At 34.9% G+C, this 144,179-nt stretch overlaps 9 protein-coding genes across 21 annotated transcripts in view; 6 read left to right on the top strand and 3 right to left on the bottom strand.

Annotated features, from left to right (window-relative positions):
* The window catches only part of LOC105325512 (MYND-type zinc finger-containing chromatin reader ZMYND8), a 34,795-nt gene extending 12,722 nt beyond the window's left edge, over positions 1 to 22,073 (bottom strand). The window contains exons 1-12 of one of the 8 annotated variants that reach the window (XM_066086371.1): positions 22,058 to 22,073; positions 17,236 to 17,371; positions 14,061 to 14,110; positions 9,266 to 9,385; positions 8,145 to 8,219; positions 7,333 to 7,473; positions 6,977 to 7,101; positions 1,998 to 2,141; positions 1,343 to 1,456; positions 1,033 to 1,125; positions 309 to 396; positions 1 to 42 (exon numbers count right to left, since the gene is read on the bottom strand). The exon at positions 1 to 42 is cut by the window's left edge and continues 14 nt beyond it. In XM_066086371.1, the coding sequence (XP_065942443.1) occupies positions 1 to 42; positions 309 to 396; positions 1,033 to 1,125; positions 1,343 to 1,456; positions 1,998 to 2,141; positions 6,977 to 7,101; positions 7,333 to 7,473; positions 8,145 to 8,219; positions 9,266 to 9,299 (856 nt within the window). In that variant the 5' untranslated portion in view covers positions 9,300 to 9,385; positions 14,061 to 14,110; positions 17,236 to 17,371; positions 22,058 to 22,073. Of the gene's footprint in view, positions 43 to 308; positions 397 to 1,032; positions 1,126 to 1,342; positions 1,457 to 1,997; positions 2,142 to 6,976; positions 7,102 to 7,332; positions 7,474 to 8,144; positions 8,220 to 9,265; positions 9,386 to 9,740; positions 10,057 to 14,060; positions 14,111 to 17,235; positions 17,389 to 22,057 lie in introns of those variants that run through there. The other 7 variants (XM_066086364.1, XM_066086370.1, XM_066086367.1 and 4 more) reach the window with 7 other exon arrangements.
* Positions 22,074 to 24,122: 2,049 nt separating this feature from the next.
* On the top strand, positions 24,123 to 29,945 carry LOC105325513 (translocating chain-associated membrane protein 1-like 1). The gene is made up of 12 exons (XM_011425118.4): positions 24,123 to 24,339; positions 24,820 to 24,883; positions 26,327 to 26,442; positions 26,657 to 26,773; positions 27,091 to 27,146; positions 27,434 to 27,518; positions 27,611 to 27,681; positions 27,851 to 27,961; positions 28,258 to 28,329; positions 28,658 to 28,729; positions 29,401 to 29,537; positions 29,818 to 29,945. Exons 1-12 carry the CDS (start codon positions 24,214 to 24,216, stop codon positions 29,907 to 29,909), a joined length of 1,119 nt encoding a protein of 372 aa, XP_011423420.2. The 5' UTR covers positions 24,123 to 24,213; the 3' UTR covers positions 29,910 to 29,945.
* An 8,321-nt stretch (positions 29,946 to 38,266) lies between these two features.
* On the top strand, positions 38,267 to 43,529 carry LOC105338542 (ATPase inhibitor mai-1, mitochondrial). Of its 4 annotated transcripts, none has more exons than XM_034447019.2 (5): positions 38,267 to 38,426; positions 38,760 to 38,828; positions 39,941 to 40,004; positions 41,306 to 41,386; positions 43,343 to 43,529. In XM_034447019.2, exons 1-5 carry the CDS (start codon positions 38,371 to 38,373, stop codon positions 43,403 to 43,405), a joined length of 333 nt encoding a protein of 110 aa, XP_034302910.2. In that variant the 5' UTR covers positions 38,267 to 38,370; the 3' UTR covers positions 43,406 to 43,529. The 4 variants fall into 4 exon arrangements, with proteins under 4 accessions (XP_034302910.2, XP_034302901.2, XP_065942435.1 ...); XM_034447010.2 differs by lacking the exon at positions 41,306 to 41,386 and adding an exon at positions 42,043 to 42,123 and having other exon boundaries at positions 38,268 to 38,426; XM_066086363.1 differs by lacking the exon at positions 38,760 to 38,828 and having other exon boundaries at positions 38,300 to 38,426.
* A 9,944-nt stretch (positions 43,530 to 53,473) lies between these two features.
* On the top strand, positions 53,474 to 75,127 carry LOC105336348 (uncharacterized). Its single transcript, XM_034447001.2, has 6 exons — positions 53,474 to 53,685; positions 55,213 to 55,367; positions 64,255 to 64,407; positions 64,828 to 64,946; positions 69,048 to 69,226; positions 74,528 to 75,127. The coding sequence occupies exons 1-6, from the start codon at positions 53,573 to 53,575 to the stop codon at positions 74,673 to 74,675; spliced, it is 867 nt and encodes a 288-aa protein (XP_034302892.2). The 5' UTR covers positions 53,474 to 53,572; the 3' UTR covers positions 74,676 to 75,127.
* A 3,997-nt stretch (positions 75,128 to 79,124) lies between these two features.
* Positions 79,125 to 88,373, bottom strand: LOC105336349 (2-hydroxyacyl-CoA lyase 2). Its single transcript, XM_011440617.4, has 16 exons — positions 88,136 to 88,373; positions 86,802 to 86,855; positions 86,369 to 86,473; positions 85,777 to 85,855; positions 84,553 to 84,644; positions 84,072 to 84,210; positions 83,652 to 83,766; positions 83,396 to 83,496; positions 82,954 to 83,063; positions 82,447 to 82,570; positions 82,220 to 82,314; positions 81,699 to 81,853; positions 80,939 to 81,076; positions 80,353 to 80,527; positions 80,073 to 80,171; positions 79,125 to 79,836 (listed from the first exon to the last, which is right to left on the bottom strand). Exons 1-16 carry the CDS (start codon positions 88,268 to 88,270, stop codon positions 79,651 to 79,653), a joined length of 1,902 nt encoding a protein of 633 aa, XP_011438919.3. The 5' UTR covers positions 88,271 to 88,373; the 3' UTR covers positions 79,125 to 79,650.
* Positions 88,374 to 88,485: 112 nt separating this feature from the next.
* Positions 88,486 to 94,795, top strand: LOC105336350 (sodium-dependent glucose transporter 1). 3 transcript variants are annotated; one of them, XM_066086351.1, is made up of 5 exons: positions 88,486 to 88,626; positions 88,905 to 89,202; positions 90,863 to 91,148; positions 91,485 to 92,264; positions 92,313 to 94,795. In XM_066086351.1, the coding sequence occupies exons 2-5, from the start codon at positions 89,062 to 89,064 to the stop codon at positions 93,584 to 93,586; spliced, it is 2,481 nt and encodes an 826-aa protein (XP_065942423.1). In that variant the 5' UTR covers positions 88,486 to 88,626; positions 88,905 to 89,061; the 3' UTR covers positions 93,587 to 94,795. The 3 variants fall into 3 exon arrangements, with proteins under 3 accessions (XP_065942423.1, XP_011438920.3, XP_011438921.3); XM_011440618.4 differs by having other exon boundaries at positions 91,485 to 94,795; XM_011440619.4 differs by lacking the exon at positions 88,486 to 88,626 and adding an exon at positions 88,631 to 88,744 and having other exon boundaries at positions 91,485 to 94,795.
* Positions 94,796 to 106,379: 11,584 nt separating this feature from the next.
* LOC105336351 (major egg antigen) lies at positions 106,380 to 108,070 on the bottom strand. The gene is made up of 2 exons (XM_034446978.2): positions 107,929 to 108,070; positions 106,380 to 107,681 (listed from the first exon to the last, which is right to left on the bottom strand). The coding sequence occupies exon 2, from the start codon at positions 107,605 to 107,607 to the stop codon at positions 106,561 to 106,563; it is 1,047 nt and encodes a 348-aa protein (XP_034302869.2). The 5' UTR covers positions 107,608 to 107,681; positions 107,929 to 108,070; the 3' UTR covers positions 106,380 to 106,560.
* A 4,463-nt stretch (positions 108,071 to 112,533) lies between these two features.
* On the top strand, positions 112,534 to 114,482 carry LOC117681621 (multimerin-1-like). The gene is made up of 3 exons (XM_034446941.2): positions 112,534 to 113,314; positions 113,506 to 113,643; positions 114,005 to 114,482. The coding sequence occupies exons 1-3, from the start codon at positions 112,579 to 112,581 to the stop codon at positions 114,397 to 114,399; spliced, it is 1,269 nt and encodes a 422-aa protein (XP_034302832.2). The 5' UTR covers positions 112,534 to 112,578; the 3' UTR covers positions 114,400 to 114,482.
* A 16,769-nt stretch (positions 114,483 to 131,251) lies between these two features.
* LOC105336352 (structural maintenance of chromosomes protein 2) lies at positions 131,252 to 134,460 on the top strand. The gene is made up of 3 exons (XM_020070668.3): positions 131,252 to 132,007; positions 132,119 to 132,250; positions 133,400 to 134,460. The coding sequence occupies exons 1-3, from the start codon at positions 131,278 to 131,280 to the stop codon at positions 133,789 to 133,791; spliced, it is 1,254 nt and encodes a 417-aa protein (XP_019926227.3). The 5' UTR covers positions 131,252 to 131,277; the 3' UTR covers positions 133,792 to 134,460.
* The last annotated feature ends 9,719 nt before the right edge of the window (positions 134,461 to 144,179 follow it).

Genomic DNA, 144,179 nt, shown 5'->3' with positions numbered 1-144,179 from the left:
TCTTGATGATCATCTTGGCACTAGCCGTCAGTTTATGAGCAGCTACAAAACAAAAAGATGCATGAAAACCTAGCTCTCTGCTTTTTCCCCCTTTGTTTATTCTTTGCACTGAAGAGACGGGGAAGTTTTTGATTTATTTTTATATATGTACAGTTTCTTCATTAATTAAGAAAATGAAAGTTAACCATTTTAAATTAAATTGTAAAACAAATGAACCCATCACTGGATGTATTTATTTTGAATCAATTCAGCTCTAACTATAATTCATATGAATATGATAGCTTATACAGCATAAAAGAAACACTGACATCCATTGAAGATGATGCAATTGTGAAGAATCCATTTAGCATCAGCCAGAAATGCCTCTGTACACCCATACAGCTTCTTCTTGACATTCTACAATCAAACATACACAGACATGTTTTGGCCACCTTATAATATTTGTTTGTTTGTCCTAGCTGTTCAGACTAAGTATGAAATTTGAATCAAAAGATGATGTTCTTATATACACAGTACATGTAGTTGTAATATGAAGTTAAGGGGGCGGTCACAGGATGTGATTTTGCATCTGATTTTCTCATCTGATTTACTATCGACTAAAATGGTACCATGTGACCACCTAAGGTTTTATTAATTGAAAAGTGATTGTAAAATTGTACCGTGTGACCACCTCAACAATCCACTCCAACTGACTTACCGGAGCAAGTCAGCTTAAAATTAGATGAAAAATTGCATCATGTTATCGCACCTTTAGACATGTCATATTAACAAACTGGGATGTAAATAGATAATATGTCCACTCAGGTAACGGTTGCAATGTAAAAGTTTACTGTGTCTACTAAACCTTAAAAGCGTCTGACATGTTAAAATTTTGTGACTCATGCTACATTTAAGATAGAAAAGGAATGTTTGGCTGTACCGGTATATCAGGTTTCTAAGTTAATTGAGGAAGAAGAACACATTATGTTCAAGTCAATGAGATGTACTGATATTTGACCTACATAACGATACAGTCATGTTATAATGACCTACTTTTTCTAACTGGGTCAGATCCATGGGATTGAAGATGTAATCTGTGTAGTACGGCACAGCCTGCAGGTCCACTGGTTTGGTGAACGGGTCACTCTGAATCACAAATTTAGGTTTTTTAAAAAAATCAAAGTACTTATTGCAGAAACAGCCACTTGCAGTAAGCATACAAAATGTGACCAAATATCATATTACAGAGAATCAATCTTGAAGTATATAACATACTTGTATGTCCCAGAACACAATAAATAACTTTAGATATTGCTGCCACACATTTTGAATCGGTTGTGTGGACCCTCAACTGATCACTTACTCCTTGGTGCTTCATCCTCTCCAAGGCATACTTCAGCAGGGTACACAGTGTTTCCACGGTGATCATGGACATGGCCTTTGACCTCGTGTCTACACATTCAGCTCGCATTATTTTCTGCAACAATTAATAAAAGATGAGTGCACAATTGTTTACAGGAAAAGCACATGGGATTAAGGATAATCTGTCAATAACTGATAAGGTTAACTGTTATACCGAAGGCTTGGTGAATATTGTACTTTGAGGATAGCTAAATAATTGTATTGACCTCATAAACAGCAATATTTGTTATACCTCTGTGAATTTAGCAAGTTTATTGTCCCCCTTGACAGCAACTATTTCCCTTGGCTTCACCTCATAAAATAGTTGCTGTCTCAGGGGACAATAAAATTGGCATCATATTCATAGCCAGTAAAAAGGTAAATACTGCATATTTTTTTTATCCCCCCCCCCTTCTACAGAAAATAAAATCCCTCCCCTTTAAAAAGGATAATAACCTTTGAGGACCCCTTCACCTCTACACAGGACAACAGCCTTTGAAGGCCTCTCCTGTCTAATACAGGATAACATTGGTTGAGAACACATGGCATTATCCATAAAGAACCCCCCCCCCCCCCATCCAAACTTCTGATTTCTCCTTTCAGTTTTTCCTACATACCTCACATTCAGGACAGACCCAGTCTTTGGGAAGGTCCCCGCTGACCTCCAGACACTTTGTGTGGTAGACCCTGGGACACAGCTCACAGCAGATCACGGTCCCCTCCTTGTGACACAACCAGCAGAAGTAGTCATTACGATTGTCCTACAGCCACAAACAATACAGAAGTAGTCATTACTATTGTCCTACAGCCACAAACAATACAGAAGTAGTCATTACTATTGTCCTACCGCCACAAACAACACAGAAGTAGTCATTACGATTGTCCTACAGCCACAAACAATACAGAAGTAGTCATTACGATTGTCCTACAGCCACAAACAATACAGAAGAAGTCATTACGATTGTCCTACAGCCAAAAACTATACAGAAGTAGTCATTACAATTGTCCTACAGCCAAAAACAATACAGAAGTAGTCATTACGATTGTCCTACCGCCACAAACAATACAGAAGTAGTCATTACTATTGTCCTACAGCCACAAACAATACAGAAGTAGTCATTACGATTGTCCTACAGCCACAAACAATACAGAAGTAGTCATTACAATTGCCCTACAGCCACAAACAATACAGAAGTAGTCATTACGATTGACCTACCGCCACAAACAATACAGAAGTAGTCATTACTATTGTCCTACAGCCACAAACAATACAGAAGTAGTCATTACTATTGTCCTACAGCCACAAACAATACAGAAGTAGTCATTACTATTGTCCTACCGCCACAAACAACACAGAAGTAGTCATTACGATTGTCCTACAGCCAAAAACTATACAGAAGTAGACATTACGATGGTACTACAGCCACAAACAATACAGAAGTAGTCATTACTATTGTCCTACCGCCACAAACAATACAGAAGTAGTCATTACGATTATCCTACCGCCACAAACATAACAGAAGTAGTCGTTACGATTGTCCTACTGCCACAAACAATACAGAAGTAGTCATTACAATTGTCCTACAGCCACAAACAATACAGAAGTAGTCATTACGATTGTCCTACCGCCACAAACATAACAGAAGTATTCGTTACGATTGTCCTACAGCCACAAACAATACAGAAGTAGTCATTACGATTGTCCTACTGCCACAAACAAAACAGAAGTAGTCGTTACGATTGTCCTTCAGCCACAAACAATACAAAAGTAGTCGTTACGACTGTCCTACCGCCACAAACAATACAGAAGTAGTCGCTACGATTGTCCTACCGCCACAAACAAAACAGAAGTATTCGTTACGATTGTCCTACCGCCACAAACAATACAGAAGTAGTCATTACGATTGTCCTACCGCCACAAACAAAACAGAAGTAGTCGCTACGATTGTCCTACAGCCACAAACAATACAAAAGTAGTCGTTACGATTGTCCTACCGCCACAAACAATACAGAAGTAGTCGTTACTATTGTCCTACAGCCACAAACAATACAGAAGTAGTCATTACGATTGTCCTACAGCCACAAACAAAACAGAAGTATTTGTACGATTGTCCTACCGCCACAAACAATACAGAAGTAGTCGTTACAATTGTCCTACCGCCACAAACATAACAGAAGTAGTCGTTACGATTGCCCTACAGTCACAAACAATACAGAAGTAGTCGATACGATTGTCCTACAGCCACAAACAATACAAAAGTAGTCGTTACGATTGTCCTACCGCCACAAACAATACAGAAGTAGTCATTACAATTGTCCTACCGCCACAAACAAAACAGAAGTAGTCGTTACGATTGTCCTACAGCCACAAACAATACAAAAGTAGTCGTTACGATTGTCCTACTGCCACAACCAAACAGAAGTAGTAGTTACAATTGTCCTACCGCCACAAACAATACAGAAGTAGTCATTACAATTGTCCTACCGCCACAAACAAAACAGAAGTAGTCGTTACGATTGTCCTACAGCCACAAACAATACGGAAGTAGTCATTACCATTGTCCTACAGCCACAAACAATACAGAAGAAGTAGTTGTTACGATTGTCCTACTGCCACAAACAAAACAGAAGTAGTCATTACTATTGTTCTACAGCCACAAACAATACAAAAGTAGTCATCACAATTGTCCTACCGCCACAAACAATACAGAAGTAGTCGCTACGATTGTCCTACCGCCACAAACAATACAGAAGTAGTCATTACTATTGTCCTACAGCCACAAACAATACAGAAGTAGTCGTTACAATTGTCCTACAGCCACAAACAATAGAGAAGTAGTCGTTACGATTGTCCTAGAGCCACAAACAATACAGAAGTAGTCATTACCATTATCCTACAGCCACAAACAATACAGAAGTAGTCGTTACCGTTATCCTACAGCCACAAACAATACGGAAGTAGTCATTACCGTTATCCTACAGCCACAAACAATACGGAAGTAGTCATTACCATTATCCTACTGCCACAAACAATACAGAAGTAGTCATTACCATTATCCTACCGCCACAAACAATACAGAAGTAGTCATTACCATTATCCTACAGCCACAAACAATACGGAAGTAGTCGTTACCATTATCCTACCGCCACAAACAATACGGAAGTAGTCGTTACCATTATCCTACAGCCACAAACAATACGGAAGTAGTCGTTACCATTGTCCTACAGCCACAAACAATACGGAAGTAGTCATTTCCATTATCCTACCGCCACAAACAATACAGAAGTAGTCATTACCATTATCCTACAGCCACAAACAATACAGAAGTAGTCGTTACCATTGTCCTACAGCCACAAACAATACGAAAGTAGTCGTTACCATTGTCCTACCGCCACAAACAAAACAGAAGTAGTCATTACGATTGTCCTACAGCCACAAACAATACGGAAGATGTCGTTACGATTGTCCTACAGCCACAAACAATACAGAGGTAGTCATTACTATTGTTCTACAGCCACAAACAATACAGAAGTAGTCATTACCATTATCCTACAGCCACAAACAATACAGAAGTAGTCGTTACCATTGTCCTACAGCCACAAACAATACAAAAGTAGTCGTTACGATTGTCCTAGAGCCACAAACAATACAGAAGTAGTCGTTACTATTGTCCTACAGCCACAAACAATACAGAAGTAGTCATTACGATTGTCCTACAGCCACAAACAAAACAGAAGTAGTCGTTACGATTGTCCTACCGCCACAAACAATACAGAAGTAGTCGTTACAATTGTCCTACCGCCACAAACATAACAGAAGTAGTCGTTACGATTGCCCTACAGTCACAAACAATACAGAAGTAGTCGATACGATTGTCCTACAGCCACAAACAATACAAAAGTAGTCGTTAAGATTGTCCTACCGCCACAAACAATACAGAAGTAGTCATTACAATTGTCCTACCGCCACAAACAAAACAGAAGTAGTCGTTACGATTGTCCTACAGCCACAAACAATACAAAAGTAGTCGTTACGATTGTCCTACTGCCACAACCAAACAGAAGTAGTAGTTACAATTGTCCTACCGCCACAAACAATACAGAAGTAGTCATTACAATTGTCCTACCGCCACAAACAAAACAGAAGTAGTCGTTACGATTGTCCTACAGCCACAAACAATACGGAAGTAGTCATTACCATTGTCCTACAGCCACAAACAATACAGAAGAAGTAGTCGTTACGATTGTCCTACCGCCACAAACAAAACAGAAGTAGTCATTACTATTGTTCTACAGCCACAAACAATACAAAAGTAGTCATCACAATTGTCCTACCGCCACAAACAATACAGAAGTAGTCGTTACGATTGTCCTACCGCCACAAACAATACAGAAGTAGTCATTACTATTGTCCTACAGCCACAAACAATACAGAAGTAGTCGTTACGATTGTCCTACAGCCACAAACAATAGAGAAGTAGTCGTTACGATTGTCCTAGAGCCACAAACAATACAGAAGTAGTCATTACCATTATCCTACAGCCACAAACAATACAGAAGTAGTCGTTACCGTTATCCTTCAGCCACAAACAATACGGAAGTAGTCATTACCATTATCCTACAGCCACAAACAATACGGAAGTAGTCATTACCATTATCCTACCGCCACAAACAATACAGAAGTAGTCATTACCATTATCCTACCGCCACAAACAATACAGAAGTAGTCATTACCATTATCCTACAGCCACAAACAATACGGAAGTAGTCATTACCATTATCCTACCGCCACAAACAATACGGAAGTAGTCGTTACCATTATCCTACAGCCACAAACAATACGGAAGTAGTCGTTACCATTGTCCTACAGCCACAAACAATACGGAAGTAGTCATTACCATTATCCTACCGCCACAAACAATACAGAAGTAGTCATTACCATTATCCTACAGCCACAAACAATACAGAAGTAGTCGTTACCATTGTCCTACAGCCACAAACAATACGAAAGTAGTCGTTACCATTGTCCTACCGCCACAAACAAAACAGAAGTAGTCATTACGATTGTCCTACAGCCACAAACAATACAGAAGTTGTCGTTACGATTGTCCTACAGCCACAAACAATACAGAGGTAGTCATTACTATTGTTCTACAGCCACAAACAATACAGAAGTAGTCGTTACTATTGTTCTACAGCCACAAACAATATGGAAGTAGTCGTTACGATTGTCCTACAGCCACAAACAATACAAAAGTAGTCGTTAAGATTGTCCTATGCACACAAACCATATGTTACTAAGATAGAGCAAAATCAAAGTTTTATCCATTTCTTTCATACAGTTTTGAATTTCCCACCCTTACTATAAAACAGTTAATACATACAAAAAATATCACATGTAACTCATGCATGACTTGGGCAGCTGTTTTGTTTGAACTGGTATTGTTGTGCTTCATATTTTAATTACCATAATACAATCAATGGCGGTAATACAACTGTGCATTCCAAGAAGAGAGCATGGTGTATTTAAAAGTATTGTATATTGTTTAGTACACTGTGTTTTAATTGACTCAAATTCCATGTGTTCTATTTGTACCTCTCCGGATCCATCGTTCCTGCCGATCTTGCGTTTTTTGGGGGGTGGGTTGGTTCCGACACTACTGACATCCACACCACTGGTTTTCTCTTCGCTGGTCGTTTTCTTCCTCTTTACAGGAGACTCTATAGTAGAACCATTGTATTGGTGAGTGGACAGAAATTAGTACAATATATTCATGATATTTATCTGTTCATAAAAAGAACAATAGTCAGAAATCAACAGACATCCTAATGTAATTTTTATTTCTATTACACCCACACCAAGTTTTCACTCAATTGACACACAAGTCATGACAAGTGCAATATCCTATCCTCCTCCAACTCTTACAAAAGAACAACTAAACATGCACACACCTACGACATCTTTTGGTGATTTTCCCTGTAGTCTCTGATTATTTTCAATCTCCCTGGCCACGGCAATCGTGGTGGTTCCATTCAAGTGAATACTACCAGTTGATAATCTGGTTCTCATCCCGCCTGCTTTCTCTGCTTCATCTGTTTCATTCACACATACAAGGGTTAAACATTAAAAATTTAAGTTCAGATTATTGAAATACAATTTAGTCTTATTCCATAGTTAAGAGCTTCATTTAATATTCCTTGCTTTAAGGCCTTCATATTCTAGGTATAGTTTTAAGTTGAATAAATTAATTATATTATCACTTATTAAATCAATGTATCATAGTATGAAAAGTCACTCAATGTTTATAGATCATGTTAGAAGTTTTGTCATCAACTGACACCTAAGTTTTTTCTTCTATAACACAGCAGAAACTGGAAACATTCAACATGTGGCTGCCTCAAATACCACGGCTGATAATGTGGTTTCATCAATATTCGCTGAATATAAATTTTTGTGGACTTTGTTGTTGAGTTGATCCGCAAAATTAAATGTTCATTGAAGTGCAATTTCTAATATCACATTATATTGGTAGATTCTATGGCCACAAATTTACCTATTCTTAAAACTGATTTTTAGAAAAATCCACAACAAAATATTAATGTAACCACATGAACTGCAGGCAGCCACAAAATGTTTCAGTGACTGCAGGAAGGAAAAAATATGCTGTGGTAGAACACTTATATCAACAATTAAACAAATCTGTATCACTGTCATGAACAGTGGGGTTACTAATAAATCTGGCCTCTTTTCTTTGTATCCTTACTTTTCTCCTTCTCTCGTTCCCTTGACCTCTCTCTGGTCTGGGATGTAGGGCGTCGCCTTAATGGAATGTCATCTGCTGGAGAAACCACACACTTACATATGTATCAATGATGTATACAGATCAATGACTTATAAAGTAGATATTAGTAAGTAATGTACTGACATTCAATACATGTATTAGTTGTATACACTTTATTCCACAACAAAGCAACACCAGGCCCACTTTCTATGGAGTCTATAAACAGTAGCAGTGATTACCCAACAGGCCTCGAAACTCTCTGATATTTTTTCTTACAGAATTGTTTTCGGTATATATATCCATCACGTAATGTATTGACAGTCAATACCAGTTGTACACACTTTATTCCACAACAAAGCAGCACCAGGCCCACTCTACGGGGTCTATAAACAATAGCAGTGATTTCCCACTGAAGTGATTGTCACATTCTCTGTTACAGAAAACACGGATTCTTTAACGGATATCCAGCATCATGAATCCTTGCCTGTTAGCAGGCTGGTGACAATAGGCTAACACACCATTCAAATACATGGATAGGATGTGTCAGCCTCTTACAGCAAGTATATGCAACCATTATAACCCTGGTTTGATTCTACATAAATTCCTTGCAAGGACATTACTTATTTAAGATAATAATAGAGTGCATTTTCCAGTAATTTCATTCCAAGCTAGTGTACTAAACATGTTTTGACTATTTGATATCCAACATCCCTTTTCTCAAACCAATCTACCATGATCAAGCCATAGTATGTTCCCTTCAGGCCTGTAGTACCGGTAATTAAAAGGACATTATTATGGTTGTATTTAACTGGAATGAATACTTTACAATTTTTGTATCGTATCAGAAAAATCTTCATCCCAATATTATGAAGCTTTATCAACCCAGAAATACATACATTATAAACAATGATGCTTAGGAAATTATAACAGCACCACTGCATGTAAATCTTGTGAATTTATACCACTAGGTCTCTCTGTAAACAATTTGTTGGATTTAAGATACAAGTAATATAATTTTCTGCAGAATACAATATAACCTAAACTCAACGATATAAAGTATCAGAATTTGAAATACATTATCGTTAAATTGTTTCCATAGTTACCTCTGGAGCGAAGAGAGTCTGTTCTGTGACTCATTGCCTTCTGGTCTCAGTCAGCTGCCAACAGATAAACACACAGCTGATTCAAATCAAAAGACGGGCATTTCACAGCTTCTCTCAATCCTATAAAAAGAACAATTGTAGACATATAAAACTATAAATAATAATACACATCTTTCTGTTGACTTTATATTGCATATTGCCTCATTCCCTATAATTTATAGGTACACATTTTAGAGTTTACATATATCCTTTTCAAGCCTTTTTAGCTAAAATAATCATAATTTTATTAGTTCATGGGGTTAATGTAAAACTTAATCCTTTCATTCATAAATACATGTATTTAATTGAATGCCGTGCAATTAAAGCATCTGTTTAACTCAATTACTCTAAGAAAATCAGCCACCTGACTCCCATTATGAACTTTCAGAATTAACCTGCTAAAGTTGTAAAAGCAATGAAAGGATCAAGTACATACTAGGGGCAGCTCTGAGACTTGTTTGGACTCAGAGAGATTTCAACATACACCTGAACGATCAAACCTCCAGTGTTCACCAAACCGGGGCAAGATAACACAGGGGCTCAGTGCTGGTCAGTGAGGAGAACGGTGCAGTCACACTCCACTGAACTCTGTATATCTCTGACACCATGTGAAGGCTGCACTGCTACACAAGTCAATAAGTGTCTGACCTAGATATTTTGGCAGCGATCTCCCCCCTGTGTATATACATAAAGTCACATGATGCCCCTACAATCAATATCAGGATATCTCAGTTTATCTTCACTCATAACCAACCTCTACCGGCCAATCAGAACAAAGTAAAGGAAACACTAGATCAACAGCCATAGAATAGGGATTGGGGCTCAAAGCGGGGGATCTTTAGAAAAATCCTCAACATGACATAAATACAATTTGAGACTGTGGCAAATGAATTCCTAGGAGTTTGTGTTTTCAGATATTAAATACATGTATATCTATTCATTATTAAGCTGAAATCTTAGTAACACTTAAATCTTTTATGCATAGAGGATAATCAACTCATAAATCTTTTAATCATATTGACATTCATTTTTAAATGATCTTGTACTTGCGGTCTACTTGTCAACTCGTGAGGAACGTATAAATGAAAATAAAGCTTATTTTTTATTTCATTGATAATCACCATTTCAGGAGAAGATCATCTCAAAAATATTAACATTTTTATCAAATTATTTTGTTATATTAACATTATTTTATATGATTAAATACATGAGAGTGTCTGCGTGCATTTAATAGGTATATAAGATATTTTGGTAAAATGCTGAACGCTTCAGAATATAACCACTCTCAAATGAACATTCATCTTTAAAATTAAGATAATTGCTGAATCTTGCTCTTTTTTTATTTAATGAAATAATATATCTAAATTACAAATCTATCATAAGAATTAACATCAAACATTATTAATTAAGGGTTGAGGAAATCTCACATCAAAGGAAATATGAAGTGTTCATATGCAGCACTGTTAAGGTGTACTATGACAAAAAAATCCCCAAAATCATCATTGCACATTTCATTTTTCGAGGTCAGTATGTTCAAGAGAATTAAAGTCTGTGGCAACTAAAGTGATGACATCAGTAGTAAATTGTCTAAGAATTTACCGTTAGGTACTAAATATTTCCATTTGTCTGAAATAAGGTTAATCAGTCCAAAACTAGCGCAAGTTTTGGTGCGCTGTAAATTGCAATATTTCAAATCGTAGGGAACTAGCTCCCAGGTCTTTAATCCGGACGCTACATTTCAATGAGCGTTTGTGGTCAACTCAACAACAAAATCCATGAAAACTGGTATTCAAGAAACATTGATACATTTCAATGAGCGTTTGTGGTCAACTCAACAACAAAATCCATGAAAACTGGTATTCAAGAAACATTGATGAAACCACACTTATCAGTCTTTCACACTGACTGGGAGTGAGATGATGAAAGAGGTTGTCACAGCTCAAGCAATACTCACTGTACAAACTAGGAGTGAAATATAGTGAAATTTTTGTCTTTGTGACAGTATTACTAGTTTTACACATAGACATTGTCTCAATAGCTGTACTACAAGCTATACGCTGACATAGGAGTTAGATGTGGTGAGAGAAATCCCCGTAACAGTACAACTAGCTTTGCACACTGACTGGAAGTGAGATATGGTGAGATTTTGTCACAAAGATTTACTTTTTTTTGTACAAGTATTACTGTAAGTTCCTTTTTTTTACATATGTATGTGAGTACAAAATTCTGCGATTCTGTTGTGTGATTAAACTTCCTGTAAAATAAAAGCATGATCTTAAAATTTAGCGAGGATTGCTTCTCATGATTTTACGCGAATATTAATTGCTTGCGTTTAAAAAGGAATCTACAGTACTAATAATAAACCCAGACTGGAAGTGAGATGTGGTGAGATTAAGTATGGTTAGCCATTCACACTGACAGGGAGTGAGATGTGGTAAGAGGTTGTCTCAGTATAATACTACAGCCATACACAGTACACAGATGGGGATTTGTTTCAGGGCATGTGATATACATGTAGAAACAGAGACCGACATTGAGATGCAGCGAGATCTATGTTTCAGTCCAAATAATACTACCTATACAAACTAAGTGGGAGTGAGATGTGATGAGATTTTAGTCGCAGTATCAGTATTTCTACTTTTGCACACAGACTGGGAGCGAGATGCAAGTAGAGTTATATGTCTCAGTTACAGTGCAATTATACACTCAGGCTCCACCGTCACCTTGAGGAAAGTTGGTGACGGCGGGGCCTGGTGACTGGGAAAGAGATGAGGAGAAATTTATGTTTGGTTACAGTATAAATGGCTATACAAACTGACCAGGAGTAAGATAGGGAGAGTTTTGCTTTAATACAAGTATCATTAAATATACAAACTGACCGTGAGTGAGATGTTCGGAGAGTTATGTCTCAGTTACATTGCAACTAGCTCTACACTATGGTGATTGGGAAAGAGATTAGGTAAGAGTTATGTCTTGTTAACTGTCCACACTGACCAGGAGTAAGATGAGAGGAGAGTTTTGCCTCAATTCAAGTGTTACTAGCCATATACACACTAACTGGGAGTGAGATGGGATGAGATAATGTCTCACTACAAGTGTCACTAACTATACACACTGACTGGGGGTGAGATGTTAGGAGAGTTATGTCTCAGTAACAGTACAACTACTGGTAGCTTAGCACACTGAGTGAGATGCGGTGAGATTTTAGTCTCAGTAACAGTATTTCTACTTTTGCACACTGACTGGAAGTGAGATATTAGGAGAGTTATGTCTTAGAGTGCAATTAGTTATACACTCTAATGACTGGGACTGGGAAAAAGATGCCGTAAGAGTTATGTCTTGTTAATTGTATACACTGACTAGGAGTAAGATAGAGGGGAGTTTTGCCTAAATTCAAGTGTTAGTAGCCATACACACACTAACTGGGAGTGAGATGGGATGAGATTATGTTACATCAAGTGTCACTAACTATACACACTGATAGGGGGTGAAATGTAGGAAGAGATATGTCTCCATAAGAATATGTTTAAAATACTTAATGGTAATTTTGTTTTAATACAAGTGTTACTAGCCATGCACACTGTATGGGCCTGAGATGTGGTGAGATTTCTTTCACAGATTAAGAATTACTGGCTTTACACACCTACTGGGAGTGGCATGTGGTGTGAGTTTTGTCTCAATACAAGTATTACTTCTATACACACTGACTAGAAAGGAGTGAGATGTGAGAGTTTTCTCTCAGTTACAGTATTACTAGCTATTCTCACTGACCAGCAGTGAGATATGGTGAGAGGTTATATCTCAACTCAGTACATTTATTATTAACAACACATACATATTAGGAGTGAGGTATGGGAGTTTTGTTTCAGTAACATTCCATGTATTACTGGCTATACTGAGTATACTCACTGACCAGCAGTGAGATATGGTGACAGTTTAATTCAATACAAGTCCATGTATTACTAATAATACATACAGATTAAGAGTAAGCTGTGATAGTTTTGTCTCGGTACAAGATTGTGATGAAACAATGCATGAACTAAATTTTTAAAAAACCATTCCTGTGAACTGGGACAGTTTAAGTAAATTCTCCTTCGCCTTATGTTGCTATGGTATAATCTAGAAGCTTTTCATACATTTTAAGACATCAGATGTGAAGTGAACTGTCATCAGTGAACACAGGGGACTGACTGATACTTGACAGGAGCTGTTCAGACTAATGGGTTACCATGGATTTAACTCAGGGTTTGATTGGCAGTTCACAAAGAAAGAGGTCTAATGAAAGACCTCATTGAAACTTACAAATAAAACCGACCAAGCTTGTTAAAGGTTCAACAAAGATGGTGCACTAATGATGCAATGTTGTGTAACAGAGGGGATGGGCTGTAAGCAACTCTGACCACAATTATACAGAAGAGGATTAAAAAAAGAGAAAATAATCTTAGGCATCTCCTTGAAATCAAAGGAATGCTGCATTATTGTGGCTATCCAAGACAACCCTCTGAATACAGCTTCATTCTTGACCCTAAATTAACGATTTTCACATGGACATTCCATCCAACCCTGCCATTTTAATTATAGAGCATCAACTGCTTGAGACTGACTGGACAATGACTTGTGTGGGGATTTACACAGATCCACAGCAACCTGTTTGCAGGCCCATTGAAGTGCTCAATATGACACCTAGTAATGTTCAACATTTTTCACCTGACAGGTGTGCAACGAAAAGGACAAAAACTTGTATTCATAAACTCACCTGACAGTGTGTTATCTAGAACACTGACTGGGGCTCACATTGGGGGAAATCTGTAAAGAAATTGTAGAAAAAAAATTAAAAATAAAAGGTTGTTCATGCTTTTATAACAAACGATTTCATAAAGCTGAAAGTATCTGAAATCTGTACATACGATACATAATTAAATAATAACTTAATCAAAATAAAGTAGTCTCATAAATTCATCATTAGTTTGTGCCAGTCAATTTAAAATGATAAATGCTACCAAAGTGCATTAGTATTAAACTCTCCGACCTCTTAATGTTACATTCTTATAAAAATGAACTTTATAAGGTCTCCATTATTGTTTTCTTTCACATTTTCTTAAACCCTGTCAAATAAAGACTTCATCATTCTTACCCATCATCGCTCGGGCCTAATTCTTCCCACAAAATTAGTCACTCGCGCATATGTCATGGTAGATTTACATACTAATGCATTACAGCACCAACCTTAACAAAGTTCCTTACCATTTTACTCCAATGCTAATGTATGTATACACAGTGAACTATGTATAAAGATGACAGCTGAAGTCAATCAATTCACAGGATTTCAGTGAGAAGTTTTTGTATAATGTACCTATTAGACTACGATGTGAGCCAGCCTTTTGTCTACACTTCAGACTTTGACTGAGTTTGAGCTCTATATTGAGTGGACAGACTCATACAAATGGGAGAAATATCATTAAAAATTCATGGAAAGGATCATGGAAATAATTTAAAATAGGTTTAATTATAAGAGATGGGAATTCAGATTAGGCCCAATAAAAAATGGAGACAGGTCTGAAGATATGAAGATAATTGCTTTTCATTATTTTACAATTCTTTAAAAAAAATAAGTATATCTGGTCTATATTGTTTAAACACTGAAAAATAATCATTTGAAACTTTTTTGATAATTTGCAAGTTAATATTTTAAAGAACAGGAAATCATTTGTATCTTATATAAAGCATTATATGTACATTGATATACCGACAGATAAAACAATACCAAAATACGTTATATATAAAATATGGTTTTTTTTTTTTTCCATTTTACGAAGGAAGTCGACTCCTAATCACATGACTAAGAACAAAACAAACATGTATACATGACCCATGAGCACATGATCAAGATCACATATATGTTCCTTTCAGACATCAATTTCAAAATAGCTCTATACTAGTATATACATCATATAAATAGTCAAAAATTGAAATATGTAAGCTCGTCTGAAAAATACTGGCCAGTTTTTTTTATATTGACCTGTTAGGATTGTTCACGACATGATATTCCCACCATTTCATTAAGGATCGCATCTGATTTCTGATTTATTGATGGTGACATAAATAAGCCTTAGCAACTCCAACACCAAGATGATGTCATAATAGACAATCAGTCTGGACATTTAATAAACAACTGACACACATTGTAGCAGTTTGCTAGTATAACAGATACAGTAAAACTCAGTTATATCAAAGTCCTAGGGACCAATTGATTTACTTCGTTATATCCGTAATTCGTTATATCCGTATAACAAATTTGTACTAATAGCTATAGCGAATTCACTATATATACATGTTTTCTTTCACCAGACTGTAATTTTTACTAATTGAGGCTAAATTAGAATAAAAATATATTACTTTGATACCTATAAATGAGCGGATTGTGAGTCCAAAAATTTATGTAAAAATAAATTTATTCAAAGTATTATCGGTATGTTAAATAGTAGTTCAAACTTTATTAAACTGAAAGAAATTTGTTATAAAAGTGTTAAATTTCGTTATCATTAACTTCTACGGGACCCAAAATCAGTTTGCTATATCCGTAAATTCATTATATCCGAATTCGCTATAACCATGAAATTTTGCAATGGTTTGTTAAATATTTCACCGGGGACTCAAAATAACTTAACTATATCTGAGAATTTGCTATATCCATGTTCATACTAAATGAGTTTTACTGTACAAGGATTTACAAATTATTATTAAAAACAGGTAGAACATCTGATTTTGTACAGAAGCATAGATTATTATGGTCAGCGGATTATCGGCAGATACTGTTTAATACTGAGGTTTTATTTTACAAAATACATGTTGACTGTGTTTTCGTTCAACAAATTATGCTAGCCAATTCGCAACAAAAATGTAAATTGCGCTTCTTTGTGTAGGGCAATATTTTGTCCTTGAGGGCTAATATAATCAATGTTGCCCTCAACCACAGTCAGTATTTGTATATTATGAACCTGTGTACCTTAACTGATTCCAATAAGTTTACCCATAGATGATACAGAGACAAATGTAGCAATCTTGGGGCCAGTACTCATTGCATTTTACAAACAACAATTTGAGGGTACATTAATGTGTGCAGGCTGCTGTCTGGTCAATCAAGACACTATACTTCATTTATTTCCATCCATTCACAACATTAAAACACCACTTGGAAGATGAAAATGCTTATAGAACGAAAATTTACTTTCTTGGATACATCCAAGGGTTTGAGAATTTTTTTTTCGTGAGAAGGAAAAGAACGCAACTCTAAATACCGGTACACTGACAGATCAGGACAAAATTAGAAACGCAAGAGGATTTTAAATACATAACTTTAAGTCTACTCCAAAACCTAGCTCATTCTACTAGCTGATTGACTGAAACTAAAAAAACAATTTGCACTCCCAGAATCACTGGTTTCTAAGAAGGAAGTTCAAATTGATCCTAAAACCTCATAAAGTATATACACTTGTAATAGACCATATTCTGACCGTTACCAGTATATTCATCCAAAGTATAAAAAAACAAATTGACACAATCATATTTGAAAATAATCAAATCCTCTCTCATTGCGCAAATGATATACTGAAACCTTCTTATCTGTATGTTTACAAAAAATTGCATGAATGATCAGAATCAAATAAATTAATATTCCAACATCCTCAACATTGAACAATATATTATCCGGAAAGCTCTAACCCCTCAAAGTAAGAAGACTTCAAGAGTTTATAGGCCCCCCTCAGATATAATCATATTTCTCACATGAACAGACTTCTTCTGACACTGCCATTATAAGCCCCTGGAACACATGTTAAATAGTATACTGGAATTTATCCCAGTCCCTTGTTCAATGTTCACAAGTAATACAGACATACACACACATTTAAATACCCTGCTCTAGACTTAACCTGTGATCATTTCTTCTTCTCACTGTCTGTCTCTTTTTACAGTATTCCTCCACACAGGTCCACCATTTGTAGCCATGTGGTAAAATTAGATGAGGTGAAATGGCCTTGAACTTTTACAGGCATACAGTAATCCTACCTATAAATAGAACAGGATGGTATACACAGCCGAACAATGGAGGCGGAGCTTTGCTTTCATTGCCATAGTGATTTTTCAGCGATTGGTCAGGGATAATGTGATTGTCTGAGTAGTGAACATAGCAAATAATTGTAGCTTGTCAAAGTGTGGGGTCCAGAAAGGGGGAATGAATACAAGGATTCACTTGATTGCATATGTTACAAATATATGCTATTTCACTATGAACTGCGAGTATTTAAAAACAAAAGTGCAAAATACCTCGTAAATATCAATAAATGAACTTTCAAAAATACCTTTAAAGTATTTTACTAATTAAATATTTTATCATAGCTTGTTTATTACTAATTATCAGTTTTAATAAAAATTGTTTGTTATAATCATATTTATTGTAAAATTTAGCAATTTGACATTTTAATTCTTGCAACTGTTGTTTATTAAACTTCAAAACATATAAAATATGCCAGTGAGTTGATAAACACTTTTCTCTTCTCTTTAGATCACAACCGGACCCCATAACTAAAATGCAAATCTTACATGAATCTTAAATAAACCCACTGATAAAACTGGATAATCCGGGACCAATCATTATCAATGATCAGCAAAATGTACAATATATCAATTTTCATTCAAAACACAAACTGATTCTAAATGGAATCCCTTGTGCGTCATATTTATTATACAGGCTTGTTCAAACTTTTTATAGATTCCATCTGGAATATACATGTTGGTGGATTCTGGCAAGAATCTGCAAATTCCTGGCACATTAAAAACGGAGAAATATTAAAGAAATTTTGATGTAAAAGTAAAAGAGGCATTTCTCAGACATTATTTCTAATTTTCAGATGTCATTGATGATTCATGCCTGTTTGAATTTAGCTGGTGTAAAATATGGTTTGAAAATTTAGAATCAAATACCTCTTGAAGCTATAATCAAGCAGGAGTGAAAACCTATCGATATCATATATCCATTAAATTTTGCAATGATACAATTTTTCCTTTTTTTTTTGCAATTACTTTCGCAAAAATTACAACACACAGAAATCATATCTGGTACGTCTGTTTGCTTTTAGAATTTTTTTAAATTAAAAAGAAATTCCGTACATAATTAAAAAACTTATGTATTTACCCAATTTTACAAATTTTGTGACCTGTGAAAAAAAAGCGTGAAACCACATGATTTAATGTATTAGGGTCATTCCTTAAAAGGTTTAGGTTAAATTCTGAGTTTGGAGGTAGTTTAGTTTGGTATGATCGAGCGAAATGAAGAAATACAGAAAAGACTCCTTTCTTCTGGCTTATGCCCTTCCTGGATTATAAAAAATGTGCTATTACATTTGATGGTATTAATAGCTATTCCAGTGAATTTGAATATATTAAATAATGTATATATCATAGGATATTTATGATCCTCTTTCAAGATTTCTTGAAAATCTTAAAAAGGTGTGAACAGGCTTTTGAAATGCTCTCTTTAGTGATTCATGTGGATATGTTGAAGGTTATTATCTTATTTCATTCATTTTTTTTCTTTCTTTCAAAAAGAGACCGATTCTGCTTGTGTGAATAAAAGAAAGTCTATAACTTTCTATAATGCTAGGTTACCACTGTCATACAGTCTGTTACAAACACCACAATTCACATAATTCATAGTTGATCATGGAACTTCAGGAATTGCGAGTCGATGCGCTGTTCTTGTGCGAATTGTTGAGCTTTGATATGGAAGGTCACAATAGACATTTTACAGGTGACACGATTTGTCATGATCTCACTGCTCGATTAGATAAGATAACATACATTCTGATAAGATTGTGCACTGTGATAGAATTTGCATTGGATTTCGATCCTATATGAACATTATGACAAGAGTCCTCATTCATTGCACTTGCTTATGTTTGAACATGTTATAATATATGTTTATCATGAACCAATGTGCTCTGTTTTGCAGTAGTGCACGACAACATTGACGATTCTTTTCACGATCCAGATGGAAGGTGATTACTATTTGAGCTATGGTTGGACCCCCTTTGATATATCTATTTAACATAACTGCATGACCATATTGCACATCACAAATGAATGCAGCCTGCTGCAGTGTGGTATTTGTCTTCTCCCAGATAAATCCGGCCACATCAACACAATTAAAGAGGCATGATTAAATGCATTATAGTTCCTGTATATTTGGTAACAATTAATGTAATGCGCTCTGATACGATGATAACAAATTATCATGATTAAAACTTAATTGTATTGATTGCGGATAGTTTTGTAACAAACAGAAATTATTCTACGATCAACACTATTGCTATGTCATACCTCAAGAGATATCATGATCACACTACGATTTTGACCACAATTTTAATTGTGCCGTGGTTCGTGGTAGTGGGAATGTAGCAGTCTTTGCGCTTAACTTTTTTTACTACAAGCCCATAGGGCAAGTGAGGTTACAAAATCTGGTAGCCCAAACAAAATTTTATTAGCCCAAATCAAGAACAATAAAAACAACTTGACAAAAGATGACTTATCATATTAAATTATATGATAATAATATTTAGTTATTCTTTTTATTAAAAAAATTACCTTTCACGATTCATGATTTTTTTTTATATTTGATATGTTGTAGCCAGTGATAATAAGAAACTTATATACTGAATTCATGATTATTTCAAATTCTGCATGTTAAAAGCAGAAATGGGTAAATAAATATCTGATTCCTGATTATCAACTCATCCCCGTACTTTCAGTACTTTGATTCAACACGTTGTCAATGATAGACTGGCAATGCAAAATATCGTAGGATAGAGACAAAGGACCAGTATGTTTCAATGACGAAGAAATAAGAGCTATTTGCATTATATCGTCCATTATCAATTCACGTTTGTACTCAAAATCCACTCCAAGAGATCCGATGATAGAAAGGGTCTTCTCGCTTCGCGAGCTGGGTTTTTCTAAAAATAGATTTTATGCTTAATATGGAACAAGGTTTTCCCCGTGTAAGTTGTCGAATTCATGGGCGGCGATTGAACAAAAACTACTTTGATTTGTTTTATTTTGTAAACATCAAGAAAAACTTTAGAAATATATGTGTAAAAAAAGATAAGATTGTTTAAGCATTTCAAATTGACAATCACGCAAACAAAAGAGGTTAATGCATGCACTATTTTCATTAGTGCATGAATAATGTAGTGCAAAATATTCGCAGAAACGGCTATGATAACAAGGACTCGCTCACTTCGCGAGCCGACTCAAAAATGGTATCATAATTTCAATTACCGCCGGAAACAACGTACTAGCCCATCGGGCATGCGCGAAAATAATATTTGGTAGCCCGATCCTGATTTTACTAGCCTTGGTCATTGGGCTACCGCTTAATTTCGAAGACTGATGTAGCTAAAGATAATTTGTTTGTATGAAAAATGTATTTGGTACTGTAGTAGCCGTAGAATTGGACCAGACAGTTTTAAATTAAGGAGACGGATTACGATTAATGATGTAAACCTATAACTGATACACTTGTGATAAAAATGGTTGGGGTCAGAGGCATGATTATGTTTGCCAAGGGGATTCCGAACCTATTTTCTGTAACAACCCCCCTCCCACCCTTAGATCTAGGTATTGGCTTAAATATGCAAAATATATATTTATTTATACCCTCCAGCTGAAATGTCACACTTTCATTGGTTTAAAGATAGCACATGACTGCCTCATATATCTCAGTCTATGTTTGTTTCGTGAGAATTAATATTTGGCAATATATGGCTGTTATTGGCTGATGCTTCGGCTATTCTCATTTCAACATATCATATTATTTAATACAGCAACAGCGAGCCCTTAATAGTTCTTAAAATATTAGGAGTAGTTGCCCTTTGAAATTTTTTAAAATTAGAGTAGTTGCCCTTTGAATATTGACGTCACATTGTTGTGTCTGGAGAGACAAGAAAATAGCAGCGTCAAAATTTGCTGTAATCTCTGCAGAGGAAAGGGAGAAAATGTTTAAAATTGAATAGCAACAAAACATTGTAAGTAAACATTAGTGAAGAGTATTTGAAAGGTGAGATTGATAATTTTGAAGAGTTTAAGTGAATTAAATTGGAGGACATGAACTAGGCAACTTGTATAGATGGGTTTGCATAGATGATCGCTTTTTGTGAATAAATGTGTCACTTGATAGTCCTTGGGAAAACGAAACACTTATTAGGTTTGTTACTGACTGACAACAGGAGTATATTAGGTTGCATGATCAATCTTATAGATGGTGAGGCGAAGTAACAAACCTAATAAGTAATAAAATTATATATATATTTATAAGTGTGGTAGTGATAGCTGGGAATAAAAGAGAAAAAAATGGCTAACAATGCATTATAAAAGTTATGTTTAGATTACTGGTAACTTGTTTTTCAAAAAAATCATTTCAGTAATATATTGCACAATTAAATGTAATAAAGGTAAATATTGCTTCTGCTGAGGTTTGAACCCAGATCCTCTGGACTCTACCAATCCAGTTAATCATTAGGAAACTATTTTTAACCCTCTAGCCAGAGCTAGAAGGAATGGCATATACTAGTGACTGACTCTAACACACATATATGTATTCTTAACTACCCAAGTATATATTTCGTGTATATCTATCAATCAACAACAGCTGAAATTAATTATTAGTTAAGGTAATATAATTAAGTTAACCTGACTTACCTTTTCCTAGAGATCATATCCGACTTTTTCCATCGCAACATTCATCCAAATGACTCTGATGGCTGAATGCAAAACAATGACATTCATTTGGCTGAAAAGAAAAACAAGACCATTCATTTACAGATTAAAATCTTTGATACATGTACTTTAATAGAATTCAACAAGATAAGAAAAATATTATACAAGATACAATTTAATAATAGCCTTCTACCTATGATTACTAGTGAATTTATTTAATACAAAAGTTGATTGCTTGGAGTTTAGGGTAAAATATAGATGATGAGAGTTTTCTGAAAAGATAAAATATTTTCCATAAGAGATAAATATTGCAATTATTTTCAAAATTTAAAAGTGATATATGTACCCGGTATATTAAGGATGTCAACGAGTACTCGACTAACGCTAAATTGGTCACGCCGATCATCGACTAAAATTTTCTTGGTCGATTACTCGTTTTAAAGTGAAGAAAGAAATTCAAAGTTAACCATTTTTTTTTCTTTATAACTCGGCAGTTTTGGGGCTTCGAATGAAAATAAGAGTTTCCTTTTCTTGGCATTTTTAATCACGTTACACTCTGTTGAATCGATCGGGTGTCTCTGGTATATTTTTAAGCGGCTACAAATTGATCTTTGTTAAATTTGTAGGTCAAATTATTGTTTTGAATAGATATACTTATGCAAACATGTACTTAAAGAGATCAATTTTTGGTTCTCCAAAAGATGTATTAATAATTATTTTAGCATTTCAAGGTGTTGTTTTTATATAACCATTAATTTTAACTGTTGATTTGGCACGGCACGGGACAAAGACTTAACATCAAACAGGCCACATTTGATTTGCCTAATGATATAAAACTCAATTATGTGTAAGCGTCACAAGAAAAAAGAAAAGTCAAGTAACAGATATCTAAATAAATTGCTATTTTATTTATTTGAAATAAAATACATTTAGTGCGTATTATAAGGTTTTAAATGTTTATATTATTAAGATACAGTGTATCTGACATTAGAATACGTGTAAGAACACACAATTTCAAATAAACAATGAGTAATCGACTATCGCTCGACTAAAGGCTCCTATTAATCGACTAAGCCAACCGAGTATAATAATGTAGTCTATAGTCTAATGTATATATAATGAAGTAGATATGTTTATGAGTTTGAATGGAATTTTCAAAATTAACGGCCCAATCTGCAATTAAATTCTATACCTTAGCGTGGGTTTTTATCATTTCATTGGACAGGTCTTTGATCCCTATGAAGTTTTCAATACAGGACAATCATGAGAATATGAAGAGACTTTTATAAATTACATTAAAAGATATCTATATATGCATGAGTATCAGAAAATATATGCGTGAGTATCATATTTGATTCAGATCTCATGCATGCAATGCTTTGTTGTATTTGTTTATAATATATCCCTATGTATTATATGATCCACCGCTGCACTGCATGATGTGCAGTTAATATATAGTATATTAATATTAAATAAGTATATATATGCATAAAATCTCAACTTCATATTCTTGCTTCTGAGTTAAGATCACCACATGTTTTAGTTATTTCAGCATGCATGCAGTGATTAAAGTTGAATTAAGCTGCATTTATATTGATTCATGGCTTGATAAAATAATTAACATCCAGCTAGTAAATGCAAATCCACTGTTTATAGATCTTTAAAGTGGAATTTAGTCAATAGATAGAAATACCTGTTTACATTCAAACGATTAAAAGATTCAAGATCACAACCTTTTTGTATAACGCTAACTAGAAAGATTCCAGGCTGACACATTTGTTGCCTCTCACTAAGCAGCCTTCGAAGTATTGAATTTCCCGCCATAAATAATTTTATACAACAAGAGTTTTTATTGGACATCTACCAAATTTACTTCCGTGTTGTGAAAAAATATGTTTTAGTAGGATTATTAGTTTTCGATGAACTTGATGATTTAATTATTTGCTATAAGGCAAATTCTCCTTCAATTTTCACCTCCTGGGGCACAAAAGTGGATGAAGGAAGGTATTGTTTCTTGGTCACGTGACTTTTGACAACAAAAATTGCGTGTCGGGGCATTGTGGGTAAGACGCCGTCAACTTCCTTTCTTCACACCGGCCTGCATCGCCACATCGTCTCACGTCAGCTAAAGAGAAAAGATGGGAATGCGAAGACCGAGAAGTACTAAGAACCCCCCGGTTTTTAGCCATGAATTTTTCATCCAAAATCATGCAGACATTGTGTCATGTGTGGCAATGGTTTTCGTCATTGGATTGATGTTTCAGGTATTATTAATTGTGACAGACCGTATGTGATCAGACGGACCATATGTTGATAAGCATGTGCCTGTATTATGGCATACCTTCCCTCATGCATTGAATGTTACTACACGTCAAGCAATGAATTTAGTATTGCTGGGAATTTAAAAGATAAATAGCTGAAGTGAAAGTAGATAACGGAGTAAACATGCAAATAGATTTTATGACGTGGCACTGATTTTTATTGTGGAAGATTAGGCTATTGAAGTTAACAATATTCGGAAATTATTGGATTACCATTTACCTTTTCGCTAATTTGGCCCATTTAAATATGAATCTCAATAACATTTTAATGATGACCCAGGCTGTTTTGCCGTTTTATAGAAAAAAGTGCAATTACTTGAAATATATATTTTCAGTGATGTAGAGAATTCAAACAAAAATGTATTTCTTAGTTTTCATTCAAGCAAGATGATAGTTGTAAACTATTTTTTTTATTTTATTCAGGCTACAGCGCCAGTTGCATCCTTGTTTGTGACCCTCCAAAACAATGTTACAAAAGTTAATAATGGTAAGTCAGTGTTTATTGAGTAAAAACTTATTTGCAAAAACCACCAAGTATTGATGTTGTAAATACTTAGAAGATAAGCAAATCAAAATTTGGACCATGAGTTGATTTTCTGCATAGATTGTTTACATCATGCATAGATCTTACATCTAAAGTGATCTTACATGTGTTGTCATTAACATCTTATGGATATATTTATGTTTTTTAGCTCACCTGAACTGATGGTTCAAATGAGCTTTTGAAGTTTTTGATCACTGTTCTCTCTCATCCGTCTGTAAACTTTTTACATTTTTGACTTCTTCTCTAAAACTACCTTGCCAAATATAACCAAACCTGGTACAAAGCTTCCTTATGGAAAGGGGATTTTAAATTGTTAAAATTAAGGGCACAGCCCTTTTTAAAGGGGAGGTCGTTGTGAAACAGTGAAAATAGGTCGAATGTCTTTAAACATCTTCTTCTCAAAAACCACTGCACTAGAAATGCCAATATTTACACCAAAGCTTTTATATATAGTGAAGATCCAAAATTCTGAAAATCATGACCCCTGAACCAAAAGTGGAGCCCCAAGATAGGTTCAAAGTTTAATATAAGAATATATAAGAAAATGTTTAAAAATCTTTTTCTCAAGAACTAGAATGCTGCAGTTAGTGAGATTACTATGCAAGAATTCTCTTATAATGTAGATTTTAAATTGTCAAAATTGTGATCCCCAGACCAATGCTAGGGCCCCAAGAGGCGTTTAAAGTTTGACATAGCATTATATAGGAAAAATGTTTTAAAATCTTCTTCTCAAGAACTAGAATGCTACAATTTGTGAGATTACTATGCAAGCATCCTCAAATAATGTAGATTCTAAGTTGTTATAATAGTGACATCCAGACTAAAACTAGGCCTGAAGAGGGTTCAATGTTTATCATAGAAATAAATTGACAAAATGTTTAAAAATCTTCTCATGAACTACAATGCTACCATTTGTGATATTACTTTGCAATCACCCTCAAAGAATGTAGATTCTAAATTGTTGATATTGTAAACCCTAGACTAATACTTGGGGCCCCAAGAGGGACATTTTGACATAGAGATATATAGCGAAAAAATCTTATTCTTAAGACATAGAATGCCTAATGCTTCAATTAGTATGCAAGCATTCTTAGAAAGGGTAGATTCTAAATTGTTTAAAATGTGATCCTAGACTAATACTGGGGGCACAAGAGAGGTTTAGTGTTTAACTTTAAAATATATTAGGGAAAATATTTAAAAACTGAAATAAAATGATACATTGAACTGTTGCTCAGGTAAGTGATGTGGCCCATGGACCTCTTGTTTTTCTAGACACAGGGGATGAAATCACTTATAAATTATATTTATCATCTGCAGGGTCTGTTATATTGCTGTCCATATTCTGTTGTTATTAACATCTTACGGATATCTTTGTTTGTTTACTAGACACGGGGGATGAGATCACTAATTACATGGCGGGGATGAAGGACCTGTTTTGTGTCTTCTTCTACCTCCTCATCTGTATTGTGGTCCACGCTGTCATTCAGGAGTACATTCTGGACGTAAGTCTCCAAGATAAAGGAGAAAAACACTGTCATGTCAAAGATACTTTAATTTTAAAACCATTTGTTTTAACACTTACAGTCACAAATTTTACCCTGTAAAAATAGTTTTTACTCATTTTCACAAAGTGTTGTAAGCATTGTAATTGGTTAACATTAGATTTAAGTAGATTAGTTATAACCAAGAAATGAATTTACTTTTTATCTTTAACAGAAACTGAACAGGAAGATGCATTTGTCTAAAGTGAAGCACAGTAAATTCAACGAGTCCGGCCAGCTCCTTGCTTTTTATGGCGCCTCTGCAGTGTGGGGAGCCGACATTATTATCAAGGTCAGTGGCTACAGAGGAGTTGACATTATTCACACCTGTCTGTTAAGTATTTAAGACATAAGCCTATGGGCTCATAAGACAGACTAAGCATTGATTTTTCGTTATTGAAATAAATGACACTTAAGATATAATCCATGAATAGGGTCTGGTGTACTTGCTTATTTTAAATAATCTGTTATAAACTATTGATTGATAAGTTTGATTTTTTTTTACAAGATCAGCATGTTCAGCCAAGTTAAAGAATTGCTCATATCTGCTGACTTATCTTCATTTTTCTATGAAATGAGTTACAAACAATTATTGGATTTTATTTACAGGAAGGCCTGGTGAACATCAACCAGCTGTGGGAGGGATATCCCCACAGTGAGATCTCGTAAGTATGGTGACCAGCTCTATGTGAATTGAAATGATAATAATTATCAAAGTGAAACATCAGAGTTATTTATTATTCAACACTGCCTCCCGCTACAATTGTACTACAGTGGAGCTCCTGAAGCTGGGGGGCTGAGAGGTCTCAGACAAGAATATCCTCCCTCATTGGATATGATATAAAAATTGAATTGCTTATGATTTGAAAAAAAATAACTTCTTGCAATACAATTTACTGGTACCTGTAATATATTTAATAATGATCTCATTCCTATGATTTTGTATTGACAGGTTTATTGTGAAATTCTTCTTCATCATGCAAATCTCCTACTGGATTCATTGTTTCCCAGAGCTTTATTTCCAAAAAGTGAAAAAGGTCAGTACAGAGAAGAAACTATTCAGTGTGAAAAATAAGATGTGACAATTATAAGTTGATTTACAATTATTTGTGCGGGTTTTTTTCCACAGGATGAAATGTCTTCTAGAATCCAGTATGCAGTGCTATATCTTGTGTTTATATCAGCAGCTTACTTCTTAAAGTAAGTAGAAATTACTCTCTTTTATTTCATGATTATCTCTATAAATTGTAAATGAAAAAAAACCACATAGTTAATTCATAAACCTATAAAACTTAAACTTTTTCTTTAAAATGCTGTCTGCAGTGAAAAACTTTGGATGTGATCAGAGAGTTTCCACTTTATATTTCAGTTTTAACAGAGTAGCCCTGTGTATGATTGTTTTACATTACACAGTAGAGTTTGTTTTCCACCTGGCCCGACTTTTGTACTTTGCTGAGAAAATAGATTTGGCCAACCATGCGTAAGATTATTTTCTTTGACAGATCAAATTGTATACATCCATATTTAATCATGATTTACCATTATAAGGTAATAAAACAGGATTTACCATTTATCCTAGTTGGGAAATTAAGCTGCAGGTGTATATATTAGATTCTTATCTTTTTTTTCAATATTCACTTATGAAATAACAAAATTTGAAACCCATTTACATTTTTCAATAGTTTCCTACAAACTTTAATGAAATTGAACTGTAAATTTGACAAATAATTAGAAGTAATTGAGCTGAAATTGAATGATTGTTGTATTGTTTTACAGATTTATGGTGTTCAATGCTTTGTTTGTTCTGGTCAGACTGGGCACAATCACCCTGTCAGTCTTAACTTTCTGGTGAGTGACATAAGGGCTAAAAATAACTGTCTGCTACTTAAAGTTAATATTCTGCTAAGTTATATAATTGTATGTGAACAAAAATTGACTTATACAAATTAAAAAAAATCTGTCTTCTAGAAATTCAAATATTTGAGATAGTAACTTACACTAAAGTAAAATAAACACTCTGAACTTTATTATGCAGATGAAATCACTTTCACTTCATATACAGTAAAGTTCATTTAGTATGCACATGGATATAGCGAAATTCACTTCACTGTACTGTGATTTTATGCATTGTGACTTTGTATGATGTTTTGTGATAAATTGTATGTATTATACGTAGGTATGGATTGGAGCAGACCAACCAGCCTAATATTGACATCTCCACTGGAAACTACAATACTCAGATGATCAGGTACGGGTAACATTGTCATAGCTAGCATCAATTTATCATATGGGGACATACAAGTAGGCCATGCTCAGATGAGAGAGAGAGAGAGATATATATATATATATATATATATCTCTCTCTCTCTCCACTGGTAAGGGTAGGTATGCTGAGTGACTCATAATAATCCACAGAGAGTTTTAAAATTGACAGTCATTGGGATTTATAAAAGTTGACATCTTTACTTGGAGAAATAGCAATGGTGTTGATTTTAACTTTTATCTTATTCATCAGTGCATTTTTAATTACAACTTTCAAAAGACATTAAACTCGTAAATTTGGAAAAGTAGGTGACAGAAGAGCTTCCAATAATTTATTTAATGCAGATGAACTCTTGTTCCAGTTTTGTTTCACAAATATCACCTTCATCAACAAAAATTAAACTAATTCATGTGTATATACAGTTATCCCACTCTTGATATGTATTACACTATCAACAAGTAATTTCTGTTATAATGCTTGATTTAAGATTATTTTTCACCAGTAAGTAAAATTGAGTCAAGCCTTTGATATTATCTTATTTGAAATCAGGTGAATCCATGGTACATGTATCAGTACTGATATACAGTGTTCCTGTATTATACAGTGTAGTATTTATTAGAAGCCTGGATTATGAGGGGTTTTTATTTTGGTTCCAGGATAAACTGTCTGGCCGCCGTGTGTCTCCTGCAGGCCTGGATGATGTGGAATTTCATCAACTTCCACCTCAGAAGGATGAGGGAAAGAGGGGCTGCTTCCAGGAAGCTCAAGTCCCCCAAGAAAACCAAATCTAAGGGTAAGGCCAAAAGTCATGAGGATTCAAAATATATATGTTTGGAATCAAGATTATTTATTTTATTGATGGAATTTTTTTATGAAATATTTAATTAAATTGAGAATATTATGAAGTTCTACAACTCTTATTTTATTGAGTATAGATAATACATGAAAATTGTTATTGCATGCACTGAATACTGCTACTATGCTTGCTTGTATGTGCTCTCTCTCTCTCTCTCTCTCTCTCTCTCTCTCTCTCTCTCTCTCTCTCATAATAATCCCTTGACCTTATTTTGCAGCCACTGAGGATGATATAAGCTCCCTTCCAGAAGCTGACCAGAATGCAGCAACAGAAAACGGCATCAGGGCCCGTCGCTCTAAGAAAAACTAAATTTCTGCCCACCTGACTGCCAAGCTCTGGACAAATTGTTCATCAATGATTGACAAGAGAATTTTAAAAAAAGGATCTGAATTTTATTTTTCCTTTAATTTTTTGAAAATATTACATTTGTTTTAATTAAAGAAAAACTGGTGTAGTTTTAAATGCAATGTAAAGGAAAGTCCTATTGAATGAGTCACTTTGGCCAGACTTGAAAACTTGCCAATTAGATTTAAGACTGTTTGGTTGTTATTGTTTATAAGTTTGTTTTGCTTTACCAAACTTTTTACTTTTTTGTTGAAAACAGGTTGTTTATATTGATTAGAAAAATAGTTCGATAAAATAACTATAATTTTTTCTGAAATTTAAATTGTATATAGGTACATACTGTATACTATGTATGTTACAATATAAGTAAATTGTTGTTTTACTTAATGAGAGCTTAATCTTGTTCTAACAAAAATACATGACTTTTTAGGTTTACAATTACCGGTATAACTGATCACGCAGTTTCGTAATTGTACATAATTGTATATGTATTGTCCATTATCATACTGTCTTTTCAATGTTAAGGTAGTATTACCTTGAAATACTTCACCTACCATGAAATGGCGGAACAGCTAATGTAAATCTAGGATTAATATTTGGACAGCCTATTCAAACACTTTGATTTTCCCCAAACCTTTGTTAAAATCCAAGTTTGTTGTGGTGAATGTTTTGTTACATCAAACTTTTTTTTTTCTTTTCATGGATTTTTCTTTTGTGCAGACAGTTATACATGCATCAAAATAATGAAAACCTTCATATTGATAAAGATATATGTGTAGTAGAATTTGGAACGTGGATATTTTTGATATTCAGCTTTTTAATTGTTGACATTTGAGAATTATTGTTATGAGGTGACTGTGAAGACCACTGAGAGAGGATTATCTACTGCGCATTCAGTGCATTTGGCTTCAACCCAACATGACCGTCAAGGCATTGTAGTATTTTACATAGATTTCAATTTAATAATGTGAATGTTTTGTAAGAACTTAATGATATTTATAAGTGTTATAATAGAGAGCGTACGTGTGGAGAAGGGGTGTGGAAGTTTGGTTGAAAGTGAAAGTAAGATTGTCAATAAATAAATACCTAGTCATGTCTTGTTCCTATTAATGGAGTTTGCAATTATAATCTTTCATGTTACATTTTGTGTGTACATGTATATTTGTGTGTTAAATCGTCATCAGCTAATATCATTGGAAATATGTTTTAGGTTTTTAGGAAGTATTTGACTTTGCAGCAACTTCATTAAGAAGTGATCTGCTTTAGTGCATATTTCAGACATAGCTTGAATTGTTTAGTCTCAGTGTTTCAAAGTTTTGTATATTTTTGTATACTGTGAAGTGAAGTAATTATAAAGGAAAACTAAATATTTGCATGTATGATTTTCATACATCATATGTCAATTATTAGGTCATCTTTTTGGTATACTGAGAGTTAATTGATTATAAAGAAAAGCTAGATATATGCATGTATATATTAAATCATTCATACATCATGTGTCTCCATTTGTAAATGGTCTGGGTTATATATGTCCAATGGAAATAGTATTTCTAAAAGAAAACATGGCAATATCAATAAAAAAAAGAATGAAAATGTTCAACGAGTGTTTGAGTCAATGTGATACAAATGTGATTGGAATTAAAGCTAAGGCTAAAGGCTTTCATAGATTTGTTGATAATGCAAGCATATTTTATGTTAAATTAATTTCAAGTTCAAGACTCTACATTTCAAGTTCCGATACAATTGAGGTAACAACAGTTGACTTTTACCAATCTAGTACTGCACATCAAAGAAACATCATCTTTGCAAGCCAAGGGTTTTTGGTGTAATATTTAAACAATAAAATGCTTTCTTTGGTAATTCATTCGGGATATGAAGGTAGCGACATTGCTGAAAAAATACATAATCCGCGTTAGCAGGTTATGTAAATTTTTTCTGCAATGATCGCTATCTTCATAACCCGCATGAATCATCAAAGAAAGTATTTTATTGTTTATATTAACATCTTTCTTTTAACTAATCAATGAATTGATCATGAAAAATTAGTAAAATTCACTAAATTACTGTCGGTGTACACAAGTACGTTAGCTAAAAGAAACAGCCAAATCGTCTCTTGTGAGACTGAGTCTGACATCATTATGGTTATTTCGTGCAGTCCGTGATTTTTCTTAGGTTGCTGTATATTTCGACCAATCGATAAACGGGACGTGTAGATTTCAGTCTGGCTGTTTCTATAGAGCTATGAATAACTATAAGTTTCCGCAAGAAATATAGGAAATAATACTGGTAGATGTAAATATACACCTGTACAAAGTGGGTATAAATACAACTATAGTACACTGGTGTAAATGTGCATGAGTACAATTAGTTTACACTTATGACAATTGTTTTGGTACAATAAGTGTAAACTGGTGTAAGGTTTGTGTAGGCGCAACTATTATATACTGATGTGGAGTGTGTAAGGGTACAACTGTTGTCAGATGTGTTTGAGTGCAACTATTGTACACTGTTGTGAGGTGTGTTTGAATACAACTATTGTACACTGTTGTGAAGTGTGTTTAAGTACATCTATTGTACACTGTTGTCAGATGTGTTTGGGTACAACTTTTGTACACTGCTGTCAGATGTGTTTGAGTACAACTATTGTACACTGTTGTCAGATGTGTTTGAGTACAACTATTTTACACTGTTGTCAGATGTGTTTGAGTAAAACTAGTGTTTACTGTTGTCATATGTGTTTGGGTACAACTATGGTACACTATTGTGAGGTGTATTTGAGTACAACTATTGTACACTGTTGTCAGATGTGTTTGAGTATAACACACTGGTACATTGTTGTCAGATGTGTTTGGGTACAACTTTTGTACACTGTTGTCAGATGTGTTTGAGTACAACTATTGTACACTCTAGTCATATTTGTTTGGTTACAACTTTTGTACACTGTTGTCAGATGTGTTTGGGTACAACTATGGTACACTATTGTCAGATGTGTTTGAGTACAACTATGGTACACTGTTGTAGGTTGTGTTTGGATACAACTATGGTACACTGTTGTGAGGTGTGTTTGAGTACAACTACCGTACATTGTTGTCAGATGTGTCTGGGTACAACTATTGTACACTGTTGTCAGATGTGTTTGGGCACAACTATCATACACTGTTGTCAGATGTGTTTGGGTACAATAATTGTACACTGTTGTCAGATGTGTTTGGGTACAACTATGGTACACTTTTGTCAGATGTGTTTGGGTACAACCATGGTACACTGTTGTCAGATGTGTTTGGGTACAACTATTGTACACTGTTGTCAGATGTGTTTGAGTAACTATTGTACACTGTTGTCAGATGTGTTACTCAAACAACTATTGTACACTGTTGTCAGATTTGTTTGGTTACAACTTTTGTACAATGTTGTCAGATGTGTTTGGGAGCAATATTGTACACTGTTGCCAGATGTGTTTGAGTACAACTATGGTACACTGTTGTAGGTTGTGTTTGGATACAACTATGGTACACTGTTGTGAGGTGTGTTTGAGTATAACTACCGTACACTGTTGTCAGATGTGTTTGGGTACAACTTTTGTACACTGTTGTCAGATGTGTTTGGGCACAACCATGGTACACTGTTGTCAGATGTGTTTGGGTACAACTATTGTACACTGTTGTCAGGTGTGTTTGAGTACAACTATTGTACACTGTAGTCAGATGTGCGTGGGTACAACTATGGTACACTGTTGTCAGATGTGCGTGGGTACAACTATGGTACACTGTTGTCAGATGTGTTTGAGTACAACTATTGTACACTGTTGTCAGATTTGTTTGGTTACAACTTTTGTACAATGTTGTCAGATGTGTTTGGGAGCAACTATTGTACACTGTTGCCAGATGTGTTTGAGTACAACTATGGTACACTGTTGTCAGATGTGTTTGTGTACAACTATTGTACACTGTTGTCAGATTTGTATAGTTACAACCATGGTACACTGTTGTCAGATGTGTTTGGGTACAACTATTGTACACTGTTGTCAGGTGTGTTTGAGTACAACTATTGTACACTGTAGTCAGATGTGCGTGGGTACAACTATGGTACACTGTTGTCAGATGTGTTTGGGTACAACTATTGTACACTGTTGTCAGATGTGTTTGGGTTCAACTATTGTACACTGTTGTCAGATTTGTTTGGTTACAACTTTTGTACAATGTTGTCAGGTGTGTTTGAGTACAACTATTGTTCACTGTTGGCAGATGTGTTTGGGTACAACTATGGTACACTGTTGTCAGATGTGTTTGAGTACAACTATTGTACACTGTTGTCAGATTTGTTTGGTTACAACTTTTGTACAATGTTGTCAGATGTGTTTGGGAGCAACTATTGTACACTGTTGCCAGATGTGTTTGAGTACAACTATGGTACACTGTTGTCAGATGTGTTTGGGTTCAACTATTGTACACTGTTGTCAGATGTGTTTGGGTTCAACTATTGTACACTGTTGTCAGATTTGTTTGGTTACAACTTTTGTACAATGTTCTCAGATGTGTTTGGGTACAACTATTGTTTAATGTTGGCAGATGTGTTTGGGTACAACTATGGTACACTGTTGTCAGATGTGTTTGAGTACAACTATTGTACACTGTAGTCATATTTGTTTGGTTACAACTTTTGTACAATGTTGTCAGATGTGTTTGGGAGCAACTATTGTACACTGTTGTCAGATGTGTTTGAGTACAACTATGGTACACTGTTGTCAGAAGTGTTTGAGTACAACAATGGTACACTGTTGTGAGGTGTGTTTGAGTATAACTACCGTACACTGTTGTCAGATGTGTTTTGGCACACCTATTGCACACTGTTGTCAGATGTGTTTGGGTACAACTATGGTACACTGATATGGGTTGTGTTTGGGTACAACTATTTATTTTATTTTTATCATATTTATTGGCAACATTTATCGTCAATTATCGGTAAACTCTTCTCTGAGCCACTTAAGACCTCTAGCGTATTGTGGTATCCAATTGCTGGGTGGACTGAAACAATGTAGATATTGTGCCTTGTCAAGAGAAATAAGCACAGCATAAAGTTACCACAGGGAGACCTGAACTTGAACACGTTTTTCCCGCTGAGTTATATGTTCCACTATCATTGTACAATTTGAATTAAAATGTGATCGGCACATGCCCTTGATAGCTGTTTATTCTGTGTGCGCATTCAACAAGACGTGTTGGATGTAACGGGGTACAAATAGATAAATCATAGTTTCACGAATGGATTGTTATTAAATATTGTAATATTATATAGATAATGCCTGTTTGGGAGGGTAACAGTTGTAATTGACAATCTGAGAAAATCATTGTGAACGGACGTGAAGCGGAGGTTGGCAGTGGTTTTTGAAGGGTGTCAATTACAGGGTTTTAACACAATCTGTGCAAAAAAAAAAGAAAAATGTATATATAGTATAATTATACTATATACTAGTATACGATTTTTTGCACAGATTGCGTACACTATGACATTTACACATGAAATGATACACTATTGTATTAAACGATATCATACGATTTTGTGCTATACCAATAAAGACCATTAACTATGTATTTCATATAATATGATTAAGGTTGTCTCAAAACGGTGAGCTGTGCAATCTCTGAATATATACGTTTTAACTATTGACCTTGGTCATAAATTAAAGCTCAATATCATTGAAATACTCTAAACTATATTTAACAAACGTAATTAAGCTAATTATACCAATCGTTCGTAAAATTTAAAATTATAGTGTTCGGAAATAGACAACGATTTTCCTTTGTCAATCGAATACTAGTACATGTAGTTTATTACTTTTAAACTATAGTTTACACAGTTATAAACAGTTTACAGTTGTTAGAAATCTGTTATGAAACTAGAAATCCATAAAGTACGTATTATTGTGTAGGATCTAGGGACATATCTGAATTATGAACTAAATTATTGTTATAACGGCCGAGATTTCCATGCAACCAGTTACATGGTTTACATTTTTATTGTAAACTAATATGTATAACTAAGATACACAATTGAATCAATTCAATAAACTGGCCCGGGCCATCCAATGTATATCCTCTCCTCGTATAAGCAGGTCAAGTTACATAACGATTGATGATTATATGTTGAAATATTCCGTTTGTGAAACTATGATTTATTAATGTGAACATTATATTAAATACAAAATCAGATTTTATCATTACAATGTATTTTTCTAATGTATTACTACATGTTTATAAGCCACATTTTTGTTGATGTCCGACACCTTTAGATTTTTTTTTATTATATAAGCTTGTTACTAATATTCGATAAATGATAATAGTTTAAAGTTGTAACTGAATACATGTACATTGTATTTTACCTAGGGACCAATGGATTTACTTTGTTATATCCGTAATTCGTTATATCCGTATCACGAATTCGTAATTATAATAACTATAGCGAATTCACTATATACATGTTTTATTTCACCCAACTATAACTTTCGCTGATTGAGGCTTAAATAAAAATATCATTACTTTGATACCTTTGAAAAAATTATATAAAAATAAATTCATTCAAACTATTATGCTAAATGGTAGTGAAAACCTTTTAACTGTAATGAAATTCGTTATAAAATTGTTAAATTTCGTTATTATTTACCTCAAAATCAGTTCGCTATATCCGTAAATTTGTTTTATTACATACTTAGTGATAAATACAGGTATTTTGCATATGTGATACAGATGACATCACAAAACTCGTATCGGCCTCCGGGGCTGATACAGGTTATCAGCCCTAGGGCTGATATGGATCAGTATTACACCCCTTGCGGAACTCCTCTCCTTTTTTCGTTTCGGCATTTGCGCATGTTTACAGACGAAAAATAAAACATTTGTTGCATCAACATCTTTAAGTACAGTTAAAAACTTTAAATGATAGCACATGTTTTTGAGCATACTTTTTAAACCTGAGGAAATTCCAGTTCTGTAGCTTCATATTTGTTAAAACAATTAGATCACATAAAGTACAGACTATTTTCAAATAATATTTAAAATCAATTTGTTCAAGTTGATGTTTATTTAAAATCTTATTACTAAGTATGTAATAAATATAATAATACATACCCTTTTTCCATATCACAGCCTGTATCAGCCCGAGACTCCAATATCAGCCCGAGGGCCGAAGGCCCGAGGGCTGATATTGGAGTCTCGGGCTGATACAGGCTGTGATATGGAAAAGGGTATGTATTATTCTCTATGTATCCGAATTCGTTATAACCGTAATTTTTTTCAAAGATTAGTTAAGAATTTGACCGGGGACTCAAAAAACTTCGCTATATTCGTGTTCGCACTAAACGAGTTTTACTGGAGAGAGAGAGAGAGAGAGAGAGAGAGAGAGAGAGAGAGAGAGAGAGAGAGAGAGAGAGAGAGAGAGAGAGAGAGAGAGAGAGAGAGAAGTAAAAAGTTTAAAATACATGTATCTAATCTGCTGGGGGTTTTTTTCAAATCATATCTCGTTTAATTTTGAGTATTAGCATATAAACCGATCTCTTTACTAACGCTACAGTCTATTGACTCTTACATTCATTGCATTTTGTTGGAAGTAATCGGGCTCGGAATATCAACCCAGACAACTGACAGTATACAGTATTCTAGATATATGTTTATTTCTCGATGCAGGTTTCCTTTATGACAAAGCAGTTGTTAAAGACACCATAATATAATCAGCACCTAGGTTTCAAAAATCATATTGCGATAAGTACCTGTTTCTATTTTTAGTAACATGTACTTTCCGTTCAAACACGGGTGTAGACAAAATACTTCAGAAAAAATTATTGATGGTGCTGGCATGATCGAGAAAAAACATTACCTTACAAAAAAACCTGCCGAATAGGGACATACTTTAGCTAATTAGTTTGGTAAAAAGCGTGGTGAATATAAAGAGAAAGCAAATAGAATCATCTCAGAATCTGTTACTTTGGGGATGGCGGTCGTTCAGTTCTACATCTGACCATTTTCCACTTCTGATGTCCATTGATTTACATGTAAAATACAATTATTCATGTAAAAAAGCAGCTCATTACCAGCTTGGCATAAGGCAGATGTAAACCAACTGCAATTGTTAAGTTTTATACGACAACGTACAGTTATTGACAGTCTCAACATGAACTTGCTCAGTGACCCCCCCCCCCCCCCCAAATGACGCAACAAGTTCAGCTGGGTAAAGAAAAAAACTCTTCTATCACTTATGTAATTCGTCAGAAGAATAGAACACACTAGAAACATTTTGTATTTCTAGAATTTTCTACTTTAGAAGTGAACGCAAAAATATTTTACGCAGGAACCATTTTTACCCCATCCTTTGCATAAACTAGTTCCCATAAGCATCGCCAGAAACCAGTTAAAAAGGAGACAAACAAGGAAACATGGCACTTCGCCTATACGGACTAAAGTCTTTAACGCGTAACGTTCAGTTAATTGGGTAAGATGGAGGTTCTTTTAGTTGTATGGTATATACTTAAGAAACATAAATGGCACTGTTTTTGTTAAATTGTCGATCAATTATTGGTTATTTTACCGTTCAAGGTGATTGCGTAGTTAAAAGTCATTGGAAAAAAATGAATTGAAAACAGAGAGAAACATATATTACAATATCTCCAATTGCAAATTTATTATTTTTTCATATGTCTTGAAAAATTAAAGACGACATGGATAATTGATAAGTACCATGTAACACTTTGGATTTCATATTCCGGATTTCCTCTGCTACATGTAAACTGTTGTGTATCTATGGTTTTTTTTAAATTTTCGTCAGATGTCGTATGATGTCGAACGATCTCGGTGGTGGAGCTGGTAAAGGAGGCGGAACAGGCGGCTCAATCAGGTCTCAATTTTGTTATAATGATCAGTGTGTAACGATGTGAGCTGGTAATGAGAAATACTGGGTATCTGTATTGTACACTACTTTACATTATATGGATTTACATTTCCAAAAAGTCACCCCAACCATAAAACCTAACTTTAAAAATGACCTCAAATAGACAAGACGGGGACTCGGGAGAAAAGAGCTAGCAAAACCAGCTGTCTCCCTTGTCAAATAAGGAGTTACATGACTTTACATAGAAAAGAGAACAAAAGACAAATTTCATTGATGTTATTAGCTACTGAATAAAGTGGACGTTACCAAACTAATAGAATAAATTACCTCCGGGTTCGGAGTACTGTTAAGGTCTTTCAATTGTCACATGACGTCATTGGGAGCATTCAGTAATATTTTATCGTTATTGGTTATAACATTAGTGTTGACACTAATGTTAAACAATTTATAGAGAGTATTTTGAGTTGAAATCGCTGAATTCAATGAAAAAATGATAAAACTGTACATAGGGAAAGTTATTTAACCTGGAAAGGTAAACATTTTTTTTGCAGATTTCAATAGGAGATGTAATGAGTTACAAATGTACCAATTTTAAGTGAGTTTGAACCATTAATTCAAAAGTTATAGAAGTTTTATGTTGCTTAACTGTACTTATTAGCGGTTGAAAAATTGTATCAAAATGCACTCTAAATGTGATAGCTTTCATACTGGCAAGTATAGAAATCAGTTAAAAAAAGATATGTGATGTTTGATTGGAGAGCAGTCGTCGCTTTAATTGCCCTGATAGTGTACCTGTATTAGCTCCTACAGCATGAACAAAATATTTGCAACATACCAATATTTAAGTTTAATTTGAATGTTTACATATTAATCTTCAAATTTCAACAAATATTACACGGATTTAACTATAAAAATATCAAGGGTGGAGAAACCTTAATAATAAATATAAACGAAATCTAGATCTACAACAAATACATATGGCACAATTCTCAAGAAACAATCCCCAAATACAAATGGTTACCCATAACAGATCAATTCCCAATAGTCCATTACAGTGAATGAAAAAAACCCAGCTCATTTTCATGTTCTGAATGACACTAGAATTTATCTTTTTACAGAGAGGCAGGAGGCACCTTCGGTAAAATTGAGGCTGCTCGTGAGGAGGAATTCATAAGAAGGCTGGTATGCTTGTTTAAATATTAAATTGTTTTTAATAATGCATCAGTCTTCACGACAAATTTTTTTCAGCACATGCCCTTCGGGCATGTAGACCCATCATTTTATCCCAGCCCATTCAAATTTTTACATGCCCAACTCAAAATTCTTATATTGACCGGTACATGTATGGTGCAACCAAAATAAATAAATAGCTAAAGATGTACGTCTCGTAATTTAGCAAACATATACAATAGGTTTAACTAAACACTTCAATGATTACGATTGACGCTTATTTGATAAGTCGTACCGAGAATGTAGACTGCACAAAGCAAGTTACGCGAATAACTTGGGTAGGATGGAAGAAATGGCAAGTAAAGAAATTGTTAGACTGGCAATGCCTGTCTGATATTCACGGTAAATGCGCGATATTTCGTACTAAGAGAACAAGGACCAATCTATCATATTGTACGTTGACAGAAAATTTACACATGCCCTCCGGGCATGTAATTTGGCAATTTTTACATGCCCGCCTACAAATTTACCAGGTCCCGGGCATCGGACTCCCGGGTTATTTCGAAGACTGATGCATGTGTTGTTCATGAAAGTTATACCCCATGGCCATTATTTGCTGAGCAAATTTATTTTAAAACCTAAATAAATGTGTCAAAATATTCTAAATCCTTTTTCAAATTAAGTATTCTTAATTATTTAATAACTTTCAGTCAACATTGACTAATAAAGGTGACAAAAAATAATTTTATTGAATTCTTTCACAGCTTGAAGAGTGAAGAATAAAAGCCATTCATTTATCATGTTAATGAACCAATTTTATATTAGTACAACGTATGTTGAGATACTATATTGGTTCAAGGAAAACATTTTAATCACAACAATATTTTGTCACAAAGGCAAACAAAATTTTAACCAATTATGAGATAAAAAGATTTAGCTGCAGAACTGTAGCTCTCCGGGAAAAAATATTAACCGACCGGAGAGCTACAGGGCCACCCATTGAAAAAATTGTATATTTATTGCGCAGAAAAACGTGCACTAGTTTTGGACTGAGTTACCTTATTTATACGCACTAAATTCTTCATGCAATTTACTACTGATATCGCCTCTTAATTCTGAATTTCATAGAATGAGTTTCTTTTTTCAGTGTTCTTGTTTTGTTGCTATTGTACCAAATTCAGTGCCTCTGTATACTATATTAAAGTGGTAAAAATATTTATTGGATAGATATTATTACAAAAAAAGGTTAATTGATAATTAATTGAATACTAAATTCAAAACAATATCCTCAAATGTGTTTGGTTGTAAATTAGCAAAAGCAGCAACTTCAAGAGCTAAGGCGACATCTAAACGTGGAAGTCAATATCCTCGAAAAGGAAATCAAATCCCATCAGGTCAGAGGTCATCGTGCCATGTAACCATGGTGATATGTTTTTCAGTCTTCGCACAGTGTTGTAATGTGCCTATCTGCATGTAGCATCTTCATTAATCTTTTGCTGTAATTCTTGTTTTACATTTTTATTTATTTTTCGTGGATAAATTATGTTTATTTACCACATATAATGAGAAGGTTTAATGCAACTTGAGCTTGCTCTGGATAGGCACAGACAACAAAATAGTTCCTAATACAGAATATAGAGTCCACCATTGAGGGCTTGGTGGATTGTGTAACCCTGCCTTCCTGCTTTATAAATACTGCGGGCATATCAAAGTAATATCAAACTCAATTATACCCTAAGCACAAAGGAAGGCAAGTTTAAGACATATCTTGAACTATTTTAACACAGAATTTCACTGAAATAATCAGGTACCGGGTACTTGTAAAGTGGAACAGTCACTTGGTAGTGGCTACTTTCACATTTGGTTTCACAGTCTTAGCTCTGTCCAGGAGGTTGTGTACATTACAACTGTCCCTCTGCTGCTTGTGCTGGTATCTGACCTGATTTAGACCTGATCATGGTTTTAAGCCGACTGTATGTTCAGGGGTTAGATTGTCTCAAATTTATAGCTATAGCAGTTTTGATGGCTTTCCTTTGCTTTCTTCTCCCAGAATGCTCAGCAGCTGCAAGCTCTAAAAGATCACTTGGATGAGGAAGTGGGCCATCATGAAAAGATAATTAAGGAACACCAGGTTAGTTTATTTTCCGGGTATCACATCAAAATTGGTTTACTGCTTTGGAAAAGTTTGTTTTTGGGTAAGACAACAGACATAGGTGGTTATAATTAAACGACTTTGGAAATGTAGCTTTATTTGGATTGTGAATGCAGTTGAACTACTGATTTTTGTACTTAAAGAAACCATTGTCCTTGTTTAAAGTAGGCAGATAGGACAAATTTGCTGGTTTAAATTTGTGTGTAGCTTTGAGTTTGCTTTGAAGATGATTCCTATAGGTTATAAAGCACAGAACTGCAGTTTAAAAATAAATACTTAGTTTAACAAGTCTATGTCTCTAATTTCTGTGTAAATGTCTGTGACTAAAACACTCCCTAACCCTGCATCATCAGCTCTCCGACTCCCCAGAGCAGGGTTACCGGTATTTTGTTCATGGTTGTTCTGACTGAGTTTATGTATCTTTATGTTGAGTGGAGCTTCCTCAGAATAATAGTGAAATCAGATCCTGTCTGTGTGTGTGTGATCAAATTGAATTTAACTAAATCTTGATTTGTCTGCCTTTTTTGGGTGCTTAGATGCATGAGACTGACATAGTTTTAGAAGAAGTAACGTAACACTAGCTTCACACACTATTTCAGTGCATTCCAACAGCATGATAAGCAACATCTAACAAGCTTTATGTGTACTGTGGTTATGGTTGAGATAATCATATACCTGTAGTTTAGATCATAAAGGATAAGGGATGGGGCACTTATTACATGTATGTATTTTTCTTCAAATTGTATCGAAACTAATAATATTGGAGCCTTTTAGCCATAACAGTTTTGTTTATCAAAGAGGTTGAATGTCAAAGGCAAGTGAAAATGAAGACAATTAACTGTTCCTCTATTATAGTTTCCTTAGTCAAAAGTTTTAAATGACAATATAATAGATGAGTTAACTTAACCTGATTTTTAAATAAAAACATTTGAAAACTATATTTAGATTGTACATCAAATATCATCTCTTCAAATCAATCAAAATATTTGACAATATGAATCAACTATGATTACTGTAGAAGCCTATGAAAAATGACGAAGTACTTTTTCTTTTGTCTTTTTTTTTTTTATTCAGGCTTATTTTTAATTTTGATACTGATTTATCAATGTGTACTGGTAAATATACATTTTGTTTTATTGTTATGAAAAGAAATTTTCTCTTCTACTTGAAATTGACGTTTGTGATTGTGATTTAATAGGCAGCTATCCAGAGACACAAGAAGAAAATTTCCGAGATCGAAGGAAAGACAGACTCAGATTGAAGAGCCCAGGAGATGTAGATTGTAGATTGATATTGGAGATAGACGACAATAAGACACTGAGTGCTATAAGTGATGTGTAAATGTTGATGGAATATCAATGTTATCATTAAAATTGTGATTATTACTGAGTTAGTTGTTGATATTGCTATAGCTATATATTTAAGAAATAAATGGCATGTTGAAAAGTTCAATGGGATATGGTTGTTTGGTCACATAATTTGGTTGGTCACGTAATAAAAATCCTGCGAAGCTGAAAGTGCTTCTAAGAAGATTTGATTGTGTACCATTATAGTTCCAACCAACTTCATATGATATCATATCCTAGTTTTTTAATATTGTTTATTAATTATATTTACATTTTAGAAAGGCAAATTGTTTAGAATTATTATTATAACCATGTTTTAAAGGGACGTGGTCACAATTTTGGTCAAAAATTATTTTTCCAATTTTAATGTTTACAATGCTTCAGTATTAAAGGCATTTTTAATAGGCAGCCAAAATTTGAGTGTTATTTGTTGAGTTATAAGCAAATTACAAAGCTTACAATTCTTTGGTATGTAAACAAAGCTTTGCTTTACATTTTAAATGTTGAAGTGAAAATTCCAGTTTTAGACCTAAAACAAATGTGTTAAATGTTCGGAACTGTTTATTTATGCTTCAAATGAACAAGAAGATAGACAAATCAGCTTGAAAAAGATTTTTTACAGGTATACTAAGCCTATGTAAACAAAAACAGCTGGGCACAAGCCTTGGTTTGACTGTATGACAAAGAATTGGGAGCTCTGTATCTTGTTTTTAACTCTACAACTAACTCTCAAATTTCTTTTGATCATTAGAAATGCATTCCTAAAGCAGTTTATGTAATAAAAACAAAAAATAGAATTTGATCAAAATCCTGACAATGCCCCTTTAATGGTTACAATAATGCAACCATCAAATGAGAAGCGTTAATTGATGTAATGCATCAAAAAATTCCCTTAGAAATGAACATTTTGCTATTCTTTTGGTTCATTTGCAAAAGTAAATATTCTGTCATAATGTCGAGTAAATGAGGAGTTAGGTCCCCCCAAAACTAGGAAGTGACTTAATTTTTAAATCCTGTTGAATAATTACATTTAAGGTGACTGGTGTTTTTCTTACCTATGCCTTAAAGGTGTGATTACCAGTACATATACAGTCAAACTTTGTTATCTCGAACTAGATGGGACTGTTTAAAAACTTTGAGATATCTGGGTACTCAAGATATCAAGAGTAAAATACTGAAAAAATAAGTACCAGTAGTTGGAACCAAAAGATCACTTCCACATATCCATTTTATCCGAAATATCAATTCAGTGTTCGAGATATCGAAGTTCAACTGTATATGCTTATTCCACTAACTCCTCATTGCAGTTGCATGTAGCTTTAAGTTAACATGAGGAGGAGGAACAGAACAAATGTACTGCAAGATGAGTGGGAGAATTGACTGAATGAAGCGTTTGTAAGCTTCAGGGTGATTATAACCTGATGACCCACTGTTTCATACATTTTCATGTGGTATTAAAAAGATTTTTGTCTTAAGAAGGAAGTGCAATTCATTTTGCTTTAAAAACCCATATTATCATAGAAATTGATGCTAAAGTATTATTCCTTGACTTTCAAAAAATTGGCTTACACTTCCAAGCAGACAATCTCTTGACTAAACAGCACCAAACAACCAACAACTTGACCGAACACCACCAGAGAGTAATAACTTGACCCAGCACCATGCACCAGACAGACAAACTCTTAACCCAACAGAACCAGATGGAGAACCTCTAGACATAATACTACCAAATATACAACCTCAATCTTGACCAAACACATCTACCAGACAGACACCCTTAACCTAACAGAACCAGATGGAGAACCTCTAGACCCAACACTACCAAATATACAACCTCAATCTTGACCAAACAATTCTACCAGACAGACAACCTCTTGACCTAACACCACTAAACAGACAAACCCTTTGACCCAACACCTTCATACAGACAACCTCTTGACCCAACATCGTTAGACAGACAATCACTTGACCCAACTTCACTAGACTAATAACTTTACCCAGCACTATGCACCAGACAGACAAACTCTTGACCCAACAATATATCATAAAAATAACATCTAGACATAACACTACTAAACAGACAACCTATTGAACTTACACCAATGGATAGACAACCTCTAGAATCAACACCACCAGACATACTTTTTGGACAAAACACTACTTAACAGACAACAACTTGACCCACCATTACTGGACCTAATACCCTTTGATCCACAACCTCTTGATCCAACACAACCTGACAGACAATCACTTAAATTTACCCTACAATGCAAACAGACAATCTCTTGACCAAACAGACATGCAACCATTGATCCAATTTCAACAAACGTACCACTACACAACATCTTGACCCAACACCACCAGACAAACAACCCCTTGACCCAACACCACCAGAAAGAACACCTCTTGATCAAATACACCAAACATGCAAACCCCTGACTCAACACTACCAAACATAAAGCTTCTAGACCCAACACTTATACTAAACAGATAAGCTCTTGACCAAACACCACCAGACAAACAACCTCTTGACTCAACACTACCAGGTAGACAAATACTTTACCAAAAAAACCCAGACATCTTCTTGACTGAACACCACCAGGCAGAAACTAGGTTATCCAACACCACCCAACAGACAACCTCTAGACCAAATATTACAAAATGATGAAACACTACCAGAAAAACAACCAAACACCACCAGATAGGCATCACTTGACCCAACACCACTAGACAGACAACCTCTTGACCCAACACTATCAAACACACCCTTCTAGACCCAACACTTTCAATCAGACAACCTCTTGACCAAACATTACCTGACGGACAACTTCTTGACCTAACACCACCAGACAGCAACCGCTTGACCCAACAACACGAGATAGACAACAACTTGACCAAACACTATCAAACAGAAATTTTCTCTTAACCTAACACCACCAAATAGACAATTAACCAATTGACAAAACACTACCAATCAGATAACCCAACATTCCAAACAGACAACCTCTTGAACGAACACAAGCAGACAGACAACCACAAGACCCACAACCTCTTGACCCAAAGCCACTTGACAGACTTTACCACTTGACCCAAAATCACCAAACAGACACTCTCTTGACCAAACACCACCAAACAAACAACCTGCTGATCGCGCGGCCAATACCAGCAAACAGAAAACCACTTATCCAACACGTCACTAGACAGAAAACCACAGGACCCAACACCACTAGATGGACTACCTCTCGACCTATCACAGACAAAATTTTGACCCAAATCCACCAAACTTTACTTAACACCATAACCTCATGACCCTACATCACTAAACAGACAACCCCTTGACCTAACTTCACCAAACAGGCAACCACTTGACCCAATGCCACTAGACAGACAATATTTTGACCCAAAACACCAAAACAGACAACCTCTTGACCTAAAATCACTAAACAGAACCACTTGACCCAACACCATAAAACACGCAACCAATTGACCAAACACCACCAGGCAGACAAACTCTGGAACCAACCCCTCCAGACAAACAATCTTTTGTCCTAAAACAGCCACACAGAACCCTTTGACTCAACAACACCAAACAGACAATCTCTTGACCAAACACTGCCAGACAGACAACCTCTTGTCCCACCACCACCAGAAAGACAATAACTTAATACAACACACCCAGACAGACAACTGCTTGACCAAACACAACCAGACAGACAACCACTTGACCAAACGCCACAAGACGGAAAACCACTTGACCCAACACCACCAGACAGGCAACCACTTGACCAAAGACCACCATACAGACAACCCCTTGAATTACCACCACCACACAGACAAACACTTGACCCAAAACCGCAACACAAACAACCTTTTGACCCAACACCACCAGACAGACAACCACTTGACAACACACCCCAGACAGACAACCTATTGACCAAACACCACCAGACAGATCGACAACATCTTGACCAACCTCTTGAGCTAACTCCACAAGACAGACAGACAACCACTTGACCAAACACCACCAAACAGACAACCTCTTGACAAAACGCCAATAGACAGACAACCACTTGACCAAACGCCACCAGACAGACAACCACTTGGCCCAACACCTCCAGACAGACAATCGATTGACCAAACACTACTTAACAGACAACCTCTTGAATTAACACCACCACACAGAACCTCTTGAATTAACACCACCACACAGACAACCACTTGACCCAACACCGCCAGACAAACAACCTTTTGACCCAACACCACAAGACAGACAACCACTTGACAACACACCTCCAGACAGACAACCTCTTGACCCAACACAACAAGACAGATCGACAACGTCTTGACCAACTTCTTGAGCTAACTCCACAAGACAGACAACCACTTAACCAAACACCAACAAACAGACAACCACTTGACCCAACACCACCAACCAGACAACTTCTTTACCAAACACTACCAGACAGACAACCACTTGACCAAACACCATCAGACAGACAACCTCCTGACAAAACGCCACCAGGCAGACAACCTCTTGACCAAACGCCACCAGACAGACAACCACTTGGCCCAACACCTCCAGACAGACAATCGATTGACCCAACACTACCAGACAGACAACTTTTTTTACTAAATACCACCATACAGACAATCTCTTGACCAAACAATGCTTAACAGACAACCTCTTGAATTAACACAACCAGACAGATCGACAACATCTTGACCAACTTCTTGAGCTAACTCCACAAGACAGACAACCACTTGACCAACACCAACAAACAGACAACCACATGACCCAACACCACCAACCAGACAACTTCTTTACCAAACACTACCAGACAGACAACCACTTGACCAAACACCACCAGATAGACAACCTCCTGACAGAACGCCACCAGACAGACAACCACTTGACCAAACGCCACCAGACAGACAACCACTTGGCCCAACACCTCCAGACAGACAATCGATTGACCAAACACTATCAGACAGACAACTTTTTTTTTTACCAAATATCACCATACAGACAATTTCTTGACCAACCACTACTTAACAGACAACCTCTTGAATTAACACCACCATACAGACAACCACTTGACCCAACACCGCCAGACAAACAACCTTTTGACCCAAGATCACCAGACAAACAACCACTTGTCAACACACCTCCAGACAGACAACCTCTTGACCCAACACAACCAGACAGATCGACAACATTTTGACCAACGACTTGACCCAACACCACAATATAGACAACCACTTAACCAAACACCAACAAACATACAACCACTTGACCCAACACCACCAACCAGACAACTATTTTACCAAACACTACCAGACAGACAACCTCCTGCCAAAACGCCACCAGACAGACAACCACTTGACCAAACGCCATCAGACAGACAACCTTTTGACAAAACGCCACCAGACAGACAACCACTCGGCACAACACCTCCAGACAGACAACCTCTTGACCCAACACAACCAGACAGATCGACAACATCTTGACCAACCTCTTGAGCTAACTCCACAAGACAGACAACCTTTTGACCAAACGCCACCAGACGGATAACCACTTGACCCAACACCACCAGACAGGCAATTAACCACTTGACCAAACACCACCACACAGACAACCACTTGTGACTCAACACCATCCTTTTTACCAAACACCACCAGACAGACAAACACTTGACCCATCACCACAAAACAGACAACCTCTTGATCAAATACCACCAGACAGACAACCTCTTGACCAACCTCTTGAACTAACTCCACCAGACATCACCATACAGACAATCTCTTGGAATCACACCACCAGACAGACAATCACATGACCAAACATCACCATACAGACAACCTCTTGACCAAACACTACTTAACAGACAACCTCTTGAATTAAAACCACCACAAAGACAACCACTTGACCCAACACCGCCAGACAAATAATCTTTTGACCCAACACAACTAGACAGACAACCACTTGACCAAACACCACCAGAAAGAAAACCTCTTGACCAAACGCCACCAGACGGATAACCATTTGACCCAACACCACCAGACAGGCAACCATTTGACCAAACACCACCATACAGACACTCCCTTGAAATAACACTTCCACACAGACAACGACTTGACCCAACACCATCAGACAGACAAATACTTGACCCATCACCACAAAACAGACAACCTCTTAATCAAACACCACCAGACAGACAACCTCTTGACCAACCTCTTGAACTAACCCCACCATACACCCCCATACAGACAATCTCTTGGATTCATACCACCAGACAGACAACCACATGACCAAACACCACCAGACAGACAACCTCTTGACCAAACACTACCAGACAAACAACAACTTGACCCATCACCACCAAACAGACAACTGCTTGACCAAACACTACCAGACAAACAACAATTAGACCCATCACCACCAGACAGACAACTGCTTGCCCAAACACTACCAGACAAACAACTTGTCACCACCAGACAGACAACCTCTTTACCAAACGCCACCAGATAGACAACCACTAGAGCCAACACCACCAGACAGGCAGTTAACCACTTGACCAAACACACTAAAACAGACAAGCTCTTAAGTTAACACTACCAGACAGATAGCCACTTGACCTAACACCACGAGACAGTAATAACTTTACCCAGCACCATGTACTAGACATACAAACTCTTGACCCAACAGTACCATATGGACAACCTCTAGACCTAACACTATCAAACAGACAACCTCTTAATCTTTTTAACGAACACCACCAGACAAACAACCTCTTGAATTAATAGCACCATACAGACAACCACTTAACCAAACAATAACAGATAGACAACCCCTTGAACAACTTCAGACAAACTTCCCCTTGACCCAATATCACCAGACAGACAACATGTAGATCCAAGACCACCAGAGAGACAATCCCTTGGCCCAACACAACCAGACATATTCAACTTCTAAACTTAACACAACAACCCAATTAACAACATGTAGATTCAACATGCACTCCAAAATATACCTTCCAAACACAACGCCACCAGACACTCACTACAAGCAACATTAAGACAAAGGCCTCCAAACAGAAAGAATTTAAAAACGGTAACACTAAACAAATCTTTATCACAAGTCCATCTTGTGACACACAAATACCCAACACTGACAATACACTGTATGTCTTTACACATTTTACTAGCAAAAAACCTCAATAAGGAACACTTCCAAACCATCAACCTCCAAATAAACAATTCACACCACATTGCTATACTAGTAGACAATCAAAGTACTGAAGAACTGACGGGAGTTGATTTTGTCGATGTTTATTTATTTTAAAATCAATGATATATTTTTTTGCATGACAAGTACACGTATACGTAGTTTCTAATTTGAATTACGCATATTTTTATAATATGAATTTTTGAACTTTTTCGGCTAGAATGTCGAGAAACCTCCATATGAATCATGTTAAATAATATTTAAAGATAAAATTAATTCAATCAAAGTATGTATCAGTGGTAGAAATATTTCTCGAAAATTGTATGGATCCAAGCAATATTGAACTATAGTCTCGTTCAACCAAACGCTCGGCTGACACCGTAAATCTCCGACAAGGGTTTACGGAGACAGCCGAGCGTCGAGTTGAACGATACCATATTGAACTCTGGCGTAGAAATACATACGACTACAAAAAATATTTAAATTGTTCGTGCCATTTAAAATCTGACTATTTTTAAGGTATTTGTAAATAAGTTTCCTTGAAAAACAATGCTTTAGCATACATCACATCGAATTCATCAATTATTTTCAAGAACTAAGTCTTGTCAGGAGCAATGATTTGTGCTGAGGTCCAAACACTGTTTCACTTTCGGTTTGTCCGAGTGACTGCATAGGAGAGTTGATTAAAAATCAACTCCCAAAAACACAACAAAAATGACCATCTTGAAATAACCTGGCCACACACGTACTGCTCTTGCAGATATGATGCCACCAATTAACCTCCATCCTAAATCAGTGTTGCATCATCGAACAATCTCTCAACACAGTATTGGTGCCATGCTGGAGCAGTGATTCAAAACCAAAACAATAGCTTAATACCACCAAAAAACGTCAACAGACAATTCTTAGACCAGGGACTTATAGTTATTAATATATTATATTATATATTTACACGCTAGTACATGTATATAATTATAATGGACAACAGCTACAGACACAATACCACGAAACTGTTGAAAATATTTGCATTAAATTTATTATAGAAACAATTTTCATACACATCATCAATTTAAAATGTCAACAGATATTATTATTAACTGCGATAGGCATACAGTAGAATCACCTAAGTACTGTGTTTTAACACGATTTGGTATATCACAATTATATTTTCTTAATTGAGAAATATGATATTGTGTGAACGTCCTTCAGAAAAATATTGATTAAGAAAATAAGGCTAATTGTAACATAGGATAATTTTGACTAAAAATATATATAACTGATTTCACAACAGATACTGTCACAGACATCTAATCTTATATAAATAGTGCCTGTTTGGGAGGGTAACAGTTGAAATTGACACCCCGAGAAAACCATTGTCAACCGACGCGACGCGAAGCGTCGGTTGACAATGGTTTTCTCGGGGTGTCAATTTCAACTGTTATCCTCCCAAACAGGCACTATTTATTTTGTTATACCGAATGTCTTAATTTTTAAGAAAATTTTACTGCTTTTATATAGGAATAACGTGAATTCTTCAGCGAACCGTACGCGCATAATTTTCGCGCATGTAACATTTTTTTTTTAATGTTACCCGTTGCTAAGTGCGTTACTAACGCTGAGGGTAATAGAAAATATTATTAACTGCGTCTTAACCAATCAGATTTCAGTATTTAACATGAAAGTACAACAATATTACTTATTAGGTTTGTTACTGACTGTTTAAAGAAATTTGTGGGGTCGGTAAAGTCCATAGAAGGCGAGGCGGAGCCGAGCCTTCTATGGACTTTACCGACCCCACAAATTTCTTTAAACAGTCAGTAACAAACCTAATAAGTGTTTTGTTTTGTCGAGGACCTAAAGTTTGATATGTAAACAAACGTTTGTGTAGAAAATCAGTTCAAATAACGTTACGTCCGCCATGTTGCCCTATAAATTTTGACGCTTGCCTTTTAAAGAAATTTGTAAGGCAGCCACGTGACGCGTTTCATCCAATGACGTCGCGACATTCTAGTCCGAGGCAAAACAATATATTATATACATGTATAATTTTCGAAAGAAATTTATATACATGTTTTCATAGAAACAATTTGTCCAAAATGTCAAAGATCCTTGGCTAAGTTCTGTTTTAATAATAAATCTTCCACAGTGTTCATAAGACATTCATCATTAAATGTGCATCATACAGAAACATGTACACTATCCTATCCATGCTATCGATAAATGTCATAACTTTTTTCTCTCATGTAAAATAATGATGTATCTTTTATACTGATGTGTACTAATAACAATAATAATACTTCTGTTCTGCATATGTTGGGCATTTGCTAATTATTATAATTGTGTCTTTGCCAATAATATATCTGTATACTATTTGTATTTTTCTCATGATAAGAATATAATCCTGTACCTTAAAAGTTTTATTAAGGGGTATACCCCTGCAGGGTACTCTTTTTATCATAAGAAAAATATTCAACGACAGGTGCCCGTAAACACCTTCAGTGTTTATATAGGCACACTTTTGTAGCATTGTACAACGTCAATTTTCAACATTTGCCGGGTTTAATTCCCTCCATTAAATGGAAAGAAAATTCTTCATACAATTATTATTCAAATAAGTCTTTGAATATTCAATCAACAATTTAACTTGTCTTAAAAGTTAATTAATGTAGGCCTATATGTCTTTGGCCTTTAACCAAATGATCATAGCGGAAATATTCTGGGTGCGAAAACACATAGGGGCGAATCTTATCGGTGGGGCGAATCTTATCGACACCCGTTTGTTTATCTGCAGACACGCAGATTTTTCGCAATCTAAGTCCTAAATTGACAAACGCACAGTAACGTTACACACGGCAAAATGGGTGACACGGCAAAACCGATCGTAAAAGTTCTGAACGAGCAGACAGCAGCCAGCAAAAGTGTGATCAAAGCTACGGACTTGGCCAAAAAGCTACAGAAGACTATGCTCAGGTGATTTATTTTTATTTTTTCATCTTGTGTCAACATTGGGTTTTTGGGTGGGTGGTTGGGCATGTTGGGGGGGGGGGGGGGTTGCTTTATTCTCATGTTTTTTTTTGTTTTTTTTAGGGTTTTTTATTTGTTTGTTTTTTTCTTGTTGAGAAGGAAACTTGTGTTTCTCTGATTGTAAAACATCATAGCAAGATATGTTGAATCCGGTCCAAGGCAGATTTACATTGAATAATGATCAATTAATGAATTATCATAAATATAAAAGCACATCATGTACAGTACTACTGTACATCATCATGTACACTACTACTGTACATGTACTGGCATTCGACCATGCACTCCTCGCCAAATATGCTCGCCAAGGACCATTTCTCGCATATACATTAATAATTGTTATCTGCATATATGTCATTTTAATTTTATGTGTTGATTAAATGACATAATAACGTACTGGTGGGAAATGGAGTCTTGGTAAAATGGGTAGGCAAACCCAGGCCGGGGCAAAATAAAAGCCGGGGCAGATCGTGATTTTTCAATTTTCGTCGATAATAATTAACCAATGTCATTGAAATTTTCAGGATATGTTACGGACCTGTATATTTGTATTCGCTGCAAATATTGCTTCACAATAATGCATATTTTGGAATAAATTGACGATTGTTGATTTTCAAGGTAGTAATATGTTTAAACGGAATTTAATATGAAATATTATGTTTCTTTTTAAATAAGTCTACAAACCCGTAAAATGTCAACCCGGGTTTGCCTACCCACCATTTTACCAACTTGGAATTTTATGATGAAGAAACGTCAATAAATTCCAAAATATGCATTGTTGTGCAGCAATATTTTCAGTGAATACAAATAAACCGATCCGTAACATATCCTGAAAATTTCAATGACATTGGCAGATTAATAACAAAGAAAAATAAAAAATCTCGATCTGCCCCGGCCCGGTTTTGCCTATATACCAATTTTACCAAGACTCTGAGAAATGGTCCTTATGGCAAGAATTGGTTGTAATTGCCAGTATGCAGTTTGTGAAATTGTTAACATTATTACCCCATAATGTGTCAGAAGTTATCTAATTATTTTGATTTTTCATAATACTTCCTTTACGTAAAAAATATCTTTCCGAGTCATTTTAAAGACGTAGTAATGCATATTTTGGTTATAGAGGAGCATTTTTACAAGTATTTTCATTTAAAAGATTGTATAATATTTTCGACCGCCATATTCCGCCCCCTTCAGTAATCCTCACCTTTGAAGATAAACATTGATTTCACCTATAGCAGGAGTTATACATGTAACCTGTCAGCTCCTGGGATTGGTTACAGCACCATATCCAGTAGGGTGGGAGAAATAATGTCAGACCAGACTGGGATTCAAACCCTGGAGGCCGGCCCCTTAAATATAGCCAGGTGCTCTACCAAACGAGCTATCTGGCGCCACCCGTGATCGAATTGGTGTGATTGCCACAGATGTGTAAAGTCTCCTTTTTTGAAACAAAATTCATTGTTTTCATTTTAGTATAAAGGGAGAGTGCATAGGAGAGGACCGAGGGATAGACTATGACAAACTGAAGAACAGTGGGGCATACAAAGAATACAAGTCGGAAACTCTACAGCTACAGACTGTCAGTCTGGATGAACTCAGTGAGAACGAGAGGAAAGCCTTCTTTATCAGTATCCTTCATATCAATCAAGGACTGTTTCTTAAACATGGGCCTGGTTCTTAAATACTGATGAGTATGGCCTACTAGAAGTCCTTTCACAGTGAAGATAAATGGCCAATTCTTGGACAATTCAGTTATTAATTATTAATAGTTAACTTCCATGTACATTGAAGTTAGTATTAAATCCCTACAGAGTAAGGCTCAAACAGCGAAGTAATTTATTGTTAACATTTACAATGCATGCGCGGATCCAGAAAATTTTTCCAGGGGGGGTCCGAAGGATAATTGTGTTTGCCAGGGGGGGTCCGAGGCATATTTTCGCGATAATTTTACTATGTAAATTTAATAAATTTTCATTTTCCAGGGGGGGTCGGGACCCCCCCGACCCCCCCTCTAGATCCGCGCATGCAATGCAAAGATAACATTTCAAGATGAAGTTCGATCACAGCGAAGAAAGACAGTAAGCCATTACATAGTAAAGAGAGATGCTAGCCTACATTTGGATTAAAAATGCTATGGCTACAAAAAAACCCATTTTAATATATAGATGTAACCAAAAGAAAGTGCTTGATTTCACAAATTGGAGGTGTCCAATACCTCCTTCACTGTTCTTGACAAATAAAATTTATACAAACTAATTCAAGCTTTCAACAAAGTGAAGTGACAGTAAGCCCTTATATGGGTCATTATCAAAATATGCAGCCTTATGCGTCAGTGTCAATTTTAAGGGGGAAAAATAATGTTCTGGGGAATATATACAGTACCATTGGATTTTAGAAACTTAAACCCATATTGTTGAACAAATAAATCGACAATTTTACTGCTTAAAGTATAAAAAAAATATTATTTGTTATGAGATTTCAGTGAATTTATGTTGTCATTAAATTTTTCCAACGTCTTTAACCTACAATATCTTCAATAATATTGATCTTTTATTCCAAAAATCGCCGTTAATTTTCAAAACAACATTCATATTTTAATTTCTGCTATGCTCCTTAACAAGTTCTCTTTTGTGTTACAAGGCAAATTATATAAAAATATCTTAAAATACATCAAGTAAATAATATTGTACTACAGTTGGAATCCCCCAGATCATAGTGACATCATTCCCTGCTACTAAAAAGATAAATGTATCAGTGATGACATCATTGTGATAGAAAATATGGCAGAAAATGTTAGTATGCTCCGAAAAATACAATGTAAACTGTGTCAGTGGGATAACGTGCTATTTAAGGTTTTCTATTATGAAAGAACAAAAAAGTTTTTCACATAAATGATGAATGTTTATCACATTATAACATAGGCTATGTAGCTTCGTGTAGTATCTGTTCTCTTGGGTCATACTGCTACATTTACTATGGATACATCAGTGGTATAACGGTCAGTGGTGTAACCAAAAATTGTTGTTACACCACTGAAAAAACTGTTACACCACATGACATTATCTAATTATTTTACTTTTTCTTCCATTTCATTTATATTTTGAGCATTTTGAACAATTGTTATTTATCAATTTTACAAGTTAGACACTGTCACAATAAAGAAAGCTTGACTATTTAATTAGGGCCCCGCAAGGATTTGCGGGTGCCCTATAGTAATCACTCTGTCCGTCCGTCCTTCTGTCCGTCCGTCCGTCTGTCACTCTTCCGTCCACAAATTTCCTGTTTTTTTCTAATAACTTTTTTTATGGTTGCCCAATCAAGTTCAAATTTGGTATGGTAGTTCAGTAGGCAGAAATACATATTTTGATGCTAAGTTTGGTTCTCTATGTCTTCTGGTTTGGAGCTGGGGTGGTGGGGTAGATTCATAACTATGCATAAGAAGAATGGGCAAAGAGAGATAACTGCTGAGAATGAATGGGCAAAGAGAGATAACTGCTGAGAATGTTACCATTGTATACATGGAAGGCTGTGCAATATTTGTCCTTTGGGATTAATTAACCTTCCACAGGAAGAAAATCCTAAGCTTTATCTTTATCTGTCACATTGAGATTAATTACTGCACTGCCTGTGTCTGCAAATGAACTTTGTTTTGAAGTTAAGGTCAATTTTGAATGATGTGTAGTATTGTGTACATTCTTTGAAATATGGATTTGAAATATAATATTCATATTTTTGGGGGTTAAAATACCGTACACAATGATTTATGATAGTTTTATTGAATAGAGGCAAAGCCTAGGTATCATTGCATTGGTATCAATTCTTTGTTTTTTTAACAAATTTTATTTCATCCCATGTTAACCCACTTTATCCCGTGGATATGACTCATTGGATATTTTTTTGATATTCCAGAGTTGTGACTTTACAATGGGATTTGCCTAGGCATAATGAAGTAAAAATAATGTAGAGTTTTATAAACAGTGTAAACATTGATTGCGGTGTATAAAATATGGGATAAATAGAATCTCATGATTTGTAGTATAATATGATTTTTATCCAACTTGTGTGTTTTATCCCCTCACTAAGGCTCAAGAAAAAAACACTTTAATTGTTGGATGAAAATCATATCCAACTACAAATCACGAGATCCTATATATTCCAGTTCTTTACATCTTCTGCCGGGCATTTATTTTTCATCATTGTTAATATAAAGAGGATGGAATTCAAAGTTTTTTTCACTTCTCTATATTAATTGTCATAGCGGGGCCCTTCCTGACTGGTCAGTTTTCTAGTTGCAATTGTGTTTTCTTAATCTGGAAAATGAGACCTGTTACACCATTGACATTATTTGAAACACCAATGACATTTTGTATGCTCTAATTATTTTTACCCATTTAAATACTTGATTAAAAGATAAAAGTAAACACAAATTTATTCTAATAAAGAAATGAAATTATCCACATCATATTTTTATTAAAAAATCAAATTTTTTAATGACTTATAGTGTACAATAATATATGTTATTCCACTGACATTTCACATTCCCTATTATGTTATACTAAAATCTTTCAAATACTTAAAGGTAACAAATGCTAGTTGAGCTTCAAAAAACATATATAGACAAAGAGGAAGTGTATATGCATTGTATGCATAGATTTTGGAGAAAATTGGAGAAATTTCAATTTTATTATCCAAAGTGTATGATTGATATGAGCTGGTATAGTATTGAAGATGTTGTTTGTGAGATTGATGAGCCGAAGAAAGTTAGAACTCGGTACAAGGTGGATAAAAGTGTGTGGATGCCAATAGTAAAAAATATAACATCAAAGAATGAGTGAATTCATGTAAAAAAACATCTACATGCCATTTTTGTGTCAGTGGTGTAACACTGATTATAAGTGGTGTAACAGTGTGTCTATCTTCAGATTATGAAAGAAGGAGGCACGAAAACTTTTATTTAAGATCAAATTTATCATGTTTTAAATGCAATCAAAAATAGAAATTAGTTTATTTTACAAAATTTAACACGCTTATCTCTTATTTATTATCGCTAGGTCAGTGGTTTAACTTTTAGTCAGTGGTAAAACATAATAATCAGTGGTGTAACGTGTACATTTTTCTCCAAATAAAATTAACTGACAATGATTCATGTATATTTGAAAACACCAGTGCATTTACAATAATGTCTTTTTTATGCTCCATTAAAAGAAAAATCCAGTTGTGTTCTTTTCAATGCTCAAATTAAAAATTTGTTGAGTAACATCAAGACTTTGTCTCAAATGTTATGTTGGTCACTATGTAAATGTGTCAAATATTTTCTGTTATCTAATTCTAATAACTTTAAATGAAGTTTGTTGATATAAACTTTATGTCCATCATTTTAAAAGAATTATTTTATTTTATTTCAGAATTTTTTCCTATACTATATGCCTGTTACACCACTGACAAAATTTTCACAGTTCATTTAATTTTAGTCTAATTATCAACCAAATGGTAGATTCCAATGTTTGCAAATTTTTAGATGTTATACTTCATTGTTTGTTAAATGTGTTTTTTGCAATCAAAGTAATTTTTTCACCAATAATTTTCTCATGTTTTACATATTTTAAAAGTCTGCATATTTTGATAATGACCCATATACTGTAAACCAACTTTATTTCACGAATTGTATGAGATAAACTGCGGGGCGGCAACCAAGCCTTATCTACACCAGAGCTGTAATAACAACCATACAAGAATTTGTTCATGATGAAAATTACTGTACAGTAGATTCCTTATTTTACACGAATAATTCTCCAATCCCGCCGTTGTGTGCCAAATCACAAGAATATAAAATTGCAAATGCAGAACTTTTCCTAAACTCTCAGAAAATAATAAGGAGTTTTTAAAATCTGCAAGGATGCTTCTCTAGATTTTACACAAAAATATTTATTCCACACATTCAATTAGGAATCCAAAGTATTCGTGACAACTAGGCTCTTTTGAACCTTGTGAAAATTTCTCGCACATGAGCAAAAGTTGGTTTACAGACTGTAGTTAAGATGGACAGTAAGCCCTCAGTGGTGATAGACATGTCAATATACCCTTATATACTGAAGATAGACAGTATACCCTTGTATATAGTGAATATGAACAATTACCCTTATTTAGTGAAGATAGACAGTATACCCTTATATACTGAAGATAGACAGAATACCCTTATATACTGAATATAGACAGAATACCCTTATATAGACATTTACAGAGTGTTTTACGGGATTACTGCTGTTGATATGAATATTTTGTTCAGTATCCTCAGGTGGTTTTGGCCCTAATAAGTAAATGTTTCTATTACCCCAAATTGCCACCTTTAAACCTAGCTAATCAATCAGCATCATAAATGAAAAGTCCAGTGTATAGATTTTCCTAATGGAATTAATGCGAGTAATGAATTGGCGATTTGTCAGTTAGATAATAGTAAGGAAGAATGGACCCTTTGTAGCTTTGTGAGAGAAGAATAAGAAATATAACAAACAAATCTTTCCTGTTGGGTAGGGAATAACCTATATAATTAGATATTGTGCAGCATAATTAGGTTTAGTCAGTTTGAATCAATTCAATGTTGCTAAAATATGGAATGTGGCAATGTGACAGCAAAAGGAATCAACCTGTTATACAATTAAGTTTCTTTAAATGTTTTGTGTGTGGGTGTTTGTGTTGGGGGGGGGGGGGGGGGGTGGGAAGGGGGTGGGTGCATTATTTTTCCATTCCCTGAAGGTTGTAGAATTACATCTTTGTTGCCTTAATATATAGTCAGTGGTTAGATTAATTATAAAGCAATGTTTGTTGATAGTGTCTGATCCTATTATTTAGAAGATTAAAAGAGCCAGCATTTGGCATTTAATTCAGTAAAAAATGTTTATACAGGTTTGGCTCAGGCAAAGCATGTAGATTGTGACATTTAAAATTTATTCAAAGGATTGCGGAAATTGTACTATAAATGTTTAATCAACTAAACTTCCAGGAATGTTTTCCATTTAAATTCAGACTTGCAGTAATGTGTTAGCTTCAAGTAGCTATGACCTAGAATAATGACTGAAAAATGCTTTATACAGTAAAACATACTTAAAACGAAGTGCCAGGGATGAGCAATTTTGCTTCGTTATAAGTGTGATTTTAATTGTTATATCCACCAAATTTACAACATGCTATAAAGTCACAGGGAATGAGAATCGTTGTGCTGTTAGCATCAATTGATTAAAAGCGTGTTTAACTGTACAATAATATTATACTCTTAGTCATACATTGTATTTTAATGAACAGTATTTGATTTCACACAATTTGCATTTTTAACCGGGTTTTCCAACAGAAAAATCCGGTTATTAAAATGGTGAAAATGGCGGGCGGGCGGGCGGCTGCCAAAAGGGTACCCTCATTGTACGGATAACTCCTTCTACAGTTTTCAAGATAGGAAGATGTTCTTTTGCAGATCAATTGTACATATATCAGAGGTGTGCATATTGCTAGGATTTTGATTTCCGATAATTTATTGAAAAAATACCAGCTTTTGAACTTAGTCATTTTTTGGCAAAATATTTCATATAGGGTACCCTCATTGTACGGATAACTCCTCCTACAGTTCTCAAGATAGGAAGTTGTTCTTTTGCAGATCAATTGTACATATATCAGAGGTGTGCATATTGCTAGGATTTTGATTTCTGATTATTTATCGAAAAAATACCAGCTTTTGAACTTAGTCATTTTTGGGCAAAATATTTCATATAGGGTACCCTCATTGTACGGATAACTCCTCCTACAGTTTTCAAGATAGGAAGATGTTCTTTTGCAGATCAATTGTACTTATATTAGAGATGTGCATATTGCTAGAATTTTGATTTCCGATAATTTATCAAAAGAATACCAGCTTTTGAAATTAGTCATTTTTGGGCAAAATATTTCATATAGGGTACCCTCATTGTACGGATAACTCCTCCTACAGTTTTCAAGATAGGAAGATGTTCTTTTGCAGATCAATTGTACTTATATTAGAGATGTGCATATTGCTAGAATTTTGATTTCCGATAATTTATCAAAAAAATACCAGCTTTTGAACTTAGTCATTTTGGGCAAAATATTGCATATAGGGTACCCTCATTGTACGGATAACCCCTCCTACAGTTTTCAAGATAGGAAGTTTTTCTTTTGCAAATTAATTGTACATATATCAGAGGTGTGCATATTGCTAGGATTTTGATTTCTGATTATTTATGAAAAAAATACCAGCTTTTGAACTTAGTCATTTTTGGGCAAAATATTGCATATAGGGTACCCTCATTGTACGGATAACCCCTCCTACAGTTTTCAAGATAGGAAATTTTTCTTTTGCAAATTAATTGTACATATATCAGAGGTGTGCATATTGCTAGGATTTTGATTTCTGATTATTTATCGAAAAAATACCAGCTTTTGAACTTAGTCATTTTTGGGCAAAATATTTCATATAGGGTACCCTCATTGTACGGATAACTCCTCCTACAGTTTTCAAGATAGGAAGATGTTCTTTTGCAGATCAATTGTACTTATATTAGAGATGTGCATATTGCTAGAATTTTGATTTCCGATAATTTATCAAAAGAATACCAGCTTTTGAAATTAGTCATTTTTGGGCAAAATATTTCATATAGGGTACCCTCATCGTACGGATAACTCCTCCTACAGTTTTCAAGATAGGAAGATGTTCTTCTGCAGATCAATTGTACTTATATTAGAGATGTGCATATTGCTAGAATTTTGATTTCCGATAATTTATCAAAAAAATACCAGCTTTTGAACTTAGTCATTTTGGGCAAAATATTGCATATAGGGTACCCTCATTGTACGGATAACCCCTCCTACAGTTTTCAAGATAGGAAGTTTTTCTTTTGCAAATTAATTGTACATATATCAGAGGTGTGCATATTGCTAGGATTTTGATTTCTGATTATTTATGAAAAAAATACTAGCTTTTGAACTTAGTCATTTTTTGGCAAAATGTTGGATATAGGGTACTCCATTTCACTGGATATGGGTTGACATGGATTATGGATACAGTTCACATAAAAGAAAACCCGGTTTGCTGTCACATTGACAGCTTTTCACTTGTTATAAGTGTTTACTGAAAAGACTTTTTATTCAATATATTAGTTACATTACATTTTGAAAAAAATTAACATTATGAAAGGTTTCTATATACTGTAAATTCCTAATTAAACGCGAGGAATTAATATTCGCGCAAAATCGCAAGAAGCCCATCTCGAAAATTTTAAAATCTTGCCTTTAATTTTCAACATTTGTAAATAACATGAAACTATGATAAAATTTCAGCTTTCGCGATTTTATGTTCTCGCGATTTGATGGAAAACCGCTGAACCGCGGAATTAGGTACTCGCATAAAATAAGGATACTGTAATTTAATTTGGTATTGTGGAAGTACTAAATAGCTATTTCACAGCACCTTTGAAGATGTTGTTTAGAGTGTTTTGTTGGAGAGATTTTTTTATACCTTAAATTCCTTTGTTAATTCTGACTAGAGAATTTGTCATGTTGAGTTAAATGCGTAACTGTTTGATAGATGACTGTAATTTTTCAGATCCATACAATGCACATAAATCTCTTGGTTTGGTGCATTTTGACTGAAAGATTATTTTTATGAATCTGTTTTCTTTCATATGATTGTCTGACATATTATGTTTACGTGACTGGTTGAAAGTTTTTTTTATCTCAATTGTTTTGCATCAAGCAGATATGGCATCTAGAGTATTTATAAACTAGAGTTTTATATTGTATTTGTGGAAGTGTGAAAGCAGATATTTGTTAATTAATTGCCTTGTGGATGATTTGTTCCTACTAGAGAATTTGTAATGAGTAAAATGCATCACCATTTGACAGATGACTGTATAAGATCAATACAAATGCTCAGAATCTCTGTGGAATTGAACACTCTGAAGTGATGGATTGAATGACTACCATCAACTCTCCATCAAATAAATAATCCAGTTATATTCTGTGTTTCGTGTAAACTCCACAAAAGGAATTTAATGAGAAACCTTGAGAGTAAACTGCGTTACATTTTGTATGAAGCAATTATGCCGACATTAACAAGTTTTAATACATGTAGTTATAATAGAATGCATATATTATCCAAGCAAAATCAGAATTGTTATGTATAGTGGATACCACAATTGATTAGTACAACTATATGTCAATATTCTTACATATATAATTACATTGTGACTGAAATAGCATTATTATCAAGTCCTCCTTTGAAATAAAAAAAATGAAGAATTTAAGTTTGAGCATGCCCTTCTAAGCTTTATGTAACAACAAGATCATGTCCAGGGCCATAAAACTTAAACCAGCTCACATTTGATCTCGCGCGGTCTCATTTTTACCAAAGGAATATATAGCGGAAAAATGAGACAGAGATCAAAAGTGAGATCGTCTAACTGTTATGGCCTTCGAGCGCATACCCGGTAAGTGTGGTTCCTTAACTCTGTCCAGACCTGTACAATGCCCTGACCATCCATGGCCTGGCCGAACAAAAGACCCTCCCAAGCTCCGTCCTTGACATTCAACAGTTCTGGAAAACCACCGCCTACAAGGTCGGGGGTCTGGTCTACAGCCTTGATGATATGGAGCATGGTGTTCTTAGGGGTGAGTGTTTATCTAAAGGGGGATCGACGTATAGAATGGTTGAGTGCTACGCGTACATGCTAACAGTTGAGCGTTTCTTTACTTTGTTTAAGGAGATGGGACTGACTGGATAATACTGAGCGAATTTATTTCTTACAGAGTGGGATTGGGTGGGATGAATATTTCTTTGAAAAAGAGGGGCATTGGGTTTTTTTCAATGTTCACTAATTAAGTGTTAGGGTGGAAAATGTTAAGTTATATCAAGAGAGTTATTGAACTGATAGCATTTATAAGAATTAGGGGATTATAGATAACTTATGTATAAAATTTATGTATAAAACTTATGTTAGTCTAAAATTTTAATCACTAAGGGTTGACCAGGAAACTGTTTGAATTTACTGTTCAGTATACAGATATTGATATTAATGCTGTATATTTCAGGAAACAAAAGCCACCCAGCCTCCACCAAACCTCAGTTCTCGGAGGGAGACCCTCGAATCAAATATGCCGTAAAAAAACTGGATCCCAGGATTCACTTTGCTCTTGTTTGTGGTGCTGTGGTAAGTGAAAGGAATGTGAGAATTTAAAATGAGCCCCATTTTACCTCCCCATAGAAGGAAGTTATGGAGGGTTATTAAAAAACATCACACTGTAAGATCAACTAAACAAGTTTAAAGTTAGAGTATATTGAAAACTATCGTAAAAGTTTTCTTAGCAAAAGTTCTCTAATTGTGGTTCACTTTTAATGTTATGTATATAATGGGGCAATGGGGCAATAATAAAAAAAACTGTTTTAGAGGTTATCGTCAAATAAGTATGAGGTATCTAACTTTATACAGATTCAATCCATCATTTAGAAAATTAAGTTTGATTATGTATACAGATTCTCTTTGACTATAATAATTTAATTTTGATGTGTATTAATGGAAAGTAAATTTTGACTGCAGTTTTTAGCTCACCTGAGCTGAAAGCTCAAGTGAGCTATTCTGATCACATTTTGTCTGTCGTCCGTCTGTCCGTCTGTCTGTCTGTCCGTCTGTCCGTCTGTCCGTAAACTTTTCACATTTTCAACATCTTCTCAAGAACTACCGGGCCAATTTCAACCAAACTTGGCACAAATCATCCTTAGGCAAAGGGGATTCAAAGTTGTGAAAATTAAGGGCCACACTCGTTTTCAAGGGGAGATAATTAGAAATTAATGAAAAATTTCGAGAAATTTTCAAAAATCTTCTTCTCAAGAACCAGAAAGCCAGGAAAGCTGAAACTTGTGTGGAAGCATCCTGAGGTAGTGTAGATTCAAAGTTGTGAAATTCATGACCCCCGGGGGTAGGGTGGGCCCACAATGGGGGGTCGAAGTTTTACATAGGAATATATAGAGTAAATCTTTAAAAATCTTCTTCTCAGAAACTAATCAGCCAGGAAAGCTGAAACTTGTGTGGAAGCATCCTCAGGTAGTGTAGATTCAAAGTTGTGAAATTCATGATCCCTGGATGTAGGGTGGGGCCACAATGGGGGGTCGAAGTTTTACATAGGAATATATAGAGTAAATCTTTAAAAATCTTCTTCTCAGAAACTAATCAGCCCGGAAAGCTGAAAATTGTGTGGAAGCATCTTGAGGTAGTGTAGATTCAAAGTTGTGAAAATCATGACCCCCAGGGGTAGGGTGGGGCCACATGGGGGGTTGAAGTTTTACATAGGAATATATAGAGTAAATCTTTGAAAATCTTCTTCTCAGAAACTAATCAGCCAGGAAAGCTGAAACTTATGTGGAAGCATCCTCAGGCAGTGTAGATTCAAAGTTGTGAAATTCATGATCCCTGGGGGTAGGGTGGGGCACAATGGGGGGTCGAAGTTGTACATAGGAATATATAGAGTAAATCTTTAAAAATCTTCTTCTCAGAAACTAAACAGCCAGGAAAGCTGAAACTTGTGTGGAAGCATCTTGAGGTAGTGTAGATTCCAAGTTGTGAAAATCATGATCCCTGGGGGTAGGGTGAGGCCACATTGGGGGGATGTTAAAGTTTTACAAAGGAATATATAGAGTAAATCTTTGAAAATCCTCTTCTCAAAAACTAATCAGCCAGGAAAGCTGAAACTTGTGTGGAAGTATCCTCAGGTAGTGTAGATTCAAAGTTGTGAAAATCATGACCCCCGGGGGTAGGGTGGGGCCCCAATGGGGTGGTCGAAGTTTAACATAGGAATATATAGAGTAAATCTTTAAAAATCTTCTTCTCAGAAACTAATCAGCCAGGAAAGCTGAAACTTATGTGGAAGCATCCTCAGGTAGTGCAGATTCAAAATTGTGAAAATCATGATCCCTGGGGGTAGGGTGGGGCACAATGGGGTGGTCGAAGTTTTACATAGGAATATATAGAGTAAATCTTTAAAAATCTTCTTCTCAGAAACTAATCAGCCAGGAAAGCTGAAACTTGTGTGGAAGCATCCTCAGGCAGTGTAGATTCAAAGTTGTGAAAATCATGATCCCTGGGGGTAGGGTGAGGCCACATTGGGGGGGGGGGGGGGTGTTAAAGTTTTACATAGAAATATAGAGTAAATCTTTAAAAAATCTTCTTCTCAGAAACTAATCAGCCAGGAAAGCTGAAACTTGTGTGGAAGCATCCTCAGGTAGTGTAGATTCAAAGTTGTGAAATTCATGATCCCTGGATGTAGGGTGGGGCCACAATGGGGGGTCGAAGTTTTACATAGGAATATATAGAGTAAATCTTTAAAAATCTTCTTCTCAGAAAATAATCAGCCCGGAAAGCTGAAAATTGTGTGGAAGCATCCTGAGGTAGTGTAGATTCAAAGTTGTGAAAATCATGACCCCCAGGGGTAGGGTGGGGCCACATGGGGGGTTGAAGTTTTACATAGGAATATATAGAGTAAATCTTTGAAAATCTTCTTCTCAGAAACTAATCAGCCAGGAAAGCTGAAACTCGTGTGGAAGCATCCTCAGGCAGTGTAGATTCAAAGTTGTGAAATTCATGATCCCTGGGGGTAGGGTGGGGCACAATGGGGGGTCGAAGTTGTACATAGGAATATATAGAGTAAATCTTTAAAAATCTTCTTCTCAGAAACTAAACAGCCAGGAAAGCTGAAACTTGTGTGGAAGCATCCTCAGGTAGTGTAGATTCCAAGTTGTGAAAATCATGACCCCCAGGGGTAGGGTGAGGCCACATTGGGGGGATGTTAAAGTTTTACAAAGGAATATATAGAGTAAATCTTTGAAAATCCTCTTCTCAAAAACTAATCAGCCAGGAAAGCTGAAACTTGTGTGGAAGTATCCTCAGGTAGTATAGATTCAAAGTTGTGAAAATCATGACCCCCGGGGGTAGGGTGGGGCCACAATGGGGTGGTCGAAGTTTTACATAGGAATATATAGAGTAAATCTTTAAAAATCTTCTTCTCAGAAACTTATCAGCCAGGAAAGCTGAAACTTATGTGGAAGCATCCTCAGGTAGTGCAGATTCAAAGTTGTGAAAATCATGATCCCTGGGGGTAGGGTGGGGCACAATGGAGGGTCGAAGTTTTACATAGGAATATATAGAGTAAATCTTTAAAATTCTTCTTCTCAGAAAATAATCAGCCAGGAAAGCTGAAACTTGTGTGGAAGCATCCTCAGGCAGTGTAGATTCAAAGTTGTGAAAATCATGATCCCTGGGGGTAGGGTGAGGCCACATTGGGGGGGGGGGGTGTTAAAGTTTTACATAGAAATATAGAGTAAATCTTTGAAAATCTTCTTCTCAGAAACTAATCAGCCAGGAAAGCTGAAACTTGTGTGGAAGCACCCCCAGGTAGTGTAGATTCAAAGTTGTGAAAATCATGACCCCCAGGGGTAGGGTGGGGCCACAATGGAGGGTCGAAGTTTTACATAGGAATATATAGAGTAAATCTTTAAAAATCTTCTTCTCAGAAACTAATCAGCCAGGAAAGCTGAAACTTATGTGGAAGCATCCTCAGGTAGTGCAGATTCAAAGTTGTGAAAATCATGACCCCTGGGGGTAGGGTGGGGCACAATGGAGGGTCGAAGTTTTACATAGGAATATATAGAGTTAATCTTTAAAATTCTTCTTCTCAGAAACTAAACAGCCAGGAAAGCTGAAACTTGTGTTGAAGTATCCTCAGGTAGTGCAGATTCAAAGTTGTGAAAACATGATTTCTTGGGGTAGGGTGAGGCCACATGGGGGGGGGGGGGGGTGTGTTAAAGTTTTACAAAGGAATATATAGAGTAAATATTTTAAAATCTTCTTCTCAGAAACTAATCAGCCAGATGATTCTTTATAATTGTTAAGACTTTGGCTCCAGGACAATTCTTCGGCCTCACAAGAAGGTTAAGAGTTTGATGTAGCTTAATATCCCATATATAAACAATTGTAAAGGATCTTTTTGAGGACTGCAATACTCAACATGTGATATGACTATAAAATCATCCTGTTAGAAAAGGGACTAATGATTATAAACATAAGAATATCCAGGGGGGAAAATGGATTTTATTTTTACAGGATCTACATGTATTATTGTACATTGTCCAGATTGTTTGTATTCTGACTTCATTAAGCTGATTTTATCATACCCATTGTTCCTCAGGTGAGCGATGTGGCCCATGGGCCTCTTGTTTTGTATTTGAAATGTTGATAAAGTACCATGATTTTCTTTGGCAGTCGTGTCCAGCCATCAATGTTTACACTGCTGACAACCTGGATAAGGCCCTTGACTCGGCTACACGTAATTTCTGTAAACAGGAAGTGTCCATGTTTACAGAGGTCGATGAAATTTGGATGTCTAAGATCTTCCTGTGGTATCGAGACGACTTCGGAGGAAATGATGTGGACGTCATTGAGTAAGTCTAACATTGGTCAGAAAACTTAGCTGACTATGAGCAATTGCTATTAAAAGAGCTGGATGGGTGTGGCCATTTTTTGACTATATTAATTGATGTCCTTCTGGTGAAGAATTCTGTATGAAGATGTAGGAGAACAAACACAATTTTTAAGCTTAATTAAATACATTTGATTCGATTTTTTTTAAAACTAAATACATGTTCCCGGTAATAAATTAAGACCAAAAAATATCTTATTTAAAATTTTACATTAGATCTGATCAGTAATTTCTTAAAATGAAGGAAAATAGGTGTACTAGCAGAAACTTTGATAAATATTATTCAGTACCCGCAACGTTATTCTTTACAATCCTATCCTATCAAATCGTGTATCAATCCTATCGTATCGTGTGTGTATACTGTTCTATCGTGCGTTAATCCTATCATATCGTGAGTTAATCCTATCAGGTTTATCATTTAATTTTAACAGTTTTTCCGTTTATCCTATCATGTTAATCGTTTCATGTCTTTTCATAAGCAAGTACGTTTATTTCAATGTAACAAGTCGTTCAGTGCGCCGTTTACGAAATTTTATCGAACATGAAATGTAAAACCCTATCCAGCGTTCTATCATACTACTATATATATAAATTCTTATTTATTCAGATCAAGATTTACCAATATTACATGTAAATCATATCTGTGAGCAGTGGAAGTGAAAAATTAATGTAAACTATCAAAGTTCTTTGGAACAAGATAACATTTTTACCTGTATTTCGATTATATTAAATTGTACGCGGAGTGTATACCTGCTTAAACGTTTACTTATATGATTATTGTATGTTGTATGATTCGTTTTTCATGCATCATTGTTTATAGAAACAAAAGTATATATGATATTATTTATATTTACTTAAAATAAAATTGTATTTTAATTGGTTGTAGCTAGGGTGTACTGTAATAAAAACAATGTTAACAATACAGATAATTTATTGATCAATTTAGCTTATAATTTTTGTTAAAAATTTTTAACTGGTCATTTTAATACATTCTATAAATGATGCAGCGATGATTAACAACTCGGCATACGGTGATAACAAGAAATTTTACATATTTCTTGATTTGTACGAGTTCTTTCTAAAATTCTGCCATCATCAGGTTAATCGTGAAGATCGTTTAACGGGATTATACGTTTATCATGAAGTTCAACATCGTTTATCCTTTCCTATCGTATGTCAATCCTATCATATCGTGTGTGTATACTGTTCTATCGTGCGTTTTTCCTATCGAATCGTGCGTGAATCCTATCCTATCGTTTATCTTAAATTGTAAAAAATAATGTTGCGGGTACTGTATGTGTTTTTAGCTCACCGAGCTGAAAGCTCAAGTGAGCTATTATGATCACATTTTGTCTGTCGTCCGTCTGTCTGTCTGTCTGTCCGTCTGTCTGTAAACTTTTCACATTTTCAACATCTTCTCAAGAACCACTGGGCCAATTTCAACCAAACGTGGCACAAAGCATCCTTAGCCTAAGGGGATTTAAATTTGTGAAAATTAAGGATCACGCCCTTTTGCAAAGGGAGATAATTAGGAATTTATGAAAATTTTCAAGAAATTTTCAAAAATCTTCTTCTCATGAACCATAAGACCAGGAAAGCTGAAACTTGTGTGGAAGCATCATCAGGTAGTGTAGATTCTAATTTGTGAAAATCATGACCCCCCGGGGGTAGGTTGGGGCCACAATGGGGGGTCGAAGTTTTACATAGGAATATACAGAGTAAATCTTTGAAAATCTTCTTCTCATGAACCATAAGACCAGGAAAGCTGAAACTTGAGTGGAAGCATCCTCAGGTAGTGTAGATTCAAAGTTGTGAAAATCATGACCCCCTGGGGGTAGGGTGGGGCCACAATGGGGGGTCGAAGTTTAACATAGGAATATACAGAGTAAATCTTTGAAAATCTTCTTCTCATGAACCATAAGACCAGGAAAGCTGAAACTTGTGTGGAAGCATCCTCAGGTAGTGTTGATTCTAATTTGTGAAAATCATGACCCCCGGGGTAGGATGGGGCCACAATGGGGGGTCAAAGTTTTACATAGGAATATACAAAGTAAATCTTTGAAAATCTTCTTCTCATGAACCATAAGACCAGGAAAGCTGAAACTTGTGTGGAAGCATCCTCAGGTAGTGTAAATTCTAATTTGTGAAAATCATGACCCCCGGGGGGTAGGGTGGAGCCTAAATGGGTGGTGGAAGTTTTACATAGGAATATATTAGTAAATCTTTAAAAATCTTCTTCTCAGAAACTAATCAGCCAGAAAAGCTGAAACTTGAGTGGAAGCATCCTCAGGTAGTGTAGATTCAAAGTTGTGAAAATCATGACCCCCTGGGGGTAGGTTGGGGCCACAATGGGGGGTCGAAGTTTTACATAGGAATATACAGAGTAAATCTTTGAAAATCTTCTTCTCATGAACCATAAGACCAGGAAAGCTGAAACTTGTGTGGAACCATCCTCAGGTAGTGTTGATTCTAATTTGTGAAAATCATGACCCCCGAGGGTAGGGTGGGGCCACAATGGGGGGGGGTCGAAATATAACATAGGAATATATAGAGTAAATCTTTAAAAATCTTCTTCTCATGAACCATAAGACCAGGAAAGCTGAAACTTGTGTGGAAGCATCCTCAGGTAGTGTTGATTCTAATTTGTGAAAATCATGACCCCCGGGGTAGGATGGGGCCACAATGGGGGGTCAAAGTTTTACATAGGAATATACAAAGTAAATCTTTGAAAATCTTCTTCTCATGAACCATAAGACCAGGAAAGCTGAAACTTGTGTGGAAGCATCCTCAGGTAGTGTAAATTCTAATTTGTGAAAATCATGACCCCCGGGGGGTAGGGTGGAGCCTAAATGGGTGGTGGAAGTTTTACATAGGAATATATTAGTAAATCTTTAAAAATCTTCTTCTCAGAAACTAATCAGCCAGAAAAGCTGAAACTTGAGTGGAAGCATCCTCAGGTAGTGTAGATTCAAAGTTGTGAAAATCATGACCCCCTGGGGGTAGGGTGGGGCCACAATGGGGGGTCGAAGTTTAACATGGGAATATATAGAGTAAATCTTTAAAAATCTTTTTCTCAGAAACTAATCAGCAAGGAAAGCTGAAACTTGTGTGGAAGCATCCGCAGGTAGTGTAGATTCAAAGTTAGGAAAATCATGATCCCCGAGGGTAGGGTGGGGCCACAATGGGTGGTCGAAGTTTTACATAGGAATATATAGAGTAAATCTTTAAAAATCTTCTTCTCAGAAACTAATCAGCCAGAAAAGCTGAAACTTGTGTGGAAGCGTCCTCAGGTAGTGTAAATTCAAAGTTGTGAAAATCATGACCCCCGGGGGCAGGGTGGGGCCACAATGGGGGATCGAAGTTTTACATAGGAATATATAGAGTAAATCTTTAAAAATCTTCTTCTCAGAAACTAATCAGCCAGTAAAGCTGAAACTTGTTTGGAAGCATCCCCAGGTAGTGTAGATTCAAAGTTGTGAAAATCATGACCCCCTGGGGGTAGGGTGGGGCCACAATGGGGGATCGAAGTTTAACATAGGAATATATAAAGTAAATCTTTAAAAATCTTCCTTTCAGAAACTAATCAGCCAGGAAAGCTTAAACTTGTGTGGAAGCATCCTCAGGTAGTGTTGATTCTAATTTGTGAAAATCATGACCCCCGGGGGGTAGGGTGGAGCCTAAATGGGTGGTGGAAGTTTTACATAGGAATATATTAGTAAATCTTTAAAAATCTTCTTCTCAGAAACTAATCAGCCAGAAAAGCTGAAACTTGAGTGGAAGCATCCTCAGGTAGTGTAGATTCAAAGTTGTGAAAATCATGACCCCCTGGGGGTAGGGTGGGGCCACAATGGGGGGTCGAAGTTTAACATGGGAATATATAGAGTAAATCTTTAAAAATCTTTTTCTCAGAAACTAATCAGCAAGGAAAGCTGAAACTTGTGCGGAACCAATCTCAGGTAGTGTAGATTTAAAGTTGGGAAAATCATGATCCCCGAGGGTAGGGTGGGGCCACAATGGGTGGTCGAAGTTTTACATAGGAATATATAGAGTAAATCTTTAAAAATCTTCTTCTCAGAAACTAATCAGCCAGAAAAGCTGAAACTTGTGTGGAAGCGTCCTCAGGTAGTGTAAATTCAAAGTTGTGAAAATCATGACCCCCGGGGGCAGGGTGGGGCCACAATGGGGGATCGAAGTTTTACATAGGAATATATAGAGTAAATCTTTAAAAATCTTCTTCTCAGAAACTAATCAGCCAGAAAAGCTGAAACTTGTGTGGAAGCGTCCTCAGGTAGTGTAAATTCAAAGTTGTGAAAATCATGACCCCCGGGGGGCAGGGTGGGGCCACAATGGGGGATCGAAGTTTTACATAGGAATATATAGAGTAAATCTTTAAAAATCTTCTTCTCAGAAACTAATCAGCCAGTATAGCTGACACTTGTGTGGAAGCATCATCAGGTAGTGTAGATTCATAGATTAGTTGCGAAAATCATGACCCCCGAGGGTAGGGTGGGGCCACAATGGAAGGTCAAAGTTTTACATAGGAATATATATGGTAAATCTTAAGTTTAAAAATCTTCTTCTCAGAAACTAATCAGCCAGGAAAGCTTAAACTTGTGTGGAAGCGTCCTCAGGTAGTGTAAATTCAAAGTTGTGAAAATCATGATCCCCAGGGGTAGGGTGGGGCCACAATGGGGGGTCAAAGTTTAACAAAGGAATATATATGGTAAATCTTTAAAAATCTTCTTCTCAGAAACTAATCAGCCAGATGATTCTTTATAATTGTTAAGACTTTGGCCCCAGGACAATTCTTTGGCCTCACAAGAAGGTTCAGAGTTTATGTACGTTTATATCCCATATATAAACAATTGTTAAGGATCTTTTTGAGAACTGCAATACTCAACATATGATATGACTATAAAATCGTCCTGTTAGAAAAGGGACTAATGATTATAAACATAAGAATATCCAGGAATATATGGATTTTATTTATACAGGATCAACATGTATTATTGTACATTGTCCAGATAGTTTGTATTATGACTCCATTAAGCTGATTTTATCATACCTATTGTTCCTCAGGTGAGCGATGTGGCCCATGGGCCTCTTGTTTAATTTCAAAATTATACAGGCTCCTTTTCTGATGGTGTTTTATCTGTAAACCTCATGATCCCGCCATTTCGTTTAGTAGCTATTACCTTATATTTAAACAGAGAGAGCATTATAATTATACATATTACCAATGATTCTTGGTTTCTAATTACAGATGGATCATGCCATATTTGGAAAAGGACATACAGGATAGGGCAGTTGTTCTCTTGTTCAAAATCAAAAACGTTGGAAAAGTAGACATTAAATACAATGAGTATGATTGGCGACTGAACAAGCTGGGAGTCACGCCCCTAATTCTGTGATGGACAAAGGACACACCCATTTTGGTAAAGCTGAGAGCAGTGCACTGCTAGTCTTTCCATTGTACCTCAGAAAGAATATTTACATTTTTCTTTTCAGATTGTTTCTGATTGACCAAGTTATACTTTTTCACAATATAAGCATAATAGGAAGACAAATTGTCTTATCATTAATTATTTTAAAAAGGAGTGTTCCTGTTTATGTCATAAATCACACACTTGATGTTACAAAATGCATTCCTTATACAAGGTGGATCAATGTGGTCCCAGAGATACTGTGATACACTTTATTTCTGATACATTTGCTGTAAACATCGATACTTTCATATCACTGAATACTGTAGATTCCTTATTTTATGCGCGTACTTAAGTTAGCCATTCCCCTGTTTTGTATCAATTCGCGAAAATATAAAAATCGCGAACATGGAATTTTTATACTAATTTTTTATAGTTCTCAGCTCAGTAAATTATGCAAATCCTTAATATGCATTGTGTTATTTCTGCAATATAAATTAGTTTTTTGCAGAAAGAATATGTTTATAAACTAAATCCCTTTTTTTGGGAGTTGATTTTTAATCAACTCTCCTATGCAGTCACTCGGACAAACCGAAAGTGAAACAGTGTTTGAACCTCAGCACAAATCATTGCTCCTGACAAGACTTAGTTCTTGAAAATAATTGATGAATTCGATGTAATGTATGCTAAAGCATTGTTTTTCATGGAAACTTATTTACAAATACCTTAAAAATAGTCAGATTTTAAATGGTACGAACAATTTAAATATTTTTGTAGTCGTATGTATTCCTACGCCAGAGTTCAATATAGTCTCGTTCAACTCGACGCTCGGCTGTCTCCGTAAACCCTTGTCGGAGATTTACGGTGTCAGCCGAGCGTTTGGTTGAATGAGACTAGAGTTCAAAATTGCTTGGATCCATACAATTTTCGAGAAATATTTCTACCACTGATACATAGTTTGATTGAATTAATTTTATCTTTAAATATTATTTAACATGATTCATATGTAGGTTTCTCGACATTCTAGTCGAAAAAGTTCAAAAATTCATATTATAAAAATATGCGTAATTCAAATTAGAAACTACGTATACATGTACTTGTCATGCAAAATAACATATAATTGATTTTAAAATAAAAAAACATCAACAAAATCAACTCCCGTCAGTTCTTCAGTACTTTGATTTAAATTTTGTATTAAGTGTGAATTGCCTGTTTTCATGTAAAAGTTTCTTTGTTTACTGTAGTCTTTTAAATTAAATGGGTCAAGAACCCTGCATGTGTGGATCCAGAGAATTTCCTGGGGTAGAAGTGGGTTGAGCTATAACTTGTTTGCCGTGGAATCAGAGCCTTATTTTGGGGTTATAACTTGTCAGAACCTTATTTTTGGTTATTATATCGTGTGAATTTAACAAGTTTAAAAGTTTAATTTCGGGGGTGGGGATGGGGGGATGAGGGGGTTAGGTAGGGGGGTCCTGCTGACCATCCTACCCACCCAACCCCTCCCAGATCCACACCTGGGGTATTTTGGTATTTTCTGTTTGTCTTTCTGTGGTAGACAAATACAGCTGTCATATTGTCTTCCTTTTGTCAACTCTGGTAGTTGCATACTTTACACTGTCTCATTTTGAACTGCTCACAGAATTTTCACAGACATGCAGCTTCATGTAGATAGGGCATGTATAACCAGGGAAAGAACTCTTGCCAAGACAAGAAAGTGCTATTGTGAGCTTGTGCCATGTTTATACTTCTCTTCTTCTTTACTTTGATAACTTGAAACATTAACTGTAGAAAATTTATACTAATTAATACATACCTGACTTCTGTAAGTATTTCTGGGTACTGATAGAATTAACAAAGTAAAGGTGGTGATCAGGTTCATGTAATGCACCTTTCCTAAAGTTACATTTGTATACAATGCTTGGTGTTTTATAGCCAATCAAAAGGTCCATTTCAAACAAAATCAAATGATGAACAATCAAATGTCAGTAAATGTCAAACGTCAGTATAACTGTAACAAACACAAAATCTAGATATGCATTATGACGGTGAACATCACTCGGTTTTATGTAAAATTTAAGTAGTGTCACTTGGAAATGAAAAAAGAGAGTCGGTCTCTTTAGTTGTACAATATCCAGAAATATTTACGAAGTGATTATACATTAAAATATCTATCTGAATTATCATATTTTCTCCTTTGGTTATATTTTTGTTCAAATCTCTAATGCATGTTTTTTTTTTCAGGATGTTTGTCTTCATTTAACTGAAGGCCTATTTTATAATTATATTTATTTCACTATTAATAACAATGTAAATCATCATTAATTTACCGTACAAATTTGGATTACAATTAAGTATCTCAGTTGGGGTTTTATTTTAATACATTTTAAAAAAATAAATAAATAAATATATGTAACAAGCATTCTTTTGCTCCATGCAAGTAAATGGAGAAACTTTATTAAAAAAAATTGTTTGGTAAAGATCAACTTGTTTCAATGTCATTTAATTACATGTTCATGCAAATATTAATACTATTACAATTGTACTTTTGTTTATTGTGTAATACAGTTATATTATAATGTTTACTCTTATTGGTATGTTTGTTTTTGCTTGCTTATTTATATCTTTTTAATGAGGAACCAATGTACAAACAAATAATTAAACATCTGATTGTTATTTTTATTGTTAATTAATGATAATTATTAAGTTCTGTGATTATTGTTACTGATTTTGAAAGTTTATAGAATATGTAATTTACATGCTTGTGTATGTAGATTGTAGCATCGGAGCACGTAGTACATAGTATATAGTTAGATACAGGTTTGTGGGTGAAATTTTTGTTACTGTTAACGAATATAGCTTTTAGATGGGAAAAAGATGGGATTTAAATACCGTTATTTAGAAACTATAATTTGATTTCATTGAAACTTCAGTTGATTCATAAAACAATTATTTGATAGATGAAAGATAAAACAAATAATATTAATTTTTTAATGTGAATTTTCTTTGTGTATAAAATTTTCATCTTTCATAAGCACACACCAAGATCGAGTTTGAGACCAAAAGTACTTAAGTTTAAAATCAAAAGTAGGCCATATTTTTAGAATTCTTGCTTAAATTACAAGAACCTACAATGGTGTATTGGTGAAGAAGAAATTAATATTTACACCATTTATTTACCTTCCACAAGTGTTCTACAGGATTTGCAATATATTGTTCGTGTTTGGAATTTCTTGTTGAAATTTTTTTTCACATGTATTAAAAGTTGAGTAGATAGAGATTTATGGTGTAGGTAGAACATATATTGTAATCTTTGAAATCTTAATTAAGAATTGCCTATATTTACAGTGTTAAAGAAAGGACGTACAATAAAGCAGGGAAAATTTTGTAATATATTGTCAACATCACCCCTTTGATTTTTTGACATTTTAATTGGTTTCATGATGACGTAACATCACTGGTACAGGTACATGCAAATAAGAGACAATTATATTTCCCTGTCTGTGCTTGTTTTATTTTTCTATTTGTAATAATTTATTTAATACAGTTTTTTTTTGTTGAATATCTTGTTGATATAAAATAGTCCCTTATTTTATTGTTATATCTTTTGTAATATAGAAAATTAGTCATCAGTTCATTGTGTGACATACTTGTCAAATCATCATTCAAACAGGTTTTTTAAAGAGTTAAACGGCAAAATTTCATGCCATCTTTTGATAATGAAAGTGTTCTATACATAGTATTATAGGAACAATGTTATAAAAAGAAGTCTAGCTTAAAAGCTGTTATGATCAAAGATTTTATGAAGCATATTAATCTAAATATGTATTGACTTTTTAAAGTGTATAAACAATTGTATATTAGTAATCATTCTAGAAGCAAAGTGGAGTTATATATCTTTTATTTATACATTTATTAAAATTTGGAATGCACGAAAAATGTGTTTATAATTTTGTTGTTGTTAAAAACATAGAATCAGAATAAAAGTAAATGTATATTTAAATCCATGGTACACTTTTTATTTTTCTCGAGTATTAACTTCTAACGATACACAAGAAAAGCAATTTATGAATCATTACACTGCAAAAAAGTGGATAGGAAAGAAATTTTTAGGTTTATTAAAATACTTAAGCATTGAATTCTTATTTTTGGATGTCGTCGGTCCTATAACACACCAAGTGGTGCAGACAAATTGAATACCGCACGTTAGCGTCTGTACCGCTTGGTTTGTTATAGGACTGACTACATTCAAAAATAAGAATTCAATGATCATATTTTCATTCTGATGTCTATTTGTATGAAATATTGTGTATCGCTGCTATAAAGCCATTATTTACGCCACTAGTCAGGGATATGAAACATACCGGTACATGGAACAGCCATATTAACATGTTATTTAGTTAGCTTTCGCGAAAAAAAAATATAGTGCCAAAAACTTGGTGGAGAAAATTATTTTTTATTAAGGAGCAGATATAGACACATAAACAAAAAAGTTTTATGATTGATCATTATGTTACTGATGACAAAGTTAGAACAATGAATTTTTAATTTAAAAGATACACTGAAAAGCTCTTTTCTCAGTTATCACTCACTGATCAATCAGTGGTCATATGACATTACCCAATGTTAAACTGGGGTCATTTTAAAGTATTGCACGCATATAAACAAACTTTATATAGATTATTACCAGGAATGGAACTTGTATCACAGTCACTTTATTGATGAAATGATGTCATAATGGTAAACAGCTTAAAAATAGGAAAACTTTTTAAAATACAGTACACGCTATCTTAAATGCTTTAGTTCAAGTAGAGTAAGCTATTGAAGAGATTTGATTAATGTGTATAAACTAAGAAATGAAAAAAAGTTTGTTTCCACAACAGACACTTCCTTTTGAAGTGGACACAGTGACCTTTCTTGAACATTCTTCCAGGAACTGGTCTCGTCTTAAGCAAGCAATAGGATCTCAGACAGAGATGCTGCCTTCACGGAAGTTGGTTTTCCCAATGAGGGTGTTGATAAGGACGCTATTTCCACTTCTACTCATTTTAATGGCCTCCTTCAGGACTTCACGAATCCTGTCTTCATTTGTTCGGTCTAGTCTTAGCCCTTTGCCACCATATCCAATGGCCACTGTCTCATAATCAGAAAACTAGAAAAATAGATACAAAGAATGTTTTGTTAAGATCAAAACTGTTTAGACCTACACTTATAATAATACATTACTTTGAGGCAAAGTTAGATACTGCGAAAGTCAATGCTATAACTCTACAGGTACAGTAGTTAACAGGCATAAAGCTACACTCTCAGGGAGAGTAGGGTAAAATTGCGAATAAATAAATAAATAATAAAAAATAATAATAAATATACAACATATGGTATACTAACAGCCAATTTACAAGCAACACTGCTTCCAAACATGGGGGCTTGTTCTCTCTCAATCTGTGTCCACCCAGCATCATTCCCTACGAGAGCTATCACAGGTATCTAAAATGCAGGTGTTTATGTTAACTCATATGCAATAGATAGTTTGTGGCATTTATAAGCACTTAATAAACAAATAATTCAGTCTTCCTTATGGGAATTTAAATAAAAATAAAACATTGCAAATACTAAAAACATAAACTCAAGGTAAAAAAAATGCATTGTCAACAACCATTCTCTTTACCTTGTGTCGAGTAAATGTATCAAACTCTGCAACACTGTAACCAAGGGAACCGTCGCCATAGATGATCCACACATCACTGTCGGGACGACATAACTTGGCCCCTAAGGCAAAGCCTCCACCCACCCCCAGGGTGCCAAAGGCTCCAGGATCCAGCCAGTGTAGTGGGGCTCGGGGTCTAGGGAGAGATGGACAGATATTACAAGGTACAAATATGTTTATGAGACTTTTACTATAGGATGATTAGATATTACAATATATATGCATGTTTCTTAGACTCTATATAGTACTAACACAGGGAGAATGAGATCTACCGTTGAGAATTCTGTAAAGAACTTTCTATTGATGCAGACTTTGTAAAAATTAAAAATTATTGAAGTGAACTGTGATACAAAATAACTATGTGATCATCCAATGAATTCCATGTAGCAATAGGAAAGTAAGATTTATCACATCATTTCAATCCTAAGTTCTCGAAACATCTAATGAAAGAATTACATTTATAAAACAAATACATGTATATCACAGCGATACTTTAAATCAGTTCTTATAATGCAGGTCCTATCATGAATGAACAGGATGAACTGACCTAAGAATGTAAGCGGCTGTCGCCACAAAGTCTCCGCCGTCAGCAACCATAACTGTGTCATCTGACATCACTTCCTCTGCAATGTGTAAAACCTTCAGAGGATTCAAATGCTGGTCCGTTTTCTCCTCTGCTTTCAACCTTAAATAAAAAATAAACAGATAAACAAATGATAAAAAAACCATTTTTACATGTTAAGTGTTGAATAAATTACAAAGTCCAGTGTTGTTTCTTGTAAATCAACAATGTTGAGTAAGGTACAGTAAGCTATTAAATTCACAAAAACAGCAAAGTTTGTAAGGGCCTTAGCATAATTGTCTTTAACAATTATTTCTAAGTTTTACCATTACACAAACCTTGAGTACTAATCTCTATTTCATTTTTATGTAATTATAAAAAAATATTTTGTATTTCAAACTTTACTTGTTGACCTTTTTTTGGGTCCTTTTTTGAACGTTGACCCTACCTATTGATTAAACCCCATACTTTGATCCTTCCTACTGAATAAGTTCCGTGTTTTGACCTTACAAATTAGCATCTGAATTAATTTGATCTTACTGTTGACATCTGTCCAATCATTGACTAAATTCATTGACCTTTGTTTTTACCTTAGGCCAAACTCATTGATATTTGTTTGACCTAAGACCTAACTTACTGACTTTTTTAAACTTTGAATTTACCTATTGACTTTGTTTAACCTTTGATCTAAATCATTGTTTTTCGATTGACCCTTGACCTTTCTTATTGACTCCTTTGACCTTACATGTTGGCCTTCTCCTTAGTCTGATCTTTGTCCTTGAGTGCCTGGATCCAGTCCGGGTCACATTTGTAGCCCTTCAGTCCCTGGGATATCTGTACAATGAAGCTGGCAACATCTCCCTCCACAGCTATAGTGGGCTTCCAGAACATGTCCGAATTCTGAAATAGTCAATATTCTTCATCAGTGAAAGGATATCCACAGTTGACCAGCTACAGATACATGTAAATACATGCACCAGTAGTAAACCAGGAGTTGACCAGCTACAGGTTCTGGCATAAACAATCTGATTAGAATACAGATCTCTACATAAGCGCACAGCGCAGAGAGATGTGTGCTTATGTAGAGATCTGTATTTTAATCAGATTGTGGCATAAACTAAAGGTAACACTTTAATAACATACGTACATAATCTAGGTAAATATATACCTTCTTATAACTAAGATTATTGATTTGATTTTATGCACAAGCAAATTGAAAAATTCCACATTTCACTTGCAACACTTTTTGACTTTGCCAATACTTGCTTTGTAAAGCTGCTCCTTGCTTCGGTTAACAGTGATGATTTTTGATCGCCTGTTGAGGACTCTCCCATAACCAAGCCTAAAGTCAGCCACAGCACCTGTACAGAACAAGGCATTGCGGTTACCCTGTCAACCAAGCTGTATGTGGGTTTACCGTGTACCAAGTACTAGCCCCTATCATTGGGGGATTTATTGATGGTGTAGTACATCTTAACATAACTTTTACATACCTGCCATGATGACTACATCGGCCTCTTTCAATGCCTCCCCCCTCTTCTGTCGGGCCTGTATTGGGCTATACCTTCCCAGCAGACCTCTGGCCATCCCTCCAAGGAAACATGGAATCCCCATATCCTGATGAAAAATTTTGATGTAAAAATGCACAAGAGTACACAATGATTGCTTTGTTTGAATGATAAATTGATCACTCAATTGAATGTCTATACATATACATGTATTTTCTTCAAGAAATTTCATTTCACTAAATATCATATGGCTTGCTATTTTAGTGAAATTAAAACTAAACAATTGATAACTATTTATGTGAAAATGTAATCTAGTATAAAGCAATCAAGAAAATTTAGACCTTTATGAAATAAATGTATGAAATTAAACTCTTTTACTGTATTCTACAGAACAAGAAGAAGTTAATTGAAAATTTAAGAGTTGTGACCCCCCCCCCCACTACCACCCCCCCCCCCCCCACACCACCCAGTATAGCGGGTACATGTACCTACCTCCAGTGCCTTTCTGAGCTGTTCTACAGGGACAGGGGGAAGGGTGGCCTGACTTCCAACCAGAACCACAGGTTTTTTGGCCTTGGTGATGAGTTCTATACTCTTCTGAACTACAAAAACAACATATCATTATGTTATATTAGTAATATCTTGGAGAATAAAAGTGAAACATGCAATAAAAAAATCATTATATATTTCTTCTCAGACACCCTCGTACACATTTTGTACGTGCGAGTACATGTATCAGTACATAGTCTGTTAATTCAGTATCCGTCAACAAGAATAGGAAAATTCAAGTTCCCCAAAATACATTTACTGAAATTGCATGTCATTAACAAGGAACAAAAATAGCAAAATGATAGTGATTAAAATTGATATACAATATAGCAGGTTGTTAACTTAGGGACCTGGGTATTTGTTGCTGGAGGTTAGGCTGTCTGACCTTGAGAAGGTGTGGCTTTCTGTTGATTGACAGGTATTGGGGACATGTCTCGTGTCTCAAAAGCTCCAGCAAACAGATTGTTGAGATGGTTCATCAAATACCTGAAAAAGCAAAATGTACCAATCAACTATGTGGGCTTTCTATAAAGTATAAAATGTCTTGATAATCAGCTCCATTTGTAAAATAACATATTTCATAGGTAAAATACCTGGCATTACATAGCAGTTATTCTTATATGCTTAAGTAATTTAATTACCAGTTAATTATTCGTTGAACAAAATTAACTGGACCCTTTTCTTTCATTCCGATTTCTCTCCTGACAAGTTCATAGGGATACAAAGTGTCAATGGGAAACTCAACGAATACTGGCCCTGTGAACAGCAATTCAAAGTCAGTAACATAGAGCAATTCGAAATATCTAGATTGGTGAAAATGCACAACTCTATGTAGCTCTAAGTCTATATGAAGGCAGCAATACATATGAGGAACAGTGTGTAAAATAGGTAATGATTCATTAGTTTGACATAGTTTGATGAGGAGCGACTGTAAAATGTCAGCTGAATCAGTCAGACTTTATTTTACCTTGATCTTGTAAAAGGCAAGCTTAGTCAACCTGGCCTAGTTTTACCTGAAGTGCCTGTTAAAGGTCAGTTAAGTCGACCTGACCTAGTTTTACCTGGAGTGCCTGACTGTGCCTCATGAAGAGCCTTCTTTAGTGTGGGCACGATGTCACGTATCTTGGTAACAGAGGCACAGTATTTACAGAGAGGTTTGAACAGGGACATCTGGTCAATGTCCTGCAGAGCTCCTCTACCCTGAAAGGATTCAAGATGTGTGTACATATAGGCATTGGAAAATTAAAGACATCCAATCATGTTTACAAAAAGGTCTGGAAAGATTCAAGTCTAAATCAAAGCCAGTTTGAAAAAGATGGGGGAAAGTCTACACTTTATCATGAACATCAATTACGTATGGTAATTTTAGAAGTTGCAAGGTTCATTTATGGAACATAATCGACCAATTTGAAAAGAATCATGTGACAACAAGGACATTTACTGTCTACTGATATTCACAGACCACAATTTTCATGGATCACTAAGTCATTAAGCATTGATATTTGTAGAATTCTACACTAGTACTTGGTGGTTCCCACACACCTTGAGTAAAGTGGCGGCAGCACCGCCTATCAGAAGAACAGGGGACTCTGCCATCTGGGCATTCTTCACCGCCGTCACTGTGTTGGTCAAACCTGTACAAATAAAGGACATCTCATTTACTCTTCCAAAACAAGTAAGCCGAAAGTAAGCAACTCCAATATGTACAGTCATGGCCTTTAAAGCAAACTACTATTACCGGTAAACTCTTCCCTTTTGATTTATGCAAAGTAATTATATACTAGCATGCATATTAGTGTAAGCAACACTGTCAGTTAAAGTAAAAGGATTAAAACTTAACTGTAAAATTTGCAACTTTGTTTGGATACTAGTTTTTAATTAATGATGCTAAATTTAAAGGGGCATGGTCACAATTTTGGTCAAACTTCACTTTTCTAATTTTTTTGTTTACAATGCTCTTGTAATGCATTTCTAATAATCTACAAAATTTTGAGAGTCAGTCATAGATTTATAAGCAAGGTACAGAGCTCATAATTCTTGTAACATGAAAGCAAGGCTTGTGCCATGTTATTGTTTACATTGATTTAATATACCGGTAAAAGTTATTTTCAAGCAGATTATTCTATCTGCTAATTCTTTTTTAACATTAATAAAACAGTTCATTATATTTGCCAAATTCACTTTTGGTCTTAACTGGAAATTATATTCAATATTTCAAAATGTAAAGAAAGACCCATTTTTAACCAGACCCCCTGACATATCTAGTCGGTGCTCTACCAACTGAGCTATCTGAAGCCAGAATTTGAATCGCTCAGATCGTCACATTCCTCCCCCCTTAAATGATCTTTGTCCCCGAAGATCACCCCAGACTCTTCCCCTGGCAGGAGTTAAACTGTCAGTTCTAATGGTTGGCACATAACCAAATGTAATGGGCTGGGAGAAATGAAGACGGACCAGACCAGAATTCAAACCTGAACTATGTGGCACTGGTATTTGAACAGATTTGACCATCACATAACAATGATTTGTGAGCTCTGTATCTTGCTTACCGGTATATTTCGACGATTGATTCTCAATTTTTGGTTGACTATTGGAAATAACTTACTGAAGCATTGTACATGTTGAAGACATCAAAAAACGGAAATTTTTTTTTTAGTAATGTCACGACCATGCCCTTAAACATGTTATCAATTTGTCCATCATTAGGTACACTTTCTATTTTATCACATCTAATTTTAGTTCTCGTATCCATCTTTAGTTCTTTACCTGGTCCAGCAGTCACAGCTGCTACACCAATGGTTCCTGACATCCTGGCCACAGCATCTGCTGCAAACACTGTGGTGACCTGTATTTTAATATTACATTGAAACAACAAATGATAAAATAAAAGTTGAGTCATTTATTTGACATACTTATTATTTTTTTTTTCCAAATATAAACTTGAAATTTGTTGCACGCGCATAATCACCTGAAACATATTAATTATTTGCTACAGTAATACAGGCAGTTAGTGAAGTTGACTGACAGCTTCTCTTAATTCTAACAAAGTATTGATTAATAAGCTACATAAGCAAATTGAGTATTTGATATCATGAGTTCATTAAAATTTTCTTGGCAAAGAAATGAGAAGTTATTATATGTGATCCAACAATGCTTTTATTATGGTACTGCTAATCTTCCCAAGTCAAGGGCTTCTGATCTGCTGTGCTACTCACAAACCCTTTTCTGAGTAGCGAAACAGATCAGAAACCCTTGACTTGGGAGGACAGGTTTGTGAGTAGGGAAGCGGATCCAAAACCCTTGACTTAGGAAGATGAATACTGCTGCGACAATCACTACATGTCTGAAACTATCTCACCTCATGGCGAGTGTCAACAACTCTGATTCCAAGTTTCTCACAGGCCACCAGAATGGGGGATATATGCCCTCCAACTAAGGTAAACACATACTTTATTCCATGGGCCTACAAAACAAGTCTATCTTCCTTACTACTGAATAATACAGAAAAAAGTACACGTAAATATATTATACTGTGGTTTCATTAATATTCAAGTGTATCAATTTTCGTGGATAAAGTGAAAATCACAGTTTCAAGGATACGTAAATTCATGGCCAATGACCCTATCAATACCAAATATTAATAGAAATTGCACTTCAATAAACACTTAATTTCGTGGATCAACTTAATAACGAAATCCACAAAAGTTGGTATTCAATGAATATTGATGAAACCACAGTATATGAGTCCAGGGACCAAAATATCATGAATCACAATTAATCTTCAAACATACCTTCAAGACATCTGCCACTATGTCACCACCATTTCTTTTTGTCTTGCTATCAACCTGTAATTTTCAAAATTTCTTAAATTTTCACTGAAATACAATGTATAATGTTTAAGATAATCTCAGTAAGATTTTTCGAGACTTGAAAAATTTTGACTAGCGTCTCTTTCAAAGAGATGTCAGTCAAAATTTTTTGGTCTCAACGAATCTTCCTGAGATTTCATTTAGGGTAGTTTTATTTAAAGTGCATTTTTTGTTTGACCACATCTTGTAGGTATAGGTACGCTTTGGTTAACACCTATGTGCACCAGTGTAAACATTTTGTACGGTATATCAAGTGCATTTAATCTACCTTTACTGGAACTCTGTGAAGCCTTGTCAAGCTTAAATGGGTAATTTTATTGGTCTAGTCTATAGTTTAAATGGTGCAGAGAAGTTAAGAATAAATATAGCAGACAGGGATGTAGTTTTAACAGAGGATCTAATGTTCAGACAGTTCAGCAACAATCCATGGCTTAATTTTTCTCAAATATAAATAAAATAAACACATTTCAAATGTAAAGACTTTCATATATGAGACAACTCATATATGTACCAAATCTAATCTCAGACTGCTATATTATTCAATATCATTTTTTCAAGTTTCTAATCATAACATTCATCCATCATATTGGTTTCAGTGCTATACACCCAACAACACATTCCCCTGACTCGGTGTAGAAAAGTGTTCACCCAGAGTACACCTAATCGCCACACCACTGCACTTGATTTACAAAAGTGTACACCAGTTTGAAAAAAAAGTGTGCTTCCTGGTACACGACATATTCAGAATTAGACAGTAGGCATGCATCTTTCTATGTTATATATTATATGTAACCCAGTGCAAGTTGGGTCTCTAATTATCAGATTACCAGTAATCCAATTAAAGGATTATATCGAATTCTATTACATTATACAGTATTTGGCTTCTAGTAAATTTAATTATGCTATATATTCTTGAACCATATATTACTTTGACGGATAAGTCCAGTAGCTATTAATGAGACAAAAACCTATTAACTTACTGTACAATAAAAAATGAATTGTTATTAGTATGGTCAGCATGGTTAAGCCTAATGGTTAGGGGGAGTGGTGATGAGTGCATTATGTGATTATATGCTCTCCTGTATTCTGTATGTGATACATTTGTCAGCTGTTTGTAAATACACTTCTCCTCTAATAAGCAACATCATTATATGCTCTACGATCAGCAATTGTTTTGCTCTAATCACTGTTCTAAAATAGAAACAAAACTTGGATATAAATTAGTGTATAAAGTTTTAAGAGAAATGACTTGTTACCTTGTGAAATAACTGATAAATTATTCCAAATTTCCTTAAAAAATACATGGTTCCAAGAGCTGCCGCAGATAAACCAACAGGCAACCCCAAATTCTTGAACAGTCTCTGCCAATTCTCATTTGATGCAGCGGACATTGTTTCTTCTTTATTCAGCTACTGTGGGTAAAGCATCACAAGCGCAACTTTTGGACTTTGCTTCTGTTACAGCTACTTTTACTTTCACTTTTATCCAGCGATGGAAGAGCTTTTCATTTTTTCTCTTTTTACGTCGCAAATTTATAATATGATTCCATGATAAACCAAAAAAGTCTTTCTAATGAATTTTAGTCTTAATATAATTACTCAGAATTAAATGTTTGGCGTAATTGTAAGGTTTAAAATAAATGATATAAGCGGCCATTGTAATCATGTGGCTGTTTCCGGTTGCGATTCTGACGTGTAGTCCCCCTGCCTGTAGGCTTTAGCATTGTTTAGTATGGTTTCTACTTACAGTAAGTCTCGTTCCCACGATAATTAAACGTATCATAGCAAAGAAAATAAACGAATTTTCTTTTATTATGCTGTAGAAATGTATCTGTTACCACATAGACCATCAGTAATGTAAGAAAAGTAAGCCGAACAGAGTTTATCTGTTTATTAGTCATAACACTGAAAGTGATACAAACGCAGTTAACGTTTTACAATTTTATTTCGTAGATAATTCTCTTTATGTAAGCAAGGAAAAATCTGTTTTTGTAGTAAATGATTCAAAGAGAGTCACTTTTTTCAGGCTATTCCAAGACTATAAGAGGAAATGTTGGATATGATGTTAAACATTTGATTTAAATCATAAACCTGCTGTCCATGGAATAATGAATGTTTAGGGTCTCCTGACATTGGCTTTGTCCCTTTGAACGAGTTGGAGAATTCCCCACTCTCACGACACAATGATGCAAGAGGAGGATGACGAGGGAGGGACATACGATCACACCTCCCTGCTGGATCTCCGCAAACGAAAGAGCCCCGCCACAATGTGGTGCTGTAGCTTCGTCAAAACCATCTGTCTGTCCCTCACGTTCCTCACCCTGGTATGTTCTGTCATCTTGTATAATGATTGTTTCTCTGTTTTATATCTCTTAATAGTCAAGCACATAATTGAACAGCATAAAGAATCCTAGTGCTGCTAAGTTCTTATATTTTCATTGCTTAAATTATTGATTGACCAAATGATCCCCTGATATATTGCTAAATTTTAGTCATTTCATCATTTATCTGGGGTCTAAAAATGGTCACAAAACTGTTTTGTTGACATCAGACTTTTGTATAACTTCAAAAATAAACAAACAAAGACAGAGTTTGCTTTATTATTTAAGTAAAGTGAACCTCTAATACAATAAGAAACACAAGGATTTAACATTATTTTACAGTCTATGGCTGTGTTTTACAAAAGAGCTTACAACTTAGGACCAATTAATTATAGAATAAATAAAAATTATGCTTATTCTTTGAAAATAAATCAATGTTTAAATATAAACTATATTAATTATAGATCCTAAAATTCAAAACAAAGGTAAACTTATGGTTTTACTTAAATTTGGTTAATGAAAGCGCTTTCCATTAGACTATAAAATATTACTTTGCCTTAAATTCTTTTGTAAAATGCAGTCCAGAACTTCAATTTAAGGTATATCACTCCTCATGTTTTGATTTCATTGCGCAGATGTTCATTATATTTGAAATGAATATGATTTTATTAATTTAAACCTCACAAAAAGATCATCATTTCATAATTACACAACATTCGAAAAGAAAATCCATTTGAATTCAAGAAACGAACAAGTTTTGGGGGGAACTATTTTCTCGTGCGGAAGGTTTTTTAGTCGAAAATGACAGAAACAAGCAATTTTATGAATTTTCAATATACTTTTCTTTTTATTTTACTTTATTCATTATTCTCATTTTTAACATTTGATAGGTTTGTAACATGTTCTATAGGAGCTCTATGACTTGTACTAAACTAAATTTTGAGAGAATGATAGACGTTTAGCATAAAATCATGCAAATATATAGAAAATGTCTGAATTTTTTTAAGCCAAATTTTGCAATAATTTTACCTTTGAAGCCATGTATCTAAAATTTGAAATCACTGACCCCCATGTTTTATTATGTCAAAATGATACTGAATACATATGTAGGCAAACTGGATTAATCTTCTAAAATTCTTGATATTCAAAATGTTTTTATTTCAAATCAAATTGTAACTATTATAAAAATTGTCTATTTTAAGTGCAAAAAGGTCATACAAACATTTATGCAGCTTCATGCAAATTTTTTTTCGTAATCCCTCTATTCAGTGTGACCATTGTACATAATTAAAAACAACATTTTAAGAAAAAAGTTTGCTTAATCAAAAATTCTGACAACAAATCCTAATCAGGCTGAAATCGCATTTTAGGTGCAAAAAGGTCAAATTTAATTGACCATAACTCAGAGGGATGAACACTGACCTCCCATTATCTTTGTATTATTTAAGTGTGTTTTGTCTACAGATTTCAATAGAATACTTCTCAAGAAATTCTTGATACAAGAACATTGAGGAGTGGGATACCTTAAGCATATAAATAAACAAAAGCAAACATTTTTGACATTACAATATTTTGTATATTGCAGATCTATTAGTATCAATTTACTTAGAGTTAGTTTTTGATTACATGATATCAGTAATTAGATTTGTCTTTAATTTGATAGGGTTTATGTATTGCCATTCCTGGACCGACCTTGATTGACCTCAAAGAAAGAATTAACACAGACACCACCCACATGGCTCTGATATTTACAGCCCGGTCTGTCGGTTATCTGCTTGGCTCCCTGGTTGGAGGATTCTTGTTCGACCACTTCGACAAGCAACTGTTGTTAATGGTGACCTTGATAGTCGCTGCTCTGGCCACTAGCATCATTCCCTGGTCCCTGACCTTGACTGTTCTTACCGTGATGATGTCACTGCAGGGGATGTCCATGGGAGTCCTGGATACCGGTAAGATATCCAGGATACTCAATGTCTTAAGTCATCATGATTAGGAAACACCTTTAGCATTAATAAGTACATATAAGATTCTACATAATGTGTGTATCGTAACTGATACTGTTTGTTTTCTGCGTGCTTGGTCTTATGCAGTGAAATATAAAAGATACAACAAAGTGTGCAAGTCTTGAGAATTAGAAAACATATTGATATACCATAATCTGGACAAAATTCAAGAGTCTATCATAACTTATACTGCTCATTTTCTCTGTGCCTGGTTCAAGATTTATTGTTTTTTTTCCTTTTTACCAAACCCCCTTTATAATTAACAATTTCTTCTTTTCACAGGGGGAAATGCTTACTGTGTGAGGATCTGGGGCAAAAAGAGTCCACCGTACATTCAGGCCATGCACTTTGCTTTTGGAGTTGGTGCTTTCATTGCTCCATTGCTTTCTCAACCATTTCTCTCAGACAGCCCTGTGAATTTATTGACTAATAATGTTCAAAGTGTTGGCAATGTCAATCCTATGCATAAGGAAATAACAGAGGCCCTAATGAATACAATAAATGACACTCGCAAAGAGAGAGATATATTTAATTTCAATGATACAGTCCCTTCAATGAATGTTAGTGAGCTAAGTTCACAGAGAAACTCCATGACAACTAGTTTTGTCATGACCACCACCACCACCCCAGCCCCACTGATACCAAAGAAACCCACCCACATAGACTCTACCCAGGAGGACAAGAAAAAAGCTGATGGAACTAAGTTTCTTCAAGATATCAAGGAAAAAATTAAAAATACTCCAGAGAAACCTAAGGTGAAAAATCCCCAGGTAAAGGACACTCCCAGTTTGACCCCAGAGCCTCCAACCAATGGAGGTACAGGCAGTCCTGTGATTGATAACAATAGTTTACAAAATAGTACAGGGAATGACACCCAGGGCACAAATCAAACATCCAGTCCAGCTCCACCTACTGTATTAGACACTCCAGATGTGAATGGAACTTTGAAGACCGCAAACTCACACAGTGTAACAGCCACTACAGCGAATACTTTAGTTACCACTTCTACAACAAAAACCACAACTACCAAAACTAAAGCACCAACCACTTCCACACAAGCACCTACCACTTCCACACAAACACCTACCACTACCACTTCCACACAAACACCTACCACTACCACTTCCACACAAACACCTACCACTACCACACAAGCACAAAGTACCACCACTACAACACAAGCACCCACCACCACTACCACAAAAGCACCAGCAACTACCACTCAAGCACCAACCACTACCACTAACACAAAGGCACCTGCCACTACAGCAAGTGCCACCTCCACACAAGCACCTGCTGGTACAAAGAACTCCAAAACAACCACTGCACCACAACAAACGGAGGCCCCATCTCTGTCTGAGAAGACAAGTCCCTCTTTTACAGATCAAGTCAACAGTTCAACAACAGTAGTCTACAATGACACTGTAATCAGACGTAGAAAACCAGCATCTGTTGAGTCGGGGGATATTCTACAAGCTGTCACAAACATGTCGCGAGTTCAGATGGCGTATCTCATCATTGGTGCTATGTTACTCGTCAACGGCTTTCTGTTTTGTGGCTTGTATTGCTATGATAGATATAAGACAGACTTAAGTGTATATGAAGATAGTTATCAAGGACAGGATAGATTTGGAAATCCATGTAAACGATATATGATCATGTCCATGATGTTTTTGTTTTTCCTGGCCTACATTGGGATGGAGACCACCTTTGGAGGACTTCTAATGACATTCACAGTGAACTTCATGGGATGGACCAAAGACAAGGGAGCAATAGTGACTGCCATTTTCTGGGGTTCATTGGCAGCTGGTCGTGGATTCTCCATATTCATTGCTAACTGCTTCCGACCAACCTGCATGTTGGCTGTGGATATTTCCTTGATGCTGATTGGCTCTGTCTTATTGAGTTTTGGAATTAGTTATTACAGCTCCATTCTGTGGATCGGGACCCTGACCTTGGGATTTGGGATGTCCTCCATGTTTCCAACCGCAGTGTCTTGGGTGGACCAGCATTTTAAAATGACGGGGAAGTCGACCGCCGTCCTGGTGATGGGGTCCGCCATGGGGCAGATGGTGGTGCCAGTCACCACAGGATACTTTTATGAATATCATTTAAAGATGTCACTGATGTATGCCTGTTTGTCACTCAGTGTGTTGTTGAGCATTCTGTTTGTGTTGATGCAGTTTATTGCCTCCAGGGGCAGTGACATTAGATTGCAATCGGACACAGACGGATTTACTAGACTTCGAGACGATGAGCATCTCGAAATGGACGATGTTTCCTATGGAACGACAACTAACATTAAAAGACGATTTATGCCAACCTTTAGTGATACAGAATATAATCAGCTTTTACAGGAAGAAGAGGATGACCTCTTGACTTAGATGTTTGTGTCCTCAGTCTAGCAGTCATAACCCCACAGACAGCATTAAGTGAGCCAAATGATGCATGTCCCCAGGAAGTGTTGATAAAAGACAACTCAAGTCCTCCATATTCCTGCATTACTGGTACTAATGAGATTATGTTATTTAAGACAAACAAGGTACATGTAGATAATGTTAAATTGTTGTGATACCTCAAAGAGGCTCACGTTCAAAGTTAGTCAAAGGGAAATAACTGATTTTTTATTTGGTTGACTGTTAACTTTATATTTTAAACATCATGAACATAGGTATTATTTCTGAAATATAAATTTTACTCTGTTTTATGAAAATATGGGGAAATTTTCAGCAGGTTTGAATCAGTCAATATTGATGCATGATAATCTTGTGTTATTACTAATTTTGTGAAGATTTATCTCTATAGTACAAAGTTAATGCTTTGATATTGTTTTTGTTTGCTTTTTAGGGGGGGATGTGAGGCACATCAAACATACTAGTCATAGAAGGATTGATGTTTATCTAGATAGATATTGGAGTTTGATTTGGTTAATGATCCATGAAATGGATGCTGAAGGGTAAATAGTTCAGATTCAGGGGTTGAAAGGAAGCCTGCTCATCTCTGTGATGGAGATAACAGACTAAAGTCACAGCCACTTTTAGGTAATAATTCCCTAATGCACATTGCTCAACTGTAAGGAGGGGGGAGGGGGGAGAAGGGGGTGGGGATAACACCTTACAGCCTAGAACAAAGTGTTCTGAACACCTTACAAAGAAGATTGTGTTCCCTGAACATTTTACAAAGTACGAGTTCGTTATTTCAGGCAAAGAGTAGTAATAAGTTACTGCATTACAAATAACCAGAGAGTTATAGGGCTTCAAACATATTCCACCCTATGTATTTCTGCTGTTTCACTTGACACTGTTTTATTTTGTTTATGTTCTTTCTAGATTTTTTTTTAGAAGAATTAGGTATTAATGCCGTTAGTTTTTATGTTGGATTTTGTTACTCATTACTAGGTTGTGTTTGATTTAACACACAAACTTTGATGATTTTGATATGAACAAATTGCTTTTTTACTGAGACTCATTTACAAACATGCATAAATATATATGTATATATGATTGGTTTGCAATCTCCTGTCCTTGCCAGTGCCACACTGTAATAACGCATGTTTGTGTTCGATGTGTTGAATAAATCGGTAAAGACCCGTGTATAGATCTTATTCTGTGTGACCAGTGTAAGATTTGGCCAGGTCCAGGCTTGACGTATCAAAGAGTGAGTGGATCTTGATTGGAGGATACCGCTGATGTTTCCTGATTTGTGTATGTTGTTATTCATCAGCAAAAAAGTGGAAAGATGGGTGTAACGGATACATGTAGTCGGAGCTTAACCCCCCCCCCCCCAAAAAAAAAACCCCTTAAAAAACCAAAAATAAAAAAACCATCGGACAGAATACTGCTGCAAACAAAGGTTTATGGAATGCCAAATATCCATATATCAAATGTCCATTAATTATTTGATAATTGATTTATGCGCAAATGAACTGATCTGAGTTGGGCATTAATTTATTTGATGAGGACATGAATTAAAGTTTTTTTGTTGTTACGAAATTTGAATTTTTACACGCGCCAAAATATTAAATGCGCATACATGTATTCATTTGGAAATATCTCTAATTTTAGTAAACTGATCCGTAATTATTTAATAGATCTCAACAATGTTAAAAATTCAAATGAAAACTAAAAGTAAGCTACACGCGGTCTGAAATATTTACTATTCGTTTAAGATAAATAAACTTTACATGACAGGGCCAGGACATTGAGTATTCCACCTTTACACCATACCAAACCACTGTGGGAAACCCAAGTAAAGTCTCGTGCTCGCTGGCTGATTTTATGTCATACTTCCAGTAGGGGTATAACCTTTAAACTTAAAAAAAAAATTCTGATTGTTTATTTTTTTCCATGGCATATAGACAAAAAGGTTGTAACGTCGATGTGAATCGCTATAGATATATTACTAGTATTGACCTCTGGATTGGGTTTGAATACAGCACAATCGAACATCAAAAAAATCTAGCAGATTTATGACCCGTCCAACATTAGATTATCTCAAAGTTGTATGTTTTAATTCTTTTAGTGAAAGTATTTAATGTAATGTTATATTAATTTTTTTTTAAACCAATCGTTATATTACAAAGATATATCATTTTACATTATAGAATAGCTAAAATACAGACAAGATATAGCATTTACGTTAGTTACATGTATTTTGGTGGAAGTACGCAATTTCAGAATCGTAAGAGAGAGGTCTGTCGAATTACTCTAACCAATACGATAATGCTCATCTAAGCTTAAACAATCCTTTTCTTCTTAACCCCAGCCTCATGTAAATTCTTTATTGCATTTAACGAATTTGCAATATGACTTTGAAATTTCTAAGAATTTGACGAATCTAGATGCATAATATCATCGATCATTTCCAAATTATATTTAAAAAATTTAAGTTTCTGACAGGTTAAGAACATATAAAGGGCGTATAATCGTCTTTTATTTAATTCGGAATTGATATCCACGTATTGAACAGATTTCTTTTAAAATATGTAGTATAAAACCGTATCGTGCAGTATGCGCTAGAGAATTGTCGGTGTCAGTAGCAAGTTATAATAATAAAATTTTAAGGTTGAATAACACATCATCACAAAATGGCTGACCTCTAGTCGAAACAACATTTCGTTTTAGTAAGAGGATTTTTTCGACGAAATAATGAAAATTGCTCCATAGCCGAGTGGATAAAGTGTCGGACATGACCCCGTACATCCCGGGTTCGAATCTCGCAGATATTCATTTTTTGTCCCCAAACTGCAAATTGACTTACGTACATGTTTTTAATTACATTTCTCATAATCAAATAATTTGAGTGTCTTTTTCTAGGTGTGTTATTCCAATCTAAGAGTTGATAATACAGAAAGATTACATTTATAGAACCACTAACCTGCAATAATCGATACGTTCAATTAAATGGAATAATTTAATAATATAATATCGACAAAAATTGAGAAATTAAAATACACAATGTTTGATTGTTTTATAGTGTTGGTATATTAGAATTACTGAATATGTACACATTTTTCAAATACCAGAAATACGTTTCTATTTTAGAAATGAATATAAATTAATTTTTAATTAATGTTAAACATTAATATATGTATATATTGCATGTAAAGAGGGGATGAAAGGTTTAATTAACCACATACATCTGTTTTAATTATGATGCTAGTTTACAAATATTTCACTCAGTTGAAAAACCCACCACCAATGTATTGAGTAAATAAAAGAAGCATAAATCAAACATGCTGATATAGAACTATGATGTTTTTACTTATGGTAGCATCGTTTCCTTATCAGATTTAGTAAATGGAGCAGGTTTTTCTTTTAAACCCTAGACACTTTGACGCACGATTCTAAGTATTCCTGCAAAACCTGCACGGGCACCTGTTCTTCCGGTGTGTATTGTTTCAAGTGAATTCTGCAGCATCAACCAAATTCAAACAAAGTGACTCACCAAAGAGAACCAGTTCCCCAAAACTAGCAGGACCAGCTCCCGTGGAGTTCCTTGCTTTCATTTCTAGATAAGAGACGACAATTTAGATAGGAATCATTACACTGCAAAGCTTAATCCCAATAAAATCGGGCCATATTCAGGCCATTTTTGATGGAGAACAAAATGGAGGTTTTTTTGAGACATTTTTGATATTCTTCCAAGTTCCAATAATAAGGGGGGTTTATTGTCGGACTCCGGAGTCTGTACGGTCTGAAGGATAAAGCTGTCCGCGGAATGTGTAGTTTGATAACGTGTGTTATAATCTTGATAACAGGAACAAGCATCCATTATCATACCTTACATTTACTGTTTGATCCAGCTCCTTGCTACATCCCAATATCTTCTACACTGTATCAAAAAATCTCTAAGACAATTTCATTTTGAAATACATGTATGTCAATATAACTAGCAATGGGTAAAATATGTTTGATAGAAGGCCAATCAGATCTGATACACATATGATTACAAAATATTGGTGCGTTATTTATAAATAGAAATATATTTTGAAAAACTTGATGTACATCTTTACAGAAACACGGAACGAACGACCCCAGTGACCGTTGGAAGGTTTTTGTTTTAAACAGGTACATGTATGTACATTGGTAGGTGTGAATGTTAACCTTATAGCTTTAGTTACTTCCTACATTGTAATATGTAACCGGCTCATATACATTAGTTATGAGAAAATCATCGACTTCTTGTAGCAGGTTATTATCGAATTTCAACAATATTTGTTGAGTACTAATTTTCGTGGATTTCGTTTTTGAGCGGATCTAATAAATTATATTCGAAGCATTGGCCACGAATTTATGTATCTTTATGACTGCCATTTTTAACGAATCCACATTTGATGTCCGCGAATATTAATGTAGCCATAGCATCTGTGTCCCTATATACTTTGCTTTCTCATGTCTCCTTTTCTTTGGGGGACAATAACAGGTAAGTGAAAAATTTACCTTTTCGAATCATGTGAAGATGTGTAAACTTTAAAAAAAAATTAGTTATTATACGTAATGAGTGCTGATATTTGAAGAGACGCGTTTGTAATGTTGGATAGTCTGGGTACTCTATCTCAACGTTACGTCAATGCAGGATAACGGTTCTAAACGCTGACATTAAGGCTCCATCACCGTGTCACACGGCATTACCCAGCCCGGGGGATAAATGTCCCGGACTCCGTAATCCCATGTATATGTCAGTAAACATTACATGCATGCATTTATCGGGGTAAGTACTTCCAGAGTGTTTGTGCAATCTCTATTTGTTGAACGTCCCTTTCAGACTCTTTCAGTAATCGTGTAAATGATGCAGACGTCTCTGGCTGCTAGAGTGGGTCGAGGTCAGACTACTGGTGGGCCAAGGAATAAAGCTCTCCACATGATCAGGTTCGTCATTATTTCGTTGTCTTACAATGGGCATTAATAGATATCAGCCTTCCGTACACCTACATGTATGAAGTATAGACAAAACAAAACATTTTTGCTTCTTGTAATTCCGTACACTAGAATGCTTATACTGACTATATAGGTGATGAGGCATGGCTGGGAACACGAAGTGAATGCTCTCTGTGAATACCTAGATCACTTGCTGTTCTATGCGGAGGAATGAACCACCCACTTTAATATAAGGAATTTTGACTCTTCATCTTTGTCGAATTGACAGACGTGGACGTCAGACTCTTACTTGTCATAGCTAGTGAGCACAAGCAACTAATGGAAACGTCATTGTAATGCATGCTGCCAGTATCCCAGTATCTACAGAACCACAACCCGGCAGCCTTAACAGATGAACATCGCTAATGAAACTATTGTGATTCTGCATCAGAAGTGATGAAATGTAAACAATATACTGAATATATGTGCCACGCAATCAGCGAGCTGACAGGTCCCGCAAAACATCCGTCATCACTCTGAGAGAGAGAGAGAGAGAGAGAGAGAGAGAGAGAGAGAGAGAGAGAGAGAGAGAGAGAGAGAGTTATCCATGTTTAATACACTTTCTGTGTATGTATACAATACACTGTGTTTTTTTGCTAGCAGAGATTTTTAAAAATTTGTAGAGATGCCGAGTTTAACTGATTACTCAGTGCGTTTTAGAATTCAAACCACGAGTACAGACCAATTAAAACCAACCGAAAAAAGAAACAGCGGAGAAAATCAGGTACAGAGAAATGTAGATCTTGCTAATTTTCACTGAGTGATGGTGAGAGCAGCGAGGGTGTTCCAATATAACAAAACGTCAGTAGGACAGCACTGGCTGATAAGAACTCGGCATAATATTAGTTAGTTCATCATTTCCGAAGTTCATCTTGCCAATTTACTGTTTTGAATTATTTTCAGACGGCGGTATTTTATGTCATATAATTTCATCGCAACTTCCTATCTGACTACAAGCATACTAACCCTACACGTTGGAACTGATATGTTGCTTGTAAAATGGAATGATTTGTAATAAACGTACCATCGAATGGACGCTAAACTAAAAAAAATATCAATATCAAATAAACACGCCTGTATTCAGTGAGATATTTCTAGTATCAGTCGAGATTTATTAACAAACAACCAATCTATAGAACATTATCAATGAAATATCATCGGATAGGACGTTAGACAACAAACAGTCTATCAATCAATCATGTTTCTACATATCAGTAAAAATCACTGTGAAATATCGCTAAATAGGACGTTCATCAACAAACAGTTTATCAATCACGTGAAGTCGCAAAACGTATTACGTTTTGTCAGGAATTTCTGAGAAGTTCAGAGTTTACTGAGGTAAGAGGATTACTGCAGACAGGTGTGAAACCTATCACGTTCCCTGGGAACCACAGAGTTAATGATCAGTGTATTATGGAATAGACCTAACATCTTTAACTTGTTAACAACAGACCGCAGATGCAATTACCGAAGTCAATTCAGTGGTGCCTCTCTAATAAGCTGATTAGTTTTCATCTCATTACCTCGGCTGTTTAACTCGGTGAACCATATAAAACTCATCACGTCAGTTATATTTAAGATATTCATCTCCCAATCGATGGGGTACATGATCCCCATTTCATACAATTTTTATTGTCCATCAGATCTACCTTTAAATTTCAAAAATAATTTGTTTAGATTTAAACTATTTAAAAACACATACACACATCCATCCGAAAGTGTGTTTTTTTTTATCAATTACATGTACTGAAAAAAGAGACTTTGGATATTAACTATTATTTAGAAAAGGAAAATTCGGTTTGAAATCTGAATGTTTTAGGATATGTTTAGCTAAGGAGATTTATAAAGTATAAAAATGGTCATCCAGCGGCTGAGCCCTCTAAAATTGGTCACACTCCTCACACTAACAACCAAAAATTGACATTGGGAAAAACATTTCTAATTTTAAGCCTCCACGTTACATTATCATGCATTTTGTTTGACAGCCAGACCCACTATAATTGGTATCAGATCTACTGCGGAGCAAGTGAAATAATTCACACTTCTTTATCTACGAGATCACGCGATTCAATATCTACGTTGTATTCATATTTACGTCTGTTTACATAGCATTCTAGTGATTACATAAATTGTTTTCATTAAGCAAATTCCTATATAATACAAGTACCATTCCATTGGGCATATTGTACATAGTAGTGACATGATTAATATTATACAGTAGGATGACAAAGAAAAAGGAGGGGACCCTAAGACACCGATGTGGACCCCAAAGTGATAGAGAAGGGGTGTAGACCAGTGTAGGGAAGGGATGTTTTTTTAAATTTACTTAAAGTAAACTGAATATTGGAGGAGTTGCCCCGCCCACTTTTATGGAGCAGGTAAAAATAATATATAGATAATTTTATATAAGATCTAGAGCACACTAGGGTACCCCCTCCCACGAATTAGGATTTTGAAGATTTGCAGATATTTATTTCTTTTTTTGCTTGTCAAAATTTTTCGGATAAGTCGCCCCCACCACTTTGAAAAACGATGCTACGTGCCTGGTATTATTACTTATATGTTAAGCAGACAAAACCAAGCTATATATATATTGAAAATAAGACAATAAAAGTGCGGAATTCCTCTGATAAATGAAGGAATTCATCAAAAATGAAAGAGAAATGCATCACCGAATCTTCGTTTATAAATATCTAGTTTTCCTGCTGTTTGGAGCTACTCTTCTGTCTTTGAAGGTAAAATAAGACCCGCTTATCTTCCCATGGGGGAAAGGTGAGCCCTTGATCATCTTTCGAAGCAGAGCCTACGACAGTTGGTCGTACGGAGATAACTAAAGATTATCGCCCCTTAATATCTGTGTAATGATCCCGAACAACATCGAATGTTGTAGTTTTTATTTTGTTTTCGTTGGAAAAGATAAACCATCCAGCAGATTCCAGTCAAGATTTAAGGAATAAACTTTGTAAATTAGGCAACGCAATGTTTGGCAAACGATTGTTGGTTTATTCTAGGTAGACTATGGATGATAACATTATTTCAAACTGACATCTGCATGAATATTTCATTGTATAGTTCAATAAACGAATAAGATTAAAATAATTTTTAATGATTTTATGAAGTTTGATCTTGAACAATGGTTTTTAGGAATACTGTAATGTTAAATTAAAGTTTTAAAATTCAGAGAATTTGCAACTACCTACAACAAATTGCTATAGATAGTTTAAAATTCTCTGAATTTTAAAACTTTAATGTAACAATGTTATAGGTAGTTTAAATTCTCTGAATTTTAAAACTTTAATGTAAAAATAATATAAACCTGTTCTGAATAGTACTCACTATACTGAACTTATTTTTGTTTTACACTAGAACGTTTAAAAAAGAGTAATATGCCCTTCATATATGAATCAATCCGAAAATATGGAACGCCATAGCTGACTTATGTGGCTATTTTATATGTAGATGGTGCTTTATTATATTATGCTGTGGTTATTTCATGTGAAGATGGTGCTTTATTATATGAAGATGGTGCTTTATTATATGAAGATGGTGCCTTATTATATGAAGGTGGTGCTTTATTATATGAAGATGGTGCTTTTTTATGTGAAGATGGTGCTTTATTATATGAAGATGGTGCTTTATTATATGAAGGTGGTGCCTTATTATATGAAGATGGTGCTTTTTTATGTGATGATGGTGCTTTGTTATATGAAGATGGTGCTTTATTATATGAAGATGGTGTTTTTTTATGTGATGGTGCTTTTTAATGTGAAGATTATCACTCGGAACTTTATTTTTGAAGACTGAGTTAAACATTTATTATCTCGAAATTTTGAAACTAGAACAAAATTGATACAGTTAAAATCCATTTAATACACAATTGCTAGTTTCTCTTTTTTAGCATAATAAGTATTTATGTTACGAGCTGAACTGTACGACTTAATCTCAACTGAATTGACAAATATGATTAATTGAATAATACAATATTTTGTCAGTATTTCTTGACATTTTACTTTTGCCTTTACCACTTATAAAAGGGCTTTCTTTGAGCTATATTATAGTATAGTAGACCTTTCCCTGTGACTTAATTTCCCTTACTTTCTCTTCAAGTCAAATCCTATCACCTATAGCTAGGGCATCAGTCTGTTTAAAATCAGATCCTCAATCCGTTCCTTTATTTGTTTTTTTTTTATGATGTTTTGTTTTGAAACACTCAGAATGTGAGCTCTTCCTCAAACTCACCACTTAGGTTAAAGAGGAACGGTCATCAATGACGAAGACCGACTGGGCGATGACAATAACAAAATCAAAGTACTGAAAAACTGACGGGAGTTGATTTTGTCGATGTTTATTTATTTTAAAATCAATGATATGTAATTTTGCATGACAAGTACATATAGTTTCTAATTTGTATTTGAATTACGCACATTTTTATAATATGAATTTTTGGACTTTTTCGACAAGAATGTCGAGAAACCCCCATATGAATCATCTTAAATAATATTCAAAGATAAAATTAATTTAATCAAACTATGTATCAGTAATAGAAATATTTCTCGAAATTTGTATGGATCCAAGCAATATTGAACTCCATAGTCTCGTTCAACCAAACGCTCGGCTGACACCGTAAATCTCCGACTCTCTGCTTGTCGGAGATTTACGGAGACAGCCGAGCGTCGAGTTGAACGATACTATATTGAACTCTGGCATAGGAATACTTAAATGGTTATCTCAGTATTCAAAAATAAGAGGAGTTCCGAGTGACCACCTTCACATTAAAAAGCACCATCATATAAAAAAGCACCTCATATAATAAAGCACCATCTTCACATAAAAAAGCACCTTCACATAAAAAAGCATCATCACATAAAAAAGCACCATCTTCATATAATAAAGCACCATCTTCATATAGAAAAGCACCACCTTCATATAATAAAGCACCACCTTCATATAATAAAGCACCATCTTCATATAATAAAGCATCATCTTCATATAATAAAGCACCATCTTCATATAATAAAGCACCACCTTCATATAATAAAGCACCATCTTCACATGAAATAGGCACATAAGGCAGCTATAGCGTTCCATACTAAAACCACATTTTTACAGAATATGTGCGGTAAGGTATATGTGTAGGGGCATTTTTAAAGCAAAGTTAAGCAACTTTCTACATCGAAATATTAAAGATAAAAAATCTAATTTGCTGTTAGATAATATCTGAAGAAATCATGCCATGCCCATGGGCTTCAAAGTAATCTTTAAAAAGTATGTTTTTTTTAAATTGTAAAGATTGAAAATCCCTTTAATATCACACCAAGATAAAAAAATAATCAAACTTTCCTTCTATTAGATATGGATTTACGGTCGTTATACACTAAATACCAAATCAACCTTGATCTTAAACTCCAAGTTCTTCACTCCATTATTATAACTCTGGGCATCCTGACACGGTGTTCATATTCTGATGTGGATTTATATACTGATGTATAGTTTATATTATGGTTTGGGTTTATTTTCTGACAAGAGGTTTGTAGGAGATTTATAAAACAAGAGAGCATGTCGCGCAAACAACCTCAATAAATATTATTGTGTGTGCTGGCTATCGGTCTGGGTTTACCTACCAAGACACCCTCCCCTTCCTCATCCTCATCTACACATTCAGGACTCAAGTCTTAATCGAACGGAAAATACAGTCCAAAACCAAAATATGTTTGAAATACATATCTCTACAACAGCACAAAGCGCTTTGCGCTATTGTGGAGACCTGTATTTTGATCAGATTGTCAACAACCAATCCAACAAAACACATTCTATTTTCTATAAATTATCTTTTCCACTACGAACATTTACCGTTTTAGATCGGCATTATGAAAATCAATTCAAGACACTAACAATTATTCATTTATTAAACGTCGCTTTTATCGTTTATATCCTCATGTGTACATATCATAAATGTTATCTCAGTTTTTCTTAGCTAGACACGTAGATTACGTAAAATATTCCTTCTATCACAATAATCAAAAAACTTTAAAGTTCGATGTTTGTGGCCATTTTAAGACTATTTTAATCTCCCAGTAGAGAAGAGCTCTGTAAAAAAAAACGTATGGGAAATACTAAAATTTTAAAAATTAAATGTTTGGATTTGTTCTTTACTAAAGAATATAGATTATGACAATATAAATCATCTCCGAAATATTAGGGTAGATTGTAGACCACCCAGCCTCCTAGTGCCCATCCCTTTTTATTCCTATATATTCGAACACTCCCTAAACAACGCAAAGAATTTCGTCTCTGAATGTATGTAATTACGGAGCCGGGTTCTTAGGGGTGATTGTAAGAAGATAAACCCGAATCGATCAGCAAAAAAATCGAACTGATAAACTCAAAGAAATGGATACCGCCACTCCACGCCACACGAGTCTTGTTACCGTAACATTGACCTTGAGCATTGTTCAAACTTATCTATCTTAAGAATTCGAAGCACATGAAATGGCATTTATTGTAGATTTATGTACAGCCAACGCTGTTATAAGTTCTGCTTTTCTCTCCAACCTGCAACAAGTAATGAATCTATTTTTAGCGTTAGCGGATGCTTTTTCTAATTTCTTGCACCTGTCGAAAGCCATTTATAATTCGGTGCAGCTGCAATAACTTCAAAGTGTTAATAGGTAAATCTGTAAGTTTGTTTACGATCTGACAATTATGGAGTATTATAACACATTGAAATGCAACATTACATTAAAAGAGATATTTGATTGATAATTTTTTGGAACGGGAATGATGTTTGGGCTCGGATTACGCAATTGAATCACAGCGGGATAAAAAGATTTTTGTAAGATATTTCTTTCACTAACGGGTGAGCAAATGCTTTTTCCTTCAAATATATTCTATTGTTAACACTCTAAGAGAGAGAGAGAGAGAGAGAGAGAGAGAGAGAGAGATAGAGAGAGAGAGAGAGAGAGATGTCCTATTCATAACAATTCTTATATTGAAGAATCAGGAAAGGCGACAAAGTAACATTTATTTGTAAATCTCTACATATTTAACATAAAGACAACACAGAGTAGACGAACAATTAAATGAAGTCCTAATAATAGATCACAGGTCCACACTGAATGAGCTGGGGCGGTAATTACCGCCCCTTGCAATTCTAATTTAAAAGTTATTGCCCACTGCTATAATCTAACGTAACTGCTTTAGAAATTGTTAAGTCAAGCAAATCAACGTTTCTGTAGTAGTTTAAAACAACCTAAAATAACCATACATACTAGAACATACTAATAATATATTTACAATAGGCACAAGATATATATAACAAATAACTTTTATGAAAAATAATTCTCTTATGTATTTCATTCTACACGCACTTCGCTTCTCGTTTAATCTTGCTCGCACTCCCAAGTTCTCGCACACATCCAAATAAATAAAAAGTGACATGACTATTCACATCGGACGTATTCACGAAAAACGCATTTAAGTTTTGGGTCTGTTCCAATTTTTGAATTCACTTTAGTCATTAAGAAACGCTAAAACTTTTCAATAACATTCAACAAATGTTATATAATTCCTAGAGTTTTGAGATAAAATTACGAGAACACACGAGTGGTGATGTCGGGGTCAAAGGTTACATCCGGTTACTGACAGTTGGCATGCGGATGAAGGTTACATATTTCTGGTATGATGAATTTGCGCAACAGGTGAATACAGACATGATGCACACAACAGGTGAATAAAGACATGATGCACACAACACAAACATAAATTGCGTTGCTCAAAGCTTGTTTGTAAAATTAAAAACGGTGTTTGAACTATGGCCCCGACATTTTTGCAGTTCTGCACGACGCTGTCTTTGATATTTAAAGGTTACGTTATTCATTGAAAAAGTAAAAGCAGAACGTAAAACAGTACATGGCGTATAGTGAATCACGTCGAAATCTTGTCTAACGCCGGTGGACGTTGATTGTTACCATGGGACGGTTGTTACCGTCTGTGATGGTCACTTGGGACTCCTTGGTTACGACTACCTTTCTGACGTCATGACTCTGTGTTATGGAATAGCGTTTTTGTTGCTGTGGTTTAAGCGGTGCCTCAACAAATAACTTCCCCTCCTCTCCAATGTACGCCGTTATGGCGGACTGGTCCACCGATTCGGGTAATTCGTACTCTTTATTGAACTCCTTATGAAGAGTGCGACCTGATAATTTTTCTTCGTGTTCTGCATGTACAATTAATTTCCGTTCAGCAGTTTTTACGACAATTTCTTCTGGTTTGAACTCACCGACGTCGACACTTAGCCGTAACTTGCGCGTGCCGTCTGGCTCCGTTATGATCGGATTTTTGACGGGTGTGGCAATTTCTAGTGGTTTGGAGAAAGGCGCCACCTGGTTGTTGGCATTTGGTGTAGGTGAGACAGGGGTCACTATCGGAGTGCTAGAGGGTTGGTGCTGTATCGGAAGAGTAGTCTCCCTTTCAATCAGAATCTGTCCTTTTGTAGGCCCATCCACAGTCAAAATCCCGTCCCTACTTAGCACACATTGCATCTTCTCCTGATCCACATTGTTAGGTATGTCTACCTGTCGGCTGTACTCACGACTGACCGAAGCCTTTGTGGATTTTTCCTCGTGTTTTGCAGAAACAAATAATTTGTTGTCCTGTACCTTAACTTGAATTTCCTCTGGTCGGAATTCAGAAACATCAAATCTCACTTTAAACCTTTGTCCCGTTCCGTCGCTTTCAAACATTGAGTTCATGGTGTCCATGTTATTGTCTATCCCCACGTGATTACCAATACTTCCGTTCCCAATGTGATTATCGGTGGGTTTTAATGTAAAGAAGTCCTTACGGATTTTTTCAAATTCGTCGTCCCACTCCTTCCTGCGTTTTTCCATGCGTACTTCCATATCCTCCCAAGATTTGACTTGTCTGTCCTGGAATGTCATTTCGTCTTTTTTCACAGGAACCTGCAGCTCGGATCGAAACTTGGCCATACTTATAAAGAGCGCACACCCCGGGCTTTTTGATAAGTCGACGTACGGAGCGTGTTTCTGTTTTTCCTCTCGATCTAGAAAAAAGATAACACTCAGCTGATAGATTCTGTGGGTTTGAACTGATACTGTGTTCATCCAGACGTTTAGTCATAGGTCAAGTGTTTGTTCTTTGCCAAAGATAATACTTATTCAATTAACAGACATTTATACATGCATAACGCATGAAAAATGAAAAAAATATTACACGTATTTAATTTTAACCTTCACAAAATTTATCACCAGTTTATCAATATAATTCTTAGTACCTGAAAATTTACTTACCAAAAACCAGATTCTGAAATAGACAAACGCTTTTTCACAGCTAGTTGATAAGGAATCCGAACTGAATGCTAACACTCGTCAGAGAAAGTAGTGGCTTGGTGTGTTCTACACTGACAGCCGCTCTCTGGAGGAGAATTCCTCGCGCGGGGAATCAGCATCCCCGACGGAGGAATGCCAAGAATTCAGCCGTCCACTCATTCACAAAATACACGGCGCTTAGTCATCGCGCGAAAGTGACGTAATTACTATGTCATATCGAGATGAATATAGATGCAAGGGCAACTCTAATCTCGCCAGAACATTGTCAAAAATTGGGTGCCTCCCGAATTTTATCTGATTTCAGTAATAGAGTAAAACATCTTCTGTTTGCTTCCTGAAGATAACGTGTTGATTGAACGTAGAGGAGAGAGATGTACATATTCTTAGCAGTCAGAGAAATTTTAATGCAGAGATTGTATTTAGGAACTGCCATGGTTATTTTAAGACCTTAAGAGGTACATACCAACAACTTTATTATTATTATTTTGGCGGTTTTTAAATTATCAATTATTACTTATTTACTCGGTTATTGCGCTCTAGACCAATTGAGAACAGACCTTTAGAAATTTTGAACTTTAAAAGTTCAACGGATAGTGATCGACTCTTGTTTGACCAGGTTTGCAATATGAATGGTGGATTTTAAAACAAGTAATCTATTCTTATCATCTTCTGCTAAAACTATACCGGGATTCTAAACAATCTTCACGTTCTATTTCATACATTTCCACTGATATATCATGACTGGTGAATATATGCGGTGCTGACGGACGACGGGTGTAAAAGGGGTGACGTGTTCATTGGGTTTAAATGGCACGTTATAATGCCCGGCGGCGTGGGTTAAATATTGAACGCCTCATTTGCTTTATGGGAATAACATTAATGTTATGGGAGTACATTTTAACTACATCATTACATGATGATCTACTTCGACTTACATGTTTATCACCAAAGTATCAGAATATATGATAAATGATACAGAGTTAAACGTCAAAACTGGCAGTTTGAGCCTTATATTATTAATACCGCGTAAGCAGATAGGGTAACGGCTCATTTAAAATAAAACACAATTTCATACATTATTTAAATGTATGTACAAATAATTAGCAGCTATAATGCTTAAAATATCTGATAAGATTAAAATGAGTTCTCATACTGAAATCGACACGTTGATAAAACACTGCATACATGTACCTAACAGAGTTATCGTTCGTTATCCGCTAGGGTCCCCGTGAGAAATACCCTTCCGGTCAGGACCGTAGCAATAGACAGTGGCTATAAATAGCCACCGTCTAAAAAGTATAATTACCAGCACTTACGTATGTTATGAGTGGTGTACCATAGGATACTGTAAACCAACTTCGCGTGCTAGAAATTTTCGCGAGGTTAGTGAGAGCCTTGTCATCGCGAATATTTCTCGCCGCGAACCCATCCTTTGTTTATAGTTTTTATAACCATACATGTCTGGATAAGGCTTGGTCGCGAACATAAGTCGTCGCGAACCAGTTTATTGGCAGTTAATCGCGAAATAAAGTCGCCGCGAATAAAAACTGGTTTACAGTATGTAGGGGCCGGCCTTCCATATTTTAAACTGATTAAGGAATAAGGGATCATTCTTTGAGTCACGTATTAGGAGGTGATCAAATACGGTCGAAATGATCAAATGACAGCGCCTGTATTTGACCACCTCCTAAAATTCAAAAAGTGATTCCTTAATACTTATATCTATATAATTTTCAGCAATTGTACGATCAAATATTTAAAATAATAGTTATTGTTAAAATGCATTGGACAATACGTTACAAAATCTATTTATAGTGTTATCACAGGAAAAGACACTGGAAAATGTAAATATGTAACATACAAGTTGTACAACATCTACATGTAAAAAGTATGGACGGGCCGCTTGGGAAGTAGATATAAACTTGTTCCTTAAAAGGTATTTTGCATTTTCTTTGAATTTTTTGAATAAAATTCTTTGCATTTGCATGGTTGGTTAGTGATGTAAGTTATTTACTTACACATAATGTATTTTCCACAATACAAATGACTGTCAAGATGTGATGAGTAAAACATGAATACCACAGAAACCTTGGATAATCCTCAGTAATAAAACATACAGAATGTGGATCATTTCAAAAAGACACTGGACAGGTCTTCGCGGGCATGTTAAGGCTTCCCGATGGATTTTACTATAGCATTGAATCATGATTTTTTGAAGTATACACTCTCATAACTGCCGCGGTGTGTGCATACAAATTGAGTAACGCGCGTTAGCGCGTTATGAAAATTTGTATGCACACACCGCGGCAGTTATGAGAGTGTATACTTCAAAAAATCATGATTTAATGCTTATATTTACATTTTTTAACTTCTTGCCTTGTCTGCAAATGTGAATTATACATTAAAATTCCGATCTTATCCTAAGGGTAAGTTAACATTAATGGAAGAGCCACAGTAACAGCCACAAGCGTGAACTTTGATTTTCGCTTGTGACGTTGCAGTTTACAGCGTTCAACGTTTGTGACGTCATAATAAAACTCGTCAATTTGACCTTTGACTACTTGTTGCATTTAGAGGCATTTAAACATCACGGAATTTAATGGAAAAACACAGTAGAATGTAAATATAGCGATGTGTAGAAAGTCACTTGTCTGTACTTCATACGATATGACGTCATAATTAACTTGTCACGATCTGCATTCCGGTCGATAGTTTTCAGGGAATGTATCTCAACGTTAAAAGTGAATTACATCAAACCACTATAAAACCGCACGTTTCCTTTACATAGATACTGCCGTTAATGCTAGACATACAGAATTCACTCATATCAAAAACCAGTATCAAATAATCGGCAGTTGTAAAGCTTCGTTATAAGTAAAAGACTATTTATAAACTAGTGGTTTGGAGACTCTCCCTGCTACGTGTAAACAACTGAATGAAGAAATTTTAATGCAAGTAAAACCAGCTTGGCGCAGGTGAAAGATCAACACAATTTTAGAATATTTTACGTAAAATTGGTAGAGAATATAAGTAACAATGTGAATCGTGCTACGGAAACATACGGATTAACCCCAATTTTTTGTAAATCGCTTTGGATTAGTAAAAATGTGCATTATTTTGATGATTTTCTGGAATGTTTCAACAATATCTTCCATAAACGAAATAGCTATTTCTTTCCCGAGCAAGAACTTCAAAGTATATGACTTAACAAAGAATTGTTCTTAAAAATATGTATGATTTAATGTCATTAATCACCTGCGCCGATGCGATTTAAAAAGATAATTTGCAATATTAGGATTCGCCCGTCACGTGATTACAAAGAACATATGACGTCACAAAATGCATCAAATATAATGTTTAACATCGGTGTCAATAAATGTAACATATATTTTAAGAAATACTCCCGGTCAAAGTATTTTTGCGGTGATTCAAATAATATAGTTTTCCAGCCGTATTTTAGCATCGGGACGCCTTAACATTGCTGCGTTCATCTAACCTCAGCTATACAGGAAACAGCAATTTTTGTAATTCAGAAATTCCGTTATAACAAAACCTTGACACTGTGAAAATGTAACATATTGGAAGCCATCTGCAACTCAAATCTTGAAACAATGATTAACTTTTAAATCTAAAATACCCTACTGAAGAGTGAATCAACATAGATGCAGTAATGTGTATTTAATAATAATTAGATAATATTTTAAATTATGTATTTTAGCAAATAACGAATACGTGATTCTTTTGTGAATGCAATGAGAGAGTGACAATATGCGCAGATTTTTTAAGAGCACACACTGACGGTATTGTTCTATTTTAAACACACTGGAAACTTTGTCCTATAAAGCTATTTACTGTTTAAAACTGTAATACATCTCTAAGCATGGACTAAAGCAATGAGGACAAAACTATCAACTAACGTTACAGTTTATGATGAATATAAAATTTATTGTTTGATATATGAAATGGTTATAAGAATAGTCAGACAAGACTCATATGAACTTTAAAAAACTTTACAAGATACTGCCGAAACCAAAGAGGAATAACTGATGTTAATTCAGAATTAACGGTTTTTCGGGGAAGAAACTTTAGCGATTGTCTGAAACAGATACACCATCCGAAAACTTCTTCCCCAAAACAGAATTTGATACCATTAACAGTGCATATACAAAATTGTTCTGTTGAAGGAACCCACGGGTAAGGTTTCGGTATCGGTGAGGAATTCTCTAAAATACGGAAAGTAGAAAGAGGCTTCAAATTAAATATAATTACAGCAACGGAAAAACGTTGCAATAATCGTTCTGGCGACAAGTTGTAACGCCAATTATTTTTAAGAGGTGGACATATCGGGTCTCTGTAAACTAACCTCTAAAGAGTTATTAGGACACAATTTCACGAGCAAAGCTTCTAAAGGCTATATTATCTTCGAATATAATCAGCAAATTTGCTAGCAATCACTTGTGATAGAAGTAGAGATGTCATTTCGAGTACTTCACCCAATTTAAGCATATTTGATAAAATCAGCAAATCTGTTGTAAACAAATTTAATTGCGATATCATATTAGTCAAATACAACATGTGTTTGCTGCTTTCTTTCATTCTTTTTCCCTCACTATGAGCGTACATATCCTCTTAGTTTTCGGGTTCCTGTGTGTGATTCCATCAAGCTGTTTGTCTATTCTTACTGATGGGGAAATTCAGAACGGCACGCTATCAGATGATTCAGTGGATTCAAAGACCGATGTCTTCAGACAATTGTTGAACCAGGAGACTCTCATTCGAATGTCTCTGGTGAAGAACGTTCATAGTCTCATGAAAGATATGGTCGAGATGAAAGAAAGCATGTCAACTAGCAACAAACGACTCAATGATGCGGAGAAAGAAATCTCAAGCTTAATAAATGAGGTACAGTTACTGAAAACCGAGAACCAGAAATTGAAAGAAGAAGCTGTAAAATTTCACGAAGAGTTCAAAACTGCTGACAGTAAGTTTAGTGAAATAGAAGGGAATTTTACAAAGGTTTCAATCAGCCTTTCACAAGATGAAAGACACATGAATGAAATATTTGAAGAATTCGAGAAAAATACATCTACGATTCTAAATGACATCAAGATAGAGGTACGTTATCTTTCTTTGACGTTATTGGACTTAAATAAACATACCATGGAAATAAATGAATCTATTCCAAATCTCATAGAAAGCAAATTCACTGAATATTCCACCATCGTGGATAGATCTGTTAATGATATAAACAACAAGTTGCTCAGTTCAAAGGATTATCAAGAACAAATGGTGTATAATTTGTCTTCATTGGGAAATGACCAATCCAGCCTAATGAACATAATCTCAGGTAATTTATCAATTTTTTGTTGGAAAACTATGACTGAATGGAATTGCATACTTTAGTATTTAAAACTGTAACTTCAATCAAAGCGGATATTAAGCAATCATAGAGACGGACATTTTAAGTCAGTTACATGTATTGATAATATTTTGACTACATTCAATTTTATGAATTAATTTGCATCCGTGTCTCTTAAGATAAACTGAACAACACTATAACCTCCATCAAAGCGGATGTTGAGCAATCCCAGAAGTCCCAGTTGAAGTTGGCGGCTGCTGTGTCATCACTTGAGGTTTTCAGAATGAATACTAGTATGTCCCTGATGAACAGTTGTGGTACGTTGCATATTATTTTGATACTTCACACGTTTATTGCTTTCGTTATCAGTTGGTTTCCTTATCTCATTGACTATGTTTTTAAACAATATATCTTTCCAATTACAGAAACGGTTTTACAAAAATTATATTCATGTAATACCATTAAAATTAAAAACTTTCTTTTTAAGTACAAATCGTTAATTTTATAACAATATTAGAAACATTATTTCTGAGATTTTCAACAAGGGTTTGACAGGTCTTATTCCTAACACGTGTCTTTATAAATTGCTAACAGTGCGAATAGTGAAACATACTTTGCTCTTTTTGTATTTTTTCAATTTTTTATGCAAATCACTGTACAATGCACATCTTGTTTCAGCTTCAAAGACGAGTGTGGGTTTCACAGTCGGGGTGACGAGTTCGTCTAGTAGCTGGAATGGAGGCATCTTGGTATACCCTCACGTCGTCACCAATATTGGAAACGGATACAGTCCTAGCACCGGAAAATTCACCGCCCCCACGGACGGGACATACGTCTTCTTTATCACTGTCAATGCGTACGGCAGTAATAATATATATCTAGATATTGTTCATAATGGTTCAAGAAAGGTCAGAACAATGTCCCACAGCTCTGCGAGCTACCAAACGGGAACAAACATGGCGGTGCTTCCGTTATACAAAGGGGACTCTGTCTGGGTCGTCTATTGGAGTGGGAAAGGTTATTACGCTTATGCTGTTCCCGTTACGACCTTTTCTGGTTTTCTTCTGTTTTGAAATTGAAGTTGACAAAAACTGGTAATATTTAAAATTCCACCTATTAAAAGCTGTTGTAATACATGTACATGTATATTGATTCTTTTGACTACAAGATTTTTATATTCAGTAATATTTTTTATTTGCTTTTCTTCTTTTGTTTGTGTTTATATGCATATTATTTCACTCAATGTGTTCTGTTTTTTCTCACCCCACTAAAAAACATAAAAACAAACTTTCACACCATTGTGAATTATCATATATCTATTCTTTCATGTTTATTGTATGTAAAAAATTGTTGAGATTCCAAAAGAAATGTAGTATGTAAGAAAGTTGTGAAAGTCATGAATAAAAACATAAATAAAAAAAAAATCAAAGTACTGAAGAACTGACGGGAGTTGATTTTGTCGATGTTTATTTATTTTAAAATCAATGATATGTTATTTTGTTTCTAATTTGAATAACGCACATTTTTATAATACGAATTTTTGAAATTTTTCGACAAGAATGTCGAGAAACCCCCGTATGAATCATGTAAAATAATATTTAAAGATGGAATTAATTCAATCAAACTATGTATTAGTAATAGAACTATTTCTCGAAAATTGTATGGATCCAAGCAATATTGAACTATAGTCTCGTTCAACCGAACGGCTGACACCGCAGTGGCGTAGCTACCTTTTAATTTACTGTATTCCAAAAAAGGTAGGGGGTCTGGGCAGAGCCCTGGTGGGGGCGAAGCCCCCGGAAGCTACTGGATTTTATGTTATTTGAATGACAAAACAGCCTTAAATATATGACATTTTTAAAGTATTATCATTCCAATAAATATGAACAAAAGTTGCTGAATTCCGAGACAAACATTATTCAGTATTACCTGGTACTCTTCGAATATTTTCTTTAAAATTGTTAAGACCCACGATGCTCTTGGATTTTAGGCTTTAGCTTTTAGATTTACAGGCTTTTGATGATGAGATATTGTCTCAAAATGTTACAATTTTACATACTGTATGTGTAAGGGAAATGTTGAATTTTAAAAGAATGTGTAATTATATATGAAACACTGATACCCCAGCGGAAACCAACTGCATATGACTAAAGATAATAGGCGTTTTGAAACAGGTCTATTATTCAAACCGTAACATACTTACCTAAATGACAAATTTTTGATCAAGTTTATCACAATGTATTGTGACTTTGTCAAAATTTTAATCACCCGACCGCCGACTTTAAATTACATGTAAGTATAGACTGACAGAATATAATTACGGACAAACACTCAAAAGTTGATGTGTTTTCAGATTTTAGTATGGATATTTAAGCTTGAGAGGAGTTAAAAATTGTTCATCTCATTTTAATAAGTTTATTGTAGATCATTCTTTAAGCCAATAACATGAAAGTCAAAGGTATAGCTCGTCCATATTAAATTATGATTCAAACGAACTTCCAATTAATTTTAATGTAAAGTATGGAATGGCGGTATTTTCCGGAATCGTAGTAATTGCATGGTGTACGATGAGAACTCAATACAAATAATGCAGATTATAATTCAGTGGAGTCTCAATACGATTTGTTTACGTGCAAACAATAGGAAACTCAAATCAGAAGACCTATGCTTTGCAAAATTTTGTGTATTCATTTGCGTTTTTGCGTAAAGGGCGCTACGCCACCGCACCGTAAATCTCCGACAAGGATTTACGGAAACAGCCGAGCGTCGAGTTGAACGAGACTGTATTGAACTAAAAGGAATACATACGACTACAAAAATATCTAAATTGTTCGTACCATTTAAAATCTGACTATTTTCAATGTATTTATAAATAAGTTTGCTTCAAAAACAATGCTTAAGCATACATTAGATCGAATTTATCAACTATTTTCAAGAACTAAGTCTTGTCAGCAGCAATAATTTGTGCTGAGATCCAAACACTGTTTCACTTTCGGTTTGTCTGAGTAACTGCATAGGAGAGTTGATTAAAATCAACTCCCGAAAATATATTCAGTAAGCTATTTAATACCTGGTATTTGTTAGCTTGATAATATACCGGCGCTTGTTATTGGTCGAAATAGATCCTTCATACCTACATAAAAGAAATTTTAGCTGGATTTACTTTTTTTTTTAGAAATGAATTTGATAACTTTTCATTTGATACGACGATCTAAAGAAAATTTATCAAATTCAAATGGTTTTATATTTTATGATTTGTGTATTGATTACTTAATAACTTATGCTATTGTTAATATATCGGTGCTTATCATTATGTGAAATTCTACAATTTGTCATGTAAATTTGATAAAATTCATATGAAATAGAAGAATATTTGAGTTTTTAAAAGCTTTTATAGGACGTCCATATTTTGCCCTATATGCATATTCATGTTTGCACACACCTTTTACACTTTATATACATTAATATTATTATAGACAATGAAGACAAACAGAATAATTCATGTAATATTTTTATTTTGTGATTTGGCGATTGTGGCCACGATCCACATAATACACAAAAATGTATTATGATTTTATAATAAACGTTATAATCAAATAACCCTTATTCCTTAATGCATATTATAAATAAACCTTATCCTTATAAACCTTATCCTTATAATCCTTATCCTTATAAACCTTATCCTTATAATCCTTATCCTTATAAACCTTATCCTTATACTCCTTATCCTTAAAATCCTTATCCTTATAAACCTTATAAACAGTGACAACATTCATACTGGTACTGGGTGAGCAGATACTCAGCAGAAGTTGTTAAAATACTTAAATTTAATAACAGGCGTCTCGAATAAGCGCCACATGGTTGTCTAATGCAAACATTGACAACCACCGCCAACAAAGATTGGTGGAATGAGAGACGCTTTAAACTGTAGGCGTGGCCACACCTTGAAATTCGAGCTAAAATGACTATTTTTCATAAAAGCACACTCTTTGTAATGCCCTCTGTAAATTGAAAAGAAATACACAATTGCCTAGATTCGACAGATGAACTCCATCACTACAAAACATTTCTTTCGAGGACCAAGTAATCTCTGGGTACTTTATAAAGAACCCACCATTAACCGTCACTAAGTGATTCATTAAGTTATTGAGTCTGACTGCAGCAATGTTTTGGGACTTTGAATCTGAACTAAAACGCCATGACATTTTTGGCAACATATTCGACCAACCAATAGTTGTTTTAGGGAGCATTTGCTTTAACCTTTCAAGGGTTGATTGCATATAGGACCGTAGCTGCAATAATGGAATTTTCCCTATATCATTTGCACCGCAATGGATAATCAAAATATCAGGTGGGGATTCGTACCTTGACAAAAGTCTAATTTTTGGAATAAGGTCAAACCATTTCATGCCTCCTTTTCCTTGCCAAAAAACTCTGTAATTTCTTCGTCTTAATCCCAAATTAACACCATCTATGGAGTTCTTTGCGGAGTAGAACGCCCATTTAATTAGCGAGGAACCAACAATCCAAACAACTTTTTCACTACCTATATAAATAGAATATTTATACTTATAGATCTATATATAAACAAAAGTTACTTAATCCTAATGTAGCTTTTAAAGGCATTGTAACTCCATCTACCTTGCTTTTTAATTTCCAATTCTGAACGACCGTCCGAAAAACTGTCTGACGCCGCCCCAATACGGAAGGAATGAGATTTGTAAAGAGATTTTGGAAAACCAGCAACTTCAAGCGACTTGTTCAATACTGAACAAAACTGGAATCTTGTGAGAGGACTGCCATCTAAATGCACAAATAACTGACCCCCTATCTTTGGTCTCATAGCTATATATTTTATCAACCACAATACAGGACATACATAATTTTTTGTTGGTTCCAAAATTACGGATTCCCCTTTTCCAGTTTGATCCGTTTTAGAAAAAGGAACTATAAGCTCTATGTAATCTATCGTGGAGTTTCGATTTGTCACAAATTTTAAATGACCAAAGGCAATAACTTGATTGGATGGTTTGGACTTAAAGTAAATTTCCCCAACTATCAAAAAAGCATGATAAGCAACTGAAAATGCCGTTGAAAAAAGAATAGCCTCAACATTTGACGAACAAACTAAAGATGTTGTTTTAACAAATTTCTCAAGAATGTGTTTTGTAATAGGGAGTCTGCAATCTTTTGAATGGTTTGACCTTTTGATTCCCTCCAATAATTTTCTTATCAAAAAATTTTGTGTGTTGTCAGAAAACCCAATAACTTGCATTTGAAACCAATTCCTGAAATATATGATGAAATTGTAGCGTGTGCTAAACATTTTAGCGACAGATGAGCAATAAACATTGATATGTGTGAAATGGGGGGAGGCCAAAATTGACGTAGTTCATATTACGATCTAAATTGCTCGAAACCCTAAAGGCTAGTTGAATAAGTATTTCTTGTATTCAAAGCAACTGAATTGAGCGCCAGGCGTTTAATTTCAGCTGTGAGATCATTCCTATAAAATCTTCCGAAATAGGAATCGGATGTAGATTTGATTCTGGGGCAAGGGCACGAAACCTGGTCCACTGCTTGCGAGAAATTGAATCAGCAATAGTATTGTTATAACCAGCAATGTGACAAGCTTTAAAATAAATATTGTTCACCATGGAATGTAATACTAAAGGTCGAATCAATTCCATAACTCTGAGTGATTTAGATGATTTCTTATTCAAAATCGATACCAAAGCCTTATTGTCAGTGTGTAATAGTATCTTTTTGTCGAGAAATTGAGTTTTAAATAAGAAAAACGCAAGGACAATCGGCACCAACTCTAAAAATGTTATATCTAACATAATATTTTGCTCTATCCAACTTTGAGGCCAACCAAAATATGCCCATTGACCATGAAAGTATACGCCGCAACCTAACTGATGATTGCCTGTACTATCAGTGTAGAGGTGCACTTGGTCATTTGATAACCAACTGACATCCATAAAATTTAAACTACCATTAAAATTGTGTAAAAAATCTAACCACACTCGGAGGTCTGATTTCATTCCCAGTGTTAATTTTATAAAATGACCAGGATGTTTAATTCCACACATGGCATCCAAAATCTTCTGTTAAAGGCCCTTGCTGATGGAATAGCTTTTGCACAAAAATTTACAGTGCCTACCAAAGATTGTAATTCTCTAAGCGTAGTTTTTGTTTTCCGTAACATAACTTGTAGTAAATTCTCCAAAACGATTATTTTGTCGTTTGGAATTCTGATAACAATTTTATCTGTATCGATAACAATACCCAAAATTGTAAGAACAGTTTTAGGGCCTTCTGTTTTTTCTTCTGCTAGTGGGATGCAAAATTCATCGCACGTATTTTTAAAGACATCAACAAATCACAAATCTCAAATGTACTCCTAGCGAATATAAAGTCATCTGAATAATGGTTCAAAGTGTGAATTCCAGTTTTTTCTTCAACTACCCACTGTATAAAATGTGCAAATTTTTCCCACAAGGCACAACTAATAGAACAGCCCATTGGTAGACACATATCGTAATAATAGTCATTATTAAATTTGAAACCAAGTAACTGGTGGTCTGAAGGGTTAACGGGAAGTAGCCTAAATGCTGATTTAACATCCATTTTCCCTAAAAAGGCTCCTTATCCAAGTTTCACTATCATATCTAAAACCTCGTCAAAAGAGGTATAATGCACAAAGCAAGCTTCTGTATCTATAAAATCATTAACACTATAATCAAAAGGATAAGATAGGTGATGTATCAGACGCCATCCTCCATCCTTCTTTGCAACAACACCGTTAGGTGATAATCTTAAATTACCTAATGGCTCATAATTAAAAGGGCCAGCTATACGACCCAAAGCAATTTCCTTATCAATTTTTTCTTTATAGTACAACTTTTGGGTAATCTTTAACAGAAACTAAATTTGTGCAGGTCGTAGAAATTGTAGGGCCCTCATAATGAAGGTAAAACCAAAATCTAAATCCGTTCTTTAATTCATCAGCTATAGATTTGTTTGGATATACTGATAAATATGGGCACATTATGTCCACTTTAATTGGAGTTGAAACTGTTCTTACGAAAGGAGTTTGCTTGATATTTGTTGCCTGACTGGCGAAAAGTTGATGAGATTGGCTTGGGCGCTTGAAAAGCTCTTGATGTTGGTAACTTATGTACAACTTGCTTATCAGAACAATGAATAGCAGGATGTTTGCTTTGACACTTGAGACATTGACAATGCTGATATTGACAATTTTGAACACGACAGAAACCTTTGTTGTTGTATTTATAACAGAATTTTGGGTTGCTCTGAGTATTTTTATATACAGACTGAGTATTGCTATTTGGGGTAATATAAAGTAACCATAACTCTTGATCAATTTTCCCCCATGAAATACTGTTGTCTTTCGCTCTTTTTAAACGAAATTGTCGGTCATATTCTCTTCAGCCTAAACCCCCAGAAACTCGACTAGCACCGAGTTTGACATTGGCCATGTATTTGATGAGACTGAGGGTTTGATCGACATGTGATGACAAATAAATACTCATATATATAAAAAATGCATCTAACCAAGCATCAATACTAGTAATTTTGGTTGCATTTGTAGGTTTAAAAGTAAGCTGACCATTCATGAATAGAACTCTACTTTCTTGTGTTAAAATCTGTCTGCTTATTCAGGAGTGTATTCAGCTCAACGAATTCACCTTTCATGATTTTTTGCTTAACTAACTGTGGAACGTGCATAGCTAGATCACCATGGACACTAATTATACTCGGTGAACCAGATAAACATGAAGGTGGTTCAATTGTATCGAAACAAATAACTTCGTTCGAAACAGATAAATCTGGATTAGACGAGATTTTGGTACCTTCATCTATGGATGTGTCCAGCCGCTGAGAAATAATCGTTTCTATCTTTTTATTTATTTCCGGCAACACCCGCTCTGCCACCGATGACACTACTTGTTCCAGACCTGTGGCGGCTACATCCGTATCAAAGGCGAATGTATCCATTGATTGTTGTGGTCGAAGTGGTCCTCCAGATTTTTCGGCATTTGAGGTCCGGTGTTTCTTTTTGCCTGGTAATCTAGCCTTTCCAGAGTAAACAGATCTACGCTTTACTCCTGACTCCCCTGTCCCTTTGTCAACGGAATGGGATTTCTTACGTGGTTGCATTCTCAAAATAATTAAGAAATGAACTCAATGTCTACCCAAGTTATACTCGTATAACCTGGGTTGGGGCAATTTACGCTTTATAATCCGCGAAGCGGATTATAAAAAAGCGTAAATTGCTCCAACCCAGGTTATACGAGTATAACTTGGGTAGACATTGAGTTCATTTCTTATAATTTAATTTTTTGGAATTTGCTGTACAAATTGAGTCCGTTTTACTTTTAAAAATGATATAAATCTGTTCAAAATTCAAACGTAACGTCAAGTGAATTAGTACGTTGGTGCATTGTGACGTGTCTTGTGACGTGCAAACCAGGTTATACAAATTTAACTAAATTTTTCTATCCAATCAAATGCCGCGTTACAACCAGAATTAAATTATTATACTCTGTCCCAAGATATTTTGGATTCACGTTTGGACGATTTTTAATAAAAATACACTTACCTGTGAAAGAAGTGCAATTGAAATAGTTGAAAGGGATATTTTCCAAGATAATTTCATTGACACATTATCATCTTTCACTCGGAAAAATTCACAGAAACGAAAACAGATTCCTTACGGAGATTTATAATGGGGAATGTTTACATCTTTTCTCCATTCGGAACACACTCGGAATACATCGCGCAATATTTCAACGTAATCATCCGGGCTTGCTGCAATGCAAAATCTCCGTAGACATAACATTTTTTAGCATTGTATTGAAACCTGATAAGCTAACAGGGGCGTTTTGACTGAGAAATCTTGGAAATTTTTCATACTTTTAAATGAACATCGTTTGGATCCTGAGGTATTTATAAATATCAAACAATTAAGCCAAACGTGAATCCAAAATATCTTGGGACAGAGTATAGAAAATATGTTAAAAACCGAAAACTGATTAAACAGATTTTTTTTTTTTTAAATATATGGGTAATGTTAAAGCACATGAATTTTTCTTTACAATATAAACAAACTAAACACTTAAAATACTAGTATAAAAATGCCAAATATTATCAAAAAAATTTGTTTTTTGATCTACAAAACAAAGTACACCCACCTCGCAATCAAAACTGCTTGGAATGTAATGACGTCAAAGCTAACAGAAAAAACGTCATCTATGGTATGTCATTACGCGCAAAAATAATAAGGCGCGGATCATACAACAGCAATATCGGAAACATCGCTATAATAATTAGATTTATTTTTTATAAATAAAATAAATCGTATTATATACAGCGTAATTAGACAAACGGTCGTTTTTTCGATCATTCGTAGTCAAAGATTAAATTCATTTGATTTTATTTTTAGGAGAAGATTGAGAGAAAAATAATTCAGAGACCGATATACATGTAAAACAAACTTGTGTTTGTTGAAGAAGTGGATAGCAATTCATATACATAATTGTTTGCTTTTCTCTTACTTCCACATAAATTGTGTGTCAATTGGAAAATATACGCAATGTCAGCCGGATGTTTATAAAACAAAACATAAAATTCATTTGATTTCATTGTTTTCTCTTTTTTTTGTGTTCCTGCATTTTCTATGATAAAATATGTTGCTAACTGAAGCACTGTCTTAGTATTTTACCATTTTATTTTGGGTGTCTAAAAATTATAGTCTTTAACAAATGAGGATTTTGTTTATTGTTAACTTTTAATAAAACACAATGATAAAGGATATTATAACTTCGCAATAAATACATGATGAAAATAAAGAGCTTAGCAAAGTCATTCCTATTAAGCACTTATTTTATGCAAAGTTCAAATTTCGCAATAATCATAAGCTAAAAACTTTAGCTGCACGCCATAATATTTTTACTCTCTGGTGTCATTCGCTGATCATGATACTTCGACAATAAAATGAACATGCTTTCAAGCGTATTAAGAAACACACATGTATTGTAATTTTTGTATTAAAAAAATAAGAATAAAAGATGTCAGTAAATCATAAATATTAAAGGAACAAGAAATCATTCTTTCAGTATTGTGAGGAAATCATTATAGCTGGGTTGTGATCAAATTCAATAGCCCGACGGGTTTTATGATACTGTAATTAAAAACAGGCGAGAAATTTTCGCGAGATTCGCGAGAGCCTTTTTGTCGCGAATATTTTTCGCCAGGAACCAGTATTTGCCATTAAGTTGAATATTGAGCATTGCCATTCTCAAAAATATCTTAATTGTTCATACAAATATGAACCTGCGTCAAACTTTGAACCTTATGTGTGGCCCAAGAATTATACACAGCCATCGTCGTAACAACTGAGAATCAACAAATGTCAATATTTTTGCATATTAGTTATACTATATATTTTTAGAATGATTAATTTTTTTTCTATGTAAAATTCCGACCACCCCTATTATAGTTTCATCCTTTTTATTTGATTTTTAAAGGTTTTTATCTCAATAAATTACAATACCTGAGTATGCGTTCTCTCAAGTACTGTACAAGGACTTTTTCGCCCCGGGTAATTTTCGCTCTTCCTTACATGATAACAGCTTCGGCACGTCGTGAATTCTCAGACACAGTTGTGTTAAAAGAGAGAAACTTAAGGAATTGGAACCCGCCAAGTCTTAAATTTGCCAGCTGACAACGAGGGCAAAAGGGACGAAATGAAACGGGGGCAAAACGTTCCCTGTTTACAGTACTAACAACTTTTCTGCTTAATTCCTTTTCAAACAGAAGATATTTCTCTTTACATTCCTATGTAAAAATTTGACCCCCATAGTGGCCCACCCTAACCCCGGGGACTAAGATTTGAACAAACTAGAACTGAAACCACTTGAGGGTGCTTCCACACAGGTTACAGCTTTTCTGGCCAAGTGGTTTTTGAGAAGAAGATTTTAAAAGATTTTTCTTTATATTTTCCTATGTAAAAATTCAATCCCCATGGTGGCCCTACCTTAGCCCCGGGAATCATGGTTTGATCAATTTTGAATCTACACTACCTGAGGATGCTTCCAAACAGTTACAGCTTTTCTAGCCGACTGGTTTCTGAGAAGAAGTTTTTAAAAAGATTGTTCTCCATATATTTTTATATAAAAATCACCCCCCTTATTGTGACCCTATCGTACCTATCATGATTTGAAGAAATTTGAATATATACTACCTTAGTATGGTTCCACACAGGTTACAGATTTTCTGACCAATTGGTTCGTGTAAAGATTTTTTTCTATATATTCCTATCTAAAAATTTGACCGGCAGTTGTGGCCCCACCGTACCCCTGGGATCATTATTTAAACACATTTAAATATACACTATCAGAGGATGCTTTCAAACCGATTACAGTTTTTCTAGCCAATTGGTACCTGAGATGAAGACTTTGAAGATTATGGTTTTAACAAATTTACACTACCTGAAGATGCTTTCACAGAAGATTTTTTTTAGAGATACCAACATATTTTAAATAATTCTTAATTATATCCCTTTGAAGGACGGCATAGCCCTTCATTTTAACAAACTTTAAATCCATTTACCTAAGGATGCTTTGTGCCAAGTTTGGTTGAAATTGGCCCGGTGGTTCTGGAGAACAAGTTGAAAATGTTAAAAGTTTACAGACGGAAGGACGGACGTACAATAAGATTTCTGCTCAGGTGAGCTAGAAACAAGTGTAGATAAGGGTTGGCCACGAAAATGAGTCGCTGCGAACCAGTTCATATCAGGTAAATCGTGAAATTAAGTCGTCGCGAATAATAGTTGGTGACAGTATGTTTGATCCCGCTCCGACCGTAATGATTACCTCATATTATAATACTCAAAGAATGATTCCTTTTCACCTTATTTAACGAAAAAATCGATGTTACTAGAGTTCGATATCAATAGTGCTTGGATTCATACGATTTTTATAATTGTTTCGATTACTAATATATAGTTTGAAATCTATCTTTAAATATTACACAACATGATTCATATGGGGTTTCTCAAAATTCTTGTCGGAAAAATCTAAAAATCCATATAATAAATGCGTAATTCAAATACAGACTATAAACTAATTGCCATGCAAGATAAGTTGATTTTAAATTAAATGATAATTGATAAAATCAACTCCCCTCAGTACTTCAGTACTTTGATTTGTTTATGGAACGAAACGGACAGAGAACCAGAAAGAGATAAATTCAGTGGACATTGTGGATTGACTTTACACGAAAGGTCGGTAATGTTGCGTTTTCACTTTTGATCAGGATCTGCTGGAAAAGTCAGACATGAACTATAACTGAGTGTTTTTGTTGTTTTGACAAATTGTGAATGTGATTTTCACTGACGCTTTGATACGATGTCGACCCGTAAACATGATCTTGCGTGAATCCTAGCTAATTATGATAATTATTCCTCCTAATTGATGTTTCATTATCAATTTCTTAATAAAAAATAAATATGTTTTAACGGAGCTTATCTTTATCCCTAAATATTACATGTAATGTCTTTTCATTACGATATAAGGTGTGTTTTAAGGTATATTACTTCTCACGTTTTGATTTCCATGAGCAGATGATAGTTATATACATGTATTTAAAATGAATATGCTTTATATATTTAATCAATACAGAAAGATAAATTTTTCATATTTACACGACATTAATAAAGAAAATCCATTTGAATTCAAGAAACAAACAAGTTTTTAGCTCACCTAAACTGAAAGCTCAAGTGAGCTATTCTGATAACATTTTGTCCGTCCTCCGTCTGTAAACTTTTTTTACATTTTGAACTTCTTCTCTAAAACCGCCTGGCCAATTTCAACCAAATTTAGCAAAAAACATCCTTATGGAAAGGCAAATATAAATTGCAGAAATGAAAGACTGATCTTTATTCAAAGCGGAGAAAACTTCGAAACTGTAGAAAAAAGGGGGGGGGGTGCATTTTAAAAAATCTTCGTCTCAAGAACTACTGAGTCAAATTCAATGTGTTTTAGCATAAATAATCTTTATGGAAAGGGAAATATAAATTGCAAAAATTATCGGCTAATTCTGTTTCAAATTTAGTAATTTACGAAAATAATAATGACAGAGAGATTGAGAGTCAACCAGTTTAACCTCGGGCTCGATATTTCATATATCGAAAACAAGGTTAGAATCAGAGGACAAGTCTATGTTAGAAGCAGCCATGTTGAACGCAGATAAATTTGCTTGTTGTGTAACAGTTTACGTGCGAAGTGAATAACTTTCGCCTGTATTATTTAGAATTTTACGTGTAGACCGGTAAATCAGACAGCTGATTGTTTACATGTACCTGCGCAAAATCTGATACACTAACATATTATAAAATACTATTCATTATATTGGTACATGTAATTCGGTATGATCTTTACGTAATGGTTGATCAATGCATCATGTTTTATTAAGATGCTCAGCATTTTCAATCTAAACGGAGATTATTCTCGCTGCCAGAAATATTTCTATTTTCTAACCTGAGAGCCAAGCTTCGAGTTTTAAGCAAGATACAGAGCTTTGCGCACAATGCTACTGTATGATTGTACACAAAGCTAAGGTCATGCTTTAGTTCGTTTATATATTTTAAATGCAGCTATGCTGAATAGGAAATACCAAGTTTAAAAATCTTAGATTGAATGTAATAAACTCAAGTGAACAAAAACATGACTCAAACCAAGCTATGTATCTTGCTTGTAATTCTACGATTGACGCTGAAATTTTGATTGATCAATAGAAATGTCTTGCTAAAAGGATTATATGCTGTAACTACATTGTGGTGCCCCTTCTTAAACGATAAATTGCTTTAAATCTACACAAAGTTTTGATAGTTTTTCGACCACACTGTCAAGTAAATAAAAACGACGTCTTTTAAACAGTTTCCATAGTCCTGAACCATTATTATTATGAGGAAAAAAGCATTATCGTTGTTCTTAAAAAAATATTTCAGAGGAAAATCAACTTTGTTTGTATACTAGTACATTTGTTGTTTTTTAATAAAGATGAAAATAATAAGTGGGCCTTGGTACGATAGAGCGACATGCCTGCCAATACATTCACCCCTGCGCACGTGGTTTTATTTGACCCTTTCAGTTTCGCAGTAAAAATCGTGCCTCGTGTTTATAGTCTATTTAAGAGAATCTAGGTACTTGTATAAATTCTAGAGGTTTATTGATTTTAAACTTTATCTTCATTAATTGGTGGGTAAAATGTGTCCTAGAAATAAATGTGACAATACAAAAATAGTTTTTATTTTGCTGTTGCTACAGTTAACATGCGTCGTAGACATCCCCCCTAAGAATTAATTTTCGATCCGCGCCTGACCTATGCTAGTAATAACACTTATAGTGAAACAGACTGTACTATTTTATGCTAAGTTTTTATGCAAAACATTCACCCATTATTTTTTAAAAACATGGTATTGCACACCACAAGCATCAAACATGGCTATGAATTTATTAAGCAACCCAATGTTTATATTATCAACCACTCTACACGTGGTTGAACACGAACGATAACTCTGTTTCGAGTATCATCGTTTAATTCAAAAAACCGGTAGATGGTGAAATAAGACATACATCTTAAAAGATGATGTTTTAACATAAATCAAAGTAGGATATGATATGAAAATCGACCAGTACTTACGTATTTTGAGAATATTATCCGAACACTTATACTTCCGCTCGAAATTCACAGGAACTGAACAAATCTCGGTGAAGTCTCGTGAACCTTCATTCGAGCACCTCTGGATTTATTACATACTTAGCAACGATAAAGAAAACATTCCGAACACATTCGCAGGGGTGACATTGATTTGAATTATAGCTCTTTAACACATCACGTGACAACATTTTGCAGTTAAGTGTATTCATCAGTCAAGTGAGTAAGGTTATAAAACGTCATACGAAATAAATTCACGCCTGGTAAACGACAATCGTTTATAATGGAGAAGACCAATTAAATTTTTCAATGTTTTTAATTTGAGGAACTGAGCGCATTTATTCTGGAGCATTGAGTTACACTTTTCTTCTTTCACGTAGAGGATTTTTTTGTAATAAATTACAATAACTAGTAAGTAGTGGAGGGAGAAAAGTACCCTTATGCTCTCATGTATTTTGATCGTTTTATATAGTGATGGGGGGGGGGGGGGGCTAAAATAAAGGGAACTGAAAGTTAACCGTGAACACCACCTGGAAATTTAGTTATTAATATTACATATGATCTTATTTTCAATAAGCGTATTCCAGGAAGGTTTAATATGTCAAAGATTAAGTATATGCAAAAATAAGTGTAAAATTCGGTTAACACAATATCCTTTGAACGCCCATATAAAACCAATGTTGCTCAGGTGAGCGATGTGGCCCATCGGGCCTCTTGTTTGGGAACTGTTTTATCGTGCGGAAGGTTTTTTAGACGAAAATGACAGAATCGAGCAATTTTCTGAATTTTCAATAACATTTAGCATAAAATCATGCAAATATATAAAGTGTCTCGATTTTTCGCGAATTTTAATCAGTGTATTTATTACAATTCCACGAAGTATAACTTTGATCGTATACATGTATATGTATAAAGTTAAGGCGAAAGATAATTTCGTATGTCCAGTGTCCCTAGTAAACAGGAGAATGACTACATTTTCAATATAAACATCGACAATCGAAATCCACCTGCGGAATCATATGATTATGACTATTGGAATCATTTCTTCTGGCATTGCGCGAAATAAAACTTATAGTTAGTTAAGAAAAAACCTGCGCTGCCATACATCTATACGCGGATCTAGAGCCGGGAGGTCGGGGGGCCTTGGTCGCCCTACCCGCAAACAAAACTATCTATCAGACCCCCCCCCCCCCCCACCACCACTACCCCAGTAAATTTTTCTGGATCCGCACATGATCATGTAAACTGATCAGACTTTTCACCTTTATGTATTCATGATTATGACATCTCTCTCTCTCTCTCTCTCTCTCTCTCTCTCGCTCTCTCTCTCTCTCTCTCTCTCTCTCTCTCATACATGTACCACTATTAATAACGAAATAAAACTTATAGTTAGCAAAGAAAAAACCTGCGCTGCCTACAGTTGGCATACATCTATACGCGGATCTAGAGCCGGGGAGGTCGGAGGGGCCTTGCACCCCCACCCCGCAAACAAAACTATCTATCAGACCCCTCCCCCCCCACCACCACCACCACTACCCCGGTAAATTTTTCTGGATCCGCGCATGATCATGTAAACTGATTAGACTTTTCACATTTATGTATCCATGATTATGACATCTCTCTCTCTCTCTCTCTCTCTCTCTCTCTCTCTCTCTCTCTCTCTCTCTCTCTCTCTCTCGTTCTCTCTCATACATGTACCACTATTAATAACTTATTCGTCCGAACAAATCCTAATTCGTCCGAACAAATAAGTTATTTGTCCGAACGAATAAGTTATTTGTCCGAACAAATATCTAATTCGTCCGAACAAATCATAATTCGTCCGAACAAATCCTAAATCGTCCGAACAAATAACTTATTTGTCCGAACAAATCATAATTCGTCCGAACAAATCCTAATTCGTCCGAACAACTATCTAATTCGTCCGAACAAATCGTAATTCGTCCGAACAAATAACTTATTCGTCCGAACAAATCGTAATTCGTCCGAACAAATCCTAATTCGTCCGAACAAATAACTTATTTGTCCGAACAAATATCTAATTTGTCCGAACAAATCCTAATTCGTCCGAACAAATAACTTATATTCGTCCGAACAAATCCTAATTCGTCCGAAGAAATCGTAATTCGTCCGAACAAATAACTTATTCGTCCGAACAAATCGTAATTCGTCCGAACAAATAACCGTAAAAATTCGACATCACTGATCCCCATGTTTCATTATGTCAAAATGTTATTGAATATATATCTAGGCAAACTGGATAAATCTTATAAAATTCTTAATATTCAATTTTTTTTTATTCCAAATAAAATAGAAACTACTATAAAAATTGTCTATTTTAAGTGCAAAAAGGTCACCAAAAAGTTTATGCAGCTTCGTACATAATTTTTTTCGTAATTTTTCTATTCAATGTGACAATTGTGCATAATTAAACAACATTTGAAAAAATAAATTTGCTTTATCAAAAATGCTGACAACAAACACAAATCAGAGTGAAATTGCATGTTCTGTCTACAGATTTCAATGATATACTTCTCAAGAAATTCTTGATACAACAACATTGAGGAGTGGGATACCTTTGCGTGAGTCGCTGTAAGTGTGTGTACATGAAAAAAGTAGTTACCCAGAATATTCATGCTCTACTTTGACTTTTTGTCGCGGTCTATGGTTGCAGGAATAACAGCGAATTGCTCGATTAGTGTTAAATAAGGGAAAACATTTGCAAGTGTAAATAAATGTTATATAAGAGACCATTTGCAAGTGTAAATATTGTAAAAAAAAAAATAAAGACTGTTTGTAGCTGAAATAGGGGGAATGAATTTTTAGGCATATGTTTTCAGAAAATATTTCTTTTCTCTAAATCATTGAACTTTGCCTAAGTATTTTAAGTGTAGTGTTTGTGCTTTTTTCTTGCACTTAGGATTTTTTCCTTGGTTAGAGGATATAACCATTTACATCTTTACTAACTTAAGTCCCACGGGCACTGAAAGTAGATTCAAGAATATTTTGAAGGAGAAAACTGTTCAAAGCAATTACAAATTGTTACGTGTTTGAATAAATTTATTCTTCCTTTACTGCGCATGATTTTTGAAATCTGTACAAATGTTTTCCCTTTTATGGGCATTAAATTTTGTACACTGTAAACCATTTGGTCAAAGGAATAAATAAGATTGATTTGTCCCTTAGTCGTTTTAATTCTAACCATGATGGCGTACATCATACTCGGGTTCCTGTGTGTAATCCCATCAATTTGCTTGTCTATTCTTACTGATGGGGAAACTCAGAACGGCACGTTACGGGATAAATCAGTGGACACAGAGACCGATGTTTTCAGACAATTGTTGAACCAGGAGACTCTGATTCGAATGTCACTGGTGAAGAATGTTCATAGTCTTATGAAAGATATGATCGAAATGAAAGAAAGCATGTCAGCTAGCAATAAACGACTCCATGATGCCGAGAAAGAAATCTCAAGCTTAAAAAATGAGGTACAGTTGCTGAAAACCGAGAACCAGAAGTTCAAAGAGCAAGCTGTGAAATTCCAAGACGATTTTAGGACTACTGACAGCAGGTTTAATGAAATTGAAGGAAATTTTACAAAGGTTTCACAAAGCCAAACTCAATATGAAAGGCATGTGAATGACAAAATTGAAGACTTTGAGAAAAATACATCTACGATTCTAAATGACATCAAGATAGAGGTCCGCTATCTTTCTGTAACGTTATTGGACTTAAATAAACATACCATGGAACTGAACATGTCGATTCCAGAGCTGATAGAAAGCAGAATAACCGATTTTACGGCCAACGTAAATAGATCTGTCGGTGATATAAACCACAAGTTGCTTACTTCTAAGGATTACCAAGAACAACTGATCTACAACTTGTCTACATTAGGAAATGAACAATCTAGTTTAATGAAAATAATATCAGGTATCGCTAGATTTTTAAAATATAGTTTATATAAAGTTGTAAGTCAAGTATAAGCCATTACATGGCGAAACATAATGGTGTGAATTAATTTGTATCTGTATCTCTTTTAAGATAATCTGAACAACACTATAAACTCCATCAAAGCGGATGTTGAGCAATCCCAGAAGTCCCAGTTGAAGTTGTCAGCTGCTGTGTCATCACTTGAGGTTTTCAGAATGAACATGTCCCTGCTGAACAATTGTGGTACGTTTACAAATTATTTAAGAGTTTAGCGCTGAGCACGAATTTACGAAATAAGAACTATGATGTAGGTTGATTTTCTTAATGCATTACCCAATGTTTGTCGCGCAGAAATTTAAACTAGGTGCAATGGGAAAAAGGTCAGCTTGTGTTGAATGCTACACACATATCTGTTAAAACAGCTTGCCCTAATGTGAATTCACCGTCAGCGAATGAAAACTCACAGGCTATTGACATAATGAGATGTCTTGCTATCTTTTAGAATGTAAGTGAAAAAGAAGTATAGATATCGTATTGATTGTTTAAAATTTATTTGTTAGTTTACTTGAATATCTCCGATATATAGTACATGTATCCAAATATGGTAAAAAAAATTGTAAAATCAAGAAATATTACCTGTTACAGAATAATAAATACATGTACCTGTATTATAAAGATTAAAAATAGAATTAAAATATCTGTACAAAACAAGATTTTTGGCCCACATATATCTGTTCTATATAAAAACAATAACAATTGCAAGTTTCTTATTTACTGCATTTCACTGATTTAAAAACAATTATATATATATATATATATATATATATATATATATATATATATATATATATATATATATATATATATATATATATATATATATATATATATATATATATATATATAAAGATTGTTGTGGTTTTAAGAACGAGCATCTTCATTATTCCTCGAAGCTTTGTTTATGCAATTATATAGGCTCTCTTACAAATCGAGCTGAACTTAGTACATTTTTACCTTATTATGTAAAAAGTGATCATTCTGTGTTATATTTTTTGATTGACACTGACAATGTTATAGTATGTGTTTACATGAATGAACAATGGCAATATGCATTATGCTTTTTGGTTATATTCATATAATTGGTTATCGTTTATATATTTGGTTAACAACTATATTCTACGAATTGATACTCAACTAAATTGAGTTTGAACTGACAAATATAGAAACTGGTATTTTTTTTTTTGCTACGTATAAAGTTGGTTTTATTGTTATATTCACGAAATAATTAACGTTAAAGTTATCTCTCAACTTGAACTTGGTTATGGTTATACTTGGTATTGAACACTGTTTACCATAATCTATACATAATTGTAAAATCTGATCTTGTTACAGTTTCGAAAACAAGTGTGGGCTTCACAGTCGGGGTGACGAGTTCGTCTACCACCTGGTCTGGAAACATATTGGTGTTCCCTCATGTCGTCACCAATAATGGAAACGGATACACTCCGAGCACTGGGAAATTCACCGCCCCCACGGACGGGACATACGTCTTCTTTGTTACTGTTAATACGTACGATAGTAATTATATATATCTAGATCTTGTGCTTAACGGTTCGAATAAAGTCAGAACAATGTCCCACAGCTCTGCAAGCTTCATGACGGGAACAAACATGGCGGTGTTACAGTTGTACACAGGAAACTCTGTCTGGGTTAGTTGTTACAACGGAAAAAGTTATTACACAGACTCAGTACCCATTACGACCTTCTCTGGTTTTCTTCTGTAATAAAGCTAACACTTAGTAGAACGCTTTGAAGCACAGGAGGCTCTTCTAGGGAATCGAAATACGAAAGAGATTTTAAAATCACAACTCAACTTTTTGATTTACAAACTATATTTTATCATAATTAATATTATCCGTAGATTATCCTTCAAACGTAATAATGCAACGTTTTGTCTGTTTTAAAACTTGGATGAATTTTTTTTACAAATAATAAATCCAGAAATTTGTTAAATCAGCGAATTTAAGTATTTTTGCTCGCCCTCTGCCCCTGTGTATTTATACCTAAATACGTTTTATCCCGAAGTATATTTGCCCTAATTGTTGTTGCTTTTTAAGTAAAAACAATAGATAGTAAGGTAGATTTGAAAAATAATGTTTAAACTATACCATCATTCAGATATAAATTTAAGCGTTATTTGTCAATTTGTCGACTCTGGGTGTGCATGTTATTGAGATATTTTTTTTTTACATTTAAAATAGCTATAATAATGTTAATCACAAAAGACTTAACCGGTATCACAGGTTTCCTCTTCCTTAAAAACACCGTATTAGTCTAGCTTTTGGCAATGTCTAAAATATAAAACAGTGTAAATGTTATACAGTAAATGATTTGATTAATTGCAACTGCTAAAATAATTTGATGTGTAGAAAAGAATAAAGTCCGCAATTTGATTCCATGTACTTGTTTTGCATGATTTGTGTTAAAAGTGAATATCTAGCTTGCCAAATAAATTCCATACTTATACATAAATGTTATTGACCTTTTCGTATCTAGCTGCATAACTGTAGCTGTACGGGGAATCTGAATTTTGTCCTCAATTCGTCCAGTGCACATATCTATTTAAAGCCAAATAAAGAAGCAATTACTTTATGTCATTGAGAAGTTGTGATTGCATAGTCGTTGGCAGCTTTCATACACTTTCACTATCAATTTTATAACATTTTAACGTCAATCATAATTCCCCTCCTTATTTTTTTACGTGATTATGAATTTTTCTTTTGCTATTTATCTTATTATTTATCCTCCACTTTTGCCCGTATCATCTTTAGCTTCATTTTATCCCCTTTTTGTGTATGTTTGTCCGTCCGTCCGACCGTCCGTTCGTCCGACGTCGTATCTACCCACCATTCTATGACTGTCCATCTGTTAACATGAATATAAAACATGTATATATAGTGAATTCGATAAAGTTATTTTTACGAATTCGTTAAATGGATATAACGAATTACGGATATGACAAAGTAAATCCATTGATCCCTAGGACTTCGCTATAACCGAGTTTTACTGTATCAGTTTCTTCCCTTTAAGGGGATGTTCGGCCATCTGGAACATTTGAAGATAAGAATGATTTGTTCAACATTTTCAGAAATAACACATTCGAATTTTTAGTTTTTGACACTGCTTTTTGATGTTTCATTAACAGGAATCCGACACTCTCAATTACAAATCATTTTTTTCATAATGAAATATTTGTAAATTCAAATTGTTAAGTTGGTCTTGTTCATCAAAAAGCTCTCTCTTAAGCTGGCGGTTTTCAAACACAGCATCTTTTGTTTTGTTGACAAGATAATCCAGTTTTGAGTTTTGTTGTTGTCAGCAAATACTGGAAGCTTAATGTTTGGAACCGGAAATTCAAATTCTTGGCTGAGCTGGTCTGATAAGCCTTCTGCATTTTTGTTTCTTTTGAGATCCTTGATTTTACTATTTACAAATGTAATTTAAATATTTTTGTGCAAAAAAAACCCCACACACAAAGCAATTTTTCCACTTTGAGATTGGGAATTTGGTTTTAAAAAGTTGAAAGTTTACAGGAAAGGTTCTCTCACCATCAAGACATTTGAAGATATCTCCATTTTTTTTCAAACTCTAAAATTTAATTATCCCCCCCCCCCCAAAAACAAAAAAAACAAAAAAAACCCAAAACAACATATATATTCAATTGACACATTCACATATATATTTATTTGACCAATTAACTGCCCAGCAGTTTGTTTGTTTGATATTTACCAGCAAATATCAAAAACAGATTTAAGGAATATCTTTTAGATTTCACACCGATCAGCAATGACATATATGAAGATGGATGATCAGCAACACTTTCTTGTGAAAATTTAAAAAAAATGCTGCAGCAAAGTATCTTTACTTAGTTTAATTCAATTTTCTTTAAAATTTTGATTCACCTAACATGTTGGTTTACAACCACACTACACAAGAAGATACATGTACATATAATCAATATACAAACATGTGTATACATATACTCGGTACGTGTCCATATACTTGTGAAATCAAACTATGATATATCAAGGTCACAGTATGTAAATATAAACATACAAAATGTGCATTATTGTACTCTACAATGTACATAGTTTTGGAGTGCAATTCAAAACACTCATTTACAGTTTTACAAGAGTGACAAAAACTAAATTCTTTTAGTATATGATAACTATATGTGGTTTTACAATTTCTATGGGTGAGCATAAATTCTTAACTTTGTTAATCTTGAACGTATTTATTTATCAATTGGAATTCCAAGTAGTCTTGTAATTAAGAAATCTTTCATAATAAAATAGTAGTTTAAATTCGAGTACATTCGAATTGTAGTAAAACAAGAATAGAATTCCTGGGTCCCCCGCCGGTCAAGCAGTATACTAGTATCGACCAAGGCTGATTTAGGAACTTGACCAAGGTATTAGTGGTATAAACATTTGGTATAAATTTAATGAAAATCCATCAAAATTTGTAGGCATGAGAGCGCTTACAAGGTCAATTTTTGGATAAAACGGAGTCATTATTGTGGTCAAAGTCCCATAGCTCCAACAAAAAGTATCGACCAATGCTAATTTTCGAACTTGACCAAAGTATTAGTGGTATAAACATTTGGTATAAATTTAATGAAAATCGAAAATTTGTAGGCATGAGAGCGCTTACAAGGTCAATTTTTGGATAAAACGGAGTCATTATTGTGGTCAAAGTCCCATAACTCCAACAAAAAGTATCGACCAATGCTGATTTTCGAACTTGACCAAGGTAATAGTGGTATAAACATTTGGTATAAATTTAATGAAAATCCGTCAATATTTGTAGGCATGAGAGCGCTTACAAGGTCAATTTTTGGATAAAACGGAGTCATTATTGTGGTCAAAGTCCCATAACTCCAACAAAAAGTATCGACCAATGCTGATTTTCGAACTTGACCAAGGTAATTTAATGAAAATCCGTCAAAATTTGTAGGCATGAGAGCGCTTACAAAAAAGTGTGACGGACGGAAACACGGACGCACGGACCCACGCCCGGCATTTCTATGTCCCCGCTCCGCGTTGCGGCGGGGGACAACTAAGGTTTAAGTGATCGCTGTCAACGTCGGTAAGGTTACCAGGGTCATGTTTCACCGGGGATTCCGGGACGGCCTATTAATAATAGAAGGAAACTAGAAACGAGCTCGTTGCAAAACAACGAAAAGGTCTTCCTTCGCCGCTGCGTCATACTTGTGACGTAATATAGAATTAATAACCTTGTCATGATGTAGGCTAATAATGTTTAAACTAAAATATTAAAACATGGTTATAGCGAACACGCTTAAATAATGAATTGGAGCTTTAAGCGAAGTGATTTTTATCCCCGTGACTTTACTACATGTTGTAAATTTGACGAATATAACGAATTTTTGAAATGAAGTAAAATTGCCTGTCCTTGGCACTTCGTTACCCGAATTTTTTTTTATCGAACGCGGCAAGCGGCACGGAATCTTTAAAAAATTCAATTAATGCAGAGACCCTTAAAGGTTTCACAGGGGTTTTGAGGAATACTTTTGTTTTTAGGGGTTGGGAAGGACCGACGCCTCTGTTGGTAACTTTAATCATTTTCATTTAATTGATCATTTTTAAAAATATCAGAAGCCTTTTTATGCAGAGCTAAAGTTTAGATACGAACCAGTTAGTCTCGGAGAGACCAACCTGCGTACGCGCATGAAAGAAATAGCAACATTCAAGAAAGGAGGATGGACGATCTGGGTTCCAGGTCGTTTTTTTTCCAGACTTATATCTACAGATCTGCAGCTAGAGATTGTCTAGCTCTTATTTGTCATGTCAATATATTTTTGCTTCAAGGAAGCGGATTTTCACACCAAGGAGATTTTCCCTTTTAAAAAGTAAGAAATCGGTCACATTTAGTGTAATCATTTTACAGCTCTAATAAAATTTGATTATATAGATATGAAGTTTTAAGATACAATTATTCATTGCTTTATCCGAAACGTTGCATGGAAAACAGTTTTACATCGCATTCGTTTCAAATACAAAAAGATAAGTAGAATGAGCTAAGATATACGGCTCACAAAGAACCATTAAGAGAGATTGAGAACAATAAAAAATGACAATTACAAACTGTCAACCATCTCAAAAATCCATTCAACGAAATACAAATTCAAATTAGACCAACACGGACCTCGAAAAAGATAGAGGTAGGATCAGGGGCCCGTTTCTCAAAAAGTCGCAAATCTGGGCCTAAGTTAGTCCGACAAACGAAGTTACGCCATTATTTAGTCGGGTCTAAGTTGCGTTTCTGAAAGAGGCGTAAGTTAGGGTTTAAATGTCGAAAGACTTAGACATCTCCGCTGAGTACTAAGCATGCGCATATCGTATTTTGTTTTGCTTTGAGGCTATGATTATATGTGGTGGATCAATTTTCCAATTGATATATATAGTACATGTACCCGAAAGTACGCACGTTATTCTATACCACTGTGCATAGTTCAAGTCGTTCATAACAGTGTATATTTATGATAGTAGACCAAATGCCTATACACTTCTTAACATAATGAAATTTTAGAGAAAAACAGTTGATATGAAAAAGGCATATATAAGAACTTTCAGAAACCAAATATATTACAATTCAATGCATTGTGGATGATGTTGAGGCAAAATCGTACATATTAATTGAACGAAACAATACATTAAATTAACTCCAATGTTCGTGTTAACTTCAAATATTTGTAGAATACAGGGACATAGTACAGTAGATATGCCCGCATACATCTGCAGAATGATAAGTATGCTTCATATAGATATATTTAGACACTTTCAAACGCTGGGATAAGGCTTGATTCTTTTTTACCATATCACTATATTATTTGTAGAAAATAAAATGACCATGGGTTATAAACAGCAATCAACTGAAATCGAAAATTTCTACTGTAAAACTAAAATTACATGAACCTTGTCCATGTCTACAGAAGGAAGAAAAGTTCCATCCTCTGTTCCAATATTGAAAGAATGTAGACATTGACATGGAAACAATTCTTGATTTTCTGTGATTCAAATGATAATAATTTTGAAAGATATTGTCAACAATTAACAAGACAGAAATTATCAACATTTGTGGCTGGGGTCTCCCCAATTCCCTTTCCTGTTTTTGGTTTAATCGATTGATTGTTTTGTTTTGGTTTTTTCGGGGCGGTGATTGGGGGTTGGGGGGGGGGGAAGGGTAGGGTTAAAAGTAATATATACTGTATACAGGGAATTATTCGCCCACGTTTAATTTTCAATCATTTCACCCTCGTTGTCAGTGGGTGAATTTAAGACTTGTTGATTTTCACTGTCTAATATTAAGTAACTCAAGTTACAACTGTGACTGGGTGAATTCATGACAGAGCTAAACTCTGTCCGGACTAAGCTTACGCCTGGACGTAGGCCTTTTTGGGGGCCCGTTTCTCAAAAAGGCGTAAATCTGGGCCTAAGTTAGTCCGACTAACGAAGTTACGCCATTATTTAGTCGGTGCGTTTCTGAAAGAGGCGTAAGTTAGAGTTTAAATGTCGAAGGACTTAGACATCTCCGCTAAGTACTAAGCATGCGCATATCGTATTTTGTTTTGCTTTGAGGCTATGATTATATGTGGTGGATCAATTTTCCAATTTTTAGTACATGAAGTACCCAAAGTACGCATGTTATACTTTACCACTGAATGTGCATAGTTCAAGTTGCTCATAATTATATTCTATATTAATGAAAGTAGAATAAAGAATAAGAATCAGAGGTCAAATGTGAAATGTCTGTTCTGTTGACTTAACACATTGAAATTGCAAGTGACAGATGGGAGGTAAAATAACACGAAAAGTAGGTGGATCACAGGGGCTCGTCACGAAGTTTTTTCAACCTTTTATATATACCACCTCTATACTATAAAATACACAAGGGAGGAATCAAAACTCGGAAAAATCGCTACCTCCCGATTTCGGTCGCCTCGTATTAATTCTTCTCGGACGTTAAACCCTGCACTCTAGGTATCATTAGATCGGGAAAGGACCATAGTTTTTAGGAATACATGCAAAATTTAAACATCGGCAACAATTTTAGAAGTTTTCACGCATTTTCTTCCAGTTTACTCTCCGGTGACACTTTCTTCGATCAGATGTTGCGCTCTCATTGGTCAATTCAATGTTGCTCAAGATAACTCGTACGCGGACTTGTATTTTAGAGGGATTTTCAAACGATATTCAAACTTGCTTTGATGCAAGAAATACATAGTCACGTCCTACCGAATGTCCGATGTATGGTTAAAATATTTCTACATAAATATGAAAATTAATACATATACTCACCACGTAATAAGAACTTCTTCACTCACCATTTGAATATCCCTCTAAAATACGAGTCAACGTACGATTTATCTTGATCAACAAAATTAACCAATGAGAGCGCATGAATAAATTTGGTGCGCAACATCTGATCGAAGAAAGTGTCACCGGAGAGTAAACTGGAAGAAAATGCGTTAAAACTTCTAAAATTGTTGCCGATGTTTAAATTTTGCAGGTAATCCTAAAAACTATGGTCCTTTCCCGATCTAGTGATACCTAGAGTGCGGGGTTTAACGTCCGAGAAGAATTAATACGAGGCGACCGAAATCGGGAGGTAGCGATTTTTCCGAGTTTTGATTCCTCCCTTGTGTATTTTATAGTATAGAGGTGGTATATATAAAAGGTTGAAAAAACTTCGTGACGAGCCCCTGTGGGTGGATGGGACATTGCAAACTATACACCGGTAAGTTTCTGACATGTGATGGGGCAACATGCACACGGTGCGGAAGGTCATCCCTCTGTAGGAAATTAGCTGTGTGTGTGTGTGTGGGGGGGGGGGGGGTCTAAAAAGCTGAAAAATCATAAAAAATAAGCAAAATATGAAAGGGTCAAAATCTCATAAAATCCAGTATGTAGAAAAGTTTACAGGTTTTGACTAGTAATTTTCTTAAGAAATTGGTGATTGGTCCTACAAAAAGTGAATTAAAGGTATTTGTGCTCAATAGGGACTGAGGAAATTCTAGTTACAGAGTTCCGAAGACGCACATCCCCTGGCTACAATGAATTGTATAAAAAAAACTGTCCCGTGCCACCTAAAGAAAATATTACTTTGTCGGGAAAGTTGATTTTACCATCATGATGTTATCATTTGGGGGAATAGAATAGTATAAAATTATAAGTAATATGTGAGGTTCGCCACACCCTTCTTGCATCATTCAGCATTGGCAATGGATACAGGTTTCTACGGAAGCCCTGGGGGGACATTGACTTACTTCTTAATTGTTATGAGCCCTGGAAGGACATTTTGACTTAGGCTACTTAATTGTTATGACTTATTTATTATGACTAACATGTAATTATTATTTGATAAGATTTTTTTTCACGTGGCGGTGGTGTACCACTCAACATGGACACTGAAAACACTAGTTCCAGCAAAGAAGATTGGTTTTTTATTGATATAAAGAATATTTTTATATATGCACCCGAGATCGAAGTAATTATATAGGGGGGGGGGGGGGGGGCATACATTTGTTTTGATAATTCAATCCGTAATTCTGTCACTGTCATGTGCCAACAAACTTTACCTTTATTTTAGAATAACTACAGTAAAATACCGATGAGAACTGAAATATTTTTTTATATTACACCGGTCTTTAATTTTGCTCATTTTGAGGGCAAAAAAAAATTCTCTACGCCTACATAAATTTTGATGGATAAGATTAAAAAACTTTTACCAAACTTTAACCTCGGGATTGGTATTCCCGTACATATGTGAATGCAGTGTAGTATGGTCTCTAATTAGTATTGACTTGTTTATATATAGATGGCTTCTCTCTGGGGGCACTTTGTTAAATACAAATTGATCTTAATATTATTCTTTCAAATTTTCAAAAATCTGAATTTGCTGACTTTCTGAGGGTAAAAAAGCAGTAGCTGCTGCACAATCAGGATCTTGTCTAGCCTAAAAATCAGCTGATATGTTAAAAAAACCCACTGCTCATGACATATCATGATAATTCTTTTTACTTGTATAGCATTTATTTTACAAAATCTGGAATAGTTATTTACACTAACTAACAGTTATTTTTTTTTAATATTTTGGAAAGTTCTTAAACAAGGATAAAAAATATTATGAAGTCAAAAGATTAAAAAAAACCCCAACATTTGCTACCCAAGAAAAGGGACTGTCAGACATAAATATATTTTTTATCGTTATTTCCCAACTTTGCATGCATGTATCTAGAAGGTTGAAGGTCCAGAAGACAGTTTAAGATTATAAGTTACACTCCCGTTTGGAAAATTCAAAATATCAAATTTTCATAGTAAATTAACTGAAAAAGACATTAGACTCCAGGCCAATCTTCAGTAAAAAAAAATGTTCCAAGCATAATTTTGGGTGAAATTGTAATGGATTGTACTTTTTAAAAATATTAATTTTTACTATGCATACATTTACTAGTTGGCTCGTACAGGAAAGAGGCTTTTTTTGTCCAAATGAGATGTATTTGAAAATTGATGCTAAACATACATAACCAAAATAATATATGCATTACTTTTAAACATTTTTATTCTCAAATACAAAATGCATATGTCGATATCTATAACTTTTCAGACAGCCATTCAATTAAATTGAAATACTTATTAACTTGGACTGTCATCCCACTTTTAGGTGTAAAGACCTTCTTTACCAGAGGTTTAAATACATGCTTAATATATAGTAATTTGGCAAAGCAAGTCTTAATGAAATATTTGGTTTCTAATCCTGAGATTGGAGCTGATTGTCGTAGAGATGAAAAATTATATCAAAATTAGAAATAAATAGAAAATAACAAAATAAACAAATAAGTATTAAGAATTGATAAATAACCAGTAAATAATAAGTATTAACAATTAAGAAATAAAAATTAACAATTAACAAGCAAGTATTAAGTAATAAGTAGTAAGTATTAAGAATTAATAAATAACTAATAAGTATTAAAAAAAACAAGTAAGTAATAAGTACATGCAAAAAGCAAGAGGTATATGCATGTAGCTTGAGTCCTACCATTTTTTGGTTTGATTGACTTTGAATAATTTAATATAACATCCATTTAATTAATTTTGACAATTCAATTCTTTATTCGCTCAAGACCAGTTCACTGGTATTTGAGGTTCAAAATCAGTATATACAAATGTACACGAATACAGTCAAGGATCACATGTACAGTAGAAGTAATAATGACACAAAAAAAAGTTAAAATCACAATACAATAGGTTGTTAAGGTTGGTTTCTGGAAGAACAGACTTTGAAAATTTTCTTAATAAATATTGACAAGTTTTTTAGTTTTTCTACATTAAAAGTATTCATGAGCTCGTTAAATTTTATAATATTTGGGTTTTCATAATATCTCTTGGGTAAAAACATTTTTCTGTCGTTTACAAAATATGTACATTCTAAAATATAATGAAATTCATCCCCAATACTATTAGAATCACACATTGTACATTTTCTTAAATGTTTTTCAATATTATGCCATCTACCTGTTTCAATGGGGAATCGATGATTACATGTTCGTAATTTTGTAAACGTGATCCGTAGATCTGTAGGTAAAATCAACAAGTACTTTTCTAAATTGAGATTTGTTTTAAAAATTCTATAATTAATACATTTTGGTGAGTTATCTACAATACTTCTCCAATATTGTACAAATTGATTTTGTAGTATTTCTTTCACTATTGACTTAAGCCAGTTATAACTACATATTGTTTGATTTTCCCATATATATGACAACCCGCACGAGTTGAGTATATCATGTATACATTGTATCCATGGATGTATAAAAGATCCATTTTTGTAACGTCTATAAAAATAACAATAGATTACATTAGTGAGTTTACAATCGTGGGCTGTCAAAACTTTTGCCCAGTACATTATCATTTTAATTTTAACAAAGAGTGACAATGGATACCTTCCAGTTTCTCCATACACCATACAATTTGGAGTACTAGATTTAAGATTAAGAATAAATTTCAAAAATTTTAAATGTACCTTTTCAATAATATCTAAATTTTCGTAACCCCACACTTCGCACGAGTGAAGTAAAATTGGGTTAATG

The sequence above is a fragment of the Magallana gigas genome, chromosome 5, assembly GCF_963853765.1.
Source record: "Magallana gigas chromosome 5, xbMagGiga1.1, whole genome shotgun sequence".
Classification (NCBI taxonomy): Eukaryota; Metazoa; Mollusca; class Bivalvia; order Ostreida; family Ostreidae; genus Magallana; species Magallana gigas.
The sequence above is the reverse complement of the archived record's forward strand: the minus strand, read 5'-3'. Positions and strand labels throughout refer to the sequence as shown.

Excerpts from the sequence above, each read along its gene's own strand:
- LOC105336352 (XM_020070668.3), top strand. The coding sequence starts at position 131,278 with ATGATGGCGTACATCATACTCGGGTTCCTGTGTGTAATCCCATCAATT. Across the intron at positions 132,008-132,118 it reads TTTAATGAAAATAATATCAG|ATAATCTGAACAACACTATA; the intron begins GTATCGCTAGAT and ends ATCTCTTTTAAG. Across the intron at positions 132,251-133,399 it reads GTCCCTGCTGAACAATTGTG|TTTCGAAAACAAGTGTGGGC; the intron begins GTACGTTTACAA and ends ATCTTGTTACAG.
- LOC105336349 (XM_011440617.4), bottom strand. The coding sequence starts at position 88,270 with ATGTCCGCTGCATCAAATGAGAATTGGCAGAGACTGTTCAAGAATTTG. Across the intron at positions 81,077-81,698 it reads ACTAAGGAGAAGGCCAACAT|GTTGAAAGCAGAGGAGAAAA; the intron begins GTAAGGTCAAAG and ends TTTTTATTTAAG. Across the intron at positions 79,837-80,072 it reads GTGTTGCTTGTAAATTGGCT|TTTTCTGATTATGAGACAGT; the intron begins GTTAGTATACCA and ends CTATTTTTCTAG.
- LOC105338542 (XM_034447019.2), top strand. The coding sequence starts at position 38,371 with ATGGCACTTCGCCTATACGGACTAAAGTCTTTAACGCGTAACGTTCAG. Across the intron at positions 40,005-41,305 it reads AGGAATTCATAAGAAGGCTG|CAAAAGCAGCAACTTCAAGA; the intron begins GTATGCTTGTTT and ends GTTGTAAATTAG. Across the intron at positions 41,387-43,342 it reads AGGAAATCAAATCCCATCAG|GCAGCTATCCAGAGACACAA; the intron begins GTCAGAGGTCAT and ends GTGATTTAATAG.
- LOC105325513 (XM_011425118.4), top strand. The coding sequence starts at position 24,214 with ATGGGAATGCGAAGACCGAGAAGTACTAAGAACCCCCCGGTTTTTAGC. Across the intron at positions 26,443-26,656 it reads TTCAGGAGTACATTCTGGAC|AAACTGAACAGGAAGATGCA; the intron begins GTAAGTCTCCAA and ends TATCTTTAACAG. Across the intron at positions 28,330-28,657 it reads CTGTCAGTCTTAACTTTCTG|GTATGGATTGGAGCAGACCA; the intron begins GTGAGTGACATA and ends TATTATACGTAG.
- LOC105336348 (XM_034447001.2), top strand. The coding sequence starts at position 53,573 with ATGGGTGACACGGCAAAACCGATCGTAAAAGTTCTGAACGAGCAGACA. Across the intron at positions 64,408-64,827 it reads GGAGCATGGTGTTCTTAGGG|GAAACAAAAGCCACCCAGCC; the intron begins GTGAGTGTTTAT and ends TGTATATTTCAG. Across the intron at positions 64,947-69,047 it reads CTCTTGTTTGTGGTGCTGTG|TCGTGTCCAGCCATCAATGT; the intron begins GTAAGTGAAAGG and ends TTTCTTTGGCAG.
- LOC105336350 (XM_011440618.4), top strand. The coding sequence starts at position 89,062 with ATGATGCAAGAGGAGGATGACGAGGGAGGGACATACGATCACACCTCC. Across the intron at positions 89,203-90,862 it reads CCCTCACGTTCCTCACCCTG|GGTTTATGTATTGCCATTCC; the intron begins GTATGTTCTGTC and ends TTAATTTGATAG. Across the intron at positions 91,149-91,484 it reads CATGGGAGTCCTGGATACCG|GGGGAAATGCTTACTGTGTG; the intron begins GTAAGATATCCA and ends TTCTTTTCACAG.
- LOC105336351 (XM_034446978.2), bottom strand. The coding sequence starts at position 107,607 with ATGGCCAAGTTTCGATCCGAGCTGCAGGTTCCTGTGAAAAAAGACGAA.
- LOC117681621 (XM_034446941.2), top strand. The coding sequence starts at position 112,579 with ATGAGCGTACATATCCTCTTAGTTTTCGGGTTCCTGTGTGTGATTCCA. Across the intron at positions 113,315-113,505 it reads CCTAATGAACATAATCTCAG|ATAAACTGAACAACACTATA; the intron begins GTAATTTATCAA and ends GTGTCTCTTAAG. Across the intron at positions 113,644-114,004 it reads GTCCCTGATGAACAGTTGTG|CTTCAAAGACGAGTGTGGGT; the intron begins GTACGTTGCATA and ends ATCTTGTTTCAG.